The 144,179-nt window shown below is 39.5% G+C and overlaps 2 protein-coding genes across 6 annotated transcripts; one reads left to right on the top strand and one right to left on the bottom strand.

Annotated features, from left to right (window-relative positions):
• Positions 1–30,189: 30,189 nt before the first annotated feature.
• On the bottom strand, positions 30,190–133,678 carry tbc1d32 (TBC1 domain family, member 32). Of its 5 annotated transcripts, none has more exons than XM_080881826.1 (34): positions 133,605–133,678; positions 132,831–132,993; positions 132,515–132,679; positions 128,149–128,326; positions 127,824–127,895; positions 127,262–127,387; positions 126,905–126,983; positions 126,404–126,507; positions 126,251–126,312; positions 125,865–126,009; positions 125,640–125,699; positions 124,063–124,156; positions 122,833–122,970; positions 121,278–121,367; positions 119,203–119,351; positions 118,598–118,725; positions 117,915–118,116; positions 115,094–115,173; positions 114,481–114,619; positions 113,027–113,114; positions 111,101–111,219; positions 109,616–109,735; positions 109,268–109,356; positions 97,935–98,057; positions 94,450–94,558; positions 91,305–91,404; positions 91,092–91,217; positions 83,001–83,084; positions 72,318–72,387; positions 68,593–68,708; positions 62,545–62,699; positions 54,152–54,292; positions 48,371–48,559; positions 30,190–38,001 (listed from the first exon to the last, which is right to left on the bottom strand). In XM_080881826.1, the coding sequence occupies exons 2-34, from the start codon at positions 132,980–132,982 to the stop codon at positions 37,897–37,899; spliced, it is 3,897 nt and encodes a 1,298-aa protein (XP_080737952.1). In that variant the 5' UTR covers positions 132,983–132,993; positions 133,605–133,678; the 3' UTR covers positions 30,190–37,896. The 5 variants fall into 5 exon arrangements, with proteins under 5 accessions (XP_080737952.1, XP_080737955.1, XP_080737953.1 ...); XM_080881829.1 differs by having other exon boundaries at positions 72,318–72,384; XM_080881827.1 differs by having other exon boundaries at positions 132,831–132,990; positions 133,605–133,676.
• A 283-nt stretch (positions 133,679–133,961) lies between these two features.
• Positions 133,962–138,539, top strand: hsdl1 (hydroxysteroid dehydrogenase like 1). Its single transcript, XM_080882540.1, has 5 exons — positions 133,962–134,395; positions 135,208–135,653; positions 136,149–136,232; positions 136,439–136,594; positions 136,780–138,539. Exons 1-5 carry the CDS (start codon positions 134,176–134,178, stop codon positions 136,849–136,851), a joined length of 978 nt encoding a protein of 325 aa, XP_080738666.1. The 5' UTR covers positions 133,962–134,175; the 3' UTR covers positions 136,852–138,539.
• Positions 138,540–144,179: the final 5,640 nt, after the last annotated feature.

Below are 144,179 nucleotides of genomic sequence, written 5' to 3'. Positions count from 1 at the left end.
GTCTGACTAAACGCAAACCAGATAGGATGCATGTCACTGCAGGATGAAGTGGTAGCCATGCTGGTTCAGTGCGCTTTTAATTTTGAATAAATTCCCAACAGTGTCAGCAGCAAATCACACCTCCTCCTCCATGCTTCACGATGGGAACCATGCATGTATAGACCATCCTTTCACCTTTTCTGCGTCGCACATACACAAGGCAGGTGGAAGCAAAGTTCTTAAATTTGGACTCATCAGACCAAAGCACAGATTTCCACTGGTCTAATTTCCATTTGTTGTGTTTCTTGGCCCAAACAAATCTCTTCTGCTTGTTGCTTTTCCTTAGAAGTGGTTTCTTAGCAGCTATTTGAACATAAAGGCCTGATTTGCAAAGTCTCCAATTGATGTAGAGATGTGTCTGCTACTGGAACTCTGTGTGGCATTTATCCAGCCTCTAATCTCAGGTGCTGTTAACTTGCGATATCTGAGGCTGGTGACTCGGATGAATTTATCCTCAGCAGCAGAGGTGACTGTTGAGCTTCCTGTCTTGGGGCGGTCCTCATGTGAGCCAGTTTCCTCATAGTGCTTGATGGTGTCTGCGACTGCACTTGGGGACACATTCAAAGTTTGAGCAGTTTTCCGGACTGACTGACCTTTAGTTCTTAAAGTAATGATGGACTGCCGTGTCTCTTTACTTAGCTGATTGGTTCCTGCCATAACATGAATTCTAACAGTTGTCAAACAGAGCTGTCAGCTGTGTACCAACCTGACTTCTGCACAACATGACTGATGGTCCCAATGTCACGGTTCTGGGTCAGTGTTGACCCAGCATTTTGATTTTCTTATATTTTGGTCTATTTTTGCATTATGGATTATTTTCTGATGTTCTGGTGCTTTGTTTATTACTATCATTATAGATCTGTTTCAGTTATTCTTGGTGAGGTATCAGTTCTTAGGTTTTGGGTTCTCATGTGTATTGCAGTTTCCTGTTCAGTGTCTAGTCTGTCTCTGTGTCGTGTCTGCATCTTTGTTTAGTGGTTTCTTGTTTCCTGTCTTATTGTGAAAGTCTTTGTCTTATGTTAGTGTGTGCAGCTTAGCTCCCCCGTCTCGTTAGCCCTGATCTCCCCCAGCTGTGTCTCCCTTCTGTTACCCATTCCCTGATTACCACCCTGTGTATATTAGCCCTGTGCTGTCCTCAACCCAGTGTTGTGTCGTACCCTCAGATTATGCCTGTGTGTTTTTTGGTTTCTGTATTCACGGCACTTCACGTTTGGTTTTCATGTCAGCAATAAAGCTGAGGTTTTGATTTACAATTCTGTGTTCGAGTCCTGCGCTTGGATCCTCCTCTCCGCCTGCCCGCACACAGAGCCCTGACAGAACGACGCGACCAGTAATGGATCCAGCGGACTCACGCTTCGCCTCTGAGGGAGAGAATCTCGCGCTCCTTTGGGATTACTGTTGGAGGGTAGTCCATGCCGCGAGCCCCTACAAGAGGCAGCTGGAGGTAGTATTTTTTGATAATTTTTTTGTCATCCACTGCCTCCACTGTCAGTTTTCTAAATATAAATGGACTCAAACAAATAATAACAGCTCTAAGAGTGAGGCTAAGTTTTGAACTGTTTGGCATGGGCAGCCCAGGGAAAGAGGATTCAGTAGTTCTCCTGGAGGCCCTCGCCACTTGGTACTCTCAACGACAGCAGCATTTTTTGCCAAGGTTTATTGCCAAATCGTTTGATCCATCCTTGAAGAAGAAATGCAACCCTCGCCGTCATCACCCAACCACACTTCCATTCTCTCCTGTAGTATGGACTGGTGCTGTTTTCATTTCCACACCTTCAGCTCAGTTAGCTGATCAGCAGCCGCCTTCAGCTCAGTCTCCAGTGTTTTCTGATCAGCAGCCGCCTTCAGCTCAGTCTCCAGTGTTTTCTGATCAGCAGCCGCCTGTAGCCCCGTTAGCCGCCCAGTCACCAACTCCACCACCACCACTTCCACCTCAAGTTCAGTCACCCATAGCTCAGTCTTCACCCCCGCTATCCATAGCTCAGTCGCTACCACAATCGGATTTTCTGCAAGCTTTGTTACAGTCCATAACCCAGTCAGTAGCTCAGTTAGTGGAGGACTCATTAGCGTTGTCATCTGCTCAGTCAGCCACTCATCTTCACCCTCAGCCAGGGGTCCCAATTGCCTCTGTTCCTGCATCTGCTCCAGCTGACGTGGCCCGAATCGCCCGTCCAGCTTCAAGCCACGTCTGCTGGGGGTCCTGGAGGACCCAGCAAGCACATCCTCACGTCTGCTGACGGTCCGGGGAAGTTTGTTCAGCCACCACCTGCTGAATCATCCCCTGTGACTTCTACACAGTTGCCTTCGTCCATGCCTGGTCCAGCCTCCGTGCCTTCGTCCATGCCTGGTCCAGCCTCCGTGCCTTCGTCCGGTCCTGCCCCAGCTCCGCCTTCGTCCGGTCCTGCCTTTGTCCGGTCCTGCGGTTGCCACACCGCCGTCAGAGCCCGCTCGACCTATTCCGCCTCGCCTCTGCCGGCCGTTTTCCAGGCCTCTAAGTTGGCATCATGGCCTTCGGGGACGGCCTCCGAAAAGAGTTCGTCGCCGTCGCTGGCATCGCGGCCGACCTCCGGACCTGCTCAGTGGCGGCCTCCTGATTGGTTTTGCCCGTCGCCGCCGTTGCCGTGTGCACGGTCGGCCTCCAGAACTGTTTGCCCGCCGTTGGCGTGTGCACGGTCGGTCCCCTGAACTGTTTGCCCGCCGTTGGCGTGTGCACAGTCGGTCCCCTGAACTGCTTGCCCGCCGTTGGCGTGTGCACGGTCGGTCCCCTGAACTTATTGTGGACCGTTCTGGACTTGTGCTCCTTGTGTTCGTGTCTTGCTTGCTGTGTAATTATATTGTCTTCAACGTTCCAGCGAATAGGTTCAAGCTACAAACCTATCACAAGCATTCTGGCCTTTTACCAAACTAAAAGAAACCTGTAGCTAATTAATAATACACTTCAGCCGCTGGGGATGCCATCAGTGTTTACATCCTATCAAAATATCACAACCTCAAACTTCTCATCTCAGGTAAAAGCACATGATATGTGATTGATATCACTGGTGCATGTACCTTAACAAATACTATTGAAACTTTTCACATGTAGTGCAATTTACTTTCATCATATTCAAGTGATGACAGACGTTTTAATATGCCATATCTCCAAAACTGGGCAACTAACACTAAAAGAAAAAGATTAAAAATCACCACAGTCTGCTACTACGACTTACCCTTTTCTCATCATTCTGATTGCAGTATACAGTACTGTTTTCCATAGTGTTATCTTAAAAATCCATTAGAGGTTATAGTAACAAAGGTTATTGCAGCGCCTCCTTTGTAAATGCAGACAGTTTGCATGTATTTAACAAAATGTTAGAACACATGTTGGAATAATTTGCATCAATTTTGAAAGCTTAGTTTGCTTACATGGCTACGCAAGAGTATATCAGTGCATTCTCACTCTGGTTATTGGTCTACAACAGTGTTTATGTAATACGGGAATGCCTCAACTTAAGAATATTGCATTATGACAACGTGTTCAATAGTCTTCTTCTTTTTGTTGTTTTTCACTTGCTTACAATGTGGCAAGAAACCCAAATACTTAGAGGGAACATGTGGCACTGAGGCATTAAACATAACACTATTTGAGCATGTTTGAATTTCTTATTAAAAATGTGTTGTACTTGGCTAAGTTTATAATTACAAAGGGAAGCAAATAATAAAATCCTCATACTCATTCCTAAAATGTGCGACAGACTGCGCAGTTTATAAGTGAGGATTTTGTGTGGCACGATGTATCCAGCATTACTTTGAGACCCCGTAACACATCACATAAATTCATTTCCAGGGAATCCAAATAGAAAATCTACTTGTAATGCATACTGTTACTCAGCAAGGTTTAATTAATGGAGCCAAACAGTAATTGTGTGGATGCTTTAAGCATCCACACTATTGAGTTCCTCTTGGGACTTCCGTACACTTTTTGGCACTTAACTACTTCCGCAATTTTCAGCCGATTTTCACCGTTCAAATTTTAAAATATTCTGCTATTTCTGCTAATTCCTGCTATGTCTTTTGGTATTTTTCACTTATACTTTTTAAAATATTAAGCTTAATTTGTCCCATTGAAATGAATGGGAAACTTCTGCAATTCTGCTAAAATTTGCTTGTTTCTGAAACTTAACTACTTCCTCATATTTTCACGTAGAACAACCATTCAAACTTTAAAATGTTCTCAAATTATTGGGCTATTCAGGTATGATTCAGCTTTTTCAAATCTTTTACCGTTTTACCTTTATGCCTCTTAAAGTTTTCAGTTGCAAAATTGTGATTTTTCACAAAATACATGCGTTGTTATGGTTGCTATGCACTTGGCTTCCAGTGTGCCACTGAAGGTTTTGCAGTCTTCTCTTCATGTCCGAACAACTTCTTGCTACTTGCTCAATCTTCACTCAACTTCCACAAATTATACATCAAAACATAGGTATTTTTGCTGGGTTTCCGAAAATGTCACTATCATTGTTGTGGTATTCATAGAACTTTCGCAAATCTCCTCAGACCAACACAATGTCGGAAAACTCTCCATATAAAGTCAATGGAGAGTTTGTTCAAAATCACCGCTGCATTTCTGTAATGAGAGGCATATTCGAATCGTCATATCTCCTTAACGAAGCAAAGTTAAGACATGAGGCTTGTCCCGGTATATCTTCAGACACTCGTGACGCTCACAATTCAAGAATTTCTTTCTCACGTATTACCGTTCTGAAATGAGTTGGACTTGTTTGAGGGTAGGAAATTCGTCCGTCGCTCAGATTTCTTCAAATTTCAAACCCTGGAAATGAACCACTTTTTTCTCTCGTCATAACTTTTTGTTGGATTTCCACAGAGACCTGAAAATTTCCATGACTGTTCACCAAAGCCTGCTGTCTCTTACGGTGAAAGAATGATATCGATACTCCAAATAGATTTCGAGTTACAAAGCGTTGTTTGAGGGCAAGTCAAGCCAGTTTTTGCTTCGCTCTACTCAGTTATGGTGCATTAGAAGTCAAATAGCTTTAATAATTCACATTTTAATGATAAATTGTCAACACTGGAAGATTCCCCCATCTCTTCTGAACAAAACGGTGTAAGAATGACCGCTCTAGCCCCTACGGTTAGGAAATTATGGTCATTTGTTTGAGGGGAGTCGTCATTATGAGAAATAGGCTGCAATAATCCTGTGCCTCTCTGTGCTGCGTGTGTAAATAGATGCACATGTTTTGGCGGGAAAAAGTACACAGGCTCTCTGATTGGTGGATTCAAATTCAGCAGCTCCCAGGCTGACCTAGAAACTTACTTCTCTCTCCCTGTGCATTTTTTTTTGCTGATTTTTTCATTTAACAAGTATATTTGAGGGACCCTCAGCATGTTCAGCATTTTTTCAGCTGTCCATTTTGCTTTTCCAATTTTTCTGTTTAACTTATTACTATTGTGCTAAATCATACTATTTCTGCTATTTTATAAGATTTGTGCAAAATATAGTATTTCTGCCAAATATAGTATTTCTGATTATTTATAGTTTTTCTACTAAATCATAGTACAGTATTTCTGCTTTTTATAGGATTTGTGCTAAAACATAGTATTTCTACTAAATGTAGTATTTATGCTTAATCATACTATTTCTGCTTTTCATAGAATTTGTGCCTAATATAGTATTTCTGCTAAATTACAGTATTTATGCTTTTTATACTATTTGTGCTAAAACATAGTATTTCTACTAAATGTAGTGTTTATGCTTAATCATACTATTTCTGCTTTTTATACTATTTGTGCTTAATATAGTATTTCTGCTAAATTATAGTATTTCTGCTTTTTATAGTATTTGTGCTAAAACATAGTATTTCTACTAAATGTAGTATTTATGCTTAATCATAGTATTTCTATATATTTCTGCCAGGTCCCCAGGCAGCCAATCCTCTGTGAGGACTGAGACATTCAAATTTTCAAATCAGGGCCTGCACGGCTTCCCAGCCAATCATATATGTGTCCTGAGGCATTCAAATTTGCATATTGGGGCCTTCATGGCTTCTAAGCCAGCCAATCATATCTGAGGGCTGAGGAATTCAAATCCACAAATCAGGGCCTGCACGGCTTCCCAGCCAGCCAATCATATATGTGGTCTGAGGCATTCAAATTTGCATATTGGGGAATTCGTGGCTTCTAAGTCAACAAGTCATCCATGTCATATATCTCTAAAAATTCATATTTTAATGATAAATTGTCAACACTTGAAGATTCCCCCATCTCTTCTGAACAAAACGGTGTAAGAATGACCGCTCTAGCCCCTACGGTTAGGAAATTATGGTCATTTGTTTGAGGGGAGTCGTCATTATGAGAAATAGACTGCAATCCGGTTGTTCAGTGATGACGCGACGAATCCTACTTCCGGGTCTAAAGTAGTCTGCGTTTAATATGGCATTTGTGTTGTTAACATGTTTAATGTTATGTATTTTCTTCTATTTGATCTCAAAAAGCTCCTAAAACAGTCAGCGATCACTGTTGACCTCCCTCGGCTTTTATTACCGCTAATCATTTATTTAAGCTCAGTTTTTAAAACCTTAGGATGTAACTACAGCCCAGCCCATGCAGCAGTATATGAATGACTAACCTCGTATTGTGGATGGATTATCTCAGTTGTTCTCCTGGCTGAAGTTTGGTCCGTTTACAGCATCCTGCCATGCGATTACATTTGTTCCTGACCACCGAGAACACTCACGGTAACTTTTATCAAGTGGAAAAAAAGTTAGCTTGTTTATATTATGCTAACATAGCTGTGTCGCTAGCGGTCACGTAGCACATCATTATATACCAGCTAGCCAAACTTCAGTAACCCTACAAACGTCACTGCTGTTTAGCTTTCTGTCTTCATTTATGTTGGAAGTGATAACAGAGCTGTACGTTTTAATTTGTTTCCAAAACCCCGCAGTCAGGACATGCTATATTGTATTTAGATAGAAGCTAGCGAGCTAACTCCCTGCTAACTTCTAACTCCGTTAAATGTCATAAATTCTGTTTTCATGGATGCCTGGATGTTAAACTCAATTGTTACACCTGGTAGAGCAGAACGCTGATCATTTTATTAAAGATGAAAGACTTTAGACAGTTTTTCAACTCTCAGTAATGCCATAGTGATCGTTTGATATATGGACCTGCAGCGGAGTTTAGACCCAGACACGGCTAGTGACGTCAGACTGAACAACCGGATAAACCTGTGCCTCTCTGTGCTGCGTGTGTAAATAGATGCACCTGTTTTGGCGGGAAAAAGTGCACAGGCTCTCTGATTGGTGGATTCAAATTCAGCAGCTCCCAGGCTGACTGAGCTAGAAACTTACTTCTCTCTCCCTGTGTGTGTGTGTGTGTGTGTGTGTGTGATAGTGATGGGATTTCCGGCTCTTTTTAGAGATCCGGCTCTTTCGGTTCGGCTCACTAAAAAGAGCCGGCTCTTTCGGCTCCGAACCGGCTCTTCAGGTTGTTTTGTTGCTTTAATTAATTTATTATTAACAATAATATAAAATTATGCACAAAAGGAATTACTAACGTAAAAACAAGTGGTTTTATTTATATATGTTTATATATAAATATATGCGGTGGCCCCTAGAGACAAAACACGTACAAACTCCAAAACACATTTCTAGCATGAACTGAACTTCCAAAGCAGAGCTACTAGATCACTTAAATGACACAATTGAAAGCATGTGTGTATTGTTTGTGTATTTATACACAGGCACTCATATATATATATATATATATATATATATATATATATATTTTTTTTTTTTTTCAAATAATTTAAAAAAAAGTTCATTTACTTGTTATTACCACACACCAAATCCGGTCGTTGGTACTTGCTGGCTTGTGTAGCCACAAGATAACAAAGGCTCAACACTGCGCCCAGCATCCTGGAGCACTTCTGTTGTCTTTTGTACGTGTTTTGAGTTTTTATGTGCTTCTGAGTTTTTATATGCTTCTGAGTTTTTACGTGTTTTTACGTGTTTTGGAGTTTGTACGTGTTTTGGAGTTTGTACATGCTTTGTCTCTAGGGGCCACCGTAAATATACTTTTATTTATTCACTCCACATAAAATGTAATAAATAAATCATTTAATACAAAAATCAACTATTCACATTTCAAGTTTTAACTATTTAAATTTTCAGCTTTTTCCTTTCACAAATTTAAAGTGAAAAGAACACAAAACACTGCAAACCACAACACAATTAAATATAAATTATAATATGAAAACTAAAAGAACATGCATATTCTCTGTCATATGGACCTGCATAAATAAACTTTCTCAATCCTTTATCATCTGCAACCGAAAATAGTTGTGGATGATTACTATACCTTTCTAATGTTGTTGTCCCTGCCTCTCTTTCTCTCTCTCTGGCTCTGTTCCTGTGCTACTGAGTGTAACTACCGCCCCCTCCCCCCTCTGCCCAGCGTAAAGCACAAGGCTCGCGTGCAGAGTGAAGGGAAAAAAAGTGCGAGAGAGAGGCTGAGAGAAAGAAGAAAAAAAAAAAAAAAACCCACGTGACGGCTCGCGATAAGGAGCCGGCTCGCGTCGTTCACGTCAAAGAGCCGGCTCTAAGAGCCATTTCGTTCGCGAACGACCCATCACTAGTGTGTGACAGAGAGAGAGAGAGAGAGAGAGAGAGAGAAGGCCTTTTAATGGGATGATCTCATTCTAAGATTCAAATTCAATATATTTAGACTGGTTGACTGAATTGGATCTTGTGTGTGTGTCTCTCTGTGCATGTGTGTTTCCTTATGTGTACATATTTCTGATTGTGTGGCTGTTATATATTTTTTTGCTGATTTTTTTTCATTTAACAAGTATATTTGAGGGACCCTCAGCATGTTCAGCATTTCTTCAGCTGTCCATTTTGCTTTTCCAATTTTTCTGTTTAACTTATTACTATTGTGCTAAATCATACTATTTCTGCTATTTTATAAGATTTGTGCTTAATATACTATTTCTGCTTTTAATAGGATTTGTGCTTAATATACTATTTCTGCTTTTTATAGGATTTGTGCTTAATATAGTATTTCTGCTAAATGTAGTATTTATGCTTAATCATACTATTTCTATATATTTCTGCCAGGCAGCCAATCCTCTGTGCGGACTCAGACACATATCACATATCAGGGCCTGCATGGCTTCCCAGTCAGCCAATCATGTCTGAGGTCTTCCGTTTCCTCTCTCGTCATATCTCAGCGACGGTTGTACAAAGAGCAATGAAAATCGCAGTCAAAGTACACCAAAGTCCGCTGATTCACCCAGTACAAGAATTATGCCTCTAGTCCACCTAGTTTTTGAGTTACACAACGTTTTGTAACTCCAAAAAACTGCGTTTTTCGCCTCTCACCGGGATCTAATTCTGACTGCTCATCACCCTGTTTTTCAAAACGGCTCCTCTCTTTCCTAGTGGCGCAGTTGGTAATGACACGGGTCTGCAAGCCAAAGATCGTGGGTTCGATTCCACCTTGGTCAACATGTTTTTTTCCCTACAAATTAATACACTGTCACAGACCAGTAATTCATATTCATCATTTATTACAATTCTGCAAACTTTTATGATTTTACCAGCTTTTCTAATATGGACCTCACATTCTTAACACTCCATGGCACAAATACTCTTACCTTTAGGCTCTGTGTATGTGTGTGTGTGTGTGTGTGTATCAATATTTCTCCCATTTTAAAGTATTACTCCTCCATAATTGTATTTCTGTTAAATCAAAGTACTTTTACTACATCTTAGTACTTCTGCTCAATCATAGTATTTCTGCTAAATCATTGTTATTATGCTATATTGTAGTATTTCTGCTCAATCATACTATTTCTACTATATTATATTTTTCTTTCTAAATATAGCATTTCTGCTATATAATTGTATTTCTGCTATGTTATAATATTTGTGCTAAACCAGAGTATTTGTGCTGTATCATAGTATTTCTGCCAAATTATAATATTTGTGCTAAAACATAGTCTTAATTTAAAATTACAATATTCATAGTTCATCACAGTGTCTCTGGTAAATCACAGTATTTCTGCTATGTTGTACTATTTTTCTAAATCATAGTGTTTCTGTAATGCTTAAGTATTTTTGTCTAAATATATTCTTTCTGTTATCTTATACTATTTCTCCTAAATTCTTGTATTTTTGAGAAGTTATGTTTCTGGTAAGTTACAATATTTCTGCTAAGTTCTGCTATGCTATTATATTTCTGCCAAGTATTATGATTCCTCTAAGATATTGCAGTTCTGCTAAGTTATTCCATTTTAGCAAAGTTCCTTTGCTTCTGCAAAGTTTTTACAATTTCTGCAACTTTTCAGCTTTTTCAGCTACTTTTTGCATACAGCTTCAGCTTTAAAGCATCCACACTGCATTTTCGCAGGAAATGCAAATTTTTCTAGTTGCATTTGGATCTGCTCAGATATTTGGCTGTAAACAGTTGTTGCACTTTATTAAGAAAATAACTCTTCTGGCTCATAGCAGCAGAAAGAGAGAGGAGAGTGAAAACAGTAAACAGTAAAAACAAAAAAACGGTGCTTGTTCAACTTATCTGCCCACCTTTTGTTTTGAAATTATTTTTACTCACAAAGCAAATCACATCCATCCGTAATATTGTCCACGACTAGAAAAAAAAAAAGCTTTAAACAGAAGATTTTAGAGAAATCTTTATTGTGGATTAACTACTGCAGCCACTGCTGCTCTGTGCCATTTTTACCTCTGCACCTTTTCATTTCCCTCCTCCACTGGGCTAAGACATAGAGGCTAGGAAGGCCACCAGGGGAATGTCAGGGATGATCGCAACTCTGTCCCCAGACATGACACTGTCTCAAAACAATGCTGCTGCTGCTGCTGGAAAATATGTTCAACCACCTTTCAGCTACAGATTCTCTGCCAGTTTTCATTTTGCCAGAAAATACTTTCACTTGCATTATTTTAGGTTACGTGGTGCACATTTCTAGTCAGGCTCTATGACAAAAAAATGTTTCTACTATATTAATTTTAGGTTTCAGCCATAGTTTGGTTCAGTTTATGCGACTTAAAGGATCATGGTTTGGCTTAAAATACAGCATTAGCAGCCTCTTCAGGCATCCACAATATCCACATTTTTCAATGTTCACAGTGATAATACTAATTGAATTGGATCCGATGTTTCTTTCAGTGTTATGCTCTCCTTGGCAGGATCATCAGTACCTATCATACAAACAAGCTTGTTGGAATCCCAAGATATTTTAATTTGCATGTTTTACTGCCAGGTATTCCATTTATGTGCTTTTATTTTGCCCTTTTTTGGTTTGGTTTGGTTTTTGAAGAATTTTGATCAAAGCTGCATTCAAATTTCTAAACAATTAACCTAAATTTGTGAAATTTCTGAGTTTTGTCACTGGCTGGGTTTGGGCACAAGATCATTACAGCAGCTAACTTTGAAAGTTATGGTGCTACAACCAATAATATGCATTATTTTCATTAATCTTTTATTCAGTTTTGTTTCCTTTAAATTACACATTGTATGTCCACCTTTAGAAAAAATACCTGGCAGACATTGCATGACATAAGGGATGATAGTGTTTGGTTTGTGTGGACTGAAATTCAGTTCAATTGTGTTTAGTTCACCATATATAGCATCAAATCACAACAGCAGTTGTCTCAAGGTGTTTTGTACTATAAGGTAAAGGTCCTACAACAGGGGTCCCCAATCCCAGTCCACGAGGGCCGGTGTCCTGCAGGTTTTAGATGTGTCCTTGACCCATCACAGCTGATTTAAATGGATAAATTACCTCCTCAACATGTCTTGAAGTTCTCCAGAGTCCTGGTAATAAACTAATCATGTGATTCAGGTGTGTTGACCCAGGGTGAGATCTAAAACCTGCAGGACACCAGCCCTCGTGGACTGGGATTGGGCACCCATTCCCTGCAACAATAGAGAGAAAACCCAAACAATCAGACGACTTCCTGTGAGCAAGCACATGGTGACCATGGGAAGGTAAAACTCCCTTTTAACAGGCTGAAACCTCAGGCAGAACCAGGTTCAGGGAGGGGCGGCCCTCTGAAGAGACGCACTTAACATACAAACTACAGACACACAAGTGCATCTGTTGTCTAAAAGAAAAAAACAATTATGCTACTGTTGGGATAACCTTCATGCCAACTGGTTGGGTTGAAGGTATTTTCAAATGTATTTTAAATGCACACACAATATTTGTATGAACAACATTTAACCCCACCCATTTGCTCCATTTTCAAAAGAATATAAAAGTCTTTATATTACAATATGAAGGGCCTTGAGATGACAGTTGTTCTGATTTTGCCCTATATAAATAACATTTAACTGACTCCGCCATGCAAAGGCCATGATAAATTAGCTAACCGACTTCATGTTCTGCGTTTTGGGTCATAACTCATCTTTTTGAGATACATTTAAGCTAAAACTTCTTTTACTTCTTCCCTCTGCTGGATATTTCATTCTAGGTCCATTTAACACATCTTAATGGGATTTTAGCATTAGATTTATTTTTTAGTGTGCTGGAGGTCAGTTCCTGTGTCACTAATGGATGGCATTTGATTTGTTCTTGATACCATTTAAAAGAAAGTAAATTGTTTAAAAGAGCCTGTCATTATGTGTATTATGACAGACAGTATAAATGGTTGAGTGTGAGGTTTCTGTTTTAGACATAAGACAGCTGAATCCCCTGTTTGTATGTGCTGAAGTCTGCCATCAGCTTGCAGTAGCTTACTATTCATTCCATGCTGAAGTTTCAGTGTGGAATAATGTATCCATCAGTTAGTACTGTGAAGGAAATATATGATCTTGTATTCCAAAAATATGACAAATTGGGAGAATTGATTGAAACAAATGCAGCTGTAATTATAATGCCACAGGCCAATTCTGACAGTTCCTCCCTTGATAAAAGTCCCTGGATCCAGATTAGTTAGTGTCTACCATTTTTATAGTTCAATTTATTTGTTTTTTTACTTCATATGAGAAAGATCCAGATCTAAATCATCTCCACAAGTTAATCATGCCACATCGCATTAGCTGGTCTAGGCCTCACCTCTGGTAAAGTCTTTATGTACAAGTTTTTGAGTTTTCCTGCCTGATGGGGAAACCTGAACTGAACCCATAACCTCCTTGGTAAGCAGAAGTAGAGGTGATAACGCAAAGAATTTTGAACTTAATAGAGTTGTTGCTGGATTGAATTATAATGCAAACAATAAGGCATAAGTGATCAATGCAATTAAATCAATTGTACAAACAAGTTCTCAAGACCTAATCGAATGTGTCTGCGGTAATAATGAATATTGTTGGTACATTAATCTTGTTAAGTGTGTAATCAAGCAGTGAAAACACTGAACTCTCCAGAGCTCCCTGACTAAATGTCTCTGGTCGTCGGCCCTCTAAATGGCAGCTTAGCTGCAAAGCGGATTAACAGAGATTAGGTATAATACCTTTGACAGTAGGTTGATAGGCCACTAAGAGGTGAAGATACAGTGAAGCTGTAAAGTGGCCCTGCATTGTTTTTGCTGTATTCCTTAAGATTTTAAACTGCTGATTGGATTGGACTGAAGTCAGCCTGCATTTTTTTTAACTTTATTTAAAGCTTTATTCTAGGTTCTTTATACTGGGACTTCAAAAAAATATGCCTTTATCACAGCAAGCTGAAATTTTCCCCCACAAAGGGCACGCTTTTTTTTTTTCTTGGTGAATGTCAAAGGAATCAGTTCCAAAAAAGCCAAGGAAATATCATAATCTGGGAAATAGGAAGTTCTGATGTAGCATCTCACTGGGAAAAAAAATATAGCTGAAACTAAACAGAAAGAATGAGACGGGGGATGTAAACTAAATACAAAACACGAGGGCGAAAAGACTAATAAAGCGAAAGCACCTAACAGAGACGACGGTCAGACAAGGTACAAAGGAACACGGGGGCAGCAGAGAACTAGAACTATAAAACTTATGGAATAAGCAATTTAAAAGTACAAAACAATCAAGACCTGTATTGGGGATAAGTAAAAAGGAAATACACAAAGGTACTGAATATCTAAACAGTTAGCAAGAATCAAACTTAACATAACAAATGATAAACGGAACAAGCCCAACGCAAAACACTGGGTCAACTCACTGGGTCGACCATGACAGACGCTTTGTTTACAGGCTTTCTATGCAGTCTGCCATTTTCAGTCTGCAGATTTTTAAGGAGACCAGAGAACAAAAAACAAAATGTTTAGAAGCTTCAGCACTGTTACAGCTAAATCAGGTTCAGTCTGGGTTTCGTTTGTTCCCTCGGTTGTCATTCTGATGCACTGCTGCAGGCTTATTTTCACCCGTATTTGTTTATGAGTCTCTGCATCAGTGGAAAGAACTGTGTGTGATATTTCCACCTCTGCTCCGTGTCCAAATATTCCTGAGCTATATTTGTTTATAACTTGGTCCACATCATTTTTCTGGTTTCGTCTGACTGGAATCAAACATTTCTATCACCTTTCCCTCTCGGTGTTGCTTCACAGTTAGACAGACAGGCTGTGAGGAGCAGCAGCAGCAGACACAGTTTAAAATATTTGAAAAGAGAATGTTAATTAAATCACTGAATTTTACAGCTATTGCCAGGACCTTGGTATATAATATTGGCATACTGTCCGACCTAATGAGGCATGGCTCCTGGTTATGTTGAGGTCTTGGATGGAAACTTAATGAATGTGTCCCTGTTTGTATGAAATTAAACTGGCTGCCCATAGTTTTGGAGGTAATTTGCAGACTGTACTGATTACTTTCAAGGCTTTGGCAAAGTCGATCCTTGAAGCCAATTTTCTTCACAAGGCAGAGACTTAAGACTTATCCGAGCCACAGTAATTTCCACATTGAACCGATCCCTTGTTTGTGGACAGGAGGCAACTTCATGTACCAGTAGACTCCGGATATGATTGGACTTATGAGGATTAGGAAACCAACTCTTGATTTTGCTCCACAAATCCGCGGAATGGAAGGGAGAAGTTAAAGTTGAGTCTCTGCAGTGCTTTGTGCCTAAGCAATGAGGAGTGTGAATGGGAATTATAATTCTCTGCGTCTCTCCACCGTCTCAGACTGTCTGACATGCAGCAGAGTTGATAGCAGCAGGGTTTGGGCAGAGGGACTCAGGGAAGGCTTGTAGCATGCATTCCAAACAAGACCAGGCCACACTTTAAATTAAAGTAAGACCCAGCAGAGCACTGTGAGAGACGGAGGAAAACAAAGAGGAGGTGGAGCGCTTCCATCATCACTCATTGCAGTTTTGGGATCAATAAATAATTCGGAGTTTGTGTGCTCATTAAAAACAGGCAGTAAAAGGAAATGCAAAGGTCTGATGGCATCCTTATTAAACATGCCGATGACCTTTTCTGCATTGAGTATTTATCAATACACTTTGAATTACAGTCTGTATCATTGTGCTCCAAATCCCCAAAGTCATCTGATTTGCATGCACACAATGAACAATTCACTCCATTGTGGAAAATATTGACTATAGCAAATGGAAATGCTAATGCAACACTCCCTTAAGCACAGAGCTGTTCCTACACAGCAGCGTGTGCATACACAGTGATCAAAATATGACATCTCTGGCTGCTGAAATTGGGCTGCTGTAGAAAATCTGCAAACAAAAGTATTACAGGGGCTGCAAACAATAAGGAGCAGCGACGGTAGCCAAAACTGAATATGGGTCCATAAGATTAAAAAAAAAAAAAAGATAAGAAGCTGATAAGAGGAAAATAAAGCCTTTATAGTAAATGTGAAAGTTAAAGATTAAAATCACAGAAGGGGGATGAAAATAGTTCTGTATAATCAAGGAATCAGTGACACTTACAAATGAGAATGAGCAACAAAGATAACAAGGCGCAGCTGATAACAGGAAAAGGTTTGCAGACACCTTCAGGCTCCGAGCTGAGCAAGGTGTGTCCTCGCTGATGCCTAATCAGCCTCATTATCACCAATTATCTCCTTCAAATTGCTTGCTGTCAGTTTGAAAAGTCCATAATCAAGATCAACAGCACAACAGATCATTATACTGCCATTACAGTCATCATCTCTAAACCGCTTCTCCTTCTGAGGTCGAGTCAGCTCCCGCTAATGAGGTTTTCCAAGCTAATTGAAATAAACAGCCAATTATGTCAAATTTAAGGAGTTGATTGGCTCCACACGATAAAAGTGCAGGTCAAACTAAAGAGCCAATGATCAGACAAGCGAAACAGCTACGTGAAGTGGGACAGAGAGGTAGAAAAGTGTAACCGTGTCTGCGAGTTTTTAGGTTTAAAATTCAAATTGTTACTGTCTTTTTATCCTTTTTAACTTGTTCAAAGGTAAGTTTTTTTTCATCTGAGATTTTTTTTTGATCTGGAAGAATGCATCTGACCTCTCTCTTAATAAGATGGATTTACACCCAACATTGACCGTGCTGGGTCAATGTTGGGAGTAGGAATATTGCATGTATTTAAGTGCTATTGATTTCCATCATGGAGAGCAAGAGGGTGCTGGCGCCTGCCCCGGCTGTAGCCCAAAGACTCCACTGCCAACATTCCAGTGCCAGACGCCACAGGACACCCAAGAGGACCCGTGTTTATGCCTCAGTGGGTCACAGCTGTTTTGGCGGTCCTAGAGAGGATTACGCAATAATACGCAAGTGGTACTAATGCGTAGCAAATGGAGTAAAACATGCAAACACCAGTTACATCATCTGCATCAGATAAATCACACTTTAGCAATGCGTTGTGATTTCAAGCCTCGATATCAACCAGCAAGATGAGCTAAAAATACTTTTGTTCACACAGTTCGGCCTCCTCTTTTCTCCTGTAGCAGCATCTGCATCATTTCAAATGTCATGCAGGAGGAAGCTACTTCAGTGTGCCCACTCATAATAATGTCATCTTGATCTCTTGAATTCAATCCTGTCTGTTTTTCCAAGTAAACCAGGTTTTATGGAAATTTTCAGTGTTTTCTTGTGCTTTTTTGTGACTTTATAGGATTTCTTACAAACATTTTCTGATGTCCACCACCAGTATACATGTAATTGCAGTGATGTACTTACTACTTGATGGAAAATCCTAATTAGTACCCCTCATTGGGAGATGGAGAGCAGCTACTATGCAAACCAGGACAGTCCGAGTTTTGTTGGTTTTGTTGCATGTTTTTGACCTACAGTGGGTAGTTTCCTGCATGTAATGTTCCTGAATGTTCATTGATGTACTGTATGTGTAAATATAGATAATGCTGTGACTGAGTTTAGGCATATGAAATGCCTTGATAATTTCCTTGATAATTTCCTTTGAGCTTGTCCTTGATCTCATTATCCAGCTTTTATTTTAGATGTAAGGTACCCATATTATATCATGACTCACTGCATTTTGCATCAAAATTAGTTTGATCTGCAATATTTAAGTGTGACAGATATACAAACCCCCCCCCCCCAAGAAATCAGAAAGGGAACAAACCAGTGTAATACAAAATATTACAGTCTTGCATTAAGCTCCTCATCACTCAGTAGGCAGCAGTGATGTCCCACAGGACACGATTTTACATTTTACTGTGCTAACTCTCAGAGGCACAGCAGGAGACCACTTTGGAAACAGCATATCAGAGAGTCTAATTTAGCTGAGCTCTGAAGATACGTCACGAAACATCAATACATGCTGCTTACTGCTGAGTGAGGCCATGTTCACATTTGTTTTCCTTGATCTGGCCAAAACAGAAGATTACTCTGCAGAATTACAGATTTTTACTGTATGATTACAGTTAAAGCAGGATGCTTCTGTACATGGCGTAGGAGGTAAATTGTTTTTTCGTTTTTATAAGCTTGAAATTTGGATTCAGGTTTGTTATCATATGTACAGAATATAAATCAATCCTTTGTGTCAGTCAAACTTAATTATCAGAACTAAATGCTCTGGATACCATGTCTGTTAAGATTAAAAACAAAAAAGAAAATCACAAATTAATTTTGTCCATTGTTTTTTTGTTTTTTGTTTTTTTAAGTTTTGAGTGAGAGCCTAATTATTTTTTCAGTTCGTAGCTACAAACAGACTGTGTGAAATGTTGGTTATGCATCATGCAGACCAGGATAACAGGTGGTTACCTTTGGATGCAAGTAAGCCAAACAATTCAAGGCTATTTTGTTGATTTCATATAATTTCATTAACACATGTTTGACTGGCAATCTTAATGCCACCAGATGGTTTGCACTAGCACTTGGCACTTTGTTCAGCTCTAAAAACACACTTGCCTGATGATTATGAGCCATTCACACATGGAGTCTGAAAAATGCTGGGAACATTAAGTCAGTGTTCGTATTCGCCCTTTTTTTAGATGTTGCACACAAGAGGAAATAATTAGCTCACTGTAAATTGAACCCACATGGGTGCAATTGAACATTGAATGTTATTTTGAGAACTGGCAGATTAGGCAATACCTCTGCAAAAACATTTTTTATGTAGCACTTTGAATATAAATATCATAAAGTGCTTAACAGCAAAAATGCTAAAACATTAAAACAAAAAGTTACAGAAAAGCAGATTTTAAAAGATGAGTTTTCAGCTGCTTTATAAAAGATCTCCTTTGCAGAGGGAGTTCCTACGGAGCCCCGCAGGGGACATGGGAGAAAAAAAAATTAAGATGGACTTTTGCGAGATCTCGCAAAACTTTTGCGAGATCTCGCAAAACTTTTAGCCGCATTCTTCGGACGCCAGCTCGTAGCCGACCGGGAGGTCGAGGCACGATGTGCCGGGAAAGCGGTGTTCCTCCTGGCTGTAGTAGATCTCGACCTCCCGTTAGCTTCGAGCTAACGGGAAGAATGCGGCTAAAACTTTTGCGGGGCTCCGTAAGTTCCAGAGTTCTGGGGAATACTTGTTGTACAAGCTAAGTCTCTTTTATTTCTCAGCCTTCATGATGCACAGCGGGCCTTGATCACATGACCTTAGGGACCACCAGGGCACATAAGGAAGTAAAAGTTGACTGAGGTATACAGGTGCTCTAAAAAGTCCAAAAAACAAAAAATATAAATGGACTCTAAAGTTAATGGAGAACCACTGCAACTGAATTAGCACACACATTTTTAGCCATCCAACTGTTAATAGAAACTAAGCACCTCTGCAGAATCTATAGTGTAGAAACATTGTAGGGCTTGAAAGAGATTTATAACTGAATGTCATCTGCGTAGCAGTGATATAAAATATCTTTAAAAAGTGCTTAAAGTGTGCTGAAGAAGCAGCAAATATAACAAACAATAAGGGCCTTTAAATAGAACCCTGTGGCACACCCTAGGCAAAACAAGTGGAAGACAACCTAAAGGAGCCACAGAAAAGCATAGTTAAGACAGACATAGAGAGTAACTCTAAAGCAGACCCCAGTGCACCCAGTGCAGTTCTAGTTCTAGGGATTGGTCAGTGACTCCCTGGTAACCACATGTGGCTAGAGAAAATTGTATATTTTCCAACCAGTTGCTGAGTGATTGCTGGAGGTTCATTCCTGGCATTCCCTAGGTGAAATTTGGTGGAAAAAATATACGTTTCAAGACTGAAAAACTTTTGGTACACCAACCTCTTTGATTTCACCCAGCAACCTCCAGTAACCACTTGCTTATCACTTCCACAATAGAATAACAGGACAGCTTGTAGTATACATAGTGTTTTACATCAGCCAAAAGTAAATGTGTTTTCTGACCATCACCATGAAAGGTGCACGGGTATAGTTGTGTTTAATTTAATATTGTTTTAAAACAAAAGATTCTGATTTCTGATCTCTCTGCATTTAGTATTTGCATTCTCAAATACAGCTCCATCAGGTAATGTCTTGCAAAGCCCAGGGCTGCAGTGCATGTCTGAAAACAGGCCATAGAGTGAGACAGCAGAGGGGATCTTTGGCTGTGTCCAGATACCAATTTGCGAAGAGGTCATTAACCAGCTGAGTTTCATTCTGGCCTCATGACAACTAACCTCAGGCATTAACATTAATTTGTTACAGTTAATTATCTTAAAAAGAGGAGACAGCTATCTTAATGTTTTGCATATTTCTAAAAATAAAAGTATCATGATTTAGCTTGGGATCTTAGCTAATCCATTTATACTGTTACCAATTAACAATCAGTCTAATCTAAAGTGAAACTGACTATTGGAGCCAAATCCAGCTGCCATCCTACATCATCACACGATCCAAAATCCAGTCCAGTATAAGACTATAGACTACACTAAAAAGGTATAGACTAGACTGTCAGCAGTGGTGGGATTAAATGCATTTTTACTGGCAACATCACACGTTTTAATCAATCACATTAAGCTATTGCTCCACTGTCTTTCTCTATGTTTCCAAATTCAAACTGGTTATGAAATGGAACTCATGAGGAAGTTAACACTAGCCGGGGACATAGTTCAAATTCTATAGTAGAAACATCCTTTGTGGCAGGTACAGAGTTTTGCAGACTAACATCTACATGTTATTTAGGCAGAGAAATCAGGTGTCATAATACACAAATAGCTTCATTTTAGTCAAGGGAAACCAAGTGATAAAAACAATCAGACCACTTAAATCTTTGGAAGATTGCATGCAAGTGTGTCTTGTTTGCCTCTGGGTTGGATGAATTCCCATAATCCTTCTGTGTGCTTAGTGAAAAACAAGCTATGCAAAAATGCAGCATCATGAAAGATTTGGTTTCCGCCTTGCTTGTTTACAACATCACAAAATTAACCCAGCACATAGAAAATTGATGCCCAATGATTTGAAGGTGACAGCCTGTTGAAGCATTAATTATGTTAAGAGCTGGAGGTGACCATCCTCCCATATCTTTGAAAATGTTATTGTTTGTAAGGAATTACATACAGTAGAAATTTGTAAAGAATTGCTAAGAAATGAGCTATGCTAGTGCTCATTGAAACTGTACTGAGAATGCTAATGCAGCATGCTAATATGATGATAGAAGCAGCAGGATGAAGTGGGGAGTTGACTGGGCTTTATTAGTGTCTCACATTCAGCCAAACGGCATACACATCTCCACAGTACAGATATATGACCCAAAGCATGCTGGAAAAGCAACCAAGAGTTTCTCAAGGTAAAGAAATGTGATCTTCTTCAATGCTTTTAAATGCTTTTCGGTTTCTGAAGACAAAAATGAATGCAGAAAGACCCACAAACAAGCAGCAGTTCAAATGGTAAATGGTCTGTATTTGTATAGCGCTTTACTTGGTCCTAAGGACCCCAAAACGCTTTACACTATACACAATCAGCCACACACACATTCACACACTGGTGATGGCAAGCTACATTGTAGCCACAGCCACCCTGGGGCGCACTGACAGAGGCGAGGCTGCCGGTCACTGCCGCCACCAGGCCCTCTGACCACCACCAGTAGGGAACGGGTGAAGTGTCTTGTCCAAGGACACAACGACCGAGACTGTCGTTGTGTCGACTGTCGGAGCTGGGGCTCGACAACCTTGAAGCAGTCAAACATATTCCTGGATGGAGCAGAGCTTAAATTAGCTCCAGAATTTAAATATCTTGGGGTCATTCTAGACCCAACATTATGATTCAAGAGTCACATAAATAAAGTGTCCCAGGTACTTAAATTTAATAATCGAAATTTTAATCATATACGTAATAATTTAAATATGAATGTTGCAAAAACTTATTTTTACTCAATGATCATCTCTCATATGGACTATTGTTTGACGTCCTGGTCACTTGCTTGTCCAACAACATTTAAAACTATTGAAAACATTTATAAAAGAAGTTTAAAACTACTTGACAAAAAACCGACTTCCCACCACCACTGTCATGTGTTTAAAAAAGCATAAATTACTGAACTTCAATAACTTAGTGAAACTTAAAAGAGTGTGTTTAATATATAAAGTCTTAGACTCCCTTGCTCCACCGCCACTAAAACAGTTCATTAGGCATAAAGAAAGCTCAGACAGGACCACTCGAGCTACAATCTGAGGAGACTTGTTTATACCCCACAGACGGACAGCATTTGGGCAGAACGTCCTTTCTGTCCAGGGTGGCCATCTGTGGAACAGTCTTCCTCAACCCATTAGAGAATGCTCGACATTCAATTTGTTTAAGGCAAAGGTTAAAAACTGGTTATGGACAAATCAAGTGTGTGATCATGTATGAGTTGTATAGTTTTAATGTTTTATTTGGGAACAGAATGGTGTGTATGTGTAAGTTTGGTGATGGAGTTTTTATTATGAATGAATGATGAATTTTTATGAATTATTATGTTTATTTTTTATGTTTAAGGACAACAGATGGAAATTAGCCTTTGGCTATAATCTGGCATGTTTACATTCATGTAATTTTTTTTTTACATTTACGTTCATTAACATGCACTGTCCTAAATAAATAAATAAATAAATAAACCTTCCGATTACAAGACGAACGCCCAACTCTTGAGTCACGATCGCCCCAGTCAAGCTGCACACAAGTGTCTCCAGAGTTTACCCCAAAGTAACCCATATCAACTTTATTACATTCTTAAATTGCAATAATATTTTTTTTCTTATTTATGTCTTCTTGAATTTATTTATTTTTCATACTGAACCGTCTTTTCTCTATTGTCATCCCGCTTTTCTCTGTTGATCCTGCTATGTACAAAAAATGCTCCAGTAGCGCTTTCTAGACGACACTTCTACTTCTTTATCTCCCTTTTCTTTAAAAGGTTAGCTGTCCCCTCAGCCTGTGTTGGCTGGTACACTGCCAGGCCTGTCCAAGTTTATAAAAATGGGGTCAGATGTCCCCCCCAACTCCACAGAAGTTTGTTCAGTTAGTTTCATAAACTGCAAAGTGAGCCAAGACTGTTATCCATCCAACAGCTAGGAACATCAGTTCCTCTCAGCAAAGTCGAGCTCTCACGTTGTCCTAAAGAAAAAAATTAAATTAAATTAAATTAAACCTTCTAGATCCCCGCAGCTTTGACAGAGTACAGCCCACCACTCTCGCTCTCTTACAACCCCTGTTCAATAGAAGCAGCATCCACATGAATTCAGCTGATGAAAACACTGTGCTCCGCTGACAGACATTTCTAATATGGACCCTATCATACTCCCACCAGCAATGACATTGAGATTTGTGCTCCCACTTCTGGCATCTTCTCCACTCAAACTCACAAGCAAACAGTGACACCTGGTAACAGCTTGACATTAAATTTTCCATAAAGCAGACTGACGAGTGCTGCGGCACAACTGGGATAAAAATCGATCAAACCTAAAGGACATAAAGCATCTGAGATTTCACCGTCCAATTATTAAAACAAGTGATGAAGTAAAAATGCACTGTCGACAGTTTATTCCAGAGAGGCTGAGGTGCTCGCGTGTAATTCAGTAATGGTTTCACTTCATGTCTGCAACTTCATCAAAACACAGAAAAGCCAATGATGATACATGATACACAAATGCACTTTATTTCCTTTAAGCTGACAGGCCGGTGTTATTTGTTTGCCTCCAGGGGTTTCATTTCTTTGCCTGTTAAGCGAGAGCACAAATGAACTACAGTTATGTGTTCTGCCTCTCAGTTGGCCTGTAAATCAAATTTAAGCCTCGTTTTACTCGTGTTAGCTGCCTGGCATCTGCATGTTTATCCGATATCCTCATTTCTTATGAGACGTTTTATATCTGCGGCCAAAACTGTAAGAGAAACATTCAGCCTTTAGGACAGATCTTAGTATACCACTCTTTGTTTCAGTTTTTGACAAAAAAAATAAAAAAATTAGTGTGGCGATACAAGAAAAGAAGGATTGTTTTGAAGGAGGATGTTGACACTTCACACTGAAAACGAGTGATGTGAAAATCACCTGTTTTATGGCCCTTAATTGTCATGCAACAGCAAAGAGCATCAGCATTTACGCTAGCTTCACATAAAGAAAATGCAACAGACTTTATGTTGTAATTAAATTTTATTGTTGTTGTGAGAAACTTAAAGCGGAGACCATAAATCCTCGACATCAGCAAGAACGTGTTCCTCCAGAATCACTAATAATGGCTAACTCTAAAATGTAATCTTTCTATTAAATTTCAAGAAAACTTTGCTGTCACTTTGTATACGCTGCAGGCTTCAGTTTCAACTTTTGAACTTTGCAGAGTAGTTTCATGCCTCTATGAAAAAGAAGAAAATTTAAACATCATCCTGTCACTTTATAGCTAAAGATAAACTCACCTTAACTCTACTCTATCTCAGTTCCATACACAGTTATAAACAAATCTAGAATTCCTAGCACATTTTCCTGGCTTTAAAAATCTGATTCTGTGTAATAACACTGCCCCCAAATTGCTGTTTTACAAGTGTTTACCTCCTTGGTGATGCCCATGTCAATTTCTGTGCTAAATTACAAAAAGTCTGAATATATATTCTTCTTTTTCTTTCACCTGCACTGCTTAGGGGTTCACAAAATGAATCATCTGCTTCCATCTCACCCTGTTCTTAGCATCTTTTCCTCCTACCTGGCAGCTCCATATTCAACATCCTTTGCCCAGTATATCCACTATCCCTCCTCTGCACATGTCCAAACATCTCAGTCTGAGCTCTCCCTTTTATATACTCATTTCTAATGCAGTCCATCTTGGTCAATCCCAATAGAAATCTTCAACTCTGCCACCTCTGGCCCTGTCTCCTGTCTTTTTGTCAGTGTCACCATCTCTAAACCACTCATCATAGCAGGTCTCACTACCATCTTGCAAACCTTCCCTTTCACTTATGCTGCTATCATTCTGTCATATACCAACCCCTGACACTCATCTCCACCCACTTCTTCCTGCCTGCACTCTCTTTTTTGTCTCTTTTGTGTACTTTCCGTTGTTTTGGTGGTTAACCCCAGTTATTTAATCTTATCCACCTTAATTAATGTGTGAAAATATGCAATAGATTATCTATAGATCTCTTCCTGAGCACAGCAGCTCAAGCACTCTCCGTCTCTGAGACTACTTTCAGATACTTGGAAAGCCCACTTAAAAGACTCAAAATGGTTAAGGTTAGGGTTAAGGTTATAGTTATGGTGGTAATAGATGGCTGTAGCCTCTGTTCTAAGCAATAGAACGCGATGGTCGTTCTATTCCCTTGAGAACCCAGAGCGTTTCATAAGGACGCGGAAGGGTACCTTTTGCTTTACTACGAGACGCCGAGGGGTATGACAAATTGGTGGTATGTTACACATTGGGAATGAAAATGCTCTGATCCAAAGATGAGTATGGGTTTAAGTTAATCGCTGATTCTAAACTGGCCATAGGTGTCAACACAGCAGTCAATGACTGTTTCTATGTGTTAGCAACAGACTGGCAATCTGTCAAGGTGTACCCTGCCTGTCCTCCTATGGGGGGGATAGGCTCCAATCCTCCAGTTGGATAAGTGGAAGAAAATGTATTGACAGATGGCTATTATGACAACTGCAAAATATCAAGAGACTACAAAGACTGTGGAGAGAAGCTGTTTGATATATGGTTAAAATGGATGAAAGCTGTAGGAACTAATAAGTCAACTGACTCAGTTTTAGCATAAGCTTATACTAATTAATACACAGAGAAAATATAAGTTGCATTGTTGGCAGCTTTCTGCTCATTGATTTGTCTTTACAAAAAAAAAACTACTGTCGACTAATGCTTCTAGAGAAAGGCTGATTGGCCAAACACTGGTATCAGTTGATATTGGTGTTGTCTGCTGCCAGCAGACTATTGGCAAATAACCTGACATGTACCCATGACATTGGACAACATTTTTATATTGTTTCATTCATTTTGCACTGACTACTAAAGTTGGTGTAATAAAGAGCTGTACATTGGGGCTGCTGTAGCTCAGGAGGTAGAGCAGGTCTAATACTAGTCGGAGGGTTGGTGGTTCGATCTGCTCCAGTCTGCATGCCAAATATCCTTGGACAAGATACTAACCCCAAATTGCTCTCCGACGCATTCATCGGAGTATGAATGCATGTGAACGTTCGATAGAAAGCTCAAAAAGAGCATAGAAAAGAAAGTGCTTGAATGAGTGAATGAGGCAAGTTGTGCAAAGCACTTTGAATGATCAGATAAAGTTGAAAAGCACCATTAAACCATGGTTGCTAGCAATTTCTGGCCATGTGAGAGGTAGTTCTACAGACTGTTGAGCATCGATTAACTGGGCAGAATACCACATTGTTGGGTGTTACATAGTTTCAAACCACCACCATGGTCTGCTGAGACAGATCCCAGGTAAACTGAGGCAGTAGGAGCGGGCTCAGGGAGTTTCTTCTTTTGATGTGAGTCTTCAAGGTCCTCTTCCCTGGAGCGAAACAGATTTAGCATATTAACATGAAACAGACATGTCTGGGACCTCTGCTCAGGAGTGTTGATAATGGTGTCAGGTTCATTCACCCAGCTTTTAACTACATATGGGCCTCCAAACTGTGCTGAGTGGGTCGAAACTAATTCCTTGTCATCAGGTTTGAAAAATACCGAACAACTTTTCTATCATATACCTTTTTTTGTGTGCCCCTGGGAAGAGAAATGGGTCTTTTTGGCTAAGCAACAAGCACAGTATAAATGTTCCCAGAACTGTTGAAATCAAAGCTGTTTGTTTGAGGTGGTGAAGTGACCCTCACACACTATGACTAAACACTAGTTTAGCAAACCTAAAGCCAAGAGATTGCTGCTTTGTGTATTTGAACATGATGTCATTCTTTTTTTTAATGCTACCTCTCTAGTGCAACTCGTGACTCTGGTTGTTATGAACTGTGGGAAGGGATGGGCTGGATGAATGGGATCTGATGACCATAATTTGTTTTTAGCAGTGGGCTCACCTAATCAACAATCACATGGTCAAAAGGCCGACTAACTGCGAGGATGGGTTTGACAGGAACGGGTGGTTCCACCTGTTTGTACATAATTTAGCAAAATCTGCTTTTAGACCTGGCAAGAAAAGGTGTTGGAGGATACGGTCATTGGCTTTTGTAAAACCCTAAATGACCAGACTATGCGTGCTCATAAACTAGCTGCAACGCACTTTCACCATCTGATGCACAACCTTGAAATATTACTGTAGGAATCTACACTATATTGCCAAACATATTCACTCACCCATCCAAATCAATTGTTTCAGGTGTTCATTCACTTCCATGGACACAGGTAAAATCAAGAATGGACTTTCATGGCTCTGCAACTGCATCCAAAGCTTAAAAAGACAGCTGCGCCAAGCATGATGCAAAGCATTGGAAGAAGGAGTGTAAAGCACACCACCACTGTACTGTAGAGCAGTGGAGACGTGTTCTTTGGAGTGACAAATAATACTTCTCCATCTGACAATTGATGATGAACAAGTCTGGGTTTGGTGGTTGCGTTATGCCAAGTGTAAAGTTTGGGAGATTATGGTGGGGGTTGTTTTTCAGCAGCTGGGCTCGGCTCATTAGTTCCTGTGAAAAGAGCTCTCAATGTTTCAGTAAATTAAGATATTTTAGACAATTTCATACTCACAACTTCGTGGAAACAGTTTGGGGATGGCCCCTTTCTGTTCCAACATGATTTTGTACAAAGTAAGGTCTATAAAGACATGGATGAGCAAGGTATGTATGGAAGAACTTGACTGGCCTGCACAGAGTCCTTTCCTCAACCTAACAGATCACCTTTGGGGCCGAGTAAAGCAGAGACTGTTTGACCTTACAAATTTGCTTCTGGAAGAATGGTCAAAAACTTGCATGAACAAACTCCTGAACCTTTTGGAAAGCCTTCCCAGAAGAGTTGAATTTTAGCTGCAAAGCGTGGTCCAACATCATATTAAACCCTATGGATTAAGCATGGGATGCGACTCAAGGTCAAATGCGTGTGAAGGCAGACAAACAAATACTTTTGGCAAGATAGTGTATATAGCTTGACTCCCCTATAGTCAGCCTCAAGTGGCCATTTAAAAAATTGGACCCTCTGATACATCCATAATGGCTAAATTTTTCACTGTTTGGACTCATCTATAAAGTTTGCTGTAGGTAAATTAGCCAATTGTTTTACTGACAAATTAATCCTATGAACTCTAACAGGCTTAAATATTGAAAACACGTTTGTGGTGTTTTATCTTGTTGTGGAGTTTGGCCCCAAAGTGGCCAAAAATTGATTGCTGCAGCTTTAAAGTTCAATTTGGGGTTCAATGCATTATGAACAGACTCGGTGGTGAAATTCTCTGTGTGAAGTGCCGTCTTTTTCTGAGGTAAACATTTGATCAGTTCCTCCTCACCGTGAGCCAGACACCACCTCTGCTGTGCCCAGCACATTCCCCTGGTAAACACAATTGTTGTGGGAGAGATGGATGGATGTGATGAGCTCATTTATTATTCAGGCCTCAGTGTGTCTGAAGAGGGACAACAGGACCGCAGTGCAGGGAGAGACAGATAAGGCTGTGGTTACTAATGAGGGTTTATCACAATGATTCAACCTTCCTCATGCATCTTTCATACAAAGGCCTGCAGAAGTACACATCACGAGAGGCTGCGCGATGCATTCATCGATGTCTGTGCATAAATGATGTGTGTCATATCCACAGGAGTGCTAGACTCCACGTTCCTGTTGCTCTCTGTGGTTCCAGGTGTCAGACAGGTTTAAACCAGTGCTGTCTGTATCCACAGCCACATCACTGAAAGTAGTTGCTGTTGCTCACTCTCACTGATCAAAGCGTTGTTGGTCATTTTGAATATAAGTCGTAATTTGGTAGATATTAGGCTTGGAAGAAAAAGAGGTACATTAGCAGGGTGTACCTGCCCGACCTGATTTACATTGCTCAGATGAAGGTCGGGAAGGTCATTCACCAGTAAACACAAGTAGCAGGTACAATTTTCAGTTTACTGTTATTAATTGTACAAACAAAGGAAAGTTGTAATAGCTTTCTTTTAGGGAAGTCAGTGTTCCTTATACATTTCAATTTTAAAAGACTTTGGTTTGGGCTTTTTACCTTTTATTGAAAGGACAGTACAGAGAAGAAAGAGTAGGGAATGAGCATCAGTTAACTCAATTTGGCCAGATTCAAACCCAGGCCTCTGTAATAACCAGGGCTGCACATAAGTGGTTAGCAGGTGCGCTTGCGCTGTCAAAGCAAAAGACACGCACCAGATAAGAAGTTGCAATGCGCGTTTGCGTACATAAGATTTTCTGGAGGAGGACAGACGTTTGTTTAGAACTCTTAAATATGTCGAAGAAGCAAGCTCCTTTAAGCAATTACTTTGGTGCTCCTCCATCTCCAAAGAAATGTCAGAAGGAGTCCGATCCGCAAAAAAAGCGCGTATTCTCGGAAAAGTGGTTGCAAGATGCGAGCTGGCTTCAAACAAATGATGAACGCACAGAGATGTGGTGCAGAATATGCCGCATATTCTGGAGCTTGCTTCTTCGACATCTTTAAGAGTTCTAAACAAACGTCTGTCCTCCTCCAGAAAATCTTATGTACGCAAATGCGCGTTGCAACTTCTTATCTGGTGCGTGTCTTTTTATTTTGACAGCGTAAGCGCACCTGCGGGCCACTTGTGTGCAGTCCTGGTAATAACCTTACAGCATAAGGGTCACCTGCTCAACCGAGTGAGCAGGTGGAGGAGTTCCATACGCTTTGATTTAAAATACCTGCTAAACAGAATGTGAATAGAGAGCCTTACCTGATACCCAACATACTAACGCTATGCATGATAGCCATGTGCTCTAGTCAGGTTTCAAGTGTCTCCTTTGGGTTCCAATCCACAGGCTGCTTGGGGGTTTCCTGTGTGGGACTGCATGTTCTCTCCGTGTCTGTGTGGGTTCTCTCTGGGTACTCCAGATTCCTCCCACAGTCTGTGTTAGTATAACTGGTGATTCTAATTTGGCTGCAGATGTCAAACTAAGCATGAATGTGGCTGCGTCTCTCTCTGTTAAGCCTTTGTTATACTCCACCTGTTACTGTACTCTGTTATAGCTGGGATACGCTCAAGCACTGATAAGTGGAAAAGATGATGGACAGATGGACTGTGTATGTTCTTTGTTTAGTGCATATTAAAAGTACATTGTCAGTTTGTCAGAAAGTAACAGTCATGTTGATACCACAACTGCTCAAAAAATTAAGAGAACACTTGATCATCACAGTAAAACATTCAATTAAACTTAAGTGATCTTTCCAGTTAGGAAGGATTATTCAAATCAAGTCAGTTCAGTTCAATTCAGCTTTATTTATGGAGCCCCAAATGACAACAACATTCAAAGTGCTTTATAGCCCCTTTTCCATTAGTACTCAATCGGATAAACTCGACTCGGACTGACTGGTTTTCCATTACAATCAAGTATCACCTAATGTGCATGGTCGTCATAGTAACACGGCCGAGCGTTCTATGACGCAATTAGTATGTGAAATAAACAAAGGTGGACATTGAGACAACGATGTACCTGCTGCTCGTTCTGTGGCTTCTTGTCATACTTGGGGACCACAGTGTTGTTGTTTTTTTAAAAAGCCATTTCACTTATTGCTGGGTTTCAAAAAGCGCAGTTTTGATTTTCATGAATGATAAGCTGGCTCACTGAGTGACTACACTGACCAGCCAATCGGTGGCATGCAGTCTAACAACGTTGCATTTTAATACCTGCTAAGATCGCCTGGAACTCTGGCCAAGCAGGTACTATGATCTAATGGAGAACCTAGAAAACTGTGGCTAGTCGACCCGAGTAGGTACTAATGCAAAAGGGGCTCTATGAGCAAGCGCTTGGTGATAGCGGAAAGGAAAAACTCATTTTAACAGGAAGGAACTTTAGCAGAACAAGGCTTGGGGAGAGGCAGCCATCTGTCATGACTGGTGGATTGTGAGGGGAGGAAGGCAGGGAAAAACCCCAAAACAAAACAAAAAACACAAGCTGTGGACAAGAGCCAAAGATTGATAATACTACTACTAATAATACTAAAACCATTGTAACTCTAAATAAACTGCTTTAGAGCAAATAAAAGTGACAACAGGTGCCCTGGAGGGTCAACAACAAGAGAACCCCCAAAAAGGGAAAGATTTTTACAGCTGGTGGCCACAGACAATTCCTCTTTCCTTATCCCCCAGTTTTTTTTCCCAAGTGTATCTGAGAGAACACAATTTATACTAGACTATATAAATAAAAACAGAAACAAAGCTGCCATTGTGACATGAGATACCTTTAATAACCCAGAAGAAGAGATTCTTGCTGAACAAATACAAACGATCTTAAATACTCAGATATATTTATAGTGTTGGAAAAACAATAAATAACCAAAAAGCATCAAACATTTCCTAAATGCAATTACTGAATCTTCCAACAGCTGTTTACATTATTTACTTCATAAACAAAAATATATTATACAATTGCAACCTGCAGAAAAACCTGTTTTGTTGTGGTTGCTGTAGCTTTCTGTATCAATCAATCAAGCAATCAATCATCTGCTGGACAAAGAAAAATTTAAAATATAATATAGAATTACCAATTATCATTGAAGGTGTACCAATTGATAATGTGAGTGAAAACAAATTTTTGGGAGACGTAATTGATAACAAAATTTCATGGAAACTCCACGTCAGACACATAAAAACCAAAATTTCCAGAAGCCTCGCAGTTTTGAACAAAGTGAAACCATACCTTGATAAAGATGCACTTCGTACTCTGTACTGTACCCTGGTTCTTCCATATCTTACATATTGTGTGGAAGTGTGGGGAAATACATATAAAAATACAACTAATCCATTAGTCACAGTACAGAAACGAGCACTGCGTATTATTCACAAGGCTGGTTATCTAGATCATACTCACAAATTCTTTCTTCAGGCAAAGTTACTTAAATTCCAGGATCTGGTTAATTACAATAAATCCATAATTTTGTATAACGCTTTTACTAAACTTCTACCGGCAAATTTACAAACTAGATTTGAAATTCGAGAAAAGGTTTATAATGTGAGAGGCTTTGGAGAATTCAAATTACCTTGAACTCGAACAACCCGTAAAGGTTTTTGTGTGTCTGTATGTTGTGTGAAAATCTGGAACAGTCTGAGTTTACAATTGAAACAATGCAAAAATATTCATAGATTTAAATTCCTCTACAAACAGTTGGTCTGGTCACAGTATACTCAATGATGGTTTTTAGTGTGCTCTGTAATGTCTGTTCTCTTACCATTGCTGGTATGGATTCCAAGAGAAAAAAATAAATAAATAAATAAAGAAGAGTGTGCGTATGTGTATATATATATATACGTGCATGTGTGTGTAGATATATATGTATGTATATGTATGTGTGTTTGTTACTTGTAATTATTACTGCCTGTTACCTGTGGTAATGCAATTTATAATTTATATATTCTGTATTCAGTTATGAAGGCTCTAATTGTTGTTTGCGAGCTGCCGTTGAGATGCTCTTATGTGCCCGGGGCTGTTGATGGGTCTGTATGCAATGATGGGCGTAGCTGCGGGAAGTTTATTGTTTTTTGTTGATGAGTGAGTATAGGGGTGGGATTTAATAAGTTTTCTTCGTCCCACTCCTTTTTCAGGCAATTTTTGTTTTTTGTTTTGTGCATTTTATGTTCAATATAGGTATTGTTGTGCCTGAAAATGAACAAATAAATGAATGAAAATGAAATGAATTTTCAGCAGCAGACTGTCACACATTTGGTGTACTAGTGAATTTCTTTGTTACCAGGATGCCGTAAGTGTCATGGTCCTGGGTCAAGCGACCCAGTGTTTGAGTTTATGTATCTTTTGTATTTATTTTGTGCCTTAGCTTAGTGCACCTAGTTAATTTCTAGATTACTGTGTAGTCCTGTTTCTTAGTTATGTCATCTCCCCTGTACTAAGTTTCCCTGGTTCATGTGTCATGTCTGTGTGGTTATGTTTGGTTCCTTGTCTAGTCTGTCATGCGTGTTAGGCCTGTTAAGTTGTGTTGTCGTGTCTAAGTCTGCATGTTTCCTGTTTTATTTTGAAAAGGGTCTTGTGTTCTGTGTTCATGTGGTTAGTTTTACTCTTGCCTGTGCATCATTATGTTTATCCTAGTCAGCTGTTTCCTCATGTGTCTCCACTTCCCCTAATCACCTCATGTGTGTATTTAAGTCCTCTGTTTTCTGAATGTCATTGTCGGGTCGTCTGTTATCTCCACCATAGTCATTGTCATAGTCATAGAACTTCATACTATTTGTTTCTTAGTGTTTTTTAGTTTGCTTAGGGTTCCTTGTTTAACCCCTGCAATCATCCAAATAAAGGATCGCTTTCTGTTAAACCTGCAACTCCTCGTCCACATCTGCTTTTGGGTCCTGTTTCAAAAAACACACCGGCGCACCCCACCGTGACAGTATGAGGCACTGAGTCAATGTAAATGACACTGTCATGAAACATTTATTGGTGGTTTTTGACTTTCATGAGATTTAGTGACAGTAAGACCTGCCTTATAAACTAATTTTACTGAACACGCCTGACTTTTAGTGGGTTTTTTGTGATGTTTTGACAGTAATATACTTTTAACAGTTGATCTATGCTGGGTTTTGATAGCAATCAAATAATTTTCCCTTGCCTTCAAATTAACTGTCACGATCCTGGATCTTTTGACCCAGCGTTTTGAGTTTTAGTTTATGTTTAAGCCCTTCAGATTTTCTAAGTTCATTTTTTTTATCATGCCTAGGTTGTTCTAGTTCTTTGTTATTAGATTCCCCTTATGTCTTCCACCCTTGTCAAGTCTCCCTTCCCCTTCATGTGTTTCATGTCTGTGTCTTACGTTTTCAAGTTCAGGTTGTTATGTCTGCGTCTTATGTTTCCTGTTTTATTTTGAAGAGGTCTGGTGTTCCTGTGTTCATCGTGTTTAGTTTTACTCTTCCACTGTGACATCATTATGTTCATGTGTGTCAGCTGTCCCCCGTGTGTTCCCACTTCTCTCATTAGCCTCCTGTGTGTATTTAGTCTGTGCGTTCTCATTCAGTCTTGGTCGGATCGTCTGTGTTGTTCCCATGCCATGCGTTCAGGTTTTCATATATATATTAGGGGTGCAACGATACTCGTATCGATATTGAACTGTTCGATACAGTGCTTTCGGTTCGGTACGCATATGTATCGAAAAATACAAAATTTTTAATTTATTTTATCAACTTTCCTTCTGACGATGCTGTCTGTGTTGAGCGCTCAGTGGATCTGCGCTCGACAGTGCAGCCTAGGCGGAGTGGTCGAACGCAGATTCACTGAGCGCAGGGCAAGCTAGCGAGACAGAAGTTAAGCTCTCCTTGCAACATGGCAAATTGAACCTCCCCCACCCTCATTCAGATCTGGCGTTTGGAACTATTTTGGTTTTCATGTGACGCATGACCCTGAAGGTAAGCGCGTCATGGACTAAAGTAAAACAGTGTGTTGGATGTGCCACGCAATGCTCAATTACATGGGTGGGAACTAGTGTGTTAGCATAGTTAGCTCGTTAACGTGTTGGCCGTCCAGCCCCACGCACGAAGTGATCCGCAGTAGCTCGTTAACGGAGATTTGCCGTGTTGTGGCATTAACGTCATTTCAGATTAACGCTGACAGCACTAGTGGGAGCACAACGAATATGACTGCACATTTACGCCGACATCATCCTAGTGCAAAGAAAAGTGGAAGAAGACAAAAACAACAAGCATGCATGCTACAAACTTTAGCCGAGTCATTTAGACAGCCGTTAGCGCATGATTCTCCTTATGGGGACCTGATATGTTTAATATGCTGCTGAGAATATAGCCCAGAAGAAGCGTATAGTATAGCTTTTATTTTGGAAAGAGCCATTTCTCTGTAATAAACTCTCTTTTCCAAAGATGAGTGATTCCTCAATCAGATAACAGGGCTCGCAAAATCGCTAGCCCGACGTCCCGGGGCTAGCGATTTTTCCAGTCGGGCTACCAAAATCTATCTCTGCCCTGCCTGTCGGGCTATCATAGGAAGGAAAAATATATGCCAATTGTAACCAAACTTACGAATTATTATTATTAATGACCGAACTCCCACTAGCCAGTATCAGAAGATCTAGAATCGGCAGGAGCCCAAGGTATAAACACCAATAAGGAGAGACCACACCACAATAGACTGTTCACAAATTTGTTATATTTGACACACAGCAGCTGCAACAATGTAATGAAAGCAATAAAATAAAATACAAAATATTTCCCCCAAAATACCAAACTAAATAAAAGTGCGCGCATACAGCTTTCTCTGAATCAATTATATAAGTGGATAATGTCTGGTAACTGATGGATCGTTGGGGCCCGTTCAGTTTGTTTAATGTTTGTCCTACCACACTCCGATGAAGGAAGAAAGTTCGTAGTCCTGCAGGTATCTGAAGCTTCAATGGGAACGAAACTTTGGCTTCAATAAAACCTCGGCAAATCCTATTCAATTTTGGGTTGGCTCGGCATCCAGTTAACTGGAACTGTGGAATCGCTGCTCCTCGATGGGGCTTGCTTCAGACTGGGTCCGTCTGTCGAGTCATCCTTTTACCAGATAACAAAAAAACCTGACCTATAAACAGGTCACAGGTCCATATAGTCACATACACCGTTGTGAAACAGCCACACTTACTTAAAACATTCAAAATGAACAATAAGTATTAGTGTAACTCTATATCTTAATTCAGCTAGCTCTGTTGTACAACAAAATTATATCACTGCAGCATCATATCCTCTTAGGTGAGCTATAATTTTATCAACCTGACAGGCTGACAATGTTCACAAAAACACAGCTTCTAGAGTTAACACTGTAGCTGCAGTCAGCAACTCACAGTAGCTCAGACTTGTACATTATAACCAACTCAAAGAACACAACTGAAAATCTGAGAATCGGCGTACAATTGAATTAAATTGTTACACATAAAACTGATTAGCACCATTTCTTTCGTTTTCGTTTCTTTTCTTTCTTTTTTTTTCCCTTAAACGTAATATGATTGCAGTCACTAGCCATTTCACACACAGAAACAGTCAATTCTGCTAGCGTGAGCGCTAGCTGTTAGCTTAGCCGTCCCGTTAAGTCTGCCCTTTTATCCTTAACAAATTAGATTTTCCCCACTTTTCGTACTCACCGTTGACAGGGTGACACTCTGAACGACCAAAACAACTGCAGCAGTCTTGCTTTTAACTCCTAGCGATTCGACTTTGGGAACATTAGTTTCTCTGGCACATGGCATTGTATGAACAGGAACGAAATGGCAACACAGGAAATCATGTGATCAAGGTCAACAGCAAGGGTCACTGGGAGCTCATTGCTGATTGGCCAAGTTAAATGACAACAGATAATCTTATTTGTCCACATCTTCCTTTAAACATAAAAGAAAGAAGAAATGACTAAATTGTTTACATCATACACGAAAAAAACTACTTTCCACTGCTCTTTTTTTCTAGCTGGGCTACACAATGCTTTTGCATTGTTTTGGAAATGTAGCTGGGTAATTATGTCATTGGCATCGGTGAGCCACTGTCAATATGTGACATTGAATTTGCGCTTGTTTTTTGCTTTCACTTTGCAATCGCGCGAACTGTGTATAGAGAGCGACAGTACTGATTGGTGAGTGACGATCATTTCCTCTGACATCGTCTTATCAATCGTTAGCTTACTATGCAAACATGACAAGTGAAATCTCCCGCAGCAAGCTTAAACATGTGAGAGGTTGATCGCGCAGAGAATCACTGAGCGTTATGTGAGTGCGTGTGTAAAAGCAGCAGGATATATATTTTAGTTCTGCTGAGCCAAATAAGGCAGGTCAGGGTGAAGAAGTGACAGCCAAAGAAAAGCTTACCACAAAACGGAAAAGTTATGACAAATCAGACTATAAGGCAAAAAGAAAGTGCAGCTTTATGGTTTCATGGACAAAATTTCTGTGGCTGCAATATGACGAGCTAAATAACCAGGGCTGCACATAAGTGGTCCGCAGGTGCGCATTCGCTGTCAAAATAAAAAACGCGCACAAGATAAGAAGTTGCAACGCGTGTTTGCGTACATAAGATTTTCTGGAGGACAGACATTTGTTTAGAACTCTTAGAGATGTCGAAGAAGCAAGCTCCTTTAAGCAGTTACTTTGGTTTTCCCTCACCTCCAAAGAAATGTCAGAAGGAGTCCGAACCACAAAAGAAGCACGTATTCTCGGTAAAGTGGTTGCAGGAGGTGAGCTGGCTTCAAACAAATGATGAACGCACAGAGATGTGGTGCAGAATGTGCCATGAAAATTGCACTCTAGCGGACAAAAACAGTGCCTTTTATATGGACGCAATGTTTTTGTTTCCTTTACAATATTGTACTTTAATGTATAATATTGTAAAGGAAACAAAACAGGAAACAAAACATCAATCAAAAAATTGCTCTCTTTTTTTATTCGGGCTACTTAAATTTATTTTGGGCTATCAAAAACGGAAGAGTCCCTGCCCGAAGGGCTACCAGGGATTTTGAAATTTTGCGAGCCCTGAGATATAGTTATTTTTTTTATTACTTTTTTGTTTCAGCAACATTAAATTTAAAAACTGTACTTTTGAGTTAAAATATATATTTATAATTTTAATAAATGACAAATTAAAAAGGCATGAACATTTTTTTTGTATTGAAAAAATATCGAACCGTGACACCAAAGTATTGAACCGAACTGTGAATTTTGTGTATCGTTGCACCCCTAATATATATATATATATATATACACACATCATCATTGCCATGTTTAGAGTTTTGTTTGTTTTTCTGTTTGCCAGGGTTTTTCATGCTTCCTTTCTAGTTTACCCAGTTTAGGTTATTGCTTAGTTTGCATTGTTTGCTCTTTTATTTTGTACTGTTCTGTCTGCCTTAATAAACAGCTCATCAGTTAAGTTTGAGTTTTACAATGTCTGCACCTGGGTCCACTCTTCACACTCCACGCAGTTTGCCTCGGCAAACTGTGACATTAACTTCAAATCATTTTCATATCAGCCAGAACAATGTCCCTGTATTTGTGCTCCAGGTCACCCATAAACTCCAGGTGGTTGGTAAAACTGAAGCCCTGGATTGGCTCTTCCTGCAGGTAGAAAAGAAGAAATTTAGAGTTAGAGTCAATCTTTGAGCATTTATCCTGGTTGATGGGTCCTCGATCAAGGCATCCAAGTAGTGACCTTAGCACGACCTTAGGAGCAGTATGCGTCACGTGATAATTGTGTGCAAGACCTGTCAGCGGTGTAGAGTTCACACTGAACGCATTTGGAGCCTTGCTACGTGCTGCTAAACCAGGTGTTGTGCCAAGGTAGGCATCTCCGAAAAGTTTGTTCCCCCTGCACCGCGAGCATTTGTTGGGCACAGAGTGCAGATCCAGTTTACTCCGCTTCCATTACAGACAATTAGATGTGGAAGTAGTGATGTTTTAGTTTTGTGAAAAAGGTAAAAATGAGTGTGTTACATTACCATTCAGTTTGAGGGTTACAACAGAATATTATATATTTATTGTTCTCAAGTGGTATCGGACAGGATTATTTGAACAAACAAAGGACACTTTGCCTGATAATTATTTTTATCCTCCTCTAACTTTACTATATAAAGAGCTAAAACCTCCAACGTTTCAGGAGTAGTTAGTCGTTGTAAGAAGTGTTTCTGAACTAAAAATCAAGAATGTGGGATACTGTTTGTCTGTGATTCAGAGAGCCTAGCGTGTACGCAGGGGGGAAGAATTATGTCGGGGATACCGATAATCTAAACAGTTTCGTGGTTCGAAGAAAAAAAAACTATGAAAAACACTTTTTTTCATACTTGTGTTAAGTCTTGTATAGAAATGACACAAAATTCAGTCTCAGGTTAAATGTGATAGAAACAGCTTACACTGACATCCATCTTTATAAAAGTGTTGTGAAACCATGTTTGCATTTATTTACACTGCTTTCCACTCTGGATGTCTATTTATGTTAAGCTTTAAGTATAAAAGGGTCCATTCTACAACCTGTTTTTTTTTTTTTTTTTTTTAGTTTTGTGCTGATATTGCCCTTCTTTTTTCAGAACCAAAGACTTTTTGAAATCTTCATAAACTTGCATTTTAAACTATTTTTGGAATATTACTTTAAATATTTAAACTTTTAGCAGAACTTTAAATCTAAATAAAAAGAGCAGTATTGCTGAACTGCAAAATATTTTGGGTGCAGTGTAAAGTGTAATAGGATGGCTTTAGTGTTTTTTTTTTTTTTAATTGTAGTATGAACTTTTCAAAATGCAGCAAGATATTTAAAAAAAAAAACAGGTTTTTTTTTTTATTATAAAAAGACTATATCGGATTCATATCAGTATCTGCAGATATACAAATTTATGATATCGGTATTGGTATCGGACATAAAAAAGTGGTATCGTGCCATCTCTAGTTATTACACACATGTGTGGGCATAACTACTTGATGACCTGAGGGGTCGTCTTAGGTTAAAGATACCAAACAGGTCAGAGATGTACTGTGAGGGAGAAAACCACTGAGATCTTTATAAACTAATAGAATGATTTTAAAACTAATTCTATATATAAACCTGAAAGCTAACAAAGTGACTTTTATACTGGGTTAAAGTAGTGTCACTGTCCAAGAATGTTGACGAGGTTTCTGACTTGGCATTGACAGTGACCCTGGGGGATTCATGGGTGGTGAGTGCTCACAGCAATGAACGATGGAGGGATGGACCAGCATGCAGCAGGTCAGGTCACATTCCTGACCTGTTACGGCTTCTTATAGCTTGGAAACTGCAGAATCTTCCTCTGATAAAATGTTTTTTTGATCAATCTGACATAAGGTTTTATGCTCGTGCTTGCAAATGTATACAAGCGAGTGGTCAGACAGTGATCCCAATGAAGGAGGAATCTGAGAAGAACAAGGACAAGACCTTGGGAGGGACAGCAGGACAATTAATTTAAGATGTACTTTTATGAGTGGAATGGTTGATCTTTTTGACTGCTCATTGTACTGTACATTTACTGTGTGTCGTCTGACACCCTCAACATGAAATGTGCGCTCTATTGCAGGTTATGGACAGATTTAAAAGTGTCCAAAAATCACACTTAATTGCTCATTAGAGTTAACTGACTGTTATATAGGCAGTAGTTAACGAACGAATGAGAAAGCAATCTTCAGACGGCCTTTGTCTCTTGCTAGTGGAATATATCGCCAGAGTACCACTTTAAAGTACAAACGAGGCAATCAAAAGTTTTAAAGTACTTTCTAAAGAGCAGACTGTTGTCTTATAATTGCCATCAGTTGACTTGTTTAAAAAAAAACTGCAGTTAATATTGTTTTAAAGACACAAAAGTCTGTGTCCTAAGAGGTGCAGTTAGACAGTGTTTTGGAGGCAGAAGGTTGTTTGCTTTATCGTCATTCACTTTGTTAGGACATGAGGTGTGGATAATTTGATATAACCTTTTCATTAAAATGTTTTACATTCAATCTGTTTCAAAGTCAGCGGAAATCAAATCTCTGGCAATCGAATGCTGCACCGCGCCAGTAAACAACATGCTTGCTCGGTGTTCAGGTAATGAGGTTTTACGTGTTGGAAAAGCGAAACAAACAGGGTTGCATAGATATCTTAATAACTACGACCATCCCCACCACCCCACACACACACACACACACACACACACACACACACACACACACACACACACACACACACACACACACACACACACACACACACACACAACAGAATGTAAATTAACAAGCTGCAATATCTTAACTAGAGAGACGTGTATTAGACCAGACAACAGAACATTTATTTGGCTCATTTGTTCAGTCAGGATTTTAATTTCAGCTGCTATAATTGCTGCCTGAGCTTAAGTATGCATCTGTGATGGCAACACCCGACCCCATGGGCAATGCAAACACTGCAACTGTGGCTGTGAGTGGCATCATCAATTAGCAGCCTGAGGAAACCTGCACCCAGAAGACAATCTGCATTCAGAATAACACACACAAAGAGCAAAAGTCTAAGTTCCCAACCTTTCAGTATCCAGGCTGGGAACTTAAAAAGAAAAAAAGCACTTTTAAATGACTTCTGGAACTGCTCAGCACTCTCTTAATTCTCTCTTATTTTTGTAGGTAAAAACACATTCAGTGACTGCAAACATGGGTTAAGACTGCACACTAATTCTCAATCATTTATTTATCATACTGATGAGGATGTAAACAAACTTTCTCCAATCTTCTCTGTGTTTACAGAGAACTGTAAATAGCTCACTATAGAGACAGTGGTGAGTAAGTAGTACTGCAATTTAAGAGAGTAAATTTAATAATGTTATAATGTGCCATTGCTTGAGATGTTCCAATACAAATTTTTGGCCAAGAGCTGGATGTGGCATTCAAAGTTCATTTAGATAATACTTTAGAATAAGTGTGCTAATAAGTGCTTATATGCAATTTAGGATGATGACTTTAAAGACTTGCTTCTAAAAGGACCCTGGTTTGACTGTCACCCTCTGTAAGGTGTTTGTGTTTATTGCTTTATTGTGTAGCGGTTAACAATAGGAGGAAAAGAGCAGCATAATTTTTACGTAACCAAAGTTCTTTTCTTTTGTATCCATCATCTACTACTCTGCAAATCACCTTGGGCTCACCTCAGGCTTCTTCAGAGTCATTTTGTGACCCTTAATAACCATCTACTAAAACAGTCTGTATAACATTTAGGATCCGATGTCTTTTATGAAGTAATATTATTGTGATTGTAGAAATGCCACCGAGTACTGAAGTGCAAAGAAGAGAAAGAGATTAAGAACAAATGGAGCAATACATTTCTATAATTTAAAAGGAGAAAATAAAGTGACTTCAGAGGAGTGACTGTTCAGAGGGGAGTAAGTACCGCCAGGAAGAAATGAGTTTTCAGTCTGATGAAGGACCCTGCTTCTGTGATTATTCCAGGAAGCATTGCATTTCTGTCTGAGAAAGCTTTAAAAGAACAATAAAGGCTTGCTGTGATTACATCTTCTTTAGATTTACAGGTCACAAAACAAGACATAAATGATAAGTCTGCAGTACCAGCTATATTATTTTAAATCTATTATATCCATGTTTTGTTACTGTGGATGCACACAGACAGGAGGTATATGGTTTTGAACAGTGAACAGTGAAATGAGTCCTAAAGAATCATCTAAACTGAAGCTATTTGGCTTGTTCATTTATTGTAATGACAAACAACCACTGACACAGCAGTATTTGTGTTTTGATATTTTAAGAACAGTGAATAATGAACAAGAAAGGTAAATACTTTATTGATGCTCACTTTCTATTTTGACTAAAAAGGGTTGCACAGAATATAGTTGCTATGCCAGTGTTCAGAGCTGTTAAGTGGATACTTTCATGATTAACAGGCAATATGAGCTGCTTAATGTTCCACATAATCTTAATGGTTTATTAACCGTTTGCACTTATGAGATCATTAGGTAGGATAATTAATGTAATAATTACCAAAGATTTCTATATTTTCTTAATCTTGCACTGATGTGATGAATTGATGTTAATATTCAATGTGAGTTTGGATATGCACAGAAGGTGAAATTAACAGGAATGCATTGCAGTGCACACACAGTTTTATTGCTTAGTTTAAAAAATAGAAGCATTTCAGCTGGTTGCTCTCAAAGTAAGGCTGATGTAGTTTTGATTGGAGGGCGGTATCAAATGACGTTTACTCTTTAAAGGTCTTTTATTCTGTGACACAGTCACATCTCTGTGAGATTCTTTGTAGCTCATTTTATTTCTGATTGGCCATCGCAAATAGATGCTTTTGACGAGTTCTTCTGGGTGTTTTCTCTGGATTTTAGTGTTGCTTTTACCCCCAAACTTTAATATAAAATACCCGACTAAGTGATTGGATTTCATAAGGAATTGTGAGAACTGAAAGAAAAATAGTCCAGCTGAAAAAAAAAATCATTTTTAAAAAGAAATGGATCCAAGCAACATCAAACACCTGCTGGCTGAAGAAGCTACATACTGCTACTTAATTTAGCAGGCTGCTACCTACTTGTTTAACAACAACCCATATGGAAAAGATATATATAAATCTTATAAAGTTTGTATCTGTCTTGTGTGAAACTTGTATGAAAAGCATATAAGAGTGAAAACAGATGTAAGATCCCTTGAAAAATTATATAATGAAACTTAATGAAACATAAAAGACCTTTAAAGAGTAAACGTCATTTGATACCGCCCATCCATGGGATGTGATTACTCATGAAAGTGGCCACTTTCATGAGTAATCACATATAAGTTTTTACTATTTTATTATTGAATGGGTTGCATTGTTGTATTTTGTCATGTTTCTCAGGTCTTTGTCTGAATTTCTACGAACATTATTGCTAAGGATTGTCTTATTGCATTGGAGTCACACTGGGTTAAATATGTACACTTGGGTTTTAAGGGGTATTTATTATTTTCTTCTTTTTTTTGGGTTGTATGGAAGCCCCAAACGCAATTTCATTGTTCTTGACAATGACAATAAATAAATAAATACTAAATACTAAATAAGTTTTTACTATTTCTTTTCCATATGGGAAGACTAGCTGACACGAGCCAGAATAATCCTGATCAGGAAGGATCCCCACAAGACAAACTGAAGTGCTTGGAAATATATGAAGTGGCCCAATAACTTTTTTCAGGAAGAGGACTGAATATTTGTGGTTGAATGGTAGTAAAGCTATCAAGCTGATCAAGACTAAATAGGTGGAGTTATCGAAAATACAAAATAACTACAAGTGTCTAAGTGTCCCACAGTCCAAAGGGAATCATGGTGAAGATGCAAGAAGGTCCCCTAATAGCCAAACATATTCAGTAGGTAAGACGGGTGCTGAGAATCCAGTTAACTGTATGAATAAAACATAAGCCCTACTGGTTGGAATGATAACCTGGCCACAGGGGGAGACAGACACTGAGGTCGAGACATGAAAACAACTCTCAATGCACAAAGATTTCCACCCAAAGTCTAGCACCCTGAGGGTTGGAAAATGAGAGTTGAGAATTAGTGAGTGTCAGAGCACAAACGAGGGGAAACCATGAATATTTCAGGATGATTGCCCCATAAGATGAGTTGCTAGAGACAGATGTACCATGGGATGTACAATCAACAGATTGAAGAGGTGGTTGAGGTTTGGTTCTAGATTTGGACTGAAATTACCTGTTGCATGTATTTGTGGACTACTTTGAGTATTTTGAACAGACTGCCTCTCTAGAGAGCAGCTGCACACCCCCCGAAATTTAGGCTTTGGGTTGTCAGGTTGCATATAAACACATCCATCTATATTTCCTCTCTTCTTTTCTCTTGTCTGTGCACAGTCTAAGTAGAGAAGCCCAGCTCATCTTCTACCCAACCCCCTCTTCCAGCTCATCTGAGGGAACACTCAGGGGTTCCCAGGGCAGCTGAAAGACATATCTTTCCAACATGTCCAGGTTATCCCAGGGCCTCCTACTGGTAGGACAACTTATCCAGGAGGCACCTAGAAGGCATGCCAGTCTGATGCCCAACCACCTGGATGACCAAAACCCTCACCTCATCTCTGAAGGAGAAGCCAGCCAGCCTTTAGAGAAGCTTATTTTAACTGGGATCTCAGCCGGGATACTTAAAAATGTACTTTGGACGCAATTTGTCCCTGACCTGGACACAATTTGTCACTCTTTGCATTGACAGGTGTCTTGAAATTGTATGCAGTATAAAATAAATGCAAATGCATAATAAAACAGGAGGGAAACCTAAAATGTAGGAGAAGCAGGTTCATGAGTAGGCAACATGAAAATACTACTGTGAGGCAAAAAAGCCATCACAAAAAAATGGCTTTCTTCAGAGAGCCCAACTATGAACATGTGGATGAACATCACATTGGACATTTACAGAATGGAGAAAATGACAGCAGATGTGAACTACAAGAGGGACCTGTTTGTATCACGATGGAAGAAATGGATGGACTATATTAGAAAACGCAGGCCAGTTTTTGCTTATAATTTTGACTTTGTTAACTACTAGAAGACTAGAGGAAATATTAGTTATATTAAGGGAAACAAAAACACACTCCCTATATTTATTTATTTATTTCTTTTTCCTTTTTTTTTCCTTATGTATTTTTTATTTATGTTGTTTGTTGTTTCCTGTTTTGCTTCTTTTTCTTTTCTTCTTCTTCTTTCATTCTTATTGTATGGATATTTCAGTTGTTTGAATATAGAAAAAAAGAAAAAAATATATGTACTGAAAGATAGCTGAAGTTGATGGCATTGTATAGTGATTCTAAAATGTCAATAAAAAAAAAAAGAAAATACTACTGTGGTCTGCACCAAAGTAAGACTGATATCACCAATAGATGTCAGCTGGCAGAAACATATTTCCCCAAATACCACACATATGAATGGGCAGTTTCATGTCGTCTCTGAGTCAGTGGCAAACAGTCTTTCTTTTTCTGTCTGCTTTTCCACTCACCACTTCAGCATCACTGCAGTTTAACTCTAGCCAGACAGAGCATTTGTAACAAGTCATTTGCCTCTTCAAATTTTAATTTAGATGAAATAAAGATACACCCCCTAGTGAGACAGGATGAGTGTAGAGGAGAGCAAGTGTGCGTGAATGTTTTAAAAATCCTCTAGTACCGCATCTGTCTGGGTGAAATACTCCCTTTACATTGTTCCCACAGAGAGAGTCAGAGGAAAAGAAGAAAGATAAAGCCGTTGGATGCAAACCAGCATGTCTAAAACTTTTAACAGTTCAGCTCAGGACAGGAATAGTAAATTTCTCTCTTACACACACACACACACACATACACAAACATGCAGAGACACAAACACACAGACTGTCTCAAAGCTCGCCTTTTGCAGCAGTATCTGATGCTACAGCTCATTAGAGGAACTTCCTCAGATAAAGCTTCCATAACTGATCTTTTATTCAGAAAAACTGTCAGCGGCAGCTCATGCCGGTGTTAACATCAGAGCTATAAGGCAGAGACAAGACGGATCAAAATGCTTAATGAGTAATGACGATGAGTACTTCATGTCAGTGCCCATGTTGCTTTGGATATTAGAAGTATCTCTGAGACCGTGACGTTAGACCTTTTGTGAAAGCTCTGCAATATAAAGTTCATCCAATCCACCATGCAGAATGCATTTTTAATGAACAGACTTTGTTTCAGTGAAATACAACACAGTGGGAGGATGTGTGAACATGTTCTAAAAGTGAAGTTTTTTTAAATGAATTATTTATTATATGTGAATCGGAAATGAATGATTACATTTGATGGACAACCTTTATAACACTTTACCAGATTCACAATGACAAAGGTATAAACTTACATTTGTATTCCTGTGTTGAAATATATGCGGTAGCCTACGCAGGTGGCTGACGTCATTGTAAGCATTTATAGTTTATGTTTGTCTACAGTGGCTGGTAGGGGAGTTTCTATGTCACTGTGTTGAGTTTGATGTCTACTTCAAACAATAGAGAATGAAACTGAGCTGACCGGGTTGGAGTTTGAGTTTATAAATGTTTAACAACAGTTACTTTTAGTGAAATTGTTGCAACACTGAAAAAAAAGAGAATATGTCAGAACCAATCAAGTAAAGACCGGATAGGGTAGAGTTACGAAAATGAGAAAACGGCATGTTGCTATGCTGGCAGTACTGCCTATTCGGTATGAATTAGGGGCAAGCCAGATACATTTGCGCCTCATTATATATTGCAGTTTCTTTCAAAGAAGCATTACCTTTACAAAAATCAATATCTTCCAGTCAAAGGTGGTGTGGCATGGTTAGCTGTGATGTATAGTTACATTTATGGCAAAGTGCACATCAGGCTATACTGTCACTGTCAATCACGATTAATGGATTGATCCATCCATCAGTGGATCCATCACTGGTCAGCCCCGGCAGAGTTGCCTAATTCCCAAAGGTCTGGAATGGGTCTGATTTACTGATGGAAATACGAACAAAGCGCTCACTACGGCACTGGAGGGACCACAGCGAGCTATAGATCCCAAATTGCCCACAGCGTTCTTCCTCCTGGATCTGAAGTTTGACTGATGGGTGGAATCATCTGTCCATAACCCGGACATAGACTTTGCCATGGAAACCAAGTGCTGAAGTCTGTGACTTAATGTTGGACTTGATGAGCCCAGCTCTGTTGGGGGTGGACATTAAAGATCTTTGCAGACTGGGGCCTGTGGAGGTCATTCCAAATGCAATCTCACTATATATTTGGATACTCGAAGCCTGTCTAGCAACCTTCCCTACCACCAGGGGATTAGCAGCTCTGCTCTTCTCTTCACCTGAGACATATGGCCACAGATCTAATGGTATGATTACAAAAACAAACCAGGGACCTGTCAAAGCTCTTTATTATGTTTGCTGAAAAAAGTGAAAAGATAACTTTGCATTCTTAAAAACCTTCTTTACCTCAAATAGTTTTCAATAATGTGTTTAAAGTCTCTGCAGTCTCAAGAATCATCAAACACTGTGATGAATCTCTCGCGAGGAACGTTCCTAGGAAAGTAAGGCCAAGAGTTCACTCTACTGCAGAGCATCAGTTCATTAGAGTTACCCAACCTCAGAAATCGCCAATTAACAGCACATCAGATTAGAGCCCACATCAATGATTCCCAGAGTTCAAATAGCAAACACATCTCATCATTAAGTTTTGGAAGAAGAATTTGGCCCTCAAACTGCTACAAATAAACCAATACTAGTGAAAGAGACCAACAAGAATCAAAGTGTTTAAGCTAAGAAACACAAGACCAAGATCATTTTTTATAAATATTAATATACATATGAAGCAGAGTGAGAGAATACCGAAAGTGAAAAGAAAGTCTTTATCAAAGCAAAAAATGGTAAATGGTAAATGGCCTGTATTTATATAGCGCTTTACTAGTCCCTAAGGACCCCAAAGCGCTTTACATATCCAGTCATTCACACACACATTCACACACTGGTGATGGCAAGCTACATTGTAGCCACAGCCACCGTGGGGCGCACTGACAGAGGCGAGGCTGTCGGACACTGGCGCCACCAGGCCCTCTGACCACCACCAGTAGGCAGCGGGTGAAGTGTCTTGCCCAAGGACACAACGACCGAGACTGTTGGAGCCGGGGCTCGAACCGGCAACCTTCCGATTACAAGGCGAACTCCCAACTCTTGAGCCACGATCGCCCGAAAGAACTTCCTACATGAATTCAAATGTACTTGATTTTTCTGATTAGATGGAACAAAGTAGCAGGTAAGTGTATTTACCTGCAGAGGTGTTCGAGGTTTCACAGAACACAGATTTTTGAGGGAAAACTACAGAAAACTGGATACTTGTTCCTCTTTGACATACCTACATATAGTAATTAACAAGGCTACCATAGAGATTTAAGGTGAATCTGAGTATGTTCTGTTAGTAAAATATTGCATGTATATTGTAGTTCTGACTCCATCTTACTTTGAGGAAGATCTGTAGCTCCTGGGACTGTGTGTGCTGCAGGATGTCTGGTTGCAAGTGCTTAAATATGGCCACACACATGTAAACCTGGTAGTCAGGACCCATCACCACACAGGTGCAAATATAGTGGCAGATCTCTGTCCAGTCCAGGTAGTTCCAGAAACACTGAGTCAGCCAATGGAGGCACATCTGTAGTGGGAAAAAAAAGAGAAAAAACAAACGTTATTAGGATTTCAAGCTGACAAATCGCGAACCCCACATGTAATTAAAAGTGTTCTGCTCTACAACAACAGCAAACTATGAGTTTGGCAGCTATTGTAACTACATAAAAAAAGAAATATGTTACTCAGACATCTCATCCTTAATATCTTTTCAGCTTTTCTTTAATTAATTTTGTCGATCAAATATTTAAAAACAAACCAACTTAACACATAACTTTGCACAGTATCTCGTTTCTGAACCGAGCTTGTTCAAGCATTTAATTAAACTGGTATAAATCCACCAGACAATTAAATGTAAATAAGGAGAACATAAATGATAAGCAAACACAGAAAAATATTTACATGTAGTTACAAAACCATGGAAGCACAAATGATAAATATTAAGTCATGTTTATCTGAAATGGCACCCATCTACTACAATTATCTAAAGTTATCTGTTTCATACTATATATGTGCGTTTGTGAGATCTGAATATCATCATTGGGAACTAACTAGTCTTTGTTCGTATTGCAGGTTATTTCTCTCTTTTTGCCTTGCAATGAAACAAAAGGTATGTTAATATAAACACATGGATACAAGATGTAGCTCAATAACTACAAAAAGGCACTTGTGCTAGGCAATTCAGCACATCCATGTCTAATAAACAACAGCTTCTACTACATTTACTATAAAGCTGAAAACCTGTTTAAATTTCTATTTACACACAAAGTGAAAAAAAAAGGTTGATAATCTCTTAAAATACACATTTGCATGGTTGGGTTTATGGACAATGAGTTTACATTTCTTGTGCAAGTGTCTAAATGTATTTCATTTGCTCAGCTTTCTGAGTCTTCCAGGAAACATGTTTACTTTGAGAGTGAAAAAATATTCACAAACTCTCTGCAGACATTAATACTGAGGTTGCATTATGGGACAAAGAGACATGGAGATGCATGCTAATGTTTACTTCTCCAGTTGATGACTGAGTTAAAATTAGTGACCTTAATGCAGTGGTTCATGATGGGATTTCCACCTGATCTCAGTGAAAAGAACACAGAGTTCTACATCATCTTTAGAAAAGAGCGTGTTTACCAACTGATGACATAGGCCGAATGTTAATTTTAAAAAGTTAGATATATTTACAGCAGTGTATTTTTCCAAATCTTAACAGAGTCCCTAAATTCAGTAAATATATACTGAACAACAGCAGCACGGTGGTGCTGTGGTTAGCATTGTTGCTTCACAGCAAGAAGGTTCTGGGTACGAATCCAGCATTTGTCCAGGGCCCATCTGTGCTGATTGAATGTGAGTGCAAATGGTTGTCTGTGTTAGCCCTGTGACAGACTGGCAACCTATCCAGGGTGTACCCCTCCTCTCACCGCTCTGGGATAGGCTCCATTCAACATTATAACTACTAAGATTGAAAAACTGAGGCATTATGGAATAGCGGTTACTCAATTATGCTAATCACTATTTTTGTCAGTTTTGAGGGAAAACAAATCATGCATCTATTTAAAAAGAGGAAAAAAAGGAATTAGGAAATTTAAGTGTAATTCAACTGAAAATTAAAAAAGCTTTTCCCCACCATAGGAGAACTTGGAAAGTAGCCACAGATGTGTTGACATGGGATAAACCCCCAGACACAGAAAATGTAAGAAATTAAACAAATAGCACCTCTGTTCCAGTCAGTACTTGCTCACTGTCTATCATCTGTCTATCATCATTTGAGCTTTTTGGATGAAGCAAAGACACACAACTGTAAAGAAGAGCAGTGCACTGGATTTATATTAAAAATCAAATTGCAGAACCATGTAGGGAAAAAAAAAAGCAAATAATAATTATTATTTTCATTATTACCTAATCACTAATAACGGGCCTGTCTGGTAGTTTTTGCTAATTTTTTAAAATTCAAGTGGGAAAACAGGTAAAACAATTGCTATTTTTCCCAGGATTAGATGTTCGAGCAAATTCACCCATGCAATTAGTGCAATGCTCATGCAATGCAAAAAAAGAAACTGACTTTGCAGGCCTCAGTTAACTTGAAGAATATTAAACTTTATGCCTGCAAATCCTGAACATGACAATATACCTCTGCAATGATGTAAAGTCAGGATTCCTTCAGGTCTTTGCTAGTAAAGGTGGTTCTGCAAGCTACTGAATCATGGGGTGTAGTTAGTTTTTCACATGACTACAAAGAGTCCACATGACTTTACATATCCTCAACTCATAAACCTTAATCTCAGCTCTGCTGTGCTTGAATACAACTGGGATATTGTTAGCAGCCTTTAGCCTTACTGAACTAGACATCCTCACTGTGTATCCAGTTTCACAAACTGTGCAATAATTAGCCACTATGTTCACAAACAACATAACTCTGCTCAAGCGTATAGAAATGCATAAACTATGCCCCATAAACCAGATTACAATTGTTCCCTCCTCCACTAAACTCTAATCAAAACACTGACACTCTAATTTGTGTGTTGTAATAACAACAGGGAATGATTGGCTCCATGCTGCCCTTACACACTCTTGTGGAAAACAAGTAAACAGACAAATACAGTGTTCTTACTGCGACTGTAAATCTATCCAAGGTTTTCCAAGTGCATCTTATTTCCTTTTAGCCCAAACTCGAGAGCATAAGGTGAATGTAAATCTATTTATTTATTCATTTATTTTAACCTTTCTTCTCCCAAATATCTGAACTGACAACTACAAGTGAGGCCACAGAGTCAGAAACACCCCAACCAAAAGTAAGCATTGCAAATATCTGCTAACAGGGGTCTCCATTCAGTGATGCACAGAAGACCTTGAATAGTGTTGCAATTCTGTTTTACCGTCTTTAGGATCAATGTTTTGGTTTGAATGCCCTTAACATCACTGCTCTGAATGAGTTTTCATGAATTTGTTGTTTAATTTTATTGTTACAACGAGATTTTTAAAGTAGCAGGTAAAATGTCAACATTGTATCCGCCTCGCAAACTGGTAGATACCAAAACCGAGAAACAGAGAGATGAGAACAACTACTTCAAATTCTTGAGGGAAACAGGAATGTGATCCAATTAATCCGGCTCTGTGTCTTACATTCACCTAACATTTTATGTCAATGTTGTGTTTATGGCTTCTTTTTTCTGCACTCCATCTACAGTGGAGTGTTTCAGCTAACTTGTCTTCTAAAACCTCTAGCCTTTATGGGAAAACATTGTTAAGTATTTGGGGTCATGTTTCTGTAAGTGTTTGGGGAATAATTCTACCTTTAGCTCAATTTTTGGGTGTCAACTAACTCCAGAGGTGATACCTGGAGGAGCAAGCGCCATTCTGTTCACCAGGGTGTGGATAACTGTGCCTGTTTTCTGCCTTATAGTTATAAAGTTCTGTGAAACTGAGGAGAGCTTCAGATTCATGTCACAACTTTCTGTAGTTTTGCTGCACATGATTTTCACTCTGCAGAATGACCTTAGAAGATGTTTTTTATTTTTCATTTTTAAAATTGAAGACACTTACTAATGCTTTGTTTCATGATACCTGTCACAAACACTCCCGATTCAAACGTTAAAACCTTCTGCAGATGGATTTTGAATGACTTCTGTGTCCACGTTCACACACAGACATTTGAATACACCCTTTACTGTATGATCGTCAGAGGCTTTTAATGCTTCATTTGCCACTGCTGCTTTGTCAGGATTTTAAAGTTCAAACTTTTGAAATAGAGTTTTCCATTTTTCACTGAAGAACAGGAGCCCATTATTGCCTTGAACAGCAAAGAGACCAGCTGAATGTTAACGCATTACTCCACCCCGGAGACGACGGGTTCAGATCTTTGATGCAAATGTGGCGACTTTTATAAGCACGCGTTCATTGTGTGAGCCTTCACTGTCAACTGGAGACACGCGGAAGACGAGATCAAACATGAGAGCGTTCAAGGTGAAAATGCTTTTCGTACCTCGTTGTTTGCGTTAGAGAAAAGAAGCATGGAGGAGAAGAGTTCTAACTTTTCAACTGCTCTGGTATTTAAAAACAAAGGGAAAAGGTTTCAATGTCAAAGCTGTATTGTGGTATTTTAAATTCGACTTAAGTCAAAGCAAAATGAAAAAGGAGGTCAATTACAGGGCAAGAACAAGTATGGTTATGAAAGGTTTTGCAACCTGATTTATTAAATATATACAGCATCCAAAAAACTTAACAGACTGTTGTCTGTCTTGCTGTAGATAGTTGCAGTCTAGCTGAAACTGAACATTTCTGTTCCAAATTCAGTTTCTTTTATTCCTTCCATTAATATTCATGATTATCCTTTGTTGATCTAAGAAAACCAAGGTTATTACTCCAAGATACCAAACTATTCCTTATTTGAAAACTAAAAGACTGCAGCCAAGTAAATATTATCTTCACAGACTTCATTAGCCTGACTTTAACTTTCTGTGACTCCTAATGATGTGAGTCTGTGTTCACATTATCACTTCAGTTGGTTACATAGTGTGTTTGGTTTCAGCAGCAGTTTTTAAGCAAACCTTCTCTACTTTGCTGCTTGAATTTTATGACAGAAATCAGTTGTGTTCATTGGGTTTGTATGACCTTAACAATTCGCAGTGTGTATCTGATATCATTGTGGATTTTTGATAGTTACATATTTTTTTCCTTCCCAACAGGTTTGCTTGATAGGAAACCACGCAAGTGTGCAGTGCACAGCTCAGACTGTAAAAACTAATACAGTTAAATAGCTGTTAGGGGACAGAATAAAAACCAACAGAGGTGAACACAATAAACACCTAAACTAGTTTTGGAATGCTAAACATGCCACTGCTACAGTACATTTAAATTATATGGACTTCAGGTCTTAGCAGAATGCATAATACTGTTAATAAAGTGAGAGCAAGTCACAGGGAGAGTGTGCAAGATTTTGTTCCTAGTTTAAGAATATTTAATCTTTAACATTTACCCATAATACAGCAGAAAATGAGTAGAGAGCATAATTTAAAATTCATGCTTCACCAACAATGATTGAGCTGTCATATTTAGAATCCAGTGGAAACTGATCTTTTTTTTGCCACTGAAACATTACATATGCATTGTGTTTTAAAACAAAAGACTGAAATTATACTAGCAATGGTTTTAGTTTTCCCCTCAAATATATCAGTTAAACCTTTAAGCTGCAAAGTTTGCAAAGTCATTCTGGTTAATGACCAGTCTGGTTTGTGTGTTTCAGAGGCTCTGAAGGCCCTAAAGCAGAATTGGCAGACATAAGCCTGCAGAGTAAGCCAATAGTGAAATCTGTAGATGGCAGATAAATAGTAGATAAATGTCCCTTTCTACCTCTATGAGGAGCAATTCTGCTTGTGATCCTATGGCACTCTACTTTTATATCACTCTAAAAATAATAAGGTGCACAAGGAGATTATCTTTATGGGGAAATTGGACAAATTTTAATCAGGTATTATGTGTGAATTTGCTAAATGTCATAAAACTATGACATTTAGTTTTAATAAAAATTAAAATCAAGAAACTGAAAACATGCTGATTTACAAATGTGCTGGATCAAACTGGGAATTTTGAAATTTGTTAATGTAGCCAGTGTTACAGATAATACCTGTGATGGGGTGAAACCAGACATCTTGAAGGCAGAGTGGACTAGAGGAACTTCAGCTTTCAGCAGCATCTCCACGTAGTGAGCTGTGCACCAGTAGACAGGAGGGATTCCTGATTCAGCCACTTCCTTAGAAAAATGGATCTGTCACAACAAAAACATCTTGATGTCATGACTTTTCTTGGTAATGATTTTGAAATAATGTTAGATCATACTTACACAACTGAGAAATATATATATATAAAAAAAAGCAAAAACAGTATTTGCAAGCTCTAATTTTTGTATTCAATGCTGCTATGCGGAAAAAGTCTTCTTAACAATCAGAAACAGCATGCAAGTGTGCACAGCCATGTGCCGGTGTGCGTGTTAACAGTGTGCATTCATGCCCACATTTCCTCCATTTGTCTCTGCCTCTTAATTATTTGTGCCCTTTTAAATTTCCGTGATATCGATGAAATCGACCACTTTGTGAAGGCCAACCGCTGCGTGAGATATTCAGCAGTTGTATCTACATCAAATGCACTGAGAGCAAAAAAACACGTTCGGTCTAATCCCATTGTGCCGTAATTGACTTTGACGACAGACGATGAGATGATAGAGGCTGGTATAATGATAGCAAAGTTAATCTCAGCACCTCAGCTCTCCTCCGCAATTTTGAATGATTGAAACTAGACTTCATTGTAAACTTCTTCCCCTCAGCTGAACTCTTTCCCTCAATTATATTTACACAAGCTTTTTATTTCATATCCTGTTTTCCTGTTTTTCTTTCCTGCTGTCTCGCAGCCTAAACCTGAAAGTCATGAAAAAGATGATTTATCTCCTTTTGTTCGTGTTTTCATTTTCAAGTTTGTTTTTTCTTTTGTTGTTGGGATTAAATGAGGACAACACAGAGACAGCCTTTCAAGCTGTTTGAAATTTGAAGGAGCAGTGTCTTGTACACAGCTCATCCAGAGTACTAGGACTGAGGGGCAGGGACAGCATGGAGTACTATGTCCAGTAAAGCCACACATGACAATGTTTTAGATGGAAATTCACCACAGGGATCACTGTAGACAAAAATATGATTCTGTAATGTTTGAACTTCAATTCTGTAGGAGGTTTTTTTCCCCAAAGATTTATTTTGGTCCTGTCTTATTTTTATGATAAGATAACAGCACAGGCAGGAACGAAGGGACCGAAAGCAGGAAATGGCCTTGGACAGAACTGAACCCAGGCTCAAAGGCAACCTAAAGTAGCCTTTTAGCATACGGGTCACCCAATTAAGCCACAGACAAATGAATGCCCAGATGCAGGGGTTGCTGAGGGAATAAAAGAACAACAAAAAAAGAGTTTGTCATGGTCCTGGGTCGTGTGACCCAGTGTGTTATGCTTAACCTATTTTGATGTTTATTGTTTGCTTAGGTTCTTTAAGGTAGTCCAGCCCTTTTTGTAATTATGTCACCCTTGCATTACGTCTCCCTTGCCCTTCGTGTGTTTATGTCTGTGTGTCTTGTACTGTCAAGTTCATGCTGTCAGTTATGTCACCTCCCCCTGTACTACGTCTCCCCGGTTCATGTCTCATGTTTCCTGTTTTACTTTGAAGGCCTGCATTCACTGTGTGTATTCAGCTCACTCCTCCTGTCCTGTCGTTAAGTTCATGTGTGTCAGCTGCGTTCCCATGTGTGGCCACTTCCCCTGATCATCCCTCATGTGTATTTAGTCTCTGTGTTTCTTACAGTCTGTGTCGCGTCGTCTGTGTTATCTCCCCTACCCCTTGTCATAGTTTCCCAGCCTTAACTAGTCCTAGTTTGTACTTTGTTTAGCCATAGTTTTCCCAGTCTATGTTCAGGTTTTCCCTCAGTTGCTTTGCTGCCTTGTTCCTTAAGTTTTCGGCCCTAAATAAAGGCTCGCCTTCTGTTAAGTCCGGTTTTTGTGTCCTCACCTCTGTTTGCTCTTGGGTCCTCCACTCACTCCACACGGTCTGCCCCGGTGGCCCGTGACAGTACGACGCGACCAGTATGGACCCAGCGACACAGAGAAGGGAGGTCGTTCAGGCAGTGGAAGCGCTATGCTGTCAGTGGATGCAGCGTTCCGGGGAGGAGGATACGGAGGAGTTGCTTCACCCATTGCGGGTGAGCGTAACCGTGTTCCCCTGGCTATGGGAGGCGCTACCCCCCCTGATTTCTGATTACCTCCGCACCATCCTCCAACCCCATCCTCAGGAGCAGGCGCCCAGCGCACGGGCTGCGTCACCACCGTTCCGCTGTCACGCAACTTCCCCATCACCGCCTCCACCATCTTGCGGCTCCGGGGTGATTAAGGTTGGCTCACTGAGACTCGGGCGCAACCTGGGGTCGCTACCATCCATTCCTTTGTACACGAGCCGCTCACCCTCGCCGTTTCGTTCGGACTTCGCTTCTCCAGCCTCCTTTCTGGCACGGATGTGGTCGGAGGACGAGGAGCCAGCCGTCACGGCTATCAATGTTGTGTCAACAGCCGTTGCTAGGAGGAAGCGGCGCCCTCATCGCCGCCGCACGTCAGCGCAGCCAGAGTCCGGGGTGTCGTCAGAGCAGTCGCCTGGGCTGGAACCGCTGGCCGAAGTCGCCTCCGAGTCCGCGTCAGCAGTGATTTTCGGCTCTGAGGAGATGTCCCCACAAATCACTGCCCAGGACGTTGCTGAACGGGAGCAGGTGGTTCTCGCGGAGCTGGAGGAGAAGCTCCGGTGGAAGCCGTGGCTGACCCCCGACTATGAGCAAGTCTTTCGGGGAACGCGCCTGGCTCTTGGGGGCCCGCGGAGCTGCCAGGGCCCTGCCCCCTTTCACTTCCCCTGCAACCGGAGCTTCCGTCACCGCGTCGCCTTCAGGGAAGAGGCGACGGCGACGTCACCGTGGCGCCGCTCGGCAGCTGGAGGTTGGGGAGGGTCTCGTTTCATCTCGTGCCCCTTCCGACATGGAGGTGAGTGACTGTGCTTTTGCTCCACGTGTCTTTTCCATGGGCGAGATTATGCCCACTACTGAACTGCTGCCTTGCGGGCTCAGCCATAAGAGAGGCGATCGTATCAAAGAGCCAGAGTCCGTGCAAATATCTGTTTTACCGGCCAAGACTAAAGAGACTGTAAATGGACCAGCTGATAGTAACACTACGAGCAGCAAGACTGAAATTAAACAGCTAGAGAGGCCCCCCAAGGGTTGTAGAGTGTCTCAACATGAATGTTTAGCGTTTCCATGTGTGACCTGTGTTAACCACCACTCAATCACTGATGATGAGTCTGGGGGCATTCTTGTTGCTGGAAATGTGAGCAACACTGAGCGTGAACCATTAAGTGGGGTTTCCAGGAATTTTGATGTAGAAGCTCTTCATGTGGCCGTAAAAGCGCCAACAGAAACCCTGCCAGTGTCATGTAGCGAGGATGGCAGGGCTGTGTCTACCTGTTCTGAGGGAGCAGATAAGGAAATTCGATACCATGTTAATGATTTAGAGAAACCAGAGACTGTTTCCTGTGTGGCTTATATAACTGAGCCTTTTGACTCCCAGTTGAATGCGTCTGAGAATTGTGACCATGAACCCACTCTAGTTGGTGAGGACGCCACTGTGAATTCTAGGCATGGGAACTTAGACCCAGTAATTAACCCACCTCCATTCCGTGAGGGCAGGGCACCTGTTTCCACCTCTGCCAGGAATAATTCAGTCCAGGACCTGAGACCAGGTGGCGAACTGATAAACAGTGAGTACATGGGCACGTTAGCCAAGAAGGTGTATTGTGTGTCTGAACATGCTCGGCCTGAGACAGTCATGACTCATGCTAGAGGGTCTATGGATAACCTGGACTGTGTTCTGGATGCTGTGGGAGATGAGCAAACTGTGTTAGCTGACCTGACTTTTTCCCTGAGCGACACTCTGTCGAAGTCATGTTATGAGTCAGAAGAAACTGTGTTTAGCTCCACAGCGAGGGCAGCCAAGGGCAGCAGAAGCCACGTTAATGGCTTAAAAGGACAAGGTTCTGTTTCAGGTGTTGCTCCCTCAGCCACACCCCATGAAGCTAATGTTCCCAAAGCTGAGATTGAAGTGCAGTCTACTTTGGTTTTCTGTGACATGACGAATAACATTGTATGTGTTACTGATCTTGACACTGGAAACGTACCCCTAGGCAATATTTCCACTAGCAGCCATGTGAATGTCGTCCATGTGACCAAGTTTTCTCACATCAAGCCGGAGACAATGAACTCTGAGTTTAAAGATTCTAAGACTGTTGTCTCAGGAGACATCGTGTTCTCAGAGTCTAACGCCGGTACTGTGAACATTAAAAGCGTTCACTTTCTTGACCCCTGTTTGAAGATTGCGGGTGCTAAGGACAGTTCTTCACCTGCCCTCTCAGAGCGTGGAGTTATGTCCCAGCGGTCTGTTTCGCCACAGGCTTCAGCCCGGCTACCTGCTCAGCTTCCAGGTCGGCATCCCGCTCTGATGTTTGCTCAGCCACTTGTGCAGGCCCTGACACAAACACCTCCATGTCCACTTCAGCTCCCTGCCCGGTTAGCGGCTCAGCTCCCTGCCCAGTCAGCGGCTCAGCTCCCTGCCCAGTTCGCAGCCCGACCTGCACCTGTGGCTGGATGCCTGGGTGTGCCGCCTCGGCACCTCGCAGCACCCCCGCTGCTTCGTGTCTCGCCAGCTGGAGGGCCCGAGGAGCCCGTTCAGCTTCCTTCCACGTCTGCTGTACAGGCTGAGAAGCAGCCTGCTAGGAATGGCGTGAGCTTTCTCTCCGCCTCAGACTGCCTTCTGCTTCAGCCGTCTCTTCCAGCTGGAGGGCCCGAGGAGCCCGTTCAGCCTCACGCCGTGTCAGCTGGAGGGCCCGAGGAGCCCGTTCAGCTTCCTTCCACGTCAGCTGTACAGGCTGGGAAGCAGCCTGCTAGGAATGGCGTGAGCTTTCTCTCCGCCTCAGACTGCCTTCTGCTTCAGCCGTCTCTTCCGGCTGGAGGGCCCGAGGAGCCCATCCGGCCTCAAGCCACGTCAGCTGGGGGGCCCGAGGAGCCCATCCGGCCTCAAGCCACGTCAGCTGGAGGGCCCGAGGAGCCCGTCCAGCAACCTTCCTTGTCAGCTGGGGGTTCAGGAGAACCGCACCGGCCTCGTGCCACGTCAGCTGGAGGGCCCGAGGAGCCCGTCCAGCCTCGTGCCACGTCAGCTGGAGGGCCCGAGGAGCCCGTCCAGCCTCGTGCCACGTCAGCTGGAGGGCCCGAGGAGCCTGTCCAGCCTCGTGCCACGTCAGCTGGAGGGCCCGAGGAGCACGTCCAGCCTCGTGCCACGTCAGCTGGAGGGCCCGAGGAGCCCGTCCAGCACCATGCCACGTCTGCTGGGGGGCCCGAGCCGCCCATCCAGCCATCTTCTGCTTCTGCTTCGCCTGATCCGGCTTCTGCTCCTGCTTCGCCTGGTCCAGCTTCAGCTCCTGCTTCGCCGTCGCCTGGTCCAACCTCTGCGTCAGCTCCTGCTTCGCCGTCGTCTGGTCCTGCCTCGACTGGTCCTGTGCCCACCGGGCCTCGGCCAGTGCGCCTGACACTGGAGAGCCACCGCTGCCTTCAGCGCGGTCGGCCCCCTGAGCTGCTCCGCCGTCCCCTTCGCCGCCGCCGTTGCCACCCACACGGCTGGCCTCCTGACCGGCTCTGTCACCTGTGGCGCCCGCCTGGTCGGCCCCCCGACCATATGACCCTCGAACTCTTGTGCCCGCGGGCTCCGGGTCGGCCTCCCGAACCGCACCGCCACTGCTTCTCACATGGACGGCCTCCTGATGGGGGATGGCGTGGCCTGTTGGGTTGCCAACCCCCGGGTCGGCCGCCTGAACTCGTAAACTGTGGGCTGGTGTGTTGCCGCCCTCCGGGCCGACCCCCTGAACTATGTCTGGCCTGTTGTCACGTGCTCCAGTGTTTTCTGTTGGCTTTTTTTTTCTCTTGTTCTGGTCCCTCCGTCCTGGTCCCCCGCCGCCCGCCCGGGCTCGGTGGTCTGTTTCTTTTGGTTTGGGCTGTCTGGAGCCAGCCCTTGGTGGGGGGGTGGTGTCATGGTCCTGGGTCGTGTGACCCAGTGTGTTATGCTTAACCTATTTTGATGTTTATTGTTTGCTTAGGTTCTTTAAGGTAGTCCAGCCCTTTTTGTAATTATGTCTCCCTTGCCCTTCGTGTGTTTATGTCTGTGTGTCTTGTACTGTCAAGTTCATGCTGTCAGTTATGTCACCTCCCCCTGTACTACGTCTCCCCGGTTCATGTCTCATGTTTCCTGTTTTACTTTGAAGGCCTGCATTCACTGTCTGTGTATTCAGCTCACTCCTCCTGTCCTGTCGTTAAGTTCATGTGTGTCAGCTGCGTTCCCATGTGTGGCCACTTCCCCTGATCATCCCTCATGTGTATTTAGTCTCTGTGTTTCTTACAGTCTGTGTCGCGTCGTCTGTGTTATCTCCCCTACCCCTTGTCATAGTTTCCCAGCCTTAACTAGTCCTAGTTTGTACTTTGTTTAGCCATAGTTTTCCCAGACTATGTTCAGGTTTTCCCTCAGTTGCTTTGCTGCCTTGTTCCTTAAGTTTTCGGCCCTAAATAAAGGCTCGCCTTCTGTTAAGTCCGGTTTTTGTGTCCTCACCTCTGTTTGCTCTTGGGTCCTCCACTCACTCCACACGGTCTGCCCCGGTGGCCCGTGACAGAGTTTGTCTTATCTTACTTAACAGACGTCATTTTCCTCTCAGTTCTTGCCAAAATGTAAATATTTTTAATCATAGTGTAAGTGATTTTCCTCTTTTTTGGAAGTGGGAGGAAAAGACTATAATGCCCGTTTTTACATTTACTCCAAAAGCGGCCCCAAAACTTCTTGATACCATGTCAAAGAAGTCTTGAAAAATGTGTGAATTCTTGAAAAATATATACCAAGAAAGTCAAAATGTAAAGTTTGCAGCAGTTTACATAACACAGATCTAAAACATGTTCTATCAATTAAAAAGATCTAGGCTAATAAGTCTGTGTTAGGAATTGTTAGCCACAAACATGTTTCAGCTAATAGGTGTTCCAGTGTCTGTAGCTAAATGACCTAAATGTAAAGCGCACTACAGAATCTACACAGAAATTCAAGCATAGATAGGCTCAGAGATGATAAGAGGAATAAACCTCCCTACATGTAGACATTTATGTCAAAGTGGAGGGCATGTATTGGAAGAATGCAGGAAGCCAGACAGTGATCAGGCAAATTTTCTTGTGTCGGGTTGTTTAAACAAGCTGTCTGAAGCTAACTGGCTGTTCAATTTGACTGCAGTGCTTACAGACAGTCATAATGTAAATTGTAGTTCTGAAGGCATACAGCTGTGGCCTCACCCTTCCCTACCCATACTTATCTGTCCTAAATTTAGCAAACACAACTCAGACCTGTGTTGTTGACTGGTACGAGGCTATGCTTTGTCCACACACACTTTTCTGACCCACTCCAGCAAACCAATCCAATTTTAAATGGATCCATCCATTTAAAATTAAACAACACCATATTGTATGAGTCACTTCCACACACTGATAACCTGCTGCAAACTTTCTGAATATCTTTCTCTACCTAAATTCCAAAAATTACCACTTACATCACCAGCTGCTTTTAGGTGACGGTCCGTTCATCTTATCCTGGGAATACACCAGGTGCTGGTCTGTGATAATCCATCTGCAGTGCGGTTTTGCTCAATTCTGGCTACAAATCGCAATGTTAGTGTTTCAGAACTGAAGTATTAAGTGGGAAAGGGGTGTTTTAGTTAGGAAATTCACTAGTTGCTCTTTGTGTCTGACTTCCTGATTAACTGCGTCCTTAACTGTTCCATCTAGTTGACCTGCTTAGAAAGCCACTACTGCCATGCTTCTATAATTTGCCGTGGCACATCAGTTGGATTTTGAAATAACTCTCCGTTACCTTTTAATGTTGTGGGGTTTTTTGTTTTTTTGTTGCATATTTTATTTTTTTATACATATTTTTTACATTTGTATTAAAAGCTCAGTTGTCTTGCCTGTTAGTGTCTACATTTAGTTTCCTAAATTGTACAGATTTATGCTTTTTAACTTATTTATGCTTATCTTTTTTTTCTTAAAATCAGGACCGAAAATGTTTTGTCACTGCTTTTCAACCAGAAAAGCACATTGAGTACATTTTAGATACAATTAGTGGTATTATGAAAGACTAAGTCCGGTTTTGACAAGTGAGGGGTGGCTAAGAGAAAAAAAGTGAAGGGCACTACATGCTCATATTGTAACAGTTTGTCAGTTATAAGGTAGATGTTTGATGTTTGTCAGATCTGTCAGATTTGTCAGATTTCCATATTTATGCACGGTCTATAGGCACCACTGGAGGGTAACCTAATTATTTACATTAAAATACTATTAAATATGTAATTGTACTCACTTTACCGTAGTTGTACTCACCGATGCATGTATCCTGGCTGGCCAGATGAAGGCAGAGGTGAGCAGGGAGGAGAGACTGACTAACAAACATAAAGACTTTTCCATGTTTCCGGCCATGATGAGGAACACTGTAGAGGCTAGCCAGTCATGACCTGGATAACCTTCCTGGTGAGTTACTGGTTTCAAAGTTAAAGATCCAAAAATGGCTAGTAAAAAATATACACAGATTTCAAAGTCTTAGACATGTTCAGCAAACATTGTGGTAACATGAGTATTTTTGACAAACACAAATAATTTTTTAATCAGAAATAAACAGAAATGCAAATAACTAACTAGATGTGCATTGTATTAACCCTTGTATGGTGTTCGGGTCTGTGAGACCCGTGTTCAGTTTTTTTCAAAAGAAAAATTAAACAATAAATTTTTTTTCACGTGTAAATGTGTTGTGTCTTTCCACTCACTCCACTTGATTATAACTGATTTATTTATAACATTTTATATAAAAGAAAAACGAGAAGCACATTAATTCATAAATGTGATCTAACAAAGGTAAAGGGAAAAAATTAACCATGTTTGCTGTTCATATGTCTTGTAATTGGGATGAAGTAAACATCTGTTGAGTAATTTAACATAAAATTGTTTGATAGTGTTAATTTGGAAAGCCAAAACTCTAGCGGGTCCACCAGACCCATGAACACTGGCTGAGTAACAAAAATACGAACACCACACAAGGGTTAACCACTTGTAAAGCTTAAATTAAGAGATTTTGTTTGTGTTTTAAAGGATCCATAAATATTGTCTCTGTGTCAGAAGACACGAGCGCTCATAATGGGTTGAATAAAGTGCAAAGCTAATACCAGTTTGATGTCAGCTGACACTGGTGCCAGTGAGTGTTATCTACAGAGTGAGTAACAGTCAATTAACCACGATACACCATCAGCTTTGTCACAGCTGAAAAAACAGACTGTGAAGACCCAGTTCTGTCTAGTGTCAGATTCTGAAGGTATTACATGAAAAAATCTTAACCCACAGCCACTGGCAAACTGATACAAACATATAATTCTTGTGATTTTTGTCTTAATAAGCAGGAGTAGCTGCTTTACATTGTGAACGCAACATTGCACGGACACTGAGCAGCATACTTTAAAAAAAGAAAAACAGCAAACAGGATTTGCAATCAGGCTCCAAGGTTAAAGCTTCCTTTCATCAAGTACGTCTCGAGTGGTTTATTCAGGCTCTACTCATTAAATTCAGTTCATTTAGACGTTTGATAATTTCATTCAAACCCTGCTGGCAGCAAATAACTGCGCTGATATGCGAGTCTCTGTCCTGTTCCGGGAGAACTGTGGGCCGATTAATCGGGAGTGAGAACACAAACTGGCTCGTCTCCAGAAAACAACCCCAGGCCTATCAACACTTGCTGCTTTTTATGTCTTTCTGTTGAGTTGCTCCCTTTGAACACTGTCACCGTTTAATTTTTCTTTAGGTTAAAATGTACACAGATTTATTTACATCTTCCCGCCGAAAGATTCTCTACATTTCTGCCACAAAGATATCACAGGAGAAAGTTTTAATGAGAAAAAAGACTAAATTAGCAAATTTCTTCATCTATTACATTGAAATCTATTACTTTTAGTTCATTTCCTGTGAACTCTACGGAAAAAAGCATGTACCTTCCCAGCATGTTAATTTTAAACTAATTAATCTTGTAAAATGATGTTAATTCTTCACACCAATGCCAGAAAAAAGACAACAGCAGCCTTGATCTGCTTTAAGAATCTACATTCTAATTTCTTAGTAATAGTTTTAAAGGGTACCTATGATCGTTTTCCTTATTTTTTGTCAGATATACACTGTTACTGTGGTGAACGGTCACTTTGAACACAGCCAAAGCTTCAAATAATGAGGTCAGTGTACAAATATTCCCACTGAGCCAAAAGCTCAGGCTTCGGATGGCTCTAAATGCTCCATTTCAGACAGTGTTTTTTTCTGTTCTTGGCTCTGTATCGTGGCAAAACTGGGGATTTTGCCATAATGCCTGGTCATCTCAGGCGCTCAGCTTGGTCTATGACCGTAGAAGCCCCTCCCTCCTGCTGTTCAATGCTGTTTGCAAAGGGGAGCCAATCAGAAGACAGGTGGCTTCACTGCTGAGGAGCTAAAATGTTTTTTTGTGACAGATCATAACCTGAATGACTCCAACAGCTTTCTAATTGCTTTTTTTTAATGTATCATGCAAATCTATTCTAACAGAGTCCAAGAATAAAAACGTGAAGCTCAAAATAACCATAAAGCACCTCTTTAAATAACTACATTTATATTTAGTGCTTAACCTTTGAGCCAACACAGATAAGAAGTCATAAAGCTGTTAAAAAAACAAAAAAAAACAGTAATGCATTATTCTGAGCAAACTCTGTTCAGTGAGCAGATAGGGACAAACAACCGAAACCCAAAGTGTCTGTTTTGTAAGAACCCAAAGGTCTTACTTTTTAGACCAATTTCAAAATTGTTAATACAGAAACATATTCGTGTTTTGCCATGTTTTGACTGGATCCTGTAACAGACTGAAGAAATTGCCTTAGATTTGCATCTGAATGACAAGCATTTGAGTTCTTTATATCATTGTTAAGAAAAGGCAAAGACGGGCCTCCTTTGTGGATACCCAGTTAAAAGAACTGGAGGATGGCTGTCTGCATTAAAGCTCAATAATGAGGACCAAATCCACAGAAACACAGAAACTTGACACTAACTGTGCATGCTGATAGTTCCATCGGCTTTGATTATCAGTTATAGATGTCAGCGAGTGCATGATGGGAAGAAACATCTTTTTTCAGCTTAGATGTGTGGAGTGGTTTGGCATTTATTTGTAGCCTGTTTTAAAGTCAGCAAGGCATGTTATTGGTGACAGTGAAAGTGTGAGGATTTGAAATGTGGTCAAATGGGTACAATCTGTCCCAATTTTGCCTTATCCTGTTAATGGAAATGTCTGGACAAATGTCTGTGCTTCACACCCTGGAGGACGGGGCTGTGGACCCCCCACACTCCCTAGCAGATCGTTACATGGAGAAACCTTTGGAATACAAGCGCGCTGATCCACACAGGTATGCACACGGGTGTTCACTGCTCATAGACCCAAATTACACCTTTCTTGGCTGCTACTTCGAAGCACATCTGTCCTGCGTGCTGCACAACAACATTGAATATTTAGTATTTACTGCTGTTTACACTTAGCTAGATTAATGCGATGGTGTTGTGTTTAGTATGTTGCTTTGTTTTTTGTTTTTTTTGTCTTTTTTTGCTTGTTTTCTATTCTTCTCTCAACAGGTGATCCAGGAGATTTTTATTTTTTTTCTCCCCCCCTTTCTCACTGTCCCTCTCCCCTTCTGTTTTTCCTTTCCTTCCTCTTTCTTTCTCCCTTTCCTATCTCTCACTCATGTCTGTCCCGTCTGTAACATCTGAAAATAAAATATAATAAATAATAAAAACAAAGATCGACCAAATGGACCAATACGGCAATGCCACGATGATCCATTTGGCAAAGTAAATCCATTGGGTATCCTTGTTGGTCTTCAGACAACAATTCTGATGGCTAAAGAACCAAATGGGACAGGCGAAAAAAAAAAAAAAAAAAAGGAAATGTCTGGACAACCTTGGTTTGAACTTCATTATTTAAAGAATATTTGGAGGTCACACAATCACCACTGTATTATTACACCTTGAGCCGCCTTAATTCTTTGTAGCACAGAATTAACAAACATTTCTCAGATTTTTGGGCCATACTGACATAAGAGCATGGCAGTTGCTGCAGATCTGCCCGGTACCAAACGACTCACGGACCGGTACCGGTCCGAGGCCCCGGGGGTTGGGGACCGCTGTTCTATGGGATTGAGGTCTGGTGACTGTGGAGGCTATTTGACAACAGCCAACTCATAGAATAGTCGCATAGAAGAAACCAGTTTCCAATGATCTAAGCTTACTGACATTAGTGCCATTATCAATCTGAAAACACTCATCAGAAGATGAGCACACTGTGCTCATATAGGGACGGACAGCAGAAATACTGTTGCATTTAAACACATCAATACGCCACACCGGCAGGCTGAACCACTGATACAAGGCTTTCATGTTGTTTATGCCTAAAGCAGTCTGGCCATTCTCCTCTGACCTGTGGCATTATTAAGACAATTTTTTTTTTTTTTTTTTTGCTTTTTTGGACCATTCTCTGTAGACTCGGGAGATGGTTGTGTAGCAAAATCCCAGTAGATCAGCAGTGTCTGAAAATACTCAGTCCAGCCCATCTGGCATCAGCAACCACATTCAAAGGCACTTACAGTAAAGCCCCCTTTTCCCCCCATTCTGATGCTCACTTTGAACTTATGCAGATCCTCCTGATCATCTCTGCTCGGCACTGAATTGCTTAAACAAAAGAACTATATATTGTCTCTGTTTTCTATTCATAAATTTATGACAGCGGTTGAAAGCTTAAACTACAGTGTGGATACTTAAATACAATTATAATGCAACAGTGTGAGCTGGTTAGCTTAACCACTGGCTCAACCCTCAATGACAAATGCATGCTCTTTGATAGTGATTGACAGACAGACCTCATGCATTTGTAATGGATTCTGTAAAGATATCATTTTTAAACGGACAGCTATAAATAAATCAGTTACCCCAAAGACACGATTAACATTTTCATCTGCGATTACCTAATCACCATCAACGAAACCGAAAATCCTCGAAATAAAATACTAACTCAATCAACATCTATACCTTAGATTTAAAATGATTTCTTTTTACCTGAAAAAGTACTTCAGTTCTTTGGGTAAACTTTAGACCAAAGTTTTTGCAAATTTTTAAGTATATTAACTTTTTAATTCTTTTAGCTTAAATAGGTACACTGTGTTTTGTGTCAGAAACATTAGCATAAATCCGTTTACAGCTGCCATCTAAACACAAAGATAACCCAAAACGAGCTTCTTGCTGTCAACTCAAATGTCAGTCTGGTCTAGTACTGTAGCTTCTTTACAAACAAAATGTCAGCATTTTATATTTGTGAGGGCTCTTTATCTTCTCTCTGTGTTTTCATGTTTCAATTGTCTGCTTACAAAGGAAGCTATCTGGAGGAAAAAGGACGCCTGTCAGTTGATATTTGGGACAAAAGAAGGTTGAACTACTCACTGAGGAGCAGATGGAGCAAGATAATCTATATTGTGTTGATCAGAGCGTGAGACATGACACTCTCGGTTTCTTGTTCTTTCTTTTAAAAAGGGCGACTTGTGGCGTTCTCACACTAGACACTAGATAGCTGCTACTACAGTCACACACATATAGTGTTGCCTCAGTAGCCACAAAGAAAACGTTTGTGAAATCTTTAGAGTTGGCAAAACTTCTGTTTTGCTTATTTAAAATAATAGTGCATTATATACATACAGTGAACCTCTGCAGTAATTACTCTGCAGTAATCTGAATGCATGGGTTGCAATGGTGCTCATCCATATAAATAAAGGCATACAAAGTCAGCTTAGAAAAAGGTTATGCTCAAGAAATACTGATGGGTATGAATTATGCCCAACGACAAACTGTTTACAGATGGAGGAAATTCAGGATGACTGCTCTCCTGAACAGTAGATGTCCTACAAAGACCATCGCTGTGAAACCTATAAAACTTGCTACAATCTTTGTTCATATGTTCATTATAAGAAAAACCCTGAATAAGAAGGGGGAAACTGCTGCTCTCTACAAAAATATTCATATACAGTGTAGAACGCTATGTCTGAAGAAGAAACATTGAAACCTAATTTCAGCATGATGTCAGGAACATCATGGAGGGGCAAGGCCATCATTTCACCAACCAAAGGTAAGCAGACTTTCGGTGATACACTGACACAAAACAGACACAAATAACTAAAAAAAAACATTCTTATTTTCCAAATTCGAGTTTTGAACTGACCAAATGCAAAAATAAAATGTTATGACAGAAGAACATTTGTCAGATGGGTGACTAACATTTACAGCCACAGTGTGTCCATTTACTGTGAATTCTTATTGTATGGTCTCTGTAAAGGATACTGAGTTCTGATGAAGTTTCAACTCTCTGCGTGGACAAGAAGATCTTCACATGCTTAATTAGCAGAGCTAGGTCATTTGCAGCTTCTTCTTTCAGCAGCCCAAGGTAAATCCCATACCTGTGAATATAAATGAAATGTATGAAACACACATCTTCAAGTGCAAACCTTTTATAGATCAGTCTTCCTTTGTTTTTTAAAGTAAGTTGGTCAAATTTCCAGGTGCTGTCAAAGTCGCACTAAATGCTCCACACATCCTCTGACCTTAACACCAGCTCAAACACCGAGAGCTTCATGGCACGGGTTTCCATTTCTGATCAGCTCCTGTATAATTCTTAATACTTTTAAGTGTCGCTGGGGTTCCTGCATTGTTAATTCTTATAGTGAACATGGCCAAAGCATCATATAATGAGGTCTGTAACATGATGCTTGTGAGCTAAAGCTTCAACCGCACCTTGTTTCATTTTTTTTCTATTCTTGGCTCTATATTATGTCAGTGAGAAGGGATATCCTTAATATAGTGTACTGAGGTACAGCCGCCACATGTGTGCTGTTCAAACCTTCTGTTTGTAAGAAGCAACCAATTGGAAGAAAACTGGTTTAATGAATGCAGAGTTAAATTTTAACAAGAATTATCTGGAACTGTGAAACATGCAAAGCTATGCTGCTAGATTTCAAGAATAAAATCCTGTTGGAATAATAGCTCTGCTTTTACTACTTTACTTCTTTATTACTTTTCATCTGTTTCATATCTCTTCTTTTATTTCCCCATCATTTTAAATTACTGAAATGAAAACCTATAAAATGAACTGTGAAAATATTAATTTAAAAAAAATGATCATTTCTCAGCATGACCATTTTTCTTTCAGTTCCCAGAATCACTCATGAAAGTCACATTGCCCAATGGGATACTTTATATCAAACTCAGAAATAAAGCAACATTGAAGTCAAGTAAATACCCCAGAGGAGTCCTCAAAACTTTATTCAAGAAGCCCAGTGCCCAGTGCAGCTCGCTTTTTGACAGGTGCGCTCACATTCCACCTGTATTGGCTTCCAGTCCATTTCAGGATCAGCTTTTCACAACCATTTTGTGCCTTTCTACTTAGCTGAAGTCTTATAGCAGTGCACTTGTGCCAAAGCCCTGAAGTCTACAGACCAACTGATCTTGGATGTTCCTTGATCCAGGCTCTAAAACAGAGGCCACACTGCCTTTTCGATGTTAGCCTCTATATTTAGGGGCAACCTGCCCAGTCACTCAGTCATTATAAAACACAATTATAAACCTATTTAATTTCTCCAGCTTTCAGTTGAGCATGATTTCCTAGTTTTTATTGTGCAAGCACGGTTGTGTTTTCATTCTTGTTTAATTTGAGGATGTTTTATGTTTTTGTTCTGTATTTTAGTGCAAATTTATTGTTGATTTAGTGAGTGTTAATTATAGTATAGCATGTACTGCACTTCGGTATTAATGTGCTGTAAAAAATAAAAACTGACTCAACTTATATATCTCACATCAGTCAGCTCTGACAATTTTCCTAATGTCTGCTAACAAAAGTGTCTCCAGCTGCTGAACTGAGAAACAAAAAAAACTTTCAGTCTTCTCCCTTTTTGACTTTTGTGCACATTTGCAGCTTTAATTCATGTTGCGAGTGGACGCCAAGGTGAATTCTAATGTTACGGCTTTGAGTTCACAAGCTTGTTGAAAAATGAAAGTGAGCTTTTACATTTTTTAGATGGCTTAAATATGCTATAGGTTAAAGCGGCAAAAGCCACCTTTTTATCTTTCTCTTGGTTTTTCCAAGTGATATTACGTTTGGGACAGCAAGACCAGATTACTGTTCATTTTTTTTAGAGTAGGTGCTAAGAATAAGCAACACCTTTGTGTACAGAGAGATAAGAAAGTGACACATACAATGAAAAGGTAGAGTGAAACAGTTGTTGTGTTTTAAACAGAGAAACCAGACCTTCAGTGATGTACTAGCTCATCCAGCTCCTAATCCATCACAATTCACAGGGTATTAACAAAGCGATAAATGTTACCTTGACCTTGAGCACAGTTTGGGTGAAGATCTGACTATTACTCTAGTAGGAGTAACAACTATTGTGAATTATCAACATAAGCTCATCAGTCCTTTGACCAGATGAGCTATAAACTTGCATATTGCTTATTCACAAACGAGTAGCTACAGAGGTTTGAGTTGGGGTAAGCAAAAGAAAACCTGTATGAGTGTATTCATTTGGTCTATAATGGAGATATAAAAGCAGACAAATTCCTTAGCAGGTGTAGAGCAAAGGATTGGTTTGATGTTTTGAAAAATGAAAGATGGAAACAGTTCATACTTAATTTGAAAGTAACAGAAAATATACTCTCACTCTTCTAAGACTTTATTTTCCTTTGACTTTGCAGTGGCAAACAGAACTGCATAGTGATGGAGTCCCATAGCGAAGAAAACTAAAGGCAGATAAAGCCATTACTTTCACTGCCAAGCGGCTTATATGTAGATTGGTTCTGTTTGCCTGTTTGTTTGTCAGCAGGATTACTCAAAAAGTAATTGAAGGTTTGGCATGAAAATTTTTACCAGTTTGGCTCATGTTAGGAGTGATTAACTTATACCCACATTAAACTGAAAAAAGAAAAAAAAAGTGAGACATCGTTTTCTTGAAAAAAATATCACAAATCAATTGGAGACTCAATTTAAGCACTGTCAGTAGGAAATGTTTAGACTTGAGGGAGTGGGATCGCTCTTTTTTAACCTCCTATGAACCGAACTCTTTCATGGCATGAATTTTTAATTTCTCTTTGCTATTTGGACTGATTGGACCTGATGAATGTAAAAACAAAGAATTATCTTTTTACCTGATTTTGCTCTACAATGGCTGGAAATCCACATCTGAGGACATTTGTTTTACATTTCGATAGAACAATGGCAGTATAATGTCCTCGTAACAGATATCAGGCCCTTATAGAGTTTAGTATTGTGCACAACCCAAAATGTGATGCCCACATTTGTTGAAGCCAGGTCATAGGAGGTTCAGGGTGGTAAGATTATGCAATTAACTTTCCGACGGCCACTTTAATGACTGAGCCTTGCTATTCTGTTAAAACCAAACCAACTTACATCTTCAACATCAGCTCTACTTTCTCTTTAGTGCTATTTCTCCAACGTCCGCATGCTTACATGCTTAACTGAGATGCTGAACACAGTAAACTTTATGCCTGCTGAACATCAGCATGCTATTATCATTGTAAGTCAAAGATGTCAGTGTTGAGCAGAAAAACACACCACTGCATTAAAAGTGGTGATGCTTGTTTTCATGTGGAGCCCAGTGATGAAGACGCGGTTATTGAAACAATTGATTAGGACCATGTCAACATTCATCAGCGCCTAATTGAAGCAAAAGTAACTGCAAAAAGATTCAAACTGAGTGAGACACAGCTTCTAGTCTTTAACTATGCTTTCCCCATCCAATATGAAATGTAACTTTCTCCTCACATTCATTGTGAATGTAGACACTACAAAATCAAAATTAAGGTACATGCACGTTAGTCCCATCGCAGTGATTTAGACTCTTTTTAAGAGATACTTTGGGGTAGTTACTTCCATGGAGCTCACAGTTGAGTAATTCTAAGACTTTACTGAAATAGTTTATACGCAGCAGGCTCTCCTTCTGCTGTAAGAAGCCTAAATAAGTAAGGGTTTATGAGCTAAAGAAAATCCCTTTACATACTTCAGACAGGTGTTGATTCCCAGCTGTTCCACAGATGATAATACGGCATTCTTCACAGTCTTCTCCTCTGCTATAAAACAGGATGAAAAAAAGATGTGGTTGTTACGAAGCAATGCATTTCAATGAGAGGGTATATAAAAGAAGGTTTGGGTGGAAAACTACCTATACATTCCTAACAGCTTATATTATTCCAATGGGAAATGGAAAAACATGACAGCATATCATGAATTGCTACTTTTTAAGACACCAGAGATGTAATGTTGTGTCTGGGTAACTTTGTAGCTGGCAGTTTTACAACAGTCGTTTGGCTTTAATTGTGATGTTTGCGAGCTATTGTGACATCAAGGTGACTTGGGTAATATCAGTAAAAGTCAGCCATGGGTAATTTAACAGCAGCATTTTGACAGTGTAGAGCAGCAGAGCAATAACTCAGGAGTTTAGGGCTGTGGCAGGGTTTTTGAAAAAAAGAAGTGAAAACTGAAGTGGGAATGCTCTTTATCTCAAGACCTTTTCTTTCTCTGTGAGTCACATGGTGAGGCTACAGCAACTGAAAATACGGGCCAGTTTTAGAGTCGTGAAAACAAAAACAGCTCCCATGCAATCAGCTCTCATGGGCTCTTACTTAGTGCCAGTATTTGTTCCAAAATCATTAAAAATATATTCGTCTTTGGAGTTGCAGTTGTCACTGCGCAGATAGAACGATAAATGAAGTAATAACAGTGGGAGGACTAACATTTTGTTTTGGAAGATGTTTCCACTGCTTCCTGGCTTTGGGGAATACCGATATTATTACATCTGTGCAAATGGATCCCCAGCTTCAGACAGTTTATGGGAGGATGATGAGAACATTTGAACAATTAATATGATGAGTATTATCCAGACACCATCAGTGGCAGGAAAAACTTCCAATTCAATTTACAGGCTAATGGTGCAGAAAAATGCACGGGAAATGATGATAACAGTAGCTGTAATCTACATATCAGAGTTATAATTCAACATTGTTGCCATCCAAATATCAAAGCTGACCAATGTGGATAAATCACAGGCCATCAAATCTTGGATTAATTGAGAAAAAATGGCTTTTGAAGAGGGCATGAATCTATGCCGGGATAGCTGGTTCTGTCATTTCTCTCACTCTTCTCTCCCTATATATTAAAATCTGTGAAAACCTCTAGCTGATGGCAATTACTGTCTAATGGAGATGAATCCTCTTCTTGTTGTATTTATTCCCTCCCTGCCCATTTCTCTCTCCTCAGCATTAAGCCACCAGAGTGTATTTTGCAGTTTTTAATAACTATAATCACAATCATTTAACAAGATACACTATGAAAGGTGGCACATCTGATTTATCTCTGAGATTAGTTATGACAATTTGTACTTCGTTTAGGTGTAGTTGTGAAGCTTATGAAGAGTAATATCATGAATCTGGAGCTCTGAGTTGATTTAGTTCCCAGACTCTGTGCAATCCCCTGTGCTTCAGAGAAATTAAAACAAAAGTAATATTAAAAATAAAGAAGCCTGAAAGTGTCAGGACTTAACGGAGTGAGAGGTAGTTATGAAACCCATTTAGAGATATGAGCATACATCATTTACGACAATATATCCAAGAATGTCTTCAGCTGTAAAAATAAAGGCAGGACCGAATTAAAAAGCTCAATTTAAAAAAAGCAAGAAAATTTTGATTAACCGTGAACTAAAAAATAATAAAAATAGAAAATAAAAAATGAATCACTGAACTCACGCTAACATGCTCAGAAATTTCCAAATATCTAAGTTTTCTGCTTTTCTAACTTTTCTAGACATCATTAGACAGAGAATGCAAAAGTCAGACACAACGGTATCAAACGTTTAACCTGACATGTCCGCGAGATTTCGGATTGCACCAGTGTGAGAACAACACAGCTAACGGTGTACATTCAGCAAGCGCGCTGCTTCCTGCCCACTCCATCCAGGCAGTGGGCTCACCTAAACCAGTATTTGCACTTGTGTGAACCTGTCTGAAGCAGGCTATTTGCCATGATAGATGTGAGGACACAGAAATGGAAAATTTCACAACCTGATTTTCTGAAACTCTAAGTTCACACGTGAAAAAGACTTTAAGAACCTCATGTTTCAAAAGCACCTCCTATATTTTAGTGCTAGAAACTAAGTACAGGGAGCCTACATCTCCTATGACTAACTGTCTGACAACCACTCAAACACTCATCAAGTCTGGGGATGGCAGCAGCACATTGGTTGTGACAGCCAGCAAATGTCAGACCGCCTACAAAGAGCACCTTTAAGCACCTTATAACTCTAATATGAACCTTACACGCAACAAGTGCTGCAGCAGGTCATTCAAACCCTGCTGCACTTGCTGGGATGTTTCTGCCGTGACATCTACCTAAAACACTGCCAGAAGAGGGAAATGCATCATGTGATTAATAACAATAATAAAAACAATTTCTTCTAACTAACCTCCATTTACAGTAACTTGCAGCATCTCAGAATGGGGGAAAGGGAATGCAATTTTGATGTTTTTCATGCAATACTTAAAAGCAGAGACTTAAAAAAGTTTGAGGATGTGGATTAAAAAATCCTTTTAAATTATTATTTTATCTGAGCAAGCATAGATCTCTGGAACATAAAAAGATGCTCCTCGTGGGATGCAGTAACCCAATTTCAACAGGAAGCTGAGATAAAGGAGATTGCTGGACAGCTGCCTTCAGGAGTCAGGGCCATGGCAGGTGATGAGATACAACTCTGAACGGTGAACTGAAAGCAGTTAACACTTGGCAAATGAGCCTGCTCTCTCCATACAATGGGAGCGTCAAGCTGGGCAGAGTGGCTTTGACTAGTCAATGCTAAACACCACTGGGCATTTTTCCATGTCACATGCAGACAATTACACACAAATGTAACCGGCAGATTGCAGAATTCAACAAGAGTCCTGACTGCTATCTGGTCTCCTTTATGGGCTGTTGTAACTGAAGCAGAAGCTGTATTTAGTCAATGTTTATACAGAACCAAGCCTTACAATGCAGAACCCATCTTAAAATATCTTCAGGCTCTTATCTGTCCAATTAATTTGAAGCATTACATAAATTAACTGAAATTTAATTTGTCATAGGTACACAAAAACTGTATCTACAGTATCACCAGTGAGAAAATATTTGCCCAAAAATACAGATTTAAGATTATTTTTACCCTGGAAGCTGTTGCCGTTACTGAATTCACCCATAGTATGTATTTTTATATAAAAATCCTGAACAGAAATCTATGCCTCTCTCTTATAATGTAACTCTGACAGATGTGAATTCCAGGTCAAAGTGTGTCAAAAACATCACAAAGTTCAAGCCTGCAATCTCTCCAAAAGAAAAGGACTTAAAAATATTAGCATCAACAATCTGACATGTAAAATGTGGGTGGACTATTTTCCACAACAGCTCTGTGTTAAAGAAATTATGCAAATAAGATTGTGACTGATCCTAAAAATGAAGTATTACAAAAATGTGAGGCAATATGAAAGAAAGAAAGCGGAAGTGCAAACAACTCTGATGTGTGTTTGTGAATTTAGATAAATAAATCATCAAAACAAAAACCCAGAATTAAGGTTCTTCATCAGTCCCCAGAGAAGTGAGGCCTTTTTGCTGACAGACACAGCACTACAGACAGATGCTGCCTTTTATTAGCTGTCTCCCTGCCACAAATGACTGTCTACTAATTCATAGATCCAAGTGAATGCTTTTACTCTCATGAATTATCTTGACAGCTTTTCTTTAGAAGCTCAGACATATTCGGGATGATGTTACTTATAAAGTCTGTCAAATTTGAACACGGTTTCAAAACTTTTTATTGCATGACACACCACGCGCATGAAGAATGTTCATTCTTATGGCAATTACAGTTAAATTCCAAACTGTACAAGTCAAACCGTCCAAATCTATACTGTAGGTTTAACCACACTCTAAATTATTTTAATTAGGTACATACACCCTTACTGCTTCAACAGGAATTTAGAGGGTAAGCGGCAGCCAGGTGCTGCTGATTAAATGTAATTGATTCACTGATCATCAGCAAGTGTGAGCACCTCTGTAAAAGCAAAGTTTTAACAGGTTGCTGATCATTCAGGTGATGCAATGCCAAAAGTGGATGTCCCAGAATTTTCACCCAAGGCCAAACTATGCTCTGAGAAAAAAAGCTCCGACTTGTTCTCTAAAAAGAACATGGCAGGACAGTTTAGGAAAAAAATGGCACGTGTTTGTTAACGTGCTTGGAAACATTCATACCCTGTGCAAAAAGCAAGTGCATGTATGACCTTAAGAGAACTGTGCATGAATGAATGCTTGCAAACCTCAATGAACAGAAGCAACATTGTAAAGAAGAATGAGTTAAAAATTCTCCATAACCATGTGAGAGACTGATGAAGTCATACAGAAAATAAGTATTTCAAAGATCATACAAGCTACTAAATCATAGGGAATCATGGGTTTTACTTCATAGAGTATAGAGCAGTCATTCTCAAACTGTGGTACGCGTACCACTGGTGGTACGTGGGCTCCCTCTACTGGTACGCGGGAAAAATGTAAACGTTTAGCTCTGCTATCACTTGAAGACAGAAAACTAAACAGTAGTGACGTTTACAGGGTTACTGAAGTTGGGCTAGCTCGTATATAATGATGTGCTATGCATTGGCTAGCTACACAGCTATAGTTAGCATAATATAAACACGCTGAAGCTGGAAGATGAACGCCAACTTTTTTCCACTCAATGGTTAGAGACAAATGCATGGCAGTATCCTGCAGACGGACCAAACTTCAGTCAGGAGAACAACTGAGATAATCCATCCACAATACGAGGTTAGTCATTAATTTACTGCTGCATGGGCTGGGCTGTAGCTACATCGTAAGGTTTTAAAAACTGAGCTTTAACAGTGGTAATAAAAACCGAGAGAGGCCGACAGTGATCACTGCCTTTTTTAGGAGCTTGTACAGATTAAACAGAACAAGATACAAAGCATTAAAACATGTTAACCCATATGGAAAAGATCTATATAAATCTTATAAAGTTTGTATCTGTCTTGTGTGAAACTTGTATGAAAAGCATATAAGTGTGAAAACAGATATAAGATCCCTTGAAAAATTATATAATGAAACTTGTATGTTTTGGATACTTACTAAAAGAATATATGAAAGTAATGAGAAAGTGGCCACTTACATGAGTAAATCATGTAAGCCTTATATGAAATAGTAAAAACTTATATGTGATTACTCATGAAAGTGGCCACTTTCATGAGTAATCACATATAAGTTTTTACTATTTCTTTTCCATATGGGAAAAACACAACAACCTTAATAAACTATTAGTTTGGGCCCGGAAACAGGGTTCATACGTCATTACTTAAAGACTGGATATCCCACCTGCTGTGAATGTTTTAATGCAGTACAGTTGTTATTATTGTCACTTGTCACATCCTGTTTATGACAGTTACAATAAATAACATTCATATAAGAAATAAAATTGTCTAGTGTAAACTGTATATGGTGTTAAATAAGCCTATACTACTGTAACTTAATGTCGGTCATAAGGGTGGTACTTCAAGAGCCACATGTTTTATGAGGTGGTACTCATTGTGAGAAGTTTGAGAACTACTGGTATAGAGCATAGAGTCCTATGAAAACTTTCTTTTTCACATGATTCTCACTCCTGGAAAACCTCAAGCTTCTACCAAGTCATTTCTTCTAAACTGCAGCTTAAAACCTTACTGTCACCGGGTAAAATATGAAGCTATTTACTCAAATAGTGCAGTGTCTTGTACCTTTATATTCTTCCATATAATCAATTTTATTTTATATATCTTCTGTTTATCTTCTATTTTAAATCCTGCATTGTTTTATACCACCTGTGTGTCCTTATATCTTTTTTTTTATGTCCCTTGAAAAGCACTTGAAATAAGCAACATGATCTTGGTTTTATATGTTGAGTAATCATTAGAGAAGACCACAGTGAAATGGTTTTCATTCACATTTTAGCAGCAGTGTGCTTTATATCTGATCACCTCCCAGTAATTTAGATTTAGCCATTCAAGACTAAAATTCAAAGGATACTTTTGGCAACACCTGGGTTGTGGGTGTATCCAAATGCTCCAAAAAGCTCTTATGTCGTCATATCTTCTGGTAATTATGAACAGACAAATTGTGCATTGTTTGTGTATTGACAAAGAGGTGGGAAAATTACTACTAGAAAATGTGTATGAAAGAAAGATTATTGATATTATGTCCTTAGAAAAACAAATAAAAAACGAAACCATAATAAACATGTCAGTGTCAGACATCAGAATATTACAAAGTTCAAAATGTTGTTCTACAATGAAATCTTGTGTTTTTACAGGTGTTCTGGGCCACAGAAAATTTCAAACAACGATTCAGAAAATCTCTTTACTGTAAAAATAATCAGCACTTGTCCGAAATTTTCTGGAGTGCAGATTAATAGCTAATGCACTGTTAATGTTATTTCAGTATTTCACACCCACTTCTTTTAAGTGCCCTTGCTGGATATAATTGAGCCACATTTAGCTAAGTAGAGGGAAATTAAATTTACTGTTAAACAATGACTGTGGTTAAAATACAACTATGATTAATGGAGTATGCATTCAGTATGGAAAGCCAAACTGTACGCTTTTGTTAAACCTGCCAAAAATAAAGCATCCATAATATTCTGACCTGCCTCTGATAATATTTTTCAGCTTTAGCAATAAAAAAAAATTACAATGCGTATTAACAGTTGCCTGCACATAATATAATAAATGTATTACAGAGGTTATAGTGCATGCTGTCATCATATGGGAAACTGGCTATTGCCATAAACAAAGCATACGCATAAAAATCAATTTGGCTGCAGAAGAAAGTCAAATGTGTTTGAGTAACACAATAATGGGTGGCAGGCCTGTGTGTTTGTGTTATTATTGCGAGACCTATGGACAGAAGTCTCCCACAGAGAAATACAAGCCTCGTTTGACTGAGCAGATTATTGAAGAAAAAAGTTTTACCATTTGATCTTTACAGACACAGCTCTCCCCACCTGCACTCCCCTATTCTGTAGTTCATGTGGCATCAGAAAGGAACAACAAGGAGCACACACACCTGCATTCACAACAAATAGCATTTTGATACCACAAAGCATTTGCCAGACTATATTGTCCATGAAATGTCCAAGATGATTTCCAGGACAAGAGACTGCGATTCACTTTCTTTTTTTTAAACCACTAAGTTCAACCTACAGAAAAAGAAAGTTTTCAAAGAACTCGATGAACTCCTGTTCATTGTTACTGCTTTCATTGGAATTAGGAGTGCAAGCAGCAGCCAGTTGCTGCTAATCAAATGCACCTGATTAAGTGTGAACACCTCTGTAAAGCAAACGTTTTGGCAGTTTGTTGGTCTAGAGCGTTCAGCTGTGTTAACACAGTGCTATGATTTTCTTGGGAGTGGATGCCAAAAACAAAATCCAAGAGACTCTAAAGGCCTCAGTTAGCATGTTAAATGTTAAAAAAAAAATTCAAAGGTCAAAAAAAGACATGCTCTCAAGCATGGTGGTGGAAAAGCCCATTTATCCATCAGATGTCTGAAATTTTGTTGTGCAACAGCAACAATGATCCAAGCACAGCAACAGTAAATCTACAATGACTGAAAAAGAAAAGAATTAAGGTTATGCAATAGACCAGTCAACGTCCAGACCCCAAACCCACTGAAATGCTTTGTTAGTTCTGCATAAAAACATGTAGCTGTTAACCTCAATCAACCTAAAGCAATGTCGTAAAGAAGAATCGGCCAAAATGTCTCCACAACAATTGATATTGTACCTCCCCACCCTTCTATTCATGTACAGGCAAGGAATACGGCAGGGGAGCAGCAGCGAGAGCCAGCACAGACAGTAGCAATGACAGGGTCATGCAGAGAATAAAAAGGAGGAGCAGACATGGAGGTGCACTTCAGACTGGCTTGTAGATGCACAACAACTGTGGGTTGATTAAGCAGCTTAAATAGTGAACCCTATATGAGACTTGGCCGAATATTCAACAATGGGTATCAGCAAAACCATCAGCTGATCTGCTGGGAATCACTGACTTAGTGGCCTGTCTGAACTAATTGCATCTTAATTAAAACCTCTAACCCGTGCAAAACAATGGCCGAGTGAGTTTAAAAAAAACAAAACACATAAACAACAATGCTGAACAATGCAAATCAGAAATGTGGTAAATCTGCTTCCGTAATGAACAGCTGCTTGTTTTTAATTTATATTGAGTGTGTGAGCCATTCATGCTTTTTCCCCACACCCTAATTTCTATAGAACTGGACCTCTGTTTAATTTTAAATTGCTGAGTCTTGGAGTCTTTCTGAGTCTTTCTCTGCACTTGTTTCGAGTGCTTGAACAAATGACACACTATTATAATTATACCAATGTTTACTAAGTGCCAGATGATTGCATTATTTCAGCAGAGCCATACAGTCACTGATGAAATTCAAACTGATATCCTTCCACCAATTAGTATGGTAAATATGATGTTAAACTTAGTACAACTTTGCAATGCGTCTTTGAGGTGAAGGTCATGAATGACCTATGATTTGACTTAACTTGATTTTATAAAAAACATGTAAACTGGAACAAATAAATATGCTAATTGGACACTTATTGCACATTACCTTTAGGGACTTTCTAGGTAGAAAGATGTTGCGGCATTTAGTTATTAGCATTATGCCTTTTTGACTGCTATCAGTCAGCTTGTTTAGCCTACTGGCTACTAAATACTCCAACCTGCTAAGATCATTCACTCATTCGATCTGAGACACATAACACATTTTAGCATGTGGTGGAAAAAGCTGCTCTCAAGGGCAGAAAGAATTGTTTCCAGGGATCTCTATTTTTATCCTGCCTTCCAGCTTGGGGTGCAGGATCCTTTGTGTAATCCATGCTTACATGTGTATTTTACACACAGACAATGTGAAAAATACAACACATTGCTATGGATTAGTACTGAAAGTGCTAATTGCACTAACAAATTTAGATGAAAAAATAACACCAACTAAATAGGCATAAGCATGTCTGTTAACAAAAAACCCCAACGCTTTAGCCAACTGGGGTTTTTCAACTACCTCAGGGACAAAGCTTTACCAAAATCTTCCAACTCAGACCCTGTGACAAGTGGAAAATTTGGAGTTTCTTAAAATATAATATTTAGTCTATTCTATCTCTAAACTGTTTTATTTACACTTACTCTACACTCCTCCTATCATGAAAACCACGTTTTTATGCCTGACATACTACAGTACTACACTCCCACCAGATGAGCTCATGCAGCCTGTCACGAACCGGGACATACAACCATGACAAAACAGGAGATGCACACACAAATGCCAATTAAAAAGACTATTTATTTTAAATTAAAGAAACAAGAGAAAAACCTAAACTAACCATGTGTACAGTCAATGGCTGTGGCTTAAGTGAGTGCATGCTTGAAGAGACTGTGTACACAATGCTGTTTAGTGCAAAAACCCAAACTATAATCCAGAATGTTTCTCAGGGAGGAGAGCCACTACACAGTTGGGTTCTGAGGGCCTTTATAGTGCACTGATGAGCCCAGGTATTGCCAGTGCCACTGATGGAAATGAGCCACAGCAGCTCTCCAGCACCTACAAATGAGACCTGCCCACACCAACAAGCAAGAAGGGTGACCAGGTGGCGAGCATCGCCACACTTTCCAATCCAATAAACTACCATTGCAGTTAGTAGTAAGTGGTTGATTAGTGCGGCAACAACAAAAACACACTGAATGTCTTTTTAAAATACACAAAATGTCTTATTTTACATTCTATCGAAGTTCCTGCTGGAAAGTGCTGTACTGTACAAGATGCTTCCCTCACCGCAAACTCAGGTTTACTGCTGGATAAATTTTATTTCCACATTAGTTAACTCAACAACCAAGACAGAGCACTGATAGGTTTCCTCATCTCTCCACCCAAGTGTTTTAGAGACAATATGTGCACTGGTCTAATGATGTTTATGACTCCCAGAGTAGACATACAATCTCATCATCATTTAAAACTTAATAGCCAATGCGTGTGTGTTTTCTTTAGTTGAACAATCAGATCTTGGTCTTTTGTAACCAGTCATGACAAAAAAGGGACGTCTTTTTTGCCATGTCTGGTCACAAAAGACCAAGATGGTGCTTTTATACCGTCTATACACAGTTGTTATCACCAGCTTTGGTTCCTATCCTCAGGGCTAGTTTAATCGCCAGGGTTCAGTTCACCAAGACTATTAACAAACCAGATCTCCACATTGAAGCACAAGCAGGCTTCAGTTCAGCTGACTGAGCCAACAGGCCCTTTCAGAAGCGACTGGAGTAGAAGGCAATAACAACCCACAACAGAAAACAAAGTGTCAAGTTCAAACTTACATGAAATACACTGCACTAAAGGTGTTAATTAGGTGTTAAAACATTTATACACAGTGTGTACTGTATATGCTTTGGAGTGTAACCAACATTTACCTTTACATAATTTTCATAACCCAGAAATAAAGTAAACAGAGCAGAGCACAGAGGTTCGGTACGTCTGTCTTCACTGATCCACAAAGTGCCCTTTAGTTATTTTCCTTGACTAAACTGTAAGAATGGAGGGTTGGGGGGGTATTGCTCTTCTTACTGACCTTTGTACGGAGCTGGAGAGAAGAAGCACTCTGAAGCAGAATTGGATAGATGGGCTACAACTTTCTCCAGAAGGTCAGCCAGCACTGAGGAGAAAAATCAGGCACATAAAAAATCATAAGATAGCAGGTCTGCATTAACTATTGCGTTCAAAGGAAATCCAATTTAAACAGTCAAATGTCAGCTTTCAACTATTTTTAGATTGTTGGTTCCATCCTGTTTTCTACGCTATTAAGCAGCTGCAAGTGGATTGGACAGATACTTTCCATGTAAGACGTACAGTGTGCTCAGCTGGCATAAAGTCATTAGCATTATAAATACTAATAAAAGATAATATATATAATAGAAGTTTAAAAACAAACCTGCTTCACTTCTAGGATAAGGATGTCTCTGACAAAGTAAATTATAGCTCAGCGAAAAAATTACATGCACTGTAATACAACACAAAAAATGTACATCTTGTATCAACTGTGGATTCACTGGCCCCGACTGTCACTCAGTAAACTGTGTCAGCATGGCTTTTAGTGTCACTTAACACGTCTGCGCAAAGAACCACCCACAGTCACTGAAGATCTAATTGTGGAAATAAGAGAGGAAGAGCGTGGTGAGGTAGGAAGAAACAGTAAATAAAGACGATACAAAACCAACCTTCTACAGGCCAAAGAGTTTAACCTATTGTTTTAACTCATAGTAGGCCAAATGAATAGACTGGTTTGTTTTAGTCTGTTTTGTGGCCAAAGAACTCCTGTCTTTTCAATGCGCTTTGTGCTGGCACACCACAGCACACATCACAGTTCAGGCGTTTTCTGCCAAATGCTCAGCCTCAGATGCCTCAGGATGTTACAGTAGAAGTCTGCATTTACAGGCTGACCCAGAGGGACAAATGCATGGTGCACAACCTTGTGAAAGTCAAAGATTAGTATGCACCACATTGCTGATCTGATGTGCCAACTTTGACATTGTAAACTCCTGTTCGATCCAAAACTCACCACCAGTCATGACCCTTGCCATGAAGTCAAGTCAGTTTGAAAGCTGATGCTCTGCGTAGGTTTGCCATCCGAGGTGAACGTGCATGTGCAGAAATGCAAGCAGTCAAAGATTGGGCTAAAGCATTGGAAGTCATCCAGAGGTGCACAGGACCATAACCTTGTAGAGGATGTTGACCAAATTCGAATCAAATAGAGTTTTTACACCTCAGCCATAAAAGGCAGTTGGGCAGGTGGGCGGTGTGGACAAGCAAGTTTATGAATATGAGAACGTTCACAAACTTTTTATGTTAACAATAATGATAAAATTCAAATCTCAGTGATCTCAACCTCAAGGTCAAGGTCAGAGGTCAAGTTTTCTGAAAATCTTGTGAATGTGATAACTTGAGAACACAGTCACCTAGAATTTTTACATTCATACCATGGGTACATCTACTTAAAGTCTTGGAAGAGTTCAAACTCCAGTCTCTTTGACCACAAGGTCAGAGTTCAAGTTTTCTGAAAATCTAATGAATGTGATAACTCGACAATGAGGCGATGTAGGATTTTCCATATTGATACCATAGGTTCAATTACTTAAAAGGAGGAGTTGAAATCTCAAAACCTCAAGGTCAGAGGTCAAGTGTTCTAAAAAAATTCTGTGAATAAGATGACTTGAAAACAAGTCGACATGTATACATGTATCTAATAGCAGCTGAGGGGTAGCACTAGCAGCTGCCACTATTTTTGTTTCTGGATTCAATGGATTTGGGAAAGTAGGTATTATAGCTTCCTTGAAATTCCTGGATGGATTCTAGTCCCTTGGGCTGTTGTCTGCTGCTGTGTGAAGTTTGTTTGATTGGATGGCTCATATTTCACACTAGCTACCTTTGATTAACATTTTTCCACCTACTGTCCATTCTTTTCCTGTTTGTGTCCTGGTATAAAATACTTTTTTTTTACCTTTTTTGAAGCATGTTTTTGTTATACTACTAAATATGTGAACTAAGTGTAAGGTGTTTTGTAAACACAGTGGCACAGCCTTCCAATCATTTCACAAGCTGCCAATTCAGAGAAGACTAAAAGGGCTAATCAAACCTATTCACTCCACAGCTCAGTAACTCTGAGCACGAGTGAATGCATTTCATTGATATGCTGCTGAGGAAAACCAATTAGGGAATTGATAAGCTGACAAGATAGTAAGGTATTGAACGTGAAACAGTTCTAATTGTAAGTGTTTCAACCAAGAGATAGCATAATCAATATCATCATCCAGCTGAATAGAAGCTTGTCAAAGACAAGTGATAATCACAGTGTCTTCATATTCAGAAATAGACGCAAGTAATTGTTGAATAAACTTCCCAGGAAATCAGTTTCCTTTAGTAGTCAGTTCATAAAAGATAAAACATTTCCTTCACTGAATGTTTCTCAAGAAGTGAAATACCAGGTTGTACGTGGTTAATGATGTGACACATGAAATAGCACTTCGACAGCAAAGACAAGCCTAAATGATAATAAATCTTGATCGTGGTCTTCCAGTGAAAAGCCTCAAATGAGCTGTGGAGTAGTTGCTTTTACAGGCTTCAACAGTGTACTGATGAAAGGAGGCAATCACTGTGCAGTACATGCATTAATGACAAGATTGTCAGCCCTCCTTCATTTGAATATATTTTTGTCTTCGTTGAATCACAGCTATTTGCTCCTACATAGGAAAAGTAGGCGTAGGTGCAATTTCACAGTGGCTGTCAACGACATTGATGATGAGTCTTAAAAGGTTCATGGACATCAGGTTTATGTAATCTTGGTGAGGAAAAGTGTGAAGTGCACCTGAATTTCAATAAAAGCAATCAGGAGAAAAGGAGGCTAAATTTAAAAAAAAACAACAACCTGAAAACCTTCAGATTGTGTCATCTGGATTTTTTGTTCTTTTCACTATTAATATATTTAGCATATATTACACCCATCAAGTCAATAAGAAAGATTATTTATTTGACCTTGTGCATCCAACACACAGAGGTGGTCTCCCTCCTGAATCTGGATCATCAATGTTTATGTAGTCATATTTTCATAGGACTGCAGTCCTGTGAAAAACTAAGTCCACCCCATGATTCACCAGCTTGTAAAAACACCTTTAGCAGCAATAACATGAAATAATTGTTTTCTGTGTGACTTTATCAGTCACATGGACATTATTGTGCAGGAACTTTGAGCCAGTGTTTCTTACAGCTTTGCTCCACTTCATTGAGGTTTACAGGCATTCTTTAATGTGCAGAGATCAATCCACAGCATTTCCATAAGGTTAAGATCTGGACTTTGACTTGGCCTGTGCAACACCTTGCTTCTTTTCTTTTTTGGCCACTCTGTTGTAGATTTGCTGCTGTGCTTGGGATGATTATCCAATTGCATGACTCAGTTTCAGCTGTTGAAGAAAGCGCCTAAGATTTGACTCCAGAATACTCTGATACACTGAGTTTATGGTCGTTTCAATGACTGCAAGTTTCCCAAGTCGTGTGGCAGCAAAATAAGCCTAAATCATTGCCCCTCCACCACCAGGTGGTATGATAAGTTTGTGCTGATATGCAACAAAACATCTCTACTCTGGTGTTAACTGTCCAAAGGACATTGTTACAGAAGCCTTGTGGTTTGCTCAAATATAACTCGTAACACTAAGTCGTACTGTCAAGGTCTTTTTAGAGGGAAGAGGCAACCGTTCTAAATAAGCCATACTTGTTCTTTTTCCAGTTGTACTGTCACGAACTTTAATATTCATGATCCTGCTACAGTAAATGAGGCCTGTAGGTTCTTAGATGTCCCTCTCACTCTTTTTTCTTTTTTCTGAGCATTTTGTAGTGATCCCTGTAGTGATCTCGTACGTGTCAGGAGCAGTGTTGGTCAAGTTACTTGAAAAAAGTAATCAGTAACTAATTACTGATTACTTCCCCAAAAAAGTAATCCCGTTACTTTACTGATTACTTATTTTCAAAAGTAATTAGTTACTTAGTTACTTTTTAAAAACACGATTTACAACCTGAAGAGGTGATAAAGCGATAGATCTTTCAGCCCAATTCTACTTTTTCTACATAATCCATCATACAAAATGTAATCAAATGGAAAAGTCTCTTTTTTTTAACTTAACTTGCTTTATCAGTTTTAATCTTTTAACTTTATGCATCAAGCAAAAATTTAATTATATGCAACATTCTCTGACTTGAATAAATTAGTTTAACATTTAAACCTATTTTCTACACATTCCAGCACATAAAATAAAATATTTTTTGTGTTTACACTCACTCTTTCAAATAGATGCAAGTAAAACACAGCAGAAAATAAATAAAGTCAAAGACTCAGAATCTCCCATTACGTCATGGCGCACTCAGTGCTTGCTTGGAAGTTTAGGGGTTTTTTTCGCTGTAAAAAGTTTTCTTCCCACGCACAACGGACGCTAATGTTTTTGTCACTTTTTATGGAATCAAACTCAAAGTAAGGTCAGTACTTCCACGCTTTAAACGCTGCATGCTCATACTCTCTCCGCACTCGATATATGATCACTGTCACTGTCATGAGACATTCTCGCAAAAAAATCACGGTTTTAGTAACGCAGTAACGCAGAATTCCTACGGGAAAGTAACGGTAATCTAATTACCAATTTTGCAATAGTAATCCCTTACTTGTAACTCGTTACTTGAAAAAAGTAATCAGATTACAGTAACGCGTTACAAGTAACGCGTTACTCCCCATCTCTGGTCAGGAGTATCGGAACAGTTGAGACGCATTTTTTCTAAACACCAGGTCTCTGTGGCTTTTAAACCCCAAAACACACTGCGCCAAAAATTGGTCCACCCCAAGGATTGGGTCCCCCGACACAAACAGAGTAACATAGTGCACGCTGTTAAGTGCCAGGAGGATTGCCAGGATTTATACATCGGGGAAACCAAACAACCTCTGGCGGAGCGGACGGCACAACACAGAAGAGCTACCTCGTCTCGCCAGGACTCTGCAGTCTATTTACACCTACAGGCCAGTGGACACTCTTTCAATGATGAGGATGTACACATCCTGGACAGGGAGGAACACTGGTTTGAACGCGGAGTCAAGGAGGCCATTTACGTGAAAAGGGAAAGACCATCTCTGAATCGAGGAGGGGGCCTAAAGGTACATCTTTCACCATCTTACAATGCTGTGATTGCAGCCATTCCCCAACTCTCTGTGAATGGTACTCATGGCCATTGATCAATGGTTGTTGATCAATGGTCATGAGAATTTGCATAATTATAATGAAGGAACTGACCTCCCAGGCCTTTGTTCGTTCAGTGGGCTGGTTTCAGTCATTATGCAAATGTACTGTTTATAAGGTTGGGGAAACCTGCAGTCAGCTGAGACTGAAGAAGTCACTTGGATGAGTGACGAAACGTTTCTCCCACTGAAAACGCTACGTCCAGATGAACAGAATCAACTTTTGGAGATTTTCTGAGCATTGTTCAGACCACATTTCTAGAGTGGGTCTGACCTTGGGGTGAATTTGCTGGAACATAAACATGCTAACTAAATGCTTCAGACCAGTAAACTGCCCAAATTTCTGCTTTTAGTGAGGTGTTTAGACTTGTTGATGATCAGCTAATCAAGTGAAATCTGATTAACAGTGTCAGATTGCTGAAGAGTCCTGTAAAAAAGTCTTACACACCAGTAAGAAAAAACAAAGGATAAAAATGATTTTAAAGTAAATTAACACAGTTAAACTGTTTGTTCATACTTGTTTGCTTTTGCTTCGATTTACCATCATCTCTTTCCTTTGTTTCTTAATTTTTCATCCTCTCGCTACGATATCAAGGGATATGCGAAGCTCACCGCCAATCCTTACAGCAGTTTCTCCAAACTGCCACCTCTGGCTTAGCTCAGTGCTTCATTATCAATCAACATTTTTCATTTGCATTGGGGGTTGAGCTCCTTGCTAGTGGATGTACATTTAACTCTTTTCCTTCTAAAGACATCATGTGACAAGACCTCTAATATCAATCCGAGGGAGATAGTTAAATAAAGGTGTTTTTTATTATATAGAGTCAAAGAATCCTTAAAAAAAAACGACTATAGAAGAATTCTTAAACACTAAAGATGCTGTCCTGTCCCTGCTCCAAAAATACTCTGATAATGAAGCTATAAACATGTACAAGCACAATCTACAGGGAAAAAGTCCCTTTAAACCTTATTTTGGGCAAAGTCACCAAACCTTTGAAGTATTTTTGTTATTAGATTTGACTCTTGATTCTATACATGGAGCTTTAGTCATGTCCCAGTGACCAGTGAAATTAGTTTTAGCTCTCCCATTTATATAGCTACTGAATTCAGAATAACTGCATCACACAGATGCAGAACAGTGGAAAGAGGATAACACTTTTATTTTATTTAAATAATTCCTTAGATCAGGATGGTGGTCTCTTGGTGGTGTTACTAATTACTTGTGTTATTTACAGTCACTTAATCACTCTGTCAGTCAAGCAAATATGTTACTATAAAACAGCAAACACCAAATCTAGTCACTTCTTTAGTCTTAGTTGAATTCGATTTATCTATGAAGCCTTTCAGGAGGCTTAAAATGTTCTTGCCCAAACTATCCTTGGCATTAACGAAACATAAATATTTGTGACAACATGGCTTATGTGAAAGCCAATAGAGCTTATTTGAATGTGATTAGAAGATGTAAGTGCTCACCTTTCAAGATGCATACATAAACTTTACTCCTACCATCAATCCATGCCATTAAGTAATCAACTAACTGCAGCACCGCTGGGTCCATAACTTCCTCTCCAGCAGAGCACAAGCAGTTAAAGTTGACAATTCACTGTCACCCACCATTATTCTCACTCCCACAGGGCTATGTACTCCATTTCTCACTACAAACGATAAATTACAACTACTCTTGGCTTAAAACACGGGGAAAACACGCGCATTCTTGCACTCGTCAGTAACAGCAGAGAAAGGGGAGAAAGTCTTTCTCCCCTAGTATTCTGTGTCTTACTTTCTCCATCTTAACATCTCAAATACTGAAATCGTAGACATACCAGTGACACTTAGAAGCATTGTCTGCTAACAGAGACACACAGTTACCTGCTTCTCCAACCTTCTTCTTCGGTACCGAAGCATTGCTGAGCAGTTTTTTTCTGCTTTTGTCTATTTTTTACATCCTTACAGTTGAACCACTGAGAACAAACTTAAAGTTAACTTTTTCAGCCAGTAAGCTCATTGGTATTCCCATCTACAATTTAAATGTGTCCCCTCATCCCTGATCCACAAAACACTCACAATCAAACCATCCACTCCACCAGCATTTCACACTCTTTTCTTCCTTGTGTACTCTGGTGCTCTCAAACAAAAAGAGAAATCCTCCATGGGGTGCACAGTGTTAATATATGCCTTTGTCTTACTGTTTGACTCCTTTAATTTAAACCCTGCATTTTTCATCTTTTTGGTCAAATAATATTCCTTAAGGAGAAACTAAGAAACAACAACAGTCATTTGTTTTAAAAAGATTCTTTAAATTGCAAATCTGATGTGGCAGCCAAATTTACACAGAAATTATACTGAGATCTGTCATCATTCTCCACATTCCTGGAGGCAAAGAAAAATAGCTAAAGCAAATGGTGCAGATACACTGAAGGTGAATTAAGCTGTAGGTACAAAATAGTTCAAAAAAGACATTAATTCGACGAGCTTCTTCACAGGTATTTCTGAAATCGGTAGCTGTTACATGTTCTAATTGGTGTGACTCTTACCACTAGCCATTTCTTTCTAAAATCCACAAGTTAGTCTCCTTTCTGGTACTGTTGTTTGAATGAAATAGCGTGAAATACATTATCACCAATCCTCAAGAAGTAATGCTCAGTCATACCCAGCACAGTTTGTGAAGTACTCTTCATGACCCTTCAGTTAGCTTTTCTATACTTTTTAAAAATAAAAAATTCTCTCACACTTTAAGAGAAACATTTTTAGCGTAAAAAGATAATTTGCACTTTTTTCAACTGCTGCAAGAGCATCTCTTCTACAATCAACACAGGGGGCAATGTAGTGTATTAGAAATGTGATGCGTTTAACTAGATGTGGGAGAAACAGAAACCCAGAGAGCCAGCAGCTTACCCTTTCCAGTTAACACGTTGGGTTTTGACGCCATGACTTTACAGTACAACGTTCGGCAGGCTTCCACCCAGCTTCCGTCATTCTTTGGATCTTTCCATGAAGACAGAAACGCACTGATCTCGGAGTCTGAAGACAGACAAAGGACTAGAGGTGAAAAAAAAAATCACAATAACACTAAGATATTATTAGTGAGTTCATCAATGTTCCTCCTACCCGGTGAGGTATGTAGGATGTCTGGTGGATCCAAAGTGTAGCAGCGAGGTACGGGATAGCATGAAAACCAGGGCCAGGGGTAAGGATGTTCTCCTTCTCCCTAGAGCAAGCAGATTAAAAAAAAAAACCTGATGCCCACTTATTACAATGTTTAATACGTTACGCTTAAATCCACACGGTTACAATGTCATGATAACAAAAACATATTAAGATGTGGTGATTAGCACTGCAAGTCCTTTTCAGACTTGCATGAGTCACGTTATTTCCATTTATTCTCTTTGTCTTACTCTGACTATTTTATGGCTGTTTTTCTGAATTTTTGACACATTATTATGCAGGGCTGCTAGCATTTGTTTGTAATTCAATGGAATATACTTTATCTTTCTGATGATAATGTATGGTGACAGTATTTCTGAAACACGGAAAATTATGAATAGCGTAGTGCAGTTAAACAGTGTTGATGAATTCATTACTGAGCAATTGTTTTGCTCTGAGCTGGTAGCATTTCATAAAATGGTTGTTTATATTTATGTGCCATCACTTATTTCCCCCCCTCTTTGTTTTTTCCCCCCTCTTTTCCTCCTTCATTTATTTCTTTATTTGTATAACCCACTGCCATTTAGTGCCGCATTCATTATTTTTCTCATTACTTATTTCTGAAGAACCATAACTTTTGGGTCATAACTCAGCATGTGACTTGCCAAAATAATATGCTCTAAATGTTAATGAAGTTTAGAAAGCAGGCCTCTTTATCCAATTGTCTGTGCCCTACACTCATGATAATCCCTGTTGGTATTTGAGTCTACCACTCAATGATGTGCTTGTCTGAAGATGTTGGAAAAAATTGGAATGGCACACAATCTGTATGCAGCTTGAGAACTTGTAATGAATATGTGAGCAGCATGATATTGTTACACTATTGGCAGGCTAGTCAATTACAGAGACAGACAACTATTCAGGATCACAGTTGCCGCTACAGCCAAACCTGAAGTGCTAAATGACATTTTTTGTTTGTTTGTTTGTTTGTTTGTTTGTTTTTTTGTTTGTTTGTTTGTTTGTTTGTTTTGGGGGGGGATATGACAGGAAACAGGAGCACTTGAAGGCATAGAGACAAACCCCACATGACCTTGCTGTTACTGTAGGTAACAAAGCGAGCCTTTAAATTTCTGTGTCCTTACATTATTAGGAAGCTGATGGAGAGGTAAGTTTTCAATCCTGTTTGCTGGCCAGCAAGGTTACACAAAAACTACCAAGCTGGGTTTAATTAAATTCATGGACATTCAATTTGAGTGCACCTCTAGTCACTTTCTTAAAAAGTATAAGACAGGGTTCCTCAGAGTGTCTGTCATGGTTCGGCTCATGAGCCATGATAAGTAATGGGAGAGGCACATTAAAAACTGCACAATTTATCAACCAAAAATAAACAATCACAGTTAACTTTATAAGTTTTATCAGTGTGTCAACAGATGGATGAGTGTTTGGATGGTAGGTGTGTGGTGTTGTGAGTGTATAACCTAAAATAATCAGACTAAAGCCAACCAAAAAGATAGCACGGTGCTGGGTGGATGGACAGAGAGCAAAAGCCAGCTTTTAAATGCCCCAAGGAGACTGACCGGGTGCTCCCAGTTGTGCTAATTAACTCAAACTAAAGGAACAAGCAAAACAATACAGATGGACACACACAGCAGGCAGGGCAGAGGGCTGTCACAATACAACTGTATTTTTCGTTTGTTCGTTATTGCTTTTTTGGGATTTTTGGGGAATTTGACTCACAGCATTAAACAGTTTCTTTAAAATCCTAAATTACATTGCATTTTAATGAATGTAACGTTATGCTATGTAATACGATACTAGATACAAAAGAAAATAGTTGATGTTTGATGTTGCAGATCTCTGCATGTGTGCACAGCTGAGTAAAGTTGCAGAGAGGCTTTTGTGCTCAGTGTTTTGCTTTTATACTGATGTCTGACTGTAAACCTCTCTGCTCATTTTATAAAGTAACTTTGCTGCCAGTATGTTTTTAGGCCTGATCCCAACATAACACGTCTAGCTCTGCTGTTACATTAAAGAAGCAGAACACAAAATATATACGGCTCAGCTCTAAACATTTGGAGTAGACTTGTACCACTTACAGTGAATCACTTAATTTCATGCCTCTAAAAAACTTGTTTTATTCGTTTTGAAGACTTCACACAAATTAAGAACTTATTTAACAGCTTTCTATTTCTTATATTCTCTACAAGTAACAGGGGAAGGGCATAAGAGAGACCTGTGAAACACGACGGAAACAATTTACACCTTCCCCCTCTTCCAAATTATATTTCATATCCTCTCCTTGACCTCAGCATAAATTAGTTCCTGTTTTCAGTTCTGCATAAACAACACCTAAATAATTTATTTCTATCCCAAAATATGCTGAGTAAATAAGCAAATAAACCTGCAGGCTTCAAACAACTGAAGCTCTGATGGTAATCAGTAGGACACTTCATCTGTAATAAACTGTGAGTAGCAGAAGTGCAGAACAGAAGTGGAGGGATGGGTTTTTGCACGGATTGTGACCAGAGGGAATACTGAGTTTGAGGAATGGTGAAGGGAAAAATAAAAACAAGTCAAGTCTCAGCTTATGTTGTCCCTTTGTTATTATTCGTATGGTTTTTTATACTCAAAGCTGCCGGGCCATTTAGTGTTACTGTGCCTGCTCTCCCTGGGTCCTGTCTCTGTTTTTCCCCTGTCTGATCTGCTGTGTACCTAAACCTTTGTTGCCCACTAAAGTGTGCCTTTTTTGAACTGTAACCTCCTAGCTGCAGGTTGTGTATTTGAGTCCTGCGGTGTCCTTGTTTACTGGCTGTGAAACAAAAAAAAGGACAAGATGATCCTATGAAACAATAAAAAAAACAACAGCAGTGTTACTGGCCCAGTAGGTCCTCTCTTTCCCTGAATCCACTGTAACTTTTTTTCCTGTTGACTTCACTCTGCAATCAGAAGCTGACTACAAAAAACTGGTGAGAAGGGTTAGCCAGGGCCAGTGGGCCAGTTTTGTACAAAACAAAAAACAAAACAAAAAACCAATTTTAAGTGGCAGCAACAGTCAAATCAGCATGTAGAAAGGTATGACTAATTCCATGCAATTCAAAGGAAAGCTCACCTCTTGCAAGTCTCGAGGAGGGAGCCTCCTCTCAGATGGTCCTCCAACGACACTAACACGAACCAGCACATGGTTCCTCTCCACTGACAGACTGTCTATGATGATAGTCCTGAGAAGAACAGAGAAGACTGGAGGTTATTTTACTGACATTTATTAAATCAAGTTAAGTTTCCGGACGTTTAGCAAACCCTCTTTAAAGGGAGGTTAAAGAAGAGCTCAGCAATGAGCATGGAAATCAGCCTTGATGTCATGCATCTTCAGTAGTTTGTATATCATAGGTATTTCTAGTTATGACTTAAAGAGAAAACATATATAAATATAAAAGGAACTTTTGGCCAATTATGCCCACATGGCATGTGCAATTACTGCCAATAACATTCCAAGGCAAGATTGCCCTTCAAATGAAAATGGAACCACACTGGAAGTCACTCTATGTGTTTTTAAGTCCTGTGAAGTACTTTACACAGAGTTTGAAGCCTCTCAATAACTTAAACTGTACACTGCTGTGAGGCAAGTTAGAAAAGATAGCAGGGTTTTCAAGTTACAAATTCCGATTAGATCAGAGAATATTCCAATTATAAAGGCACTTCAGGATCGAAGGGTGTCAGCCATGCTGGATAGTTCTAACAGCTGCAGCAATTTGGACTTGAAATGAGTAATAAAAAGGACTGTTCTCTTATATGGTGCTCTTTTTGGGTGCCTGCTTGGCACAAAAGGGAATTTGCATACATTTTTAAGCACGAGAAAAAAAAAATATATACACCCTCGTGGCTAAAAGAAGTGTAGTAAAAGAAAATGATTGATAAATCCTGGTGTTATTCATACTGAAAAGGTCAGAAGCAAAATATGAATAAAGAGACGGGCAAAAGAGCTACAACAGAAAAAGTCAGTCATGAAATGCCAAAAATGTGTTACGTTTAGATGACACTGAATGGAGAAGAAGGAAAGGGATGAGAATGAGATAGAAAAGAAATAGTACGCTCATAATAACAATGAGAAAAAGAGAGGAAAAGAGATCAGGAGATGGAAGGATGAATTAACGACTCATCACTCTCAAAAATTGAGCTAGCACTCAGACATGCCATGCGAGCTGGCATTTCAGGGCCATTCCCATTCAAACCAACAGCAATGACTCTGCCAGAAATGAACAACAGAAAAGGGCTCTTGAATATAAACTCTCGGAAAGGGCCTTTTCCCTTTCTTTCTGCTTTATTTTATTTTATTTGTCACAAGGCAAACAAACAATTTCTCATCCTGAGCACTGATTAATTTCAAAAGTGTTCTGTCATATCGAAGTGATTCACAGAGAAACAAAAAACCTTCAAATATGAGAGTGACTGTGACAGCCGAGTGGGCATAGAGAGATTATGAAACAACTTCCGCTATTAGCGCTTTTTGTTGTTGGAGTTCTTCAGATTTCAAGTAAACATGCTTTTCCTGAAATTATTGTACATCGTATGTTTGAATTTTACAGTAAGCTCATAGACTGTAGATAAATGATGGCTACTATAACCACTGTGACACCACTCAGTGATTTGTAAAGTCCTGTTTTGGAGCCCTGACTGACTGTTTTATCATCTATTTCACTCAATTCTGGGCTCATAAAACATGGCTTTCAAGTAGCGACTGAGAATGTAAGCTCATTGGGAAAATGTCTGCTAAGGTCATATTAAAGCAACAATGCAATTTTCTTGTAGATTTATTTGGTTTTGAATGGCACAGCAGTCACCCTCTGCTTGCCATAAGAAAGAATTTAGGTTAGGGCAATTTTTTAATTCCAGAGGTGACGTCTCCCAAGTCCTGGGGTGCCAGTAAGCATTGCTTTGTCCACTGGGATGTCATTTATGAACACAGTTTCCTTTTTCACCTGTACCCTGCCCATTAGTGATTAGGTGCATGCTCTAATCCTAAATCACAACTTCTTTCTTAACCTAAACAAACAGTCTAAACCTTACCAAGTTGTGTTTAACGCATGAATGTAACCAGTGAATGCATACAAAAGTAAACACAAAGAGTCAAATGAGATGTAAAGCCACCTTTCCAGCATCACAACGTAGACATTTTAGATCTCTAAAGCAGGACCATTATTTCTCAGGACCTAGTAAATGTGTGTCACCAACACTGAAAGATGTCCCTCCCTTTTGTGTGCCTTCTTCCTGATTTGTATATATTCTTCTTGTTTGTATATACTCATCTTGTCTGTTATTATTCTTGCCATCCTACTATGTATATTTCTTTTCCATGCACAGTTGGGGTAGAGCGCCCAGAATTTCATTGTACATATACAATGACAATAAAAGGCTATTCTATTCTATTGTATTCTATTCTATGTAACAAGGAGATGTGGGTGGTAACTGAAAAAAAATCACATTATATTACACCTCTGAATGAGAAAGTTTTCGTACTTTAAAAGGCGAGCTAGCCTCATTAACTCACTAGAAGCTAACTCAAATGTTGGTTTTAGTTTTTTAAATACTGAATTGTTTATACTTTTGACTCAGATTTCAAGCGCAGAAAAAAATAAACAACAACATAGTATATGAACTGCAATAAGTAATAATATTAGTAATTAACTATTAATATATTCTATCATTACTAACTTAAATACAAACTAGTACTTCAGTTTAACAAAAGCTAAACAAACACCTGTTAAAAAGACTGAAGAGAATTATCAACAATTATGAACAATAAAAAAATGAAACAGTTAGGTCCATAAATATTGAGACAATGACACAATCCTTATAATGTTCTACACCACCACGGTGTCTTGTAAGTCAAACAATCAAGATGTGATTTAAGTACAGACTTAGTTTGGAGTTGACAGTTTAGAAATTTTAGGCATTTTTTAACACTGTCCCAAATTTTGCCCACAAATTCAGCACCACCTTAAGTGGTTGCTGGTTTGTGGGTCTTTCTGCTTTGAGTTTTGTATTTAATAACTGAAAAGCATGCTTGGATTGACAAGGGGTGACTAAACTGACCATTGAAGGGCATCCAATTTTTATGCCTTCTTTTTTGGTGTTTTTTTTTACAGTGTGCTCTGGATCATTATCTATTTGTATTGTGAAATTCCTTAATTTTAACAATATGTATATTTTTCCAATTCTAAAGTTCTTACTCGCTCTGTCTCTGTTAGATTCATTTTGGATTTCTAGCCCAATGGTGAATCAGTGATGTGAATCAACACATCACGGGACCTCATACTGACTTGAGTGATTGATTCAAGTCAACAGCTACCTGACTAAAGAGCCTTTATTTTGCTTAATTTTTCTTGGAATAACAATGGACAGACCTCTCATGGTTGAAGCTGCTTCTCAGTTAAATGTGGAGTAAACTGAGCCTCCGAAAATGATTGGCTTTCTTGATTGTTGATGTTGATGTACAAAAGCAAAATTACAAAAATTGTGTTATCATTCAAATATTAATGGACTAAACTCTTAAATAACTTGCCATAAATTTTTAAGCATGTGTTTATGAGTTCATACCCCTCACTGGAGTCTGGGTCAGTGACGTTCCGCATTTGACTCTGCAGCAACATGGAGCAGATGTTATATTGGCTCTCCAACAGCAGAAAGGAGTCCAGATTACAGCAGAGCACGTTAAGTAGTCTGCAGCAACACACACAAACAAAAACAGAGACATCAAAATACAGAGAGGCCTGGCAGTCTGAGATATTGTAGCAGAACAGCAGCACAGAGAAAAACGAGCTGTAATTTCTACCACACTATACAGCAGGGTAAAATCGTGCAGGCAAAGACCCCATTTATTCTTTTTGTTGTCTAATTCCCCCGGCCTTTTATGTCTGCAAGTACTAGGTTGCCCAACATAATTTTTCCCCCATCAGCTTGCTGTAGCCAATTGTAAGCTTTGTTAAGTAGCAACCCTTAGGAAAGGTTTCATGGTTGATTTTCAGTTGCTGGTAATGAAGCCAGACTCATACAGGCTGCTCAAAGGAGCTTTTTGAGAAAGTAAAGAAGCAGAAGCCAATGAAAACTCTGTGTTTGAGGCCAAGGTTCATGACCAGTAGAGAAAATAAGAAAAAAACAATACCAATACCAAATTTCACTCCCTCACCACTTTATCCCTTCAGTACCAAAGCTGATTTTGCATTATACTGGATTTAAGAGCATATTAGAGTTTTCCCATATGTACATCAAGGATACGCACCAATAATCATAACAATCTAGTTAATGTTTACTGTAATTCTGCCAAAATTGGTCCCTCATATTAAATTTCCCGCTAATTGTTTTTTTCAAAATGAGATTTTCCATGCTTTATACCTGAGTAGTGAACTGAAATGCTTAAGCATACTGGCACAACTGAGAGGACTACACTACAAAGAGACTTCACAAGATAGCAAGGTATAACAGGCAGAAAGCCAGAGGATGCCAAAAACCGTAACACGGTATAATGAGGTGAAGTGCCAGAGAGGATGCCGTTTTCACTGCCAACAGTGGGTGCCCTTTAAGATCTTAATCATATATAAAATAACAAGGTCTCCGACCTTCATTTTGATGTTTTCTGCAGCAATTTAGGATATGCAAGAAAAGAAAAGCGATGTCAGTGTGTTTTTATGAAACTGTTTTAATTAGCTAATAATCCCAGTCTGCACTGCAGAATTTCTTCTTCAGTGCTAGAGCTTTTAGTGAACCAGGTTTATAAAATAAGCCATTAAAAAACACTAAATTACAGAAATGTCAAAATTATTTTCAAACATTTAAAAAGGACTTTTAAAATTGTCTGGCTCTCACTTTTCACAAAATGTCATTTCAATTTTGAAAATGCATTTGTGTGTTTATGTGCTCAGAGACGACAGGTATCTGTGGACATTACTCGACATATTGAGTCTTGAGTCTCTTGAGTGTTGTAGAACTTGTGAGAAACGCCACCTTTTTAGCAGCTGGACAGTTTCTTGGACTCCTGTGTGACTGACAGCTCTACTCACTCTTTCAGACAACAGCACAGCAAGAGGCTGAGAGTCTACTGGGCCTTGTGACCTCGTCTCAGTTTGAAACAAGTAAATGGAGGACAAAACCTACTTTCAGTTTGTCTACTTGATATTCCACTTTGAAGTGTGTTGAAGACCAGGTGTCGCATTAGTCTTTTTAACTGCATGCCATGCTTCTGGATGAATAACATCAGTTTACTATCACAGAAAGCAATCCAAGGCACTATTTATATAGTAGTTTTTTTCAGCGGTTGCTAAATATTTTCTAATAAATCATTTATAAACTGTCTTCGACAGCAGCTAAATTTAATGCTACAAAATGTATTTTTTACTTATTTAATCTTTATTTAATCAGGAAAACATGACTCTTGACATTTCGGTCTCTTTTGTCCCGGCCAAGCTAGGCAGCAGGCCATTCAGCAGTGGTTACACAACAGTTATACAAACAATATCCACACAGTGAAAAACATGTGAAATAGAGAAACATCAGAGACTATCAACTTAAAAGTGCCTCCAGGTCATTCAAATTTATCTTAAATTCATTAAGGGAGACCGTCTCATGAAGATTTTGTGTTTCCGCAAAATAAATATATCTAGTTACTTCATCCCTACCATCTGCAGTGTAGATACTTCACAGGAACCATAACCTTAAAGTAGAGCCTGTACACATATAATTAGCCAATGACAAGGCAGCAAATCATTGCATTTAGGCATGTAGATAGAAGAAGTTTAAACTGTTTACATTTGCATTATGGATGAGCAGAAACTGCATGATGCTATCATGTCAATATGGACCAAACCCTTAGGAATGTTTCCATCACCTTGCTGAATCTATGCCATGAACAATTAAGGCAGTTCTAAAGGAAAGTGAGTAAAGCGAGTGAACTTAAGGATGCACAAAAGAAAAAGTTAACTACATCAATTCTAAACTTTAAAACTAAGGAAACACAAGGCATAACAAAGCCCTTGCCAGCCATTTATAATGACAGTGCATTTATGTTGTGTTAGTTAATCGTAACATGTGGTCAGCTTCTTACTTATTCCCTAGGGGTTGCCACAGCAGGTAGCTCTGCATGTTTGATTTGGATGATTTTTCCTGACACAACCCCAAAGGGACTGCTGCCTCCTCCCAGGATCAAACCGGGAATCTTTCACTTGTCAGGTGAACCTGCAAACCACTATATGGAGGTCGCTATGACATTACTGAACAGTTTAAATGGCACGTGCCACAATTAAAGCAGCATAGTTAACTTCACAGGAACCCAAACCATGTAATTAGGACAGAAATGTATAAATGGCTATTTAGTGGCACAAAGTGAAGCAGTGGGACAGCACTAGTAATTTGGTGTTAATTGCAATTTGCAATTAAAAGAAAAAAGATCAGGAGAGTAAGCTAATGGCCACACTCAAAATGTGATTATTCCACATTATTTCAGACTTGTTATGCCCCTTTTTGAAGCGAGACATCTGTTCACTTCAAACGCTGCAATTCATCTCACCTCACGCCTCAGTCTTATTGTCATTGATGGTGACCACGTCTGCGGCACACTTCATTTAATGTTGAAAGACATGCGAGCGGTAAAAACACCCACTTGTGACAGATGATTGCTTACTTGATGATGTGCCCACACACCTACATGCATCACAAGACTTATGTATAAACCAATTACAGCAAGCCAGGAGTAATCTGCCTGACAGCATGACTGATGAGCGTCCTACGGATCGATTAGTCATGCATTAGGTAAGATGCAAATGGTCAACTTTATGGGTGTGCTATTTGGGAGACTTCTGTCATTTGAAGTCAGAGGGAGAAATCAAACAATCTAAGACATCAATATTTATATGCTGCTGCCAAATGAAATGTTAAACGAATTCATACATTTTCAATCAAAAGAATCAGCAAACAAAGAAAATCTCCTGAGATGTGGCCAGCAAGACTTAGAGACTGGTGTAGACCAACAACTAGCTCGTCCCAGAAACAAAGTTTTCCACTTCTGCGCGCATACAGTGAAAAGTTGGGAGAAAATTAGTATCTAACCCATTCTCCACAAGTCAAAACACGTGTTAATGAGCTGCATATATTAGAGCCGCACTCTGAAAGCCCCACAGACTGAACACCTGCAAATATCAGTTAGCAGCTTCATTTGGCCCTTAGCACCGCAAATGAGTCACAGTAACAACATGACATAAGCTGCTAATCCATCATTAAAACAAAACAAAGCAATCTCTACTGCATTTTCCACCTTAGGACTCTTTTTATGCCAACTGTACAAAAACAATTAAATGTCTTATTCCTTTATGTTCTTAAACTCTGGTAAGAACACTCTAAAAGGTTTTCCTTTGGATTTATCCATAGACTGTACATGAAATAATATGGCTATAGAACTCCATCCTTGTATCCTTGAGGTCAATGGAGAAGTCACATGAGTTGCTAACGTGGTGGTCTTTTTAAAAAGAACCACAAGTGAAAAATATCACTTCATTAACAAGGCTAAAATCTTAAAGTATAAGGGAGTACATAACCTTAAAAGTGAAATGAAAGGTTTGATAAATTGAGATTAGTTTCTCATCCTGTCCACTCTTATTTTTCATTCATGCTGAAGAGACCATCCAGTATAACTCCTGACTCTGTGAAGGCTAATTAAAGAAAATCTTAAAGGCTAAAAAGCAGCATGTTTAACTAATGCAAACTGAGCTATAGTGATCCACCAATTCACTTTGATCATTTTAATGGGGAAGTACATAGTAATATATGATAGTATGTATAGTAATAGAGCTCATAATGTTGGTTTAGAGAGCATTTTGAGTTTAACATTACCTGAATATTCAAAACACATCAGCAGGTTATGGCAAGAAATGGAAAACGTGACATTTGTATAATCTGTGTCACTTGTGGGCCATGTTGATGATATTATTTCATGAACGATCTGATTGTGTGTTGCTATTAATTGTGAGACAGGTTTCCTTTCATTCCTTTCTGCTAAAGGTGGTGATAACAGGAAGCACTCAACCAGCCTTCCTTAGGAATGAACCAGTTCTTATTGCAGCTTCCAAACAGATAATTTTGGGTCATTTATCTCAGTTAGCGATTCTTTTCGTGGGTTCCTGTTTGATAGCAACCCAGATGTCGCAAGCAATGCAAGGTAGCCCACCCTAAGAGACACGTGATGTTGGATGGAATTATAATTTACAAAATCAAGATCAGCTTGGATTTAATAGGAAACTACAAAAACAAACTAGTGATTGACACTGTTTTTAGTCAGTAGGAGTCGCCCTCTGCAGGCCAATAGAAAGAAAGCAAGTTTTAGCACTAACTGGAAGTTGCAAAAACAACTGTGTTTATATAGCAGTCCACAGGAAAATGCCCCATGCTCACTGAGTCTGTGAACTCAGTAAGCAGGTTCCTTATTAGTTTATAGGGTCAACTGATGAGAAAATAATTATTTTAGTCAGTGTGATTGTTTTTAATGTCGCTCTTAATTGATTGTTTTTTGTATATTTTTAACATGTTTGTACGGGATATTGTATTTGTTTAATTGTTATGTACTTATGTGGTACATGTATTTTAGACTTTTGCTGCCATGACGCCAGGTCTCTCTTGGAAATTAGATTTTTAATCTCAATGAGATTTTTTAACTAAATCAATAAACTACTAATAATAAATTTAAAAACTAAAACTGAATAAAATATAATGTTAATTCTAAAAATGATGGTGATTAGGAGAATCTGCACCTCTGATTCCCATGTATCAGTCTTTATTTAGTAGTCTTTCAAGATACAGTAAAGACAGCAACAGCTTTGTGGTGTCCCCAAAGTATATATACAGTCAGTGATGCAAGTTTACAAGACACCAATAACCGTTTCTTTCACTGCTGGCATTTTTTTTTTAAGTTTTAAGATCACATTCACACTAATACTAAAATATAATCACATCAGTTGAAATGTGTGAAGCTCCACAGCAGCATGTTTAGAGCCTTGAATAGGAGAGACTGGAATAAAGGCATCCAAACAATTCAGACAGAGAGAGAAAAAAAACAGAGGGATGAGAGCCAGTTGCCATGACAACAAAGAGGCTTTTAGCAACAAGGGAAAGGGCTGGGGGATTTTAGCTCTCATTAGCTTGTGAAGATCAAGAGGGGTGGAAATTGTGGTTTCTTTCTTTCTTTCTTTCTTTCTTTTGGCTTGCTTGACAGCAGTGCCAGTGATCAGACCTGCACTGAATGTGATAGAAGTCTATTAAGAACCGAAAGTTGTGTTGTACTCCTGGAGGCTGATTTAAAACTGTTAGCGCACAAGAATATAAGCTGTAATAGTTCCAATAAGCTCCTAAGATTTGATTCTGAGAGTTTCTTTAAGGAGGTCAGTATATCTCTATTACTCTATACTTTAATATAGAATAGAAGGGTGTACATTTATTATAAATTATATAACAAAATATTCTATACTAATATTATCTAAAAACTCTGTCGTGTTTGTAATACTCTATCAGCACAGTGGCCATAAAAAGTTTTCATATTTTTGCTCAATTCCAAATATTATAATGTTTTTATAATTATTCAGCGTGTACACCTGAAGCTCACAATAGCAGTGAAACATAACATTTCTCTAACATTTCCACAGTAACATTATCATATCTTTTTAGGAAAAATTATGGGTTCAGTATAAATATTGCTTTGCTTGGACTGAGTCAGGGTATTAAAGCTCAAAAGTATTGAGAGACTTGTTGACAATATAAAAAGTAGAAGAACACCACAGTAAACAGAGAATACCAGGAAACAAATATGCTGCTTCTAAAAATAGAGAACCTCCATAAAATATACCACAATGAGCACATTTCTCAACATCTCATAATAATGTTAAACAAAACTCAAACAACTTTTTATATGTTCCTTTCAAGTGAATGGATATCCAGAAGAGACTGGAAAAAAATAGAAGAACCACCTGAAGGTGTTATCTATTATTCATTATGTGGCATACGTGATATATCAACACCTGAGCACATTAATGAGGCTGGCTCCCCTCACACTCTCATCGACTGTGGCCACATAATCACACAAGGTGGTAATATGTCTGCGTTTGACCTCAGGTGAAGCAGAGTTTCTGTTTCTCATCTGAAGGTTTACATAAGGTTTGCATGACAAGAAACTCATGAATAAACCTCATGAATACAAGGCAGAAGGCGAAAGGTGCTGCTGAGGATAATCACTCTCTGCTATTGATAACGAGCTCAGAACAAAATTAAGTGAATGTTCTTTCGGGATATCTATTTAACTTTTTTTTTTTTAAATCAGACAGCCAGTTGTTTGCCCGGTTGTCTGTTTTTCTTTAATTGAGAGGGAAAAAAATAAAACTGTGCGTCTCAAAATTGAAAAAACAAAACATCTAAATGTCTAGTTTGAGCTTTAGACAGTCGTCCATAACTTTTTATTGCTGTATTTTGTAACTCTATTTATGCAAGAAAAGCTACCTGGAGCAGATAAAACACCATCAGGTGCACCTGATGCATAGAAAAGCTAATACTATCCACAATGAAGAACCCATAAAGTCTGCTGTGTGGTTTGAAAAAAAGAAAAAACTCTATTATTGCAGCTACATTATTAAAAACACAACCAGTGCACATCGTGTATGAATGTTAGACTGAGGGTTAGTCTTGTTTTTTAATAATCCAGCCATGACAACAAAGGCTTTTAAGGATTAAAATTTTAACAAGAAATTTGCCTTGGATATCTGGAGGGAATCTAATAGCTTCCTTGTAAAGAGTCACAGAAAAAAGATAAAGGTGGCAAAACCAGTAATTATATAACTTAATGCTATGACGAACTGCCTGCAGCTAATGGGAAATACACACTTAGGGACATTCACAAGTGCATAAACAATACATAACATGCATAATATGCTAATTAATCGTGTTGTGAATTAATGTACATGTCAGACATTCTTGTCACTAGTTTTTTTTATTTTTCAGAATAGCCTGCAGAGCTTAATTATCTTTACACTGCAGGGGGAGTTGTTGTCCACCACACAGTAATTGGGCAAGTAATCAACTCCATGCTAAACACTAAAGGTTTGAGAACGTCTAATATGAACATATAGAAACATATTTTTTTAAAAATGGTTTTTTTTTATCATAAATATGTTCTATTTTGCTTTTGTTTATTTTATGGACCCCTTTAATAAGATATATTTCTGCCTGGGCTTGAACATGATTTGTAAATGCATGGATCATTAAATTGGAATATTTTCAGAAGGTGTTTTTATTATCTGCTAATAGCAAAATAAATTAAACCTTTTATTATTGTTTGCAGTGATTTTATTCATCCAGCACACCTGAGCTGAGTATTTATGTAATCCTCTGATGAATTTGTACGTTTGCTCACCTACAAAGGAATGACATAATTTGTATGGTAGTTTCATTTTAATAGATCAAAACAGAATATCAACAAAAAGCTAGAAAAAACACATTACATCAAAGTTACAAATTGATTGAGCATGTCACTGAATTAGATATATGTTTGATCCCCTACAACCCAGACAAAATTCTGGCTCCAGACTGGCTGTGTGGCCATGTAGCACATGAATTACAACCAATCAATCACAGATACTCCTGATCTTAACTCGCTTCTTAAGTCGACAGAATCAATTTCTTCCATGCCAACCTCTCCACCAAGACCAAAGAGCGGCTCAAAAAAACATCAGGGACAAGGCCTGTATAAGGCTGGAATGGGCTACAAGACCTACAGCATGTGAGAAGGTGACAACTGTTGGTGTGATTATTTGAAAATGGAAAAAAACATAAATCAACTTTAAATTACTCTTGGTCTGTAGCTCCATTTGTAATACACTATTGAAATCTTGCAACACTGACTGTGTGCTCCTGATCAAGGAAGCATGTGTACAGGTCTGCCTTAAGTTTGTCAGTGAACATCTAAATGATTCAGAGAAGGCTTGGGAGGATGTGCTGCAGTCAGATGAAAACATAATTGAGCTCTCTGGCATCAACTCGATCCGTGGAGTTGAAAGAGAAATGCTGATTGTGACCCAAAGAACACCATCCCCAAAGTCAAGCACGGAGGTGGAAACATTATGCTTTAGGACTGCTTTGTGTTAAGAGCACAGAACTACTTCACTGCATTGAGAAGCCAGTTGGCTGGGCCATGTACTGAAAAATTATGGATGAGAACCTCATTCTCCCAGCCTGAACACTGAAGATGGGTCATTAATTGGTCTTGAAGCATGACAATGACCCAAAATATACCGCCAAGGCAAGAAAGGAGTTCAAAAACAAAGTCATTAAGGTCATGGAATGGCAAAGAAACCTAAAGGATTTACCGGTACAGAGTTTCTGTAAAGAGAAGTGGGCCAAAATCCCTACTGAGATGTGTGCAAACCTGTTGACCAAATATAAGAAAACATCTTACTGCTGTGCTTGCCAACAAGGGTATCTTCACCAAGTACTAAATCATGTTTTGCTTGGGGATCAAATATTGATTTCTCTCAATGATAATAACATTTTTATTTAAATTTTTTTGTTGATATCATCTTTCTCTCCATTAATATGAAACTACTGTAACTAACAAAAATCCTATATAAACCCATTTTAATGAGATAAATGTTTTTTTCCAGCAGCTTTGAAGCAAACAGGTGTCAGTTTGTGATCTCATGCAGTCGTAGCTGTAGATTAACTGCTGCTAAGCCACTATCAGTTAAATCTAACCAAACCACACTACATGATATCACATAAAACTTGAGCTGTCATTTCTGCTTCTTTACTGATCAGAACTTAATGATGTAAGAAAATCAGCCATTGCAATGACATGACCAGAAGACATTCGAAAACACTTTATATAATATATGTATTCTTCTGTTAAATGGAAATTCTAAAAAGACTGCATTTACATAATGACTATCAAAAGCTCACTCTCTCCCTTATTCACACATGGTTTTATTCTGTTTATCTCAAATGCCTCTCACATGCTTTTGCTGACATTTTCACATGTATTTTATACATAAATAATGTGTATACTGCACTATATCTGTATTAAATATATTTTGCCCTAACAATATAATAAAACTTTTTTTTTATGCTCATCTGCCACTTTTTATGCTTCTTATTCTTACTTTTTTCTGTCTTTGATACACTTTTTTTTTATTAATCAGAGGAGTGTCCTCCTGTGTAAATGCTGCTTTAGTGATGCAATTTTCCCCTCTGGGATCAATAAAGCACAATTCATGTACCACGCTGTCATATCCCTTCAGGCAAAGGATAATCAGAAGATCGAATGAAAACAGAAGCAGTCACATTGTAGGTGATGATGTGTTAGTAATGAGCCTTCTGGGTTCAATTGTTTGTGTGTGCGTGTGTGTGTGTATATTTTAAACCTTTACTACCTAAGATGCCTTTACTTCCTATATTAGAGATATTTTGATGATTGAATCGATTTTTTTTACTGTCCAAATTTCTCAAGCAAACATTTACAATTAATTAACAATTAATGAGCATAACTTCAAAGAACACTGAGCTTGCTCTCTTTAGGCGCACAAAATAACATAGGACATTTTTCCAGATGTTGCTTGGTTAAGGCAGTGGTTCTCAAACTGTGGGGGAGGCCCCAAAAGTGGAGCAGAGCAGAAATTTGAAGTGAAAGCAGCTTAAATAACTATAATCCTGGATATTATTTTACTTAAATTAAACTTCAATACTACACATATTACTACATGGCTGGCTTTATTGCAGGAGGGAGAGCAGTTAATCTATTAATTGGAAGGTTAATGGTTCAAACCCTGGCTGCTCCACTTTGCAGGCAAAAATATTCTTGGGCGAGATACTAACTCCAAGTTGCAATGCATAGAAAGTATAGAACTGTTTGCGTGAATGGGTGAATGAGTTGTAGAGTAGAGTAGAAAAGGACTATATAAGAACCAGACTATTTACCATTTACATGTATTCTTTTGGCTCACTGATTAAAAGCCTTGAAGTTTTTTAGCTTCTGCAGTAGGGCAGACGAGAAAACGTTTGAGAGTCACTGATTTAAAGCAAGTACTCTAGTAACTAAATAATAGCATGGCAGATTATAGGCAAAGGGCTATATTTACCAAATTTAGCAAGCCACTGAAGAGCACAGAGTTTGTCAGTTACTCCATCAGTCCAGGTGGTAAATGAACAGAGCATCTTGTTCCTTTCAGTTTGCTTCAGGATGTTAGCAGGAGTGGGCTGAGTGACAGGCACAGACAGAGTGAGTCAGCGAAACTCCAAACAAGCTGAAGCTATTGTGATTCACAAAGCTTTTAAAAAGGAAAAGGGATGCACAGCTGCCATCGGAGGACTGTGCAAAGACACGCATGTACCAGGGTATGTAACGACCAAAGCATTCTTTAGCTCAGACACACTGCTTTATTTCTCCTCACACACATTTACAACACATCTTTGTTGTAATGCACACCTAGCCCATAAGATACAAAATGCAGATTTTCTCTGGCATTATTAAATCCTCTCAGCTCAGTATTTCAGTATTAACTTCAGCCTTTACTGCAAGCCAATCTCTACTTTGAACCTTAAAACTAAAATCAAATCTGAAACACCTTTTCGTTTTATATAAATTTCTTCAACTCCTTCACCACCCTTCTCACACTGCTCTCATAGAAATACACAAGCACACACACAGACACACACACACAGCCCAGCTTATTTCTCTCTTATCCAGAGAAATCCTTTCATCAGCCTTTCAATGCTGGGTAATCAAAGTATAAAGAACCATGCCAGTCTCCTATTGCCAGAGGCTGAAGTGTGTGTGCAGTCACCAGGTGATAATCCGATATCGTGTGCTTCCCCACTGATGTTAAGTAATATGAAAAAAAAAATATCAATCCCACCTCAGGCCGAATGTGTGACTCTCTTCGTAGCGGAAGAGAGAATGAATCTTCACATCCGAATTCACGGCAATCAGTCTGTCAATCAAATCCTGTGGAGTAAAATGAGAGGCTTTGAACAAGAATGCAGCAGTTAGGGTGCAAAACGAAAACAGTGTGGGAATTTACAATGTGTAAGGTGGAGAACATATATCAGTCTCAGTGTGAGGGGGGTTTATTTGAATGCGTTTGAAGTAAAACAAATGTGTGGGTGGTGTTTGGAGGCCAAATAAAAAGTGCAAACATGCCCTCAGATGGATGAAAAAAGAACTGCAGTGTGTGGGGAAAAAAAGAAGAAAAAAAAACGCTTACAGGTATGGAGGTTGGCATCTCCCTCAGGGTGTATTCGCTTTTGTTGGCCAAAGGCTGCCGGCCCAGCAACTCCCACACCGACTGGGAAGAAGAGAGGAGGTTGACCAAGTACAGGAAGGACTGAAGAGAGGAAAGTAAAACAGATACAGAAGCTGTTAGAGAGAAAAATGGATTTGCTTTTAAAGACCACTGTGAATGCATTTGTGCACGTCATGGATTGATCAAATCCTAACACATAATAACAATATAACACTATTCAACTACAAACACTACAGATAATATGACAAATACTATCTGTAGTATTCAAAGAAAAACAAAATGTAAAAAGAATTTATGATTGCAAAGATAAAACATGGTTTACCACACTCTCAAAACTGAATATGACATATATACACAATTCTGAGCAGAGTGGTTGAGCAGAAACCTATTGCAGCCTGAAGAATATTAAACTACAGGAAAGCTCCCTGCGCTTTTCACTGGGTCTGGTGGAAGAGGGAAAACATATCATCAAAAGCATCAAAGGAAAAAAAAACAGTCATTTGCACAAACGAGCTACAACTTAGATTATATTAAACAGCTTCAAAGAAACGTAAAGAAAAAAACAACATACGATGGATTTTTTTTTCTAAAATAAAAATTTCTATACTTTCATGTGTCTTCTGATGTTTCTGTGCATGTGTGTACTTCCTTATCTTCATATGTACTACCAAACCTCCTACTGTACTTAGCACAGATTAAAGCAAAGACTCGAGTTAATTCACCAAAATACTGGTATGTGTATATTTAGTTTTCCTTTGAGCTCAGCATATATGTATAACCCACTGATAAGGCAGGCTTTAAAGTCGCCTGTGGCAGGACACAGTTTACACATCACTGGCTGTCCGTATTCACTTGGCTAGTCTCTCTGAGAGAGATGACTTGGCTGCTGTCAGAGGCCAAGCATCAGACACACACAGACAGGCGCACACTGGAGCTTCAAATGAAATGTTGAAGCTTTCCTGAGAGAAATTCTGCCAAAAACATAACTAAAAATGCAGTCTTATGAAAGTAAGGCTTATTTTCCCAGACACCCATAACCCAATCAGTTCTGAGCAAAAAAGCCTTTCTTGTTAACAAAATCACTATTGCCAGTTTCTTAAATATGAATATTCACAAGTCAGTTTTCTACATGGCTGCTGGTATCACAGCAACACATGGACCACTATTCTGAGTCAATAATAATTGGAATCAATTTAATTTTAATCAATTTAAACACCTTTGTAACCAGTGAGCTAAAAACATGATGGAAAAGCAAAACTTCTAAGAAATCTGTGTCTGTACTATCATGTAGATATCTAAAAATTGGGGCATTTTGGGCTCCAGGAAGTTTCTCCTTCTCCCTTTCTCTCTCTCTCTCTCTCTCTCACACACACACACACACACACACACACACACACACACACACACACACACACACACACACACACACACACACACACACAATACCTTAAGGCAGCTCCTATCTATGGGGTCAATGGGAGTTGGTTTGGGACGGACCACTCTGACGTCGTCACTGCTGCACTCAAGAACAGACCACAGCTCTAGTACCAGGGCCCGTATAAAGCCTGAGACAGAACATGGAGAAATGTTTTGTACCAACATTTATTTTAAATCGCAGCAACTAAAATTATTAACAGTGCTTTAATAAATAAACGACTGACTTTGTTATTGTGTGCGATCTTTTAAAGAATGGCATTTTAAATCTGCCGTTGCATTGCTGGCACCGTTTTGATTGGAGGATTTGAATCTTAGGGAGGAAGTAAATTTATAATGCCACTCACTTTGATCCCATTTGATCTCTTCTCTGTTGCACTTTGGCCTGTCAGTAACTACATTTTTGCAGCTTCTGATTGGCTATATTTTTCCACTGTAGTTGTTTAAATGTGCAGCAGAGTGCTGCTGTTAAAGAACATTGGACTCAGCGACCTCAAGCTTGCACGTAATGGCTGGATAACAACATTAATGCAACCAAAATGTATGCAGCCCTCACTGGAAAACTGGGGATACACTACAGTACATAAATGATGAAGTAAAGACATAACATTAGTATCATGGAAGAAGAAATAGTCAGTGCATCACGGGAAGCTCCCAGCAACAAAAGCTGCATTTGTATTGACACATAAACATTAATTTGTGAGCAATTTTCAGTGTATTTCAGTTAAATTAACAAGACAAATATAACAAAAGGGATTTTATACTTAGAAGAAGAATATGCAAACAGAGTACAATGACAAATTTAAACTATGAAAACTGCAAGTACTGCAGTTCTAGAGTTACAGATATACAATTAATCTTTGCATATCAGTGCTGTATAACCCAGGGAATGTACTGTATTGTATATAAAACAAGGACATAGCCCCCTAACAGCACCCATTGATTAGCGAAGTCCAGTTCTGAAACCTCAAGCAGATGCTTTGGGTCTTGGTGACAAGCTGGGGGTGAATGTAGACTTCTAAATGACACTGCAGGCCTTCCTTAAAGTATTGTTTTTGACTGGAAGGTTAACATTATCTACAAAAAGGTAATGTTACAAAAAAATTTAATGATTGAATAGTGATGGAAATCATAAACTGTTTTTCAGTGGTCATAGATCAAGTCAGCAGTAGAGTCTTTTTCTTACAGAATGGCTCTCTCACATAGAAAGCTTAGCAAACGGCCCATAATTTGTAAGCTCTGCCTGGACTATATCACTTTTTGAGGTCATCCTTCTTTCTGTCAGTCAGCCTTTTTATCGATGGCACAAACGTATGTCACATCATGGAACACATGAGTGCTCCACAGCCAGCGCTGCTCAACACAGCAGGGAACTGTTCTTGCGTGGCTAAAGTCATTAGAGAGAATAGGTTTCAGAGCGCAGCGGTGCTGTTATATGCGAAGGGCTGATAAGAAATCAGACTTTGTTTTTCCATAACCAGTTGAGTCGCCCCTTCTGGCCCATAGAAAGAATGCAGGATTAAAATATTTGTTCACTGGCTTCATTTTTTGGCCTCTTTTGACAAGAGTACGGTATTTCCTGGAGCCTTTTGCATATGGATACACCTAGTATCAGTATACAACTGATATGTGAATCCATTTATCTATGATTCACCATGCTACTTGTAAATGTGTTGCTGACAACAAAATCACATTTTCTCTTGCCTGAATGATGCTCACATCACACACCATCTTAATCCTTCCAAAACAAAAAGAAAAAAAGAAAACGCCTCTTCTTTCTCTTTCTTACCCAGACAAAAACAGTTTGACAAATACATTTCTCCCTAAGCTGCCTGAAGTCTCCTTTATACCGACAACACAAAAACAACAACTTATAATATAAGCCTTGAGCATCACAGCTGACAAGTGTTTGTTGTGTCCAAGTAACTGCATTAATACCTGAACTGTGCAGAGCCACAACTCCCGGAGCAGTTGCTGCCACCTGTGTCACCATCACCCCGTAGCCAAACTTCTCGCAGCTGCTCACCTACAGAAAACACACAGAAATCTCATACCCCTAGAAATCTTTCAGCCTTTCACTATTGTAGTTTTTGCTCATCAGGTAAAAAATGAATGAGTGTTTGGAAAAAGGATGGAAAAGGTTTAGGTCAAATGTAGTGCTAATGTATGATAAAGGGAGATGTGTAAGTAAATCTAGGATTCTGGAAAGGCACAACATAATGTAGCTAAACATGCTGTGGAGAAATCAAATTGTAAATTGATTTTGGAGTGTGCAGGCCGTTCATTAATTACAACACAATGCCACAACTAAAAATAGACAAAATATAATTACATGCCATAATTAAACTGAAATGCTAAACTAGAGAAGCAATTACAATAGTGCGTAAACAATGGCAGTAAATTAAGCCCACAGGGGATCAGCTAAGGTTTGCAGCAAGCCTGAGTGTATGTGTGTTTACAATTTGAATCTTAGAAAGTGTGTTTCAGTGTCGAGCAGGGTGCTGTGAATACTAAGGAGTCCTCGGGAATTATGATTGTGGCCTTAAGGAGGAGCAGGATCAACAAATTACCACATCTTGTGAAGAATGAATTATGATATGATATTGATGATATTGATATTGATGACATGAGCCAGCAGAATGAATAAAGCTGACAAAGATTATGCCTGCTGCATAGGGAATAATACAACATAAACCCTTAATACAATGTGCATCCATAGTTTCTGCACAAATTTCTCTTTTTTTGTCTCATCAGTGATTATTCATTTTGTATCTCTCTAACTCAAGTCAGCATGACCCGGAAGATTCTGAGAGGCATGAAATTACTTTGGCACTTTGATAGGATCAATAAGGGCTGCCAAAGGATTTCCATAAAATGCAATAAAACATTAATGTAACTATGTCATGAGCAGTGCTTATCAGGACATGAAAACCCACCCTGATGAAAGCAGGACGATAACCTCAAACTACTAACAGTGCCTTTATAACCCAATGACTCGTTTTGTGACCACGTGCAATTTTTAAAGAATGCTATTTTAAATCTGACGTTGCATTGCTGGCACCGTTTTGATTGGAGGAATTTGAATCTCATGGAGCAAATCAATTCATAATGCCACTCCCCAACAGCCCACTTGATCTCGTCACTGCTACACTTTGGCCTCTCAGTGACTACATTTGAATTTGGCAGCATCCACGTGGCTACTCTTATATACTGTAGTTGTGTTAATGTGCAGCAGAGTGCTGCTACAGAGCATTTGGCTCAGGAAACCTCAAGCTTAACACAATCAAAATGCGCGCAAACTGGAGATACACTACTGTACATAATTAGTATGATGGAAACACAAGCAGGACAATTACCACAAATTAACTACGAACAGTTAAGTACATTATTACCTGAAGTTTTTTGGTAAAGCGAGAGAACATGTAGGAGACACATTCATTAATGGCTCCTGTCTGCTGGAGCAGCAGAAGGCCTTTTGGAGTGGCACCAAAATTCAACAGACTGTCCAATAATGTCTCCTCCCAAATGAGCCTGTTCACAAACAAGAAAGACAGAAAAATGATGGTGCTTTGTCCTCCCACTGCAAGAAACACAATATTAAAATCACTAGGAGTCAATTCCTTACACATAAAGACATTTTTTTAGATACCACTGTACTTTACTGTGAGCCATTTAATATCATCTGACATTTTCTGTGTATGTTGTTTTTATTCTACTTTTAGTTATCCATTTTTAGTTTGTTTCATATTGCTTTATTAAACTCTTGGGGCAATTTCATTTTATAGAGTCACTTTATTGTATTACAATTCGATTTTACATGGTGTCCTATAGTATTTTATTTAGATTGCTTCTTGTTGAAGATACACTGAAAAAAAGACATGATTAAATACCGCTGAACTCCAATACTCTTGTATTTTACTGGATGGTGTCCTCATTCATTGCTGTAATAAATATAGACATTTTGTAAAATTATTTAAAGTTGGATTTTACGATGTGCGGCCTCACATGTTCTGCAGCTCTTGGGTAGATGATCCAGCTCCAGCTCCAGGTACTGGAGTCTGAACCCTTTCTGACAGCGAGCTGGTCTAGAAATAAAGTTTTAAAAAAAGTATTATTACACAATATACTTTAATCATACTTTAATTACTCTATATTAAATTGAGTTTGTGAACATGAGGATCACCTGAAATATTAGACCACATTTACATCCTTAAATTAGAACGAATAAATAAATAATTAAGCAATCCAAAATCCCACAGAATGTGTTCATTTGTTTACTTGGTTCTTGACAGACTGAAAAAGTGCTCTAAACACCAGGATCTCATTTGCTTAACATGAAACAAGAAGGTGAGTAAACATGGAGCATCAGCTGATCCCACTGTCAGTCAGGATTAAACCTGCATTTTGTTTCTCCATTGAACAAATATGGGCATGCGTTTGAGACTTTCAAAGGAACACGATCCATTTTGTGACAGTAATAAAGTAATAAAACAATGTCTCATACACGTTAATTTTTATACCAGATGTTTTGAAAATAAACAGGTAGGTTGTGGGGCGGAACTGCTTTCACAGCTACTGAGGCACTACCAGTCACTGGGCAGCTTGACAGAAGGATTGCCTGTTATGCGTCAAGGTGTGGCTGATAGCTTCCGGATCAAAAATGCAGACATGGAGACACGAATTCAACTCAGACAGCTTTACTGCTGGAGCTCGGGAACCAAAATAGAAAAAACAGAAACTCAGACTTAATTGGATTCGATCATTTACTGGTTACATATGAGATGTGACAGACTGGGGAGACAGGACACAGAAACTAGACAAACAAAGGAACACAGAAACACAAACTGACACAGAGTCAGAAAAGTAACCAAACAGATAAGATAAGATAAGATAAGATAAGATAAGATAAGATAGAACTTTATTAATCCCTCGGGTGGGTTCCTCTGGGAAATTCGATGGAGATTATACTGATTTACAGGGGCTTTACGGAGGTGAGTCTAGGACAGGAGACAAGGGGGCAAAACTGAAGTAGAATACAAGCAAAGCACAGAGCAGAATTAGGTAACAAAACTCTAGACTATCAATACATAAAGAAAAACCCGGAAAATACACAAAGCAACCAAAAACTCAACATACTGGGACAAAAACCCAGGGATGCTAACAGCGCCACTGAAACCTTCTCTATGACGCCCCTGTAAATGAACTGCAGCAGAGCTTCATTTTTGTTTGCATATTTTCTGGTTTAGCTTTGAAACACAAACTGCAGATTAAAGATAACTGATGCTGTGTCGAGTCAGAAACACCATTCCAAGAACTAAATGAAGCACATTACAAAGGTTAGTTAATTCCCACCATTTGCATGAAATGATGGTGCTTTTCAAGCTGTGTTGACTGAATAAAGCGAGAACGTGGCATTCATCAAGTAAATGAAATACAGCATACATATTCTAGCCAGGGATCTGATCATTACATACAGACACCCCTCCTTTACATATTTAGATAAAAGATTCAGAAACTGAGTTGGGCCATCATCTCTTATCCAGTCATGGCTCAGTTAGTCAAGCAAATGTCTCCTGGATTTGTTATATTTACAGTTATACTCTAAAAGTAACATATCTGGGAAAACAGCATTTTCTTAAATCACATCTTGGAAATGAAAAAAATCGACATCTATTGTTAACTTTGAGGGCAGTATCATTGTGGTGAAGACGTGATTGGTTTCCTTATACAACACTACTGTTTTTTGTTGTGGGTATTTGTATAATGTTTTATGTGTTGCATTTATGATATGTAGCTTATCTGCTACCTGGGTCAAGTCTCTCTTATAAAAGAGATAATAATAATAAAAAAAACATGTTTGATGAAATAAAATGGATTTCTTTAAACTGTTTCAAGTCAGCAAAACAGCAGGATGTGAAATTCTTGAGTGCACTTTCCATACAGTAAAGCACTGCTGTATTATTTGTGATCCAAAAAACCCCACTGCACTGTGTTTATAAACTGTTCCCTTTACCAAAGCAAGATTTATTAAAGAAAAGCTGGTGTAGAGTTTGGTTTATTTCCAAGCACACATGGTTTTGTGTTTGGGCAGAAAAGTTTCACATGATTCAAAGTTCAAATTAATCCTCATTTGTCTTATACTGGGCCTTGGTGCACCCCTACAGCTCTACAGAGCTATTCATCCTCCTTTTAATCCTACATTCTTCTGACTGGTTGCCCATAATATGAGCATCCACTACTGTAATCTTACATATATTATTCTATAATAATATATAGATCTGGATCAACAGTCGGGTATGGCACATGCTGCGTACTCGGTCTCTCGCATTTAGATCAGGAAATGAGATGGAGTACAAAGCTGCGAAGTATGGACTGAGGAAAGCCATCACAGTGGCTAAGAGGCAGTACAGAGAGAAGCTGGATGGCAAGTCCTGATGTAGCAACGCCTGCAGCACATCACAGAGTATAGGGCCACCACCAGCACCAGCACCATCAGCTCTGTAGGCGGTCTGCTGGATGATCTCAATACATTCTACACCCGCTTCAAGACCTCCCAGACCCTCTAGACCCCCCAGATCACCAGGACCTGCCAGAACCCCCAGACCACCCTATTTGTATTTTGTCTGTTCTATTTCTATTGTATATATTAATCAGCATCTGTGGGTGGACAGCAAAGAAAGAATTTCATTGCACAAAGAAATGCATTTTTTTCTTTGAACACATGACAATAGACACTTTGAATCTTGAATCCTGAATCTTTGAATCTATAATAGCTCCACGTCAAATAATAAAGTCTCTGCAAATAGCACAAATTAGTTACATGTACCTTTTTCCACGCAGCAGCTAAAGCTTTGTGCAGGCCGTAGGGTCGTAGAACCTGCAGACCCTCGCAGGTGTTGTACATCTGCCGACAAACTAAAATAAAGGCTCCACATAATGAATGGGGCATATCAGATTCACACAACGATGGCAATTCCTTGTCGAGCAGCCTCTGGGTGAACTGTACGATGATATGAGCAGCAAAGGTTCTGCAGACGAGGGTGAAAAAAGACAATGTTTATTATAGAGCCACAACATGAGATTTTTAGATTGTAAGTATAGCAATTTCAACTTGTGGCTTTACATGCCTACACTGGAGGTCTCCAAAGCACTTTCATACACTCACATTTTTAATGAGCTAGCATACAGAAGTGAAGCCATAGGTGGTTGGTAAATACATTCTTGGTCATTCACAACAATAGAATGTGTTTCTGGACAGACTGAAGGAAACTACAGTGCAGACTAGTCATTGTCAGGCAACAGAATATAACGCAGTATAATATAACCCCAGCTGCTCACAAACCAGCAGCAGCCTCATGTTCCAATCTGCTCTCGGTGCAGAATAAGCAGGATTTGCTATGCAAATTTAACTCTGTATTAAAATCTTCCAGCTAAGTTAGGAAAATGTAATTTATTCATTACTATCAAGAATGACAAAACGACGCTGCGAATTTAATCACAACATCTCACCTCTCACTGTGGGCTGCGACGAGATTCTTCTCAAATAAGAAGAGCGCTAATCCTCTGTCTGTGTTTGCAATACGAGCCAGAATATCTGCAATGAGACTCAGGGTTGCTGCAGGAGACTTTAACTCAGCCTGCAAAGCACAGAAAATAAACACACAAAATTACCAACTGCTTCAGAAAAATTGGCACCTGAACAGATACTCAACACTGAAATAACACATTTATCTTTCACAATAATGGAACTGAAGAAAAAACTACTACATTTCATAACCAAAGCCTCTGTAATTCCATTTTCTGGAAGGCTGAACGATGACAAGTCCTTACGCAGAGGACAGCTATGTTACTCTTAAGATGAGGAGTCTCCATTTGAAAATTATTGCACTAAAAATGTAAAAGGAAAGTAGTTTACATGCTTATTTACTATGAGTAGAAAGTCATGGTTGGACACTTTACACTTGAAACTGTATGAATCAAAAACCTTTTTTGTAATCTGCAAATGGTGTGTGTGTATGTGTGTGTGTGTGTGTGTGTGTGTGTGTGTGTGTGTGTGTGTGTGTGTGTGTGTGTGTGTGTGTGTGTGTGTGTGTGCGTGTAGGTATGCTTGTGACCTTCTGTCCATTGAGCAGCGCTATAACAGGAGTTAGTAGCTTCTCTATAACTGGAGTCTGATAGAGACACTCTGTAGCGCATTCTGTCTGTTCACATAGCATCCAAAGCACCTCCATCACAAGGGTGCTGGGCGACAGGACGTCCGAACCTACCGAAAGTAAATGAATTAATATGCATTTAACGACATTAATTAGCTGAATTAAATGCATATGAAATCATCTAATTACATTAATACCCACTAGGATTATATCTGCCCACTAGGTTTACATTTTTAGATCACCTAAATATGCAATCAATGACCATTTTGTGCTGCTTTCATGTCAGTAAGATGATTCAAGCCAATACTAGCAAGTTGTACCTAACAAAGTGGCCAATGAACTTGTATTTCCACTATTTTGAGATATGCATATATCCACCGACTTTTTCTCATATCACAGCCTTATTCCACAATGGCTTAAATTCATGTTTCACCTCAAACAGACACAGTTTCAGCATTCCTCTATGGAGAGAGAAGAACCTTACAAGAGAACAACTATTTCTACAGCAGTCCACCAGGCCTATATAGTAGCCAGACAGTAGCCAGTCAGTAAAAGACACATGACACCCAACCTGGAGTTTTTTCCCAAAATGCACCTGGAGGACTCTCAGACCCGGAGAAACTAAATTATCTGGTCTGATGAAACAAAAGTTTTTGGCCTGAATGCTAAGCGCCATGTCTAGAGGAAACCAGGTGCCACTCATCACCTGGCCAATAACATCCCTACACTGAAGCATGGTGGTGTGGATGTTTTTTGTTAGCAGGAACTGGGAAAGATGAACGAAGAAAAGTTCAGACGTAGTTAATGATAACGTACTCCAAAAGGCTCTGAACACAGACTGGGTCTAAGGTTCATTTTCCAGCAGGACGACAAGATAACAAAGGAGTGGTTTCTGGACCACTGTGTGAATGTCCTTGAGCGAACTATTGTGAAATGGCTGTGTACTAATGCAACCAGCCAGATGGAGCTTGAGAGGTTGTGGTAAGAAGAATGGGAGCAACTGCAAAAAAAATAGATGTGCCAAGCTTGTAGCATCATACCCAAAGAGACTTCAGGCTGTAACTGCTGCCATAGGCGCTTTAACAAAGTGACGAGCAAAGACTGTGGATACTTAAATACGTGGTATATTCTTGTTATTATATTTTTAATAAACAAAAGAACTCTAAGCAAACTTTTTCACTTTGTCATTAAGGAGTACTATGTGTAGGATTTTGAGGTGAAAAATTAATTGAATCCATTTTGGACTAAGGCTCTAACATGACAAACTGTGGAACAAGTAAAGCGCTTTTGAGAAGCACTTTATTTCTGATATATGCCAATACATGCCCAAAGATACAGAGAACACAGATGATGTCTGTGAGGATCATAAATGAATATCTGGGACCAATCTTTATAAGAATGTTGTTGCTTTTAATACTACATGCACATAACTCTAAGACTATTAAAAGCCACGTATAACTAGAGTTCAATGTTGTGTAACAAGAGAAAATTACAAAAGTGAAGATTTACAAGTCATGTTTGTGTTATAGCTGGAAACTTAGCCTAATGGGGCTTTAAATTCAAACATCTTACCCTCCATTCGAGACTAAATCTGTCGCAGAGTGCACTGTGCTGTATCATATTGCTGCTCAAAATACAATCTCAAGAATGCTTCATGTGATCTGCATCAGACAGCAGGTAAAATATTAATATAAATATCTGTCTTAGTCAGCATGACTCTCTGTCTCAGCCAAAGGAGATTACCCTCTGACAAAGTCAAGGTGGGGAACAATATTGATCACTGGACCAACATTTCTCTAACGTAATTCATGAGAATGAATGGGGCAATAAAGTCTTCAAGGAGACAAATTAAGTACTACACGACTCAGTACAAGGTTAAGAGATAAAAGATATGGCCCGAGGAGTTCTTTTTCCATCTCATACGTTGGGTCACTAACCTACCTCAGCAGTTAATTTGAAATTCTCCTATCTGAACAGAGACCAATAAGGAAGCTGAAATTCTACTATATACCCGCGTGTGCGTATGCATGCCCTACCTGTGTGTGAGGAATCCCTGTCCAGAGGTCTAGGGTGTTTATACATTATGTTAAGCAGGATGACAACGAGGTCTGTCAGGGTAACAGGATCTGAAATAGACATAATAAATCAATCAATCAGTTGATAGTCACCGTGTCTAGACAGCGACTAAAAATATTAGGTGGGTAAGGAAATAGTCCATATCAAAAGTTAAGGTAACCTTAGAGACAAGGATCAGCCCCTTGTGTGTAGTTCACTTAACATATTATGTGCACAGTGGGTTTTAGTATCCACAGACTTTTAAAAGTGTCTTAATATGACATTTCATTACAAGCCTAAATATCACCAACAGTTCCTGGTTGCACGTACTACAATAAAGAGAGCTTCTGCTTTTCTAAAACTTTAAATAAAAGAAAATATTTGGGAGTAGGACTTTGTTCTGAAAAAAAAAAGAAAATTAAAAACATTTAAGAAAACTAAGAAAAAGATATTCAGATCTCTCCTTTTCTCACTGTGCATCTGTTTCATGCCATTAACCTTGAATGATTCATCTCCCAGTACCATCCTATAGGTGCAGATGGTCTACAGTTCAAACACTGTGTCCTTTCTTTCTATGTTCATCTCTTCTCTCTACATCTTTGTCTCCCCTTGTAACCTGTGAGACAACCTGAAGAACTCTTAAAAAAGAGATTCTCTTGTTTCCCCACATTCACCGAATTCTTCCTCATAAGGAATCAATTTATTGCTTGGTTTCTCATTATTATTATAGTGTTGTATAGTCGTAGCATGAGTACATAAAGCGCCATGGTATAACTATATATACATTATATTAAATAAAACTATAACTATAACAAGAAAATGTTAAACTGAAAACACTAAACACTGAATATACTGCTAAAAATCTGAAGGCAGAACAGACTGCGACTGTGTGGCAGGACAGTGAATTGAAGTTATACTGAACTCCAGACTCCAGACAGCTACATATGTGAACACCTGGCGTCAGTGGTGCTCTCACAAAAATACAAAAATAAAAAATCCTGGTAGAATACCGCACTTAGATTTTAAAATGTCATAGTACATGTTTTTAAAAAAACTGCAGTGAAAGCTTTAGGAGGTGATAAACTATAACACACAGATAGGGTATCCAGGTCAACACTTGAAGATGTGGTCATTATCCATGAGTTGCTGGTCAACACCCTAGTTGTGTAACCTATGTTGGATAAAATTACAAAACAGGGGTGATTTGACTGTACACGAATGTCCTGAGAGGAGTTATTAATTAGTAAATCAATTACAGTTCAGGAAAGTCAGATGATGAGTCTGCTTTAATCAACTGACTAAGTGAAATGTAACTATTATGTAACTTTATTAGTAATTACAGTGGGGTGGAGGGCTAAAATCTCTGTTCGAGGGAGGATTATACATGCTGATCAGACACAGTCCTGCACTATAAAGATTACATCTACTAAAGGAGATATGACGATCTGTACATGGCAATAAACTCTCAAGATCAGTGTCAAGATGATACAACAGACGACATGTTGAGTTATGTAACATAATCCTGCACCATCAAACCTTTGTATTTCCTTATTTTGATGGGAAAGAGCTTTTTTCCATTGGTGTAGATGATGAGCTTCCCTAGGACACACAGAGAGTGAACAAAGCAGCAATACTCGAGCTCTTTTCCAGAATAAACACTCCTCTGTACCAAACCTGAAACATTAAGAGAAAAATCAAAGTGATACATTGTTACAATATATTACTGATATTGTAACAGATGATTTAAGGAACTAAAATGAGAAAAAGAGAAGAAAACAATGTGGAAAAAAAATGTGGCAGCACTGAGATGGACACAGTTTTCACACTGTTCATATCAAAGGCCTCAGAATTACAATGAGACTGACAGGTGAAAAAATGTGTCAGGCTTGCAGTGTCTCTAGAGAGCAGAAAGCCAAAAGAGGCACAGCTCGGAAAAAAACTATGTCTTTTATGAGGACTATATCAGTGGCGAGGGAACTGGCATATCGCAACTTATCCAAGACAAGGTCACAATGTTCAGTCTCAAGGAGCCAGCTGGCTTACAGGAGATAACAGGCTCCACTTGCATTCCCTTATGCCCCATCTGCACCTGTATTCATTCTGGTTTATTCCATTTTAGCACGTAGCTTTGCAAATGGATATGCACCATGTCCATGTTACTCTATAATTATCATGTTATTTTTAATTTATCAAATACTTGACACAAACAGATAATTTCGTAAAAAAGTTAGAAGGAATTCATTAAAAAATGTTTCCTAAAATTTGAGAAAAAAAAAACACTTAATGGTGATGCAAAGGGCTGTCGATAATCTCCAGTATTGCCTCTTGTTTGTACACATTGTTGAGAACGTCATTCAAAACTGGACTGCGTCATGTAATATGTAATGTATTCCTGAAGTGTTGCTATGCCAATTTGTCAGTGTTATAACTTGTCCTTTCCACCATTTTTCCTCTGTCCACCTATGTTTTAATGTCTGTGCATAAAAGAAGCTGAATAAATGATGGCAAAGTCTAGGTACGAACACTCAAAGGCTTCAAATGAAGCATTACTTTCTCATTAGACTTTCACAGTAGTTCACTCTGAGAGTTTTATTTTTTGGTTTGTTTCACAAGACACATTAAATCAGCATTACTGCAAATGTGCTGATGCTTAGCACACAGGGAGAGGCCCAGAGTGAAGTTTGGTATTTGAATATGCCTGAGAGAGTACACAAACCTAATGAAGAAATAATGAGATTAGGGAGTGGTTGTTTTTTTTTAACTTGCCAATGCTCCGCTGCTCCCCTGACTCAGTTGTCTCATTTGTGAAACGTTCACAGGACTCATTGTACTTGATGCACTGCTGAAGAGCTGCTACAGCCTGTGAAAGAAAAGATATAATGCATGTTGCTTCGGATGCTAAGCATGTTAAATTAGCTGAATAAAATGACGACGGCTAATGTGCATTGCCAAATTTGTAGACTACTGTCATAAACAGGCCAAAAACTGAACAATTACTTAAAAATTCAGTCAGAATCTCAGTGCAACCTCCTCTTATCCAATCAAGAGATTTAAGACTAGAAGCCATGCTTTTAATCTAAATCCAAGCACTGTGGGGAATTTTAATGCCCTGCGATGCAAGAGCAGTTTAGGCTTACAGTGTTTCAGAAAGATATTGGCAGTTTCTTTAGAGAAAGTTTCAGCGGCGATTCCACAGTAACTCTTCTAAAGTCACAGTTAAAAGGGAGGTTTGAGCTAAAAAAAAAAGACCAATTCTTGAATGTCAAAGTGCCACTCCTGTTCTGTGCCCTTTTGTCTAAAAGACCAGTACACTGAACTGTTTGGCTGTGATTTACACCTGCACCCCACAAAATGACACAAACAGGACCATTTTCATAGGAGGTGTCAGAAGCAGTTAGATACAGCCAGTCTTTTGGAAAATCTCTTTAGCTTTTCAACAAGTTTACATCTTAGTAAAGGTAGAATTTAGGAGAAGGTTCTCAATAAGGCCCAAAAACCAAACCAGAAAATGCTGACTGTAGCATTTTCTGTCATTATGCAAATGTGCTGTTTATAAGATTGGGAAAACCTGCAGTCAGCTGAGAATGAGCAAGTCACTTGGATGAGTGGCGAAACGTTTCTCCCACTGAAAACGCTACGTCCAGATGAACAGAATCAACTTTTGGAGGCTGACTACAGCATTTCAATATGGAAACAGGTCACCCTTGGGCTCTGCAGGTAAATGGATTTGTTTGGGAAAAACCAAGATTTTCATCAGTTCACCAGTTTCCTCTGGTCCAATCACAGCTTTGCTTTCTCATGAGCACAATGTCTGTTTTAGATGCAAGTTTTGATGCCTTTTGGATGACCCAAGAACCAGGCCAATATAATGTTTGCCTGATACTATCAGCCACTATCTCACAGATATAATAATTTCAGGATTTTTGTTGTCAAATATGCACCAACAGAAAAAAAAATGTCTTTTATTCAACCACAAAGCAAAGAAATGTGTGAGGGTCAGTTAGAAATGTTGTAAAGACATATTTTGTCCAGCAGTGTTTACAGAGCACTCAGTATCATTTGAAGCACAGAGAGTAGTATCACAGCTTAGCAGATGGTAATATATTCCCTTTTAATTTAGCTCCAACTATATGCATATATATGGACAGAAAGCATGTGAGAGAGAATATCTTGATATTGACTTTAAAAAAAAAAAATCCCTAATAATATCTATCTGTACTGTCCTCAAATATCCAGTATTGACTCGGGTTAATCCTTTTGATGTTCATTTGCTCCCCTCTTGTCTCAGACCTTTCAGAAGTACAAAGCAGTGAAAGATCCTTATTATTGAGTAAACCACTCACCACAGACTTGTATTTTCTCTCCAGGAGTCTGAGAATCACAGCCCTGCTGTAGTAGCCATGCTGAGAGGGAGGCAGAGGCCAGGAGAAAACCAGAAAAAATATACGTTACAGAGTGCAATATAAACAAGAGAGGATGGAGATCAAAACATTAAAATGCAATACACAAACACAGCGGTTCATACAAAAATTCAGTCTGTGTAAATCTGAAACTGTGGGCATACACACCATCCACTTTTTAAACCAAGTGGCTTTTACATCCAGTAAAGCCAGTAAGTGAACTGGTTCCAGGACTCTCTCAGTTCCTGGTGAGCCATGTTCGTGATGGAAGGACAGCAGGGAAAAGGTGTTTTCTATAACTTCTTCCATGTATCTATAAGCAAGGTCGAGAAACAAAAACACAAAATAAGTTCACAGTCCGTTCCATCATTCTATAAATAATTACGTATATTAAGTGATATGTATTTGTGGGTCAAATTTCACACCCTCTTAAAATGAATCATTTAAAAACGTACTAAGTGTTCTTTTTTTTATACATCAGATTTGAAAAGTAGCATCTGGATAGTCCGTGATGGTTGGGCACACAATCAAGAAACAAGATAAAGACAACTTACTTCTCTGGATGACGTATCCAGAAGTTAGTCACCTCCTTTTGAAAATCATTCATCAGTCGAATCTGAAACAAGACACACAGAGAGAAAAACAGTGTGTGCACTTTATTTTTGACATGATATAGTTAAGAAGCTCTTGTAGAAAAGTTGCTGTACCTGCTTGAGGAGACGACTGATCTCAGGCCTGTTAACGTCAATGGTAGCTGAGCCACTTGGAAAGCTCAGCTTATGGGACAGAAAACTTGACTCCACAGATTTAGCTGCACATTCAAAGGCAAATTCTTATTACAAGCCACACAAGATAATATGGATTTTGGATGTATAGCAGTGAGCTACAACCACTCAAAGATACAGTAAGTAACATGGATCACATTAGTACAGTTGCATTTTCTGCTTGGAAATTTCCTGAAAGTAACCTCGTCCCATAAAATCCACAAACCAAACATCTCCTTCCATCTAAACATAAAACCAAAACTACTTCCCATGTGTCACTGAATAACAAGCTGCTTTTCATTTGCTCTGTAAATAAACAAGTGACCCTTTAAGATATACTTTTTTTTTTATTTTACTTTTTAAAAAAACATCTTTGTTTAATTCAAACACAACAGTCCAGCACACTACATTAAAACCCAGAAGGGTCCATTGAGAGTTACCTACCCAGGCTTGTGTAAATTTCTCGTGTCACATTCAGAGGAGAGGATGAGAGGCTTTTAGCAAAGAATCGCAGCGCATTATCCTGACAGAGGTGAGATGACACGCGTGAACATACATTCACAGCCATTTATATAACCAATCAATGATACCTACGTTCTAAATGATAAGAAAATTCAGTGAGAAGAACAGAAAGAAGATTAAGGATCCGTGGAATGAGGAACAGGTTTTTCAATGTTCAATTATAAAGCATAAAATCGTTAATAACAACAACATGGTTATTATTGATTTATTTATTAATGAATAAATGATTAATGCTACTTATTTTACTGCAGTGTGCAGATGAGGCTGCTCAGGACTCACACTGAGGTCGGGATCCGGCTCGCTCAGAGCTACGCAGAGGTTCAGACGCAGGCTGCTCCAGCTCTCACAGCTAAGCACATCAGATGTAGGAGCACGGCAGAGGACCTTCAGAGCCTCCCAACGCACCTACACACAGACTCACATCAAGCACCTGGACTACACTGCCAATTATGCCGAGGAGTGGTTCGTAACCTTTTAGCTGGTTAACCCTTTACACAAACCAATGTCTACTTGCAACCCTACTTGCAAGTGCTAACTGTGCCAACAAACAGCGACCGTTTCACTCAAACTGATTCAAAATCAGTTTAAGTGCAAAATTAAACAAGACCATCTCCAGTTTTTCCAACATGGATAAATGTGAAGATAATGTCAAGTTAAAAGATTAAGACAAAGAAAAAAAACCCTGATTAGAAATCTACAGAAAGATTAAAGGGACATTTTTCTCGCTCTTGCCTGCAACTCTTTGAAGAGACCTGATCATCTAACTGGGAAAGATGGATTTGTGGTACAGAATCCTCCAGTGACCTAAAGAAAAACCAAAAGATATGTCTAAGTTGTTTACCTCTTTGGGCTTGCTGGAGTCAAGCTTTTCAGCCAAAATTTGCAGCTGCTCTTGTCTAAAGAATCCATAACTCTGGGAATGAAAAAAAGACAGGAAATGGGGGGGAAAGCGTCATTACTCACCAAAAAGCAAAAAGAAAATATCTCTCAAAACAGCTTCACTCTATGTCTAAAGATTGATTTTCACCCCCGTTCCATGTATCATGGAAAGAAAGAAACTTGTGAAATTAATGTCATCCAGAAATTGGGGCCAGAATACAACATAAAGGCAAAAAATTAATAAAACAAGCGTTTATTGGCATCATTTGTAAGCAGTTTTCTCTAACCCGACTGAAGGACGAGCCACTGTCAGAGCAGTTGTCAGTGAACTGGATGTTGGACTGCCTATGCTGCTTCTCTTGGTGCGTCTCCTCCTTTCTCAGCTGGTCCTCCTCAGACTTGTTTTTTAAAGACTCCACAACTGTTATCATGGTGTTTTTTAAGGTGTGTATCATCTGCTGGTACCTGTCATAAAGAGAGAAAGTGAATGAGCTAAACTAGGTCAACCAATATGATTGCATGAGTCACAGCAAGCCTAAACATTGCTTCATATGAAACTCAAGTGAAAGGTAATTACTGCATCAATTTATAGCTGAAAGCAGGGAAATTCAGCGCTGAGATTGGATGGTGCAGTTATCCAATATGGAAAAAAAGAAAGAAATATACTGTAAATACAAATGAGATTTATCCACTTTTTAAAATAACCGCCAACTGACAACTTAACTTTAATACCACAAATACATTTGATGGCCTTGGATAGCTTCTTATTAAAGAACATTAATCCAGGGTTTTGGCTAAGAATGGGATTATGGGAGATGGCTACACATGACAGTAAGTTCTCTTAAAACTGAAATTAAATACAACTAACTAAATCCAACTGCTACTTAAAGTCACCATGAGAGTTCGGTACACCCAGGCTCTAAACAGTAAACCCAAGATGTCACTGACAGGTTCAAAACAGTGGAGTTTAGTTGGCTTATTCAGTGTAAAATATAGAGACTGTGGATGAGAAATGAGCTAAGAGCAGAAAGTCAAGTATTTGCTTGTACAAATTTGACAAATTACTATTAAGGACATGTGCAGAGGTTCTTAAGTCCCATTTTCCACTTTCAGTTCCTAACATTTATCTTTTGAATCTCACTAAAACCTCTTTTGAAGTGCCAAAATGTCCCCTGTGTACAAAAACACCGGTGGCAGCTTTATATGAAAATGTAGGACACAGATTTGTACTAGAGCCTCTTCTTGTTTGTGGTGATGGACAGGTTTACAGATGAGGTTGGGCAGGAGTCTCTGTGGACTGTGTTGCTCGCAGACAACATTGTGATCTGTATTGAGAGTGGGGAGCAGGTAGAGGAGAGCCTACAGACACGGAGATGTGCAGTAGAAAGAAGAGGAATGAAAGTCAGCGGTATCAAGACAGAAAAAAATGTGTGAGCGAGTGAGGCAAATGGAAAGGTGAATGGTGATGCAAGGAATAGAGGTACTAGAGGTGGGGTTATGATCCAAATCAATGGGGAGTGCACAAAAAAAGGTAAGGAGAGAGTGTGCAGGTAAGGTGGAGTAGGTGGAGAAGAGAATTAAGGTAGCAGCCTTAATAAAAAGGTAGGTTTAGAGTATGAGATGGCAGTAAGACCACTTATGTTGCTCAGATTAGAAAGGGTAGCTAAGAGAAAAGTCAGGAGGTGGAGCTAGAGGTGACAGAGTGAAGGTCATCGACAGGACAGCTGAGGCTGGACAGCTGAGATGGAGCTGAGCGCATGTGTGTGTGGTAGTTGTGGCTCAGGAGGTAAAGTGAGTCACATGCAAATCTGGAGGCTGCTAGCTTGATCGCCTGCCTATACGCTTCCATCAGAGTGTGTGTGCAAATGTTAGAAAGATTTCTGCGTGTGTGTGATAACGCTTAAAAAGTGCTCAGTTAAAGCAGAAAAGAGCGAAAGGGACCATCTCCTGTGTTTAGGGGCTGATTGCCCCTCTTTAGGCATTGGTGCCTGGACCTGAGAGTATAAAGTGTGTATGGGGAGTGTGTGTACTGCATTCATTTTTTCAGCGTGTCTCCATGGTAGTGAATTCATGCTTGTGTCTGTGTATGCCTGTTTGTTTGTGTATCAGGTCAGGTGTGGGGGCCTATATGGCCCTGCCACATGCCCTGCCAGTGGCTGGTGCCCCCACCCACTAATGCATTGGTGATTCTTGGGGGGCAGGGCTGTGGTGTCCCACACAAACACTAGACATTTCCATGAAGATACCTTTTGAACACAAGCGTGCTCACGCACAGAGGTGTACAAACAGATACTCACAGACACACTATTGTAGTTGGCTGCTGCCTCTAAAAATATCTTGTATTATTAGTACTGTGTGCTGTTCAGTAAAATGTATTATTCATTATTTACTGTTATTTATGCATATGTTAGCTGTTGCTGTGGTTTCTCTGCTGTGTTACTTTTTTCCCTCACCAGGTCTTGAAGCAGATTCTCAGTGTTTTTTCTCTCTCTCCTCATTTTTTCTCTCCCTATCCTTCTCCATAACGTTCTCCTCAACTTCTTTCGTCTTTTCCTTTTCCGTCCACCGGTCTTCTTCGTTATGATTGTAATAAATCAAAATAAAATATTCTAATATTCTTGACCTTCAGACAACAATTCTGATTGCCTCACTGCTGGACAGGATGCAGGGGCAAAAATGAATTTAAAAAATAAATACAAAGCAGAAAAGCAGTATAGAAGTACCAGACCATTTACCCAGTGGGATAGTGAATTTATTGGGAAAATGATGTTGAAGATGGAGAAGACAGTCAATGCAATTCTATTTTAAGAGGAATTTCATGGCAGTAAGGGAGGATATATACAGGGAGTGCAGAATTATTAGGCAAGTTGTATTTTTGAGGAATAATTTTATTATTGAACCACAACCATGTTCTCAATGAACCCAAAAAACTCATTAATATCAAAGCTGAATGTTTTTGGAAGTAGTTTTTAGTTTGTTTTTAGTTTTAGCTATTTTAGGGGGATATCTGTGTGTGCAGGTGACTATTACTGTGCATAATTATTAGGCAACTTAACAAAAAACAAATATATACCCATTTCAATTATTTATTTTTACCAGTGAAACCAATATAACATCTCCACATTCACAAATATACATTTCTGACATTCAAAAACAAAACAAAAACAAATCAGCGACCAATATAGCCACCTTTCTTTGCAAGGACACTCAAAAGCCTACCATCCATGGATTCTGTCAGTGTTTTGATCTGTTCACCATCAACATTGCGTGCAGCAGCAACCACAGCCTCCCAGACACTGTTCAGAGAGGTGTACTGTTTTCCCTCCTTGTAAATCTCACATTTGATGATGGACCACAGGTTCTCAATGGGGTTCAGATCAGGTGAACAAGGTGGCCATGTCATTAGTTTTTCTTCTTTTATACCCTTTCTTGCCAGCCACGCTGTGGAGGACTTGGACGCGTGTGATGGAGCATTGTCCTGCATGAAAATCATGTTTTTCTTGAAGGATGCAGACTTCTTCCTGTACCACTGCTTGAAGAAGGTGTCTTCCAGAAACTGGCAGTAGGACTGGGAGTTGAGCTTGACTCCATCCTCAACCCGAAAAGGCCTCACAAGCTCATCTTTGATGATACCAGCCAAAACCAGTACTCCACCTCCACCTTGCTGGCGTCTGAGTCGGACTGGAGCTCTCTGCCCTTTACCAATCCAGCCACGGGCCCATCCATCTGGCCCATCAAGACTCACTCTCATTTCATCAGTCCATAAAACCTTAGAAAAATCAGTCTTGAGATATTTCTTGGCCCAGTATTGACGTTTCAGCTTGTGTGTCTTGTTCAGTGGTGGTCGTCTTTCAGCCTTTCTTACCTTGGCCATGTCTCTGAGTATTGCACACCTTGTGCTTTTGGGCACTCCAGTGATGTTGCAGCTCTGAAATATGGCCAAACTGGTGGCAAGTGGCATCTTGGCAGCTGCACGCTTGACTTTTCTCAGTTCATGGGCAGTTATTTTGTGCCTTGGTTTTTCCACACGCTTCTTGCGACCCTGTTGACTATTTTGAATGAAACGCTTGATTGTTCGATGATCACGCTTCAGAAGCTTTGCAATTTTGAGACTGCTGCATCCCTCTGCAAGATATCTCACTATTTTTGACTTTTCTGAGCCTGTCAAGTCCTTCTTTTGACCCATTTTGCCAAAGGAAAGGACGTTGCCTAATAATTATGCACCCCTGATATAGGGTGTTGATGTCATTAGACCACACCCCTTCTCATTACAGAGATGCACATCACCTAATATGCTTAATTGGTAGTAGGCTTTCGAGCCTATACAGCTTGGAGTAAGACAACATGCATGAAGAGGATGATGTGGACAAAATACTCATTTGCCTAATAATTCTGCACTCCCTGTAGATAGCTGGTATCAGGGAAGTGATACGGTGAGATGGAGGCAGATTTTCTGTGGCGACCCTAAAAGGTGCAGCCAAAAGAAAAAACAAAGTTTTGCATTTGAAATTCTTTTTAGTAAGAATGTTGAGTTCTGGAGTTTTCCAGTATATCCGAAAGTATGGAGGGTCAATGAAGTAGGTTTGAAACACAATAAACATGATGAATATGGGCCAATAGAAAAAGATGCTAAAGATATTCAGAGACACTCACTCAGCTGAGTATCTAGTCCTTTGTGTCACTGCGTGAATCAGAGTGTCGTGTCCCGAACCAATTGCATGTTGTCCATCTTCTCTGGTCAAGTTGTTTGTTTCCTCTTCAACCACAGATCCTAAAGCGTTCTCCACATATTGACGGAGGTACTTCACAAACTCATAACTGTAAGAAGAGAAGTAACCAAGTCACACCTATACTGTAAATATATACTAAAAACAACACAAAGAACACATACCCATAGAAACATAACAAAGCCTATTTTATTAGATCCAGTCATTACATTTAATGCTATGGTGTTTGATGATGGACTCACTTGTGAAAGTTCTTGTCAGTCTCCTCTAGGTGAAGAAGGATCTCTTCAGCACATTCAGGTGAAGGAGCACTAGAGATCTTGTCACTGATGCTTCTCAGAAACTGCTTAACCAAGGACTGCAACTCCACCTCATCCTCAGCAAACTCAGACATCTCTGCTACTGCTGTGTCAAAAACAAAAGGTTTTAATTCAGAGGGATTTCTAAGAGACTAAAGGAGGCATTTTTCTTTCCATTCACTAAAGCATAAAATACACATTTGCTCATCCAATGGCGAAAAATAACAGGAAACTATATAAACTAATACTCTGTAAGATAACAGATTAAGTTACTTAACAACAGACGAACCAAAACGTGCTCATGTGTATATTTCTACCTCCAGCATGTTACTAAAACGTACGTCCTTTATCATTATCCCCTTCTCGGTTTCATTTAGTGAGGAGGAAAAAATTTCATCACCAACAGGTTTGAAAATTGGCTACCTATCTGGAAAAACAGGTGATCACAGCAATGATGACAGTGTACACCACGTAAATGTGTGATTAAATGTAAAATAACGGTACAATCAGTTTGATTTTGTCCTGCAATCTAAAGGCTTAATTCTGCTGCTAACAACAATGAATGTGTCCCTTCTCTTGTTAGCTTGACGCTGCCATTATTGAAACACTGCTAGCTGAAAAACAAAAGTGCCAAAATTAAACTAAAACGGAAGCTGGACTAAAAAGCAACGAAGGCAAACGGAAACCATCACGCACAGAGCTTTTTAAATCAGTCACCTTGTCTTTGTGCATATAAAAGAGCTTCATCGAGCTAGCGCTTTGCTATCCACAACTGTATCTCTATGGAAACGTCCAGTGTTAACTGTGGTGCATTGTGGGAGACCCCCATATGGTATCTCCACGATAATCGGAATTTGGCTTTCCTAATAAAAATCTGGATATTTAGGATGTCTTTGGATTAATTTTAGAGTTTATACTTGCTTTTATTGTTTGTCATGTGATAATTAAAGAATATTTCAACCTTATTGAATATATTTAAAAATCATTCAACATGAGGTAAAAGTATTTAGACGGTTTTTTTGTTACGGTTTTGAATGCAGCACTGCTGTTCTACACTGTCACGTGACCCAATGTTTTGCTGCTTTCACCGGGTGTAGCAGAGGAGACATACCTGCTTCTTAAACGAGAATTCTTACAGCTTTTATTAGTAATTTTACTATGTGGGGTTAGTTGTAGCTTCCATTTACACGTCTGAAGTATTCGTTAACCTATTCACGTACAGGTCCCAGCGTTATATCACCGAATAAGCTTTAGTTAGCAAATTATATCATCAACTCCAGCGTGGGATATGGCGGCGGTTGACAGCTTTCAGTTTTTGTACAGAGAAATTTCTCGTACGTGCAACTCTTACTTTGAAACCCTGGCGCTGGTCGGTGCTCTGTACACGGCCAGCAGGGCAGTGATCCTGCTGAGCGACTGCTGCAAGTTGGTTAGGGTGCATTTTCTGCCCAGATTGATCCCAAGTAAGAAGCTGACCCAGAGATATGGTGACTGGGCTGTCGTTTATGGTAAGGATGGGCCGCAGCAGAGTTAATTTCTGTTATATCATAATTGAAGTAAACTCTATTTCATTAAATTCATATTTCATGAATCTATTTCATTAACAATAGCCAAAGTCAACGGGAGTATATACAGAATGCAGTTTTTAAATCATGGTTGCATGTATGAATGGGAGACAAGCTATCCAAACCTACCTTGCGTTTTGTGAAAAAGAAAATTGGCCCTTAAACCCAATAACTGGTTGTGCCACCCTTAACAGCAAGAAGTACCATCTACCAGTGATAACTGGCAATGAGTCTTTCACATCACTTTGGAGGAATTTTGGGTCACTCTTCGTTGCAGAATTGTATGAATTCAGCCACAGTGGAGAGTTTTCCAGCACGAGCGGCCTGTTTAAGGTCACGCCAAAGCATTTAAATCCGGACTTTGACTAGGCCCTTTCAAAACCTTTATGGGGTGGACTTGCTGGTGTTTTGGATCATTGTTCTGCTGTATAACCCAAGTGTGCTTGAGCTTCAGGGTACGAACTGATGACCAGATATTTTACATCAGGATTTTCTGGTAGAGAACATAATAGAGTAAGCAGAATGTCCTAAATCATCTTTTAAAGGCTGCATTTTAAATTTACTTTGGTTATCTTTCTCTAATATTAAAATTTGTATGATGATGAAACATTTAAATGTGACAACATATGCAAAAAGCTTAGTAATCAGGAAGGGGACAAATCCTTTTTCACAGCACTGTAACTGGTTCAATGTCTATAATGTTGCTGCAAACTTTTTTGTTCTCTCTGGCATGACTTTGTCATCTCTCTTGTCAGGTGCATCGGAGCCTGTAGCCAAAGCATACGCAGAGGAGCTGGCCAGGCATGCCATCAGCATCATCTTTGTCACTCGGGACCCCTCCTCTGTTAGAGACATGAGTGCATACCTCTCCCAGAATTATGGAGTGGAAACTGTTGTGGTCTCAGCTGACTTCTCCCTGGACCAAGTGGCCTGCAAGCCCATCAAAGAAGCATTGAGGGGTAAAGATATTGGCTTCCTGGTAAACTGTGTCGATGAATCTTTGGCTTCACCCCAGAGCCTGATTGAAGTGCCCGAACAGCACCTCTTGGATTTGGTGAACAGGAACATTGCAGTCACTACTCTGATGACCCGATTGGTTCTGCCAGGGATGGTGGATCGCAGCAGAGGTGCCGTGGTCAATATATCATCGGGTGCCTGCTGCAGACCTCTTCTTGGAAGAGTGACGCTCACCGCCTCCACTGTGAGACAAATCACTGTTACAGTCTGCAGGCATGGAGACGTGCCAGTAAAACATATCTATAGCCTGTATAGATCCTTTGTAATATGATGAAGAGCACATTGATGTCTCTGATCAATTTGAAGATCTGTTGTTACTACTATCCCCTTAAAGTATTAGCTCTTGATTTGTGGCAAGTAGATCCACTGCTGGTGGAAAATATGTTGTAAAACTAAGCTGAACAAACAGGATTTATGCAAAATAAGTTTTAGTCTTCTGTTTTCAGTTTTGAACCATGATTGTTTGTTAATGATTGATTAAAAATGTAACTTTTTTTTAGTATGTAAAGTAGTGTCAGCCAGAAAAAGGTTTGAGAATCAGCAGAGTAAGCCGCTCTTTAAAGTAAATTATGTAGGTTTTTGAACTGTCATCTCCATTTCTTCTGTGTGCTGGCTATAGTCCCAGTCACAACAACATTATTTTTTCCTGACAACAGCAACCTTTCCTCTGACATTTCAGGGATACCTGGATCATTTGTCAAGAGCTCTTCACCTTGAGTACAGCAGCAAAGGCATATTCATTCAGAGTCTGCTCCCCTTCCAGGTAAATATCTTAACAGTAGCTGTTCCGTAAGACCTGAAATCTGGCAGCAAAAGTCTGGCTGGATCCACGATCCCCACTGCTATTACTCTGATAGATGCTAATTTGTGGCTTGTCGTGTTTGCACATCATGTATGAAATTGGCTATCAAACTAGGGAGATCGATGAAATCAAGCTGCTTAACTTCATCTTTGTCCATGTCCATTTAGATAGCCTCAAGTGAGCAGCAGCCATCATCATCATCTTCATCACCATCACGAAGAGAAGGCTGGTTTGTACCAAAGCCAGAAGTTTATGCTCGCCATGCCATCTCCACTCTGGGAGTCTCAAACAGGACCACAGGATATTGGCCTCATACCCTGCAGGTCAGTTGAAATGAAGTCATGTCATCAGTTTTTATTTTGACAGCATCACAGAAAATGTAAAAAATGTGAAGTATATTACTCTGAGTGAGATGATCTCTGATACTGTTAAAGCTTTTGTGAAACCAGAATTGAAAACATTAAATACTTTTTCCATATCCTGTTCTCTTCTCTTTTTGTCTTTGCAGTACGGATTGATGAGATGCATTCCAGAGTGGATCTGGGTTCTCGGATCACGAGTGCTCATTAGCTCAAGCTAAGAGCTTAATCTGACGCACTGGGTCTTGTTGTTACACGAATCTTTTTGCATTCCAGCTTCTTCTGCTATTAAATCTGTTGAACTTTGATGCTCTGATAAGGCTGACACTACCGTTTTCTTTCTATTGATTGGGTATTAGTTAATAAAGAACCTGCAGTGGAATTCATCTAAAATGATGAGTAAAAGTACAAACATTTTTTCAACATTGCTCCTGCATTACTAGATTATGGTCTGATGAATCTGTGACATCCAGCGTTTACTTTGAAGCCAGACAACCTTAATTATTTCCAGACCTGTGTTTGGGTTGGATTTACAAGCTTGTCAATTATTATTGGAGCCTAACAATAAGACTTTGTTTGGTCTTGTGCACAGAAACCATTTTATACGAGTGAAACTCATTTTACCTCCTGTGTATCTTCAAAAACACTTCAGTGGAAGAGAACATTGTGTATAAGTGCAGACAATATCAAAATCCTCACCTTAAATGTGAGACAAATAAGAGCAATATAATACAAACACAGCCGAAGTGAAACGAGTATAAACAAATTCACTAATTACACAAGTCTAAATTTAAGGAGTTAGGCTTGATTTAGATTTAAGAATAAATTTAAGAAAGTATTTTGACTTGCACTGTGATAAGGTTTGCTTTTATCTGCTATTAATCTACATACCATGTGATTTCATTCTAACCAAAAACTTTTTGCTCTGACCACGCGCATCTGACACATACACAGAGCCAAAAACAAAAATAACAGGCTAATAATATGTGATAGCCTTTTCATCAATGTGTTTGTATAAAAAAGCTGTACGGGAAACCTCATCCAGATGCTACAAACATGTTTGTTGAAAGTAAAAAAAATAGTTTATATTTCAACTCGTTCTTGCACCGAGATTGTATCCTCGGCTTCTTTGATTTGCTGGTCTAATCAAACAAAGAGTTTAAATGTCAAGCTTTCTACAATACAGTGTGGTGTAGGGCTGCCACGATTAGTCGACTAGTCACGATTATGTCGACTATTAAAATCGTCGACGACTAATTTAATAGTCGACGCATCGTTTGAAGCTTTGTAAGATCACAAAGGACGCAGGAATGAGTAGTAGGATTTAAGAGTGTAATAACGGACTGAAACAGAAGATGGCAGCACTGCATGTCCAAGAATGCCAGCTGCCGTTAAACCCCGAAGAAGAAGAAGCTGTGTCCCAGAATTCATAGCGCAGCTGTCAACAATGGCGGCAGCTAGTTAGTTTTAACTTTACTCTTATTATTCTTTCTGGGTCACAAAATAAACGTTTAACATATTTTCAGGCGAGAATGTAGCTGTGTAAACCTCAAATATCTGCTCAGTTTATCAGGACACCACATATTTTCAAAAGCGCTCCGACGTTTTCGGAGACGTCTGTTACCCACTAGCTCGTTAGCTAGGCGGGGGCAAGGCTAACTAGAGCCGTGAGAACACCGGACTCCCGGCAAATCGTTTTCAAACCCACCGCCGTCTTTCGCTAGTCAGGTTAAACATATATATAAGTCACTTAGATAACTTAAATGTTATTGTTTGGCTTTTTTCAGTATTTTATTTGTTCCTGAGTAAATCGGTTTGGCTGAGATTAAAGGTATAGTTTTTGCACAGCTAAAACTGTCAAGCAGACAGCTGATTATCAGAAGTGTGAGACCCTGGAGAATATACTCCGGTGTCCTGTTATATTTTAGAAAGCAAGGAGTTTATTAAACTTCACCGAAACAATCTGCAAATTTCATTAAAAATTAATAAACTACCATCTTGTCTTTATTTTTAGTTAGCACAAACACTTCAAGCTGTAAGCTAATGATCAGAATCAGAATACTTTATTGATCCCTGGGGGAAATTATTTTTTGTTACAGTGCTCCATTTTAAACCAACATTAAGACAAGACAGACAATACGCTAACTAAGAATAGTACAATATATACATATATATACATACATACATACATAAGTCACTTATAAATAAATATTTGGAAAAGAAACATGTGTAGTTGTAGCAGCAAACAGTGTGTTAAGTGGATGCGTTGTACAGGGAGATGGCCACAGGCAGGAATGATTTCCTGTGTCGTTCAGTGGTGCTTTTCGGTAATCTCAGTCTCTCACTGAACGAGCTCCTGTGACTGACCAACATGTCATGGAGTGGGTGGGAGGTGTTATCCAACATTGTCTTTATCTTGGACAGCATCCGCCTCTCCGACACCACCTTGAGGGAGTCCAGCTCCATCCCCACAACATTGCTGGCCTTACGGATCAGTTTATTAAGTCTGTTGGCATCTGCGACCCTCAGCCTGCTCCCCCAGCATGCAACAGCATAGAGGATCGCACTGGCCACCACAGACTCATAGAAAATCCTCAGCATTTTCTGGCAGATGTTGAAGGACCTCAGTCGCCTCAAAAAATAGAGACGACTCTGGCCCTTCCTGTAAAGTGCTGTGGTGTTTTTAGCCCAGTCCAGTTTATTGTCAATGTGTACTCCAAGGTATTTATAGTCCTCCACAATGTCAACACTGACCCCCTGGATTGAAACAGGGGTCAAGTGTTTCCTGGTCTTCCTGAAGTCCACGATCAGTTCCTTGGTCTTTGCCACGTTGAGCTGCAGATGATTCTGCTCACACCACGTGACAAAGGAGTCGACCACAGCCCGGTACTCTGTCTCATCATCCCTGCTGATGCATCCAACCACCGCAGAGTCATCAGAAAACTTCTGAAGATGGCAGGTCTCTGTGCAGTGGCTGAAGTCTGTGGTGTAGAGGGTGAAGAGGAAGGGGGAGAGGACAGTCCCCTGTGGTGCCCCTGTGTTGCTAATCACCTTGTCAGACACACACTGTGGGAGACGCACATATTGTGGTCTTCCTGTCAGGTAATCAACAATCCAGGACACCAGAGAAGCATCCACCTGCATCGCTGCTAACTTATCGCCCAGGAGGGTCGGCCTGATGGTGTTGAAAGCACTGGAAAAGTCAAAAAACATGACCCTCACAGTGCTCGCCGGCTGGTCCAGATGGGTGTAGACACGATTGAGCAGGTAGATGATGGCGTCCTCTGTTCCGAGACGAGGCTGATAAGCGAACTGAAGGGGATCCAGATGTGGTCTTACTATGGGTCGCAGCTGGTCCAGGATGAGCCTTTCCAGGGTCTTCATGATGTGGGAGGTCAGTGCCACGGGCCTGTAATCCTGGGGGCCACTGGGACGAGGCGTCTTTGGTACAGGGACGAGGCATGATGTCTTCCACATCACCGGGACCCTCTGCAGACTCAGACTCAGCATAAACAGTTTATGAAAGACTCCACACAGCTGGGGGGCACAGGCCTTGAGGACAAGGGGACTCACTCCGTCTGGTCCAGCAGACTTGCCTGAGTGAAGTCTCCTCATTTGCATCTCAACCTGGTATTGAGTGAAGGTGATGGGTGGGGGAGGGGTGTCAGGACTCTCACAGGAGGCAACATGTGAAGAGAGAGGCTGGCACAGTGGTGTGGCTCTGGATTCCAGGCTGACTGCAGGTGAGGTTGTGGGGGTGGGAGCAGACACTGTGGTGTCGAATCTATTGAAAAACAGATTCAACTCGTCGGCTCTATTCTCACCTCCCTCAGCTCCCCTGCTGTTGGTTGGCCTGAATCCAGTGATGGTCTTCATGCCCCTCCACACCTCTCTCATGCTGTTCTGCTGGAGTTTCCACTCCAGCTTCCTCCTGTAATTGTCCTTAGCCTCTCTGATCTTGTCCTTTAGTAACACCTGGACCTTCCTCACCTCCTCTTTGTTGCCCCCTCTGAAAGCCCTCTTCTTGTTGTTGAGGAGGGCTTTGATGTCCTTAGTCACCCACGGCTTGTTATTTGGGTAACAATGAACAGTCTGAGCTGGAACAATGGAGTCGGTGCAGAAAGTTATGTAGTCTGTGATACACTCAGTAAGCCCATTGATGTCCTCGGCGTGAGGCTCACAGAGTGTTTCCCAGTCGGTCACCTCGAAACAGCCCTGTAGTTCCGCTATTGCCTCCTCTGACCACCTCCTAACAGTCCTGGTGGTCACAGGTTCCCTCCTCACAATTGGCACATAGCGGGGGGTGAGGTGAATCAGGTTATGATCTGACCTACCAAGTGGGGGGAGGGAGGAGGAGCTGTATGCATCCTTGACGTTAGCATACAGTAAGTCTAAAGTTTTCTCTCCCCTGGTGGGACAGTCCACATATTGTTTGAATGTTGGTAGTGTATTGTCCAGTGATACATGGTTGAAGTCACCCGAGATCACAATAAAGGCACTCGGGTGCTGAGTCTGTAGCCGAGCTATGGCAGAGTGGATAGTGTCACATGCAGCTGTGGGGTTAGCAGAGGGGGGAACATAAACAGCCACCAAGATGACGTGAGAGAATTCCCTGGGTAAATAATACGGCCTGAGTCCAACAGCACACAGTTCAGTGTCCGGGCAACAAATCCTTTCTTTGATTGTTATGTTGGCAGGGTTACACCACCGGTTGTTAACTAAAACAGCAAGCCCACCTCCTTTACGCTTACCGCTAGCGATGCTGTCCCTGTCCGCCCGAACAGTGTGGAAGCCTTCCACGGAAGCATTCTCATCGGGAATGACCTGGTGCAGCCATGATTCGGTGAAACACATCAGGCTACACTTTCGGTATTCCCTCTGACTCCGTACCAGTGCTGAGAGCTCGTCGATTTTACTTGCCAACGATCGCACATTTCCCATCACGATAGACGGCAGACACGGTTTAAACCTCCTCCTCGCTTCGAGCCTCCGCTGTCTCACCGTCACCTTTTTTCTTCTCTTCTGTCCTTGACCTCTGCATCCCCGATGTGTTTTCCTCCAAATTTCAGCTGGTACTTCTGCGGGCACTTCTGCGGGCCTGGCCAGCGAGCCGGCCGGCATCAGGGCGATCAGCTGATCTCTGGAGTAAACAGTCCGTGCGTGTAGGAGATGTGCCGCGGTCCCGTTCCATGATAAAAGTAACAGTTCCACGGCCACCAGAAGAACAAAAACTCTCTCAATCCACATGATTGAGTAAGAGATAGAAAACGGAGGAAAATACAAGTCAGAAAAAAAAAGAATACGTAAGAAAAAAGAGCTAAACTAAGAGAAAAGCAGGAGCGACTGTAACAGGCTGCACGCTGGTTGGCGCATGATGCTGCTGGTGCAATAAGCTGTACGTCCAATGGATGATGATCTGATTAGTCGACTAATCGCAAAAATAATCGGTGACTAGTCGACTATCAAAATAATCGTTTGTGGCAGCCCTAGTGTGGTGTTTATCTGTTGCAAAATATATATATATATATATAAGTGTTTACATACAGATAAGTGTGTGACGAGTGAATGAAGTGTGATATTCAAGCATCTCCAATTTAAAGGTGTACTGAAGTTTATGGTATTTTATTTTATTAAGAAACAATATTTAAGACATTTGATATGAGAGCATTTTGCTTAAAGTGGACCTGTTATGCTAATTTCCATCTCGTTACTGATTCGACCACTTTTAACTCCTCATTTCAAGCCAACTAATTGGCTGTCCCTCACAAACACAAGATTTGAACAGCAGGTGGGTTCGAATGAATAACCTAAACTATTACAGCACATATATGAGAAAATGAATGTGGAAAAATATAATAGGTCTGCTTTAGTTAATCATTTGTGTGATATTTGACACACACACATTGAGATTAATTATGTTAATTGATTGCTGGAATGTGAAATCCGTGTGTTATTGTAGCACATAATCAGACCAATAAAACTCCTCCATTCCAACATCACTTGTGACGTTGTTTTCATGTGTGTACTGTAACTTTTGTCTTTTATGTTGAACCATATTTTTATAAAACCTCAGCCCTCTGCCTTACTTGTGCATGTTTGTCTTCTCTGATACAATGACTGATCAATAAGGTGAAGGCCAGGCTTTGTTTTTCTCTTTAAAGTGTAAGTACGGAGTAAATTATTTACAGAGCAGAGACGATGCAGGCTTCCAGAGTTCAGTCTGTAACCCCCACAGATGACCTGGGTCAGAGTAAACCTTAGAGGAAACTTGTAAACCTCATGAACCCGCAGTGTGGTGGTTTGTAGTAAACAGACACGGTGCTGTGCAAACCCTTCTGTGGTAGGATTTAAATATGACGCCAGAGTCTGAATACTGTGCTGGTGAAAAGACAAACATTTGCTTAAGCAAAAATACTATAAGCAACAGCAAAAAAAACTCACACAGCTAAGTCTAGGTAAAAGGTCATTCCTTCAGAGAGGTTATCGAGTTTTTTTCCAGTTTCTCGTGTGCAATTTTTCACAGTTGGGGCAATAATTTGAAAAAGACCACATGGATTATGGACATTAGTGAAATACTGACAGGAAAGCTAACAAAAATTTAAACACTGTTGATTTTGAGCAAATGTTTCACTTGTGTAAGAAAAAGCGTAGGAAGCTCTGAAAGATTCATTTAAGGGACTTTTACATATGATTCAATTCTTAATTTTGGTTTTCAGCTAACCGCATTATTCACACCGTTTTCCTGAAGTGTCAGTCATGCTTACGAGCTTCTGCATTAGTTCATCTCCTGAATCTTCCTTTATTTCCCAATATTAAAAAGAATTAGAAAACGTACAGCAGACGATCACGTTCTCTTTTCACTGTCCAACAAAGCTGAAATGCAACAAAAATGAAATTATATTATAAACCAATGACTGGTTACACTTCAGCAGAACGTCTGAATTGTTGTTAAGACAAGGAGTTCCTGTTGTGGTTAGGATGGTGTCCTTCCAGATAAGTCGCTGAATGAACAATAAAACAAGGACGGCTTCTTCTTCACTTTCTCTTCTCCTCATCTTCTTGAGGTACTTCTCTCTTCAGCCACCTTTTCTTTTCAATTTTTCAGTTTGGTCAGCTGGTAAGTTGATTTTTATATACAGATGCAGTCTATCTCTGATTTCACCATTCAAGAAAGAAAGAAAATCAGTGATAATGATGTACATGTTGTAGAAAAATAATAGTTAATGGACTGATGTTGGAGTATGTCTCTGTTATGACTTGGGTTTTATTTGCAAGGATAACTGCGTTTCATCATTGAATTTTATTTAATGGTTGTTGTTATGAGACACTGAGTGTAAGCATGCAAATGTGGATCAGAGCTGGCAAAGGCAAAACAAGCCAGCTGCAAAAAATCATGTATTTAGAGTAATTTAAAATCCAAAGATAATGCAATGTGGGCCAGAAAAGCCACAGAAGCATCACCGAATATTGCGTGAAACAGTATCAGCTTTAAAATCATCATCTAAAATGAACTCTGCAAAAATTTCTTTATGAACAGTTTAAGCTCAGT

Source organism: Rhamphochromis sp. 'chilingali', assembly GCF_963969265.1.
Source record: "Rhamphochromis sp. 'chilingali' genome assembly, chromosome: 5".
Classification (NCBI taxonomy): domain Eukaryota; kingdom Metazoa; phylum Chordata; class Actinopteri; order Cichliformes; family Cichlidae; genus Rhamphochromis; species Rhamphochromis sp. 'chilingali'.
The sequence above is the reverse complement of the archived record's forward strand: the minus strand, read 5'-3'. Positions and strand labels throughout refer to the sequence as shown.

What these genes read in the sequence shown, in the direction of transcription:
- tbc1d32 (XM_080881826.1), bottom strand. Translation starts at nt 132,982, where the DNA reads ATGTCTGAGTTTGCTGAGGATGAGGTGGAGTTGCAGTCCTTGGTTAAG. An exon ending in CATCCTACATACCTCACCGG is followed by an intron (nt 91,218 to 91,304) that starts GTAGGAGGAACA and finishes GTCTGTCTTCAG; the next exon opens with ACTCCGAGATCAGTGCGTTT. An exon ending in CTGGTTTCACCCCATCACAG is followed by an intron (nt 48,560 to 54,151) that starts GTATTATCTGTA and finishes TTCCCACTACAG; the next exon opens with ATGTGCCTCCATTGGCTGAC.
- hsdl1 (XM_080882540.1), top strand. Translation starts at nt 134,176, where the DNA reads ATGGCGGCGGTTGACAGCTTTCAGTTTTTGTACAGAGAAATTTCTCGT. An exon ending in AGAGTCTGCTCCCCTTCCAG is followed by an intron (nt 136,233 to 136,438) that starts GTAAATATCTTA and finishes ATGTCCATTTAG; the next exon opens with ATAGCCTCAAGTGAGCAGCA. An exon ending in ATTGGCCTCATACCCTGCAG is followed by an intron (nt 136,595 to 136,779) that starts GTCAGTTGAAAT and finishes TTGTCTTTGCAG; the next exon opens with TACGGATTGATGAGATGCAT.